This window comes from Ascidia mentula, chromosome 5, assembly GCF_947561715.1.
Source record: "Ascidia mentula chromosome 5, kaAscMent1.1, whole genome shotgun sequence".
Taxonomy (NCBI): domain Eukaryota; kingdom Metazoa; phylum Chordata; class Ascidiacea; order Phlebobranchia; family Ascidiidae; genus Ascidia; species Ascidia mentula.
The window spans coordinates 14,587,425-14,708,127 of record NC_138570.1 but is presented as its reverse complement, the minus strand read 5'-3'; the positions used below and the strand labels follow the sequence as shown (position 1 = coordinate 14,708,127).

At 38.2% G+C, this 120,703-nt stretch overlaps 15 protein-coding genes across 17 annotated transcripts; 7 read left to right on the top strand and 8 right to left on the bottom strand.

The window, feature by feature from the left end:
- The first annotated feature begins 3,863 nt into the window (after positions 1–3,863).
- On the top strand, positions 3,864–5,829 carry LOC145902998 (uncharacterized). The gene is made up of 8 exons (XM_082991090.1): positions 3,864–3,885; positions 3,964–4,083; positions 4,146–4,299; positions 4,358–4,473; positions 4,570–4,677; positions 5,039–5,158; positions 5,469–5,588; positions 5,675–5,829. The coding sequence occupies exons 1-8, from the start codon at positions 3,864–3,866 to the stop codon at positions 5,827–5,829; spliced, it is 915 nt and encodes a 304-aa protein (XP_082847216.1).
- A 14,801-nt stretch (positions 5,830–20,630) lies between these two features.
- Positions 20,631–24,273, bottom strand: LOC145902658 (pinopsin-like). The gene is made up of 9 exons (XM_082990709.1): positions 24,207–24,273; positions 23,564–23,811; positions 23,110–23,272; positions 22,766–22,870; positions 22,455–22,578; positions 22,052–22,151; positions 21,409–21,555; positions 20,958–21,047; positions 20,631–20,762 (listed from the first exon to the last, which is right to left on the bottom strand). The coding sequence occupies exons 1-9, from the start codon at positions 24,271–24,273 to the stop codon at positions 20,631–20,633; spliced, it is 1,176 nt and encodes a 391-aa protein (XP_082846835.1).
- A 3,280-nt stretch (positions 24,274–27,553) lies between these two features.
- Positions 27,554–35,776, top strand: LOC145902251 (uncharacterized). Its single transcript, XM_082990149.1, has 16 exons — positions 27,554–27,669; positions 27,735–27,803; positions 28,520–28,618; positions 28,704–28,778; positions 28,990–29,091; positions 29,312–29,365; positions 31,045–31,089; positions 31,864–31,932; positions 32,151–32,277; positions 32,420–32,537; positions 32,804–32,940; positions 33,264–33,429; positions 34,110–34,333; positions 34,611–34,740; positions 34,868–35,001; positions 35,111–35,776. Exons 1-16 carry the CDS (start codon positions 27,652–27,654, stop codon positions 35,242–35,244), a joined length of 1,701 nt encoding a protein of 566 aa, XP_082846275.1. The 5' UTR covers positions 27,554–27,651; the 3' UTR covers positions 35,245–35,776.
- Positions 35,777–40,750: 4,974 nt separating this feature from the next.
- Positions 40,751–44,182, top strand: LOC145902654 (uncharacterized). Its single transcript, XM_082990705.1, has 6 exons — positions 40,751–40,887; positions 41,323–41,418; positions 41,785–41,872; positions 42,196–42,356; positions 42,646–42,790; positions 42,936–44,182. Exons 1-6 carry the CDS (start codon positions 40,798–40,800, stop codon positions 43,706–43,708), a joined length of 1,353 nt encoding a protein of 450 aa, XP_082846831.1. The 5' UTR covers positions 40,751–40,797; the 3' UTR covers positions 43,709–44,182.
- Positions 44,183–47,460: 3,278 nt separating this feature from the next.
- Positions 47,461–56,349, bottom strand: LOC145902691 (uncharacterized). Its single transcript, XM_082990765.1, has 16 exons — positions 56,338–56,349; positions 56,096–56,196; positions 55,682–55,874; positions 55,134–55,328; positions 54,581–54,723; positions 53,841–54,042; positions 53,268–53,471; positions 52,953–53,000; positions 52,696–52,740; positions 52,350–52,453; positions 52,068–52,272; positions 51,600–51,782; positions 51,394–51,533; positions 50,682–50,901; positions 49,990–50,163; positions 47,461–48,566 (listed from the first exon to the last, which is right to left on the bottom strand). The coding sequence occupies exons 2-16, from the start codon at positions 56,147–56,149 to the stop codon at positions 48,406–48,408; spliced, it is 2,271 nt and encodes a 756-aa protein (XP_082846891.1). The 5' UTR covers positions 56,150–56,196; positions 56,338–56,349; the 3' UTR covers positions 47,461–48,405.
- Positions 56,350–57,756: 1,407 nt separating this feature from the next.
- LOC145902095 (lysosome-associated membrane glycoprotein 2-like) lies at positions 57,757–63,873 on the bottom strand. 2 transcript variants are annotated; one of them, XM_082989953.1, is made up of 6 exons: positions 63,743–63,873; positions 62,941–62,970; positions 62,556–62,791; positions 62,108–62,273; positions 61,769–61,930; positions 57,757–59,778 (listed from the first exon to the last, which is right to left on the bottom strand). In XM_082989953.1, exons 1-6 carry the CDS (start codon positions 63,789–63,791, stop codon positions 59,639–59,641), a joined length of 783 nt encoding a protein of 260 aa, XP_082846079.1. In that variant the 5' UTR covers positions 63,792–63,873; the 3' UTR covers positions 57,757–59,638. The 2 variants fall into 2 exon arrangements, with proteins under 2 accessions (XP_082846079.1, XP_082846080.1); XM_082989954.1 differs by lacking the exon at positions 57,757–59,778 and adding an exon at positions 60,792–61,236.
- On the bottom strand, positions 63,865–65,705 carry LOC145902094 (E3 ubiquitin-protein transferase RMND5B-like). The gene is made up of 2 exons (XM_082989952.1): positions 65,598–65,705; positions 63,865–65,353 (listed from the first exon to the last, which is right to left on the bottom strand). The coding sequence occupies exon 2, from the start codon at positions 65,341–65,343 to the stop codon at positions 64,165–64,167; it is 1,179 nt and encodes a 392-aa protein (XP_082846078.1). The 5' UTR covers positions 65,344–65,353; positions 65,598–65,705; the 3' UTR covers positions 63,865–64,164.
- A 714-nt stretch (positions 65,706–66,419) lies between these two features.
- Positions 66,420–78,056, top strand: LOC145901757 (protein ECT2-like). 2 transcript variants are annotated; one of them, XM_082989530.1, is made up of 19 exons: positions 66,420–66,664; positions 66,917–67,003; positions 67,862–68,041; positions 68,112–68,309; positions 68,503–68,668; positions 68,969–69,126; positions 69,440–69,554; positions 69,775–69,899; positions 70,120–70,267; positions 71,856–71,974; positions 72,277–72,465; positions 72,820–73,027; positions 73,955–74,147; positions 74,640–74,736; positions 74,797–74,953; positions 75,200–75,312; positions 75,657–75,850; positions 76,338–76,623; positions 77,127–78,056. In XM_082989530.1, the coding sequence occupies exons 1-19, from the start codon at positions 66,509–66,511 to the stop codon at positions 77,361–77,363; spliced, it is 3,126 nt and encodes a 1,041-aa protein (XP_082845656.1). In that variant the 5' UTR covers positions 66,420–66,508; the 3' UTR covers positions 77,364–78,056. The 2 variants fall into 2 exon arrangements, with proteins under 2 accessions (XP_082845656.1, XP_082845657.1); XM_082989531.1 differs by lacking the exon at positions 66,917–67,003.
- A 1,763-nt stretch (positions 78,057–79,819) lies between these two features.
- LOC145902294 (protein MON2 homolog) lies at positions 79,820–85,588 on the top strand. Its single transcript, XM_082990217.1, has 3 exons — positions 79,820–79,970; positions 80,204–80,281; positions 80,403–85,588. Exon 3 carries the CDS (start codon positions 80,421–80,423, stop codon positions 85,290–85,292), a length of 4,872 nt encoding a protein of 1,623 aa, XP_082846343.1. The 5' UTR covers positions 79,820–79,970; positions 80,204–80,281; positions 80,403–80,420; the 3' UTR covers positions 85,293–85,588.
- Positions 85,589–85,605: 17 nt separating this feature from the next.
- Positions 85,606–86,157, bottom strand: LOC145902295 (DNA-directed RNA polymerases I, II, and III subunit RPABC5). Its single transcript, XM_082990218.1, has 2 exons — positions 86,009–86,157; positions 85,606–85,954 (listed from the first exon to the last, which is right to left on the bottom strand). Exons 1-2 carry the CDS (start codon positions 86,101–86,103, stop codon positions 85,846–85,848), a joined length of 204 nt encoding a protein of 67 aa, XP_082846344.1. The 5' UTR covers positions 86,104–86,157; the 3' UTR covers positions 85,606–85,845.
- A 242-nt stretch (positions 86,158–86,399) lies between these two features.
- LOC145901838 (set1/Ash2 histone methyltransferase complex subunit ASH2-like) lies at positions 86,400–88,597 on the top strand. The gene is made up of 5 exons (XM_082989642.1): positions 86,400–86,647; positions 86,970–87,157; positions 87,441–87,677; positions 87,766–87,934; positions 88,130–88,597. Exons 1-5 carry the CDS (start codon positions 86,492–86,494, stop codon positions 88,439–88,441), a joined length of 1,062 nt encoding a protein of 353 aa, XP_082845768.1. The 5' UTR covers positions 86,400–86,491; the 3' UTR covers positions 88,442–88,597.
- A 57-nt stretch (positions 88,598–88,654) lies between these two features.
- On the bottom strand, positions 88,655–90,257 carry LOC145901837 (dolichol kinase-like). Its single transcript, XM_082989641.1, has one exon. The coding sequence runs from the start codon at positions 90,150–90,152 to the stop codon at positions 88,656–88,658; it is 1,497 nt and encodes a 498-aa protein (XP_082845767.1). The 5' UTR covers positions 90,153–90,257; the 3' UTR covers position 88,655.
- Positions 90,258–95,689: 5,432 nt separating this feature from the next.
- LOC145901559 (ras-related protein Rap-2a-like) lies at positions 95,690–101,249 on the top strand. The gene is made up of 4 exons (XM_082989286.1): positions 95,690–95,959; positions 97,205–97,433; positions 97,675–97,903; positions 99,517–101,249. The coding sequence occupies exons 1-3, from the start codon at positions 95,838–95,840 to the stop codon at positions 97,864–97,866; spliced, it is 543 nt and encodes a 180-aa protein (XP_082845412.1). The 5' UTR covers positions 95,690–95,837; the 3' UTR covers positions 97,867–97,903; positions 99,517–101,249.
- A 1,793-nt stretch (positions 101,250–103,042) lies between these two features.
- On the bottom strand, positions 103,043–108,488 carry LOC145903325 (leucine-rich repeat-containing protein 3B-like). The gene is made up of 7 exons (XM_082991399.1): positions 108,259–108,488; positions 107,495–107,644; positions 106,597–106,893; positions 104,629–104,709; positions 104,301–104,502; positions 104,020–104,155; positions 103,043–103,940 (listed from the first exon to the last, which is right to left on the bottom strand). The coding sequence occupies exons 1-7, from the start codon at positions 108,456–108,458 to the stop codon at positions 103,774–103,776; spliced, it is 1,233 nt and encodes a 410-aa protein (XP_082847525.1). The 5' UTR covers positions 108,459–108,488; the 3' UTR covers positions 103,043–103,773.
- A 3,184-nt stretch (positions 108,489–111,672) lies between these two features.
- LOC145902997 (uncharacterized) lies at positions 111,673–113,325 on the bottom strand. The gene is made up of 4 exons (XM_082991089.1): positions 113,212–113,325; positions 113,012–113,085; positions 111,958–112,096; positions 111,673–111,815 (listed from the first exon to the last, which is right to left on the bottom strand). Exons 1-4 carry the CDS (start codon positions 113,276–113,278, stop codon positions 111,673–111,675), a joined length of 423 nt encoding a protein of 140 aa, XP_082847215.1. The 5' UTR covers positions 113,279–113,325.
- Between the last annotated feature and the right edge of the window lie 7,378 nt (positions 113,326–120,703).

Below are 120,703 nucleotides of genomic sequence, written 5' to 3'. Positions count from 1 at the left end.
AGAGCACTTTTAAAAAGACATGAGTGAAATAACTTCGCACACAAATAGAATTTCTTATTAACATGTACTTGCTGTCGTATTATGGCTATATTTTCAAGTATAATTTAAACGACAGAAAGTATTTGTTTTTCAAAACAATTTGCAAAAAAGATAATATTTCACTTCAGAAATTTAACAATTCGCTGAGATAATTTCTTCATCGCAAACTTTCCCGAACTTCGACATGAAGTTTAGCAATTTCATCATCGCAGTGGGCGTTTGCGTAAGCTGTTTTCCCACTGGCTCTAATTGTGGCAGCGTGCTCTTTTGCCTTTTCTGCAGAACTGCAGTTGAAAACCACCTTTCCATTCGGGTAGGGGATAACACCCTCCAAAGCCCGAATGCTCACTTTCTGTTGTTTTAAGAGCTTGAAAAGCTCTGCTTTCTTGAGCCCAAGGTTGAATCGGGCTTCCACATCAAGGTTGGGGTCGGGCTTTCCTCATCAAGGGCCAAGTTTCCACATCTGCACTTAAGGTGCCAGTTGTCACAACGTCATTTAATACTCTCGCCTGTTGTGTACACTGTACTGCGTCAGGGGATCTTTCTTGACGTTGTGGTGGTTGGACTCGTCTTCCGTTTGCGGGGCGAACTTCCATAAATCCTTCGTTAAGGTTTGCCTTAGGGGTGGAAGTTGCTGTTGGAGGTGGTTGCACGCTGTTGCTTGAGGTTGGGGCGGTATTATTTGTCATGTTTTTTTTACCACACCGGGTTTTGAACCCAGAATGTCCTGGGATGTTAGCCAACACTGGCTTCGGCATACTGCGGTGTTGCAACGCCTCTGGTGTCTTTAATTGGTCTTACACGAGGAACGTCGTGGCACCAGAGGGTTGCGCCTCTGATGGCTTCGGCGGCGGAGGAGCAATAACATCAATTGTCGCATTTAAACGTTATCAGTGACGTTAGGTGTCATATCTGGCATACGCAGGTGCACAGGTGGTACCGACATCAGCTGACACTTCTTTTTTTGTGGACTGGCAGATGATGACGTTGTGGCGTCACGCGGGTTCGCCTCTGGCGCCTTCTTATCTTTACTTTCAGCGTGGGGAGCCGAGTCGGCTTCCAAGTTCGGAGATTGATCTCGGTGTTGCCACCTTTCGCAGCTGTGGCCCGTTTACGGTCTTCTACATGGTTTGCGAAGCTGGGACAATCGCTTTCCGTGTGGCCAATTTCAGTGCAAAACTCACATTTCCTGGGTCGCTACATTTAATTTCGACAAACGTTCTACCGGGGCGCAGACGCCCGGGAATCGGAGTTTCTCTAAGGGCGTATTTAGAGAAATATGCAATGAGCGATTGCATTGTGGCGCGCGGGAGAACACCGATAAAAATGTTCATCTTGACCTTGCGAGGTTGCATGTACCGGTTTCCCACTGGCTCTCAAGGTCAGGGCCAAATGGCGAGCTCTCTCCATTGTTGTGCAAATAAACTGCACCCTTTTGGAAACTGAAAGATGCCGTTTTGGTTAACTCGCAGCGAAAATCTAACTGGCGCAACAATTGGTGAATTTCTGGACGTTTCAACCCTGGATTGCAGCTAGCGCCCACTTCAAGGTATCTGGCATAGAATGAGCTGCCACACTTTGCCCGGCTATAGCTCTGGCGAAATTCATATCGTAACGAAATGAGTGCCAAAACAAACAAGACACACTCTGGCCACTTGCAGATCGCAACTATTACGAAACAAAAAAGTGCCCTAAAAAGCGTGGAAACCTTTATAACATGAAAATTATGTTGGAAAATATATAAAAGTTGAATAAATATAGTAGCAGCTACTTAGAATAGAAGCCAGATTAAAGATTAATGACGTCGATCGTGCTGTTTATTGTCGTTGTCACCGATAGTAACACTTCCCAATGAGAAAATTATATTTCCCGCCATCACAGTCATTTCGGCATGGATGCCTTGTGATGTAACAATAAAGCTCTACTCGCTTCGGTGTCTTGCTGTCGCATTTCGCTAATCTGTTGATTGAAAGAGTGTGTTATGTTCTGTCTGCTGGGTGAAAGTATAAGTGGAATTTCGGAGCGCCTTCGCAAGACATTTAGTTTTTGTAGCAGCACCAAAATGAATGCAATTCGTTGATGTGGAAGAAATGATTTAAATTTAGACGATTATTGGGTGAGGTAGCATAGGACTGAATGATGAATTGTGGGACATTAAACCTATTCAATATATGCTTATATTTGGCAATCTTCATCCATTTGAAATATACGTCAACAAACATACGTCACGAAAACCAAAATAATTGATTGAACTAATGGTTATGCACACAGCGTCACAAATGGGTGATGATCATTAACAATTTCAGTAAGAGTTAATTAAACCAAAAATCATTATGCCTTCTGAAAATGGTTTCGTCGTTTCGTCATCTTTATGAACAATTGCAATTAACGGTTAAAGTTTGTTGAAACAAATGAACAGATATCAGTAGGTTAGGATTTTGCCAGTAGATACGAAGCTTTGAACTCACTGTACAGAGCTTTTTATAAACAGAGGAATATTTTTGAGAAAAAAAAATACATCGCAAATTCATTTTCAGGGATAAATACGAGATAAAACTATTAACGTTGCGATTGCTTGCTTGGCGAATTAATAATATTTACAGAGAGCTTTTCTTTATTTAAGCGCAAATCAACTTTAATTTGCTTCATATCTTTAAGTTTCCTGTTTACTTGTAGCGTATGTTCTGTCATTTTATGTAGCAATCATAGTGTGTTATGTTCTGTGTGCTGGGTGAAAGTATAAGTGGAATTTCGGAGCGCGTTTGCAAGGCATTTAGTTTTTGTCGCAGCACCAAAATGAATGCAATTCGTTGATGGGCAAGAAATGGTTTAAATTAGACAACCAAGCGATGGAAGAGAGCATTGTCGAAAGAATTCAAAGCTCTATTACTTTGCTTACGTTAACGAAGCATCGCGTGAATTCTCTTAATTTTGAAAGTAATTGCCAAGTTATACCGACAACGCTTCAGTCTGATTACCGTTATGTGCTGGGTGTTTTTCAGCCTTGGTCTGTATGAGAGTGGGTGAGATAGCATATGACTAAATGATGAATTGTGGGACATTAAACCTATTCAATACATGCTTGTATTTAGCAACCTTCATCCGTTTGAAATATACGTCATTAAATATACGTCACGAAAACCTAAGTAATTGATTGAACTAATGGCTATGCACACAGCGCCTGTCCCGAATGGGTGATGATCATTAACAATTTCAGTGAGAGTTAATTAAACCAAAAATCATTATGCCTTCTGAAAATGGTTTGGCCGTTTCGTCATCTTTATCAACAGTTGCAATTAACGGTTAAAGTTTATTTAAACAAATGAACAGATATCAGTAGGTTGAGGTTTCGCCAGTAGATACGAAGCTTTGAACTTATTGTACAGAGCTTTTTAAAAACAGAGGAATATTTTTTATAGAACAATACATCGCAAATCCATTTTGGGAAGTATATAGGAGATACAACTATTAATATTGCTATTGTTAATTTGCTTTTATGACTTTTAAATTTCTTGTTTACTTGTAGCGTATGTACTTTCATTTTATGTAGTAATGATGTTAAAGTATTATTTGCAAGCTTTCCTGTTTTGTTATCTGCAATGCAAGAATCAATGCAATTCGTTGACAGGTAAGCTGCGTTTCAAATTTTTATGTACTGCTTATAAGTCTACTAAATATTTGTTTCCACAGCAACGTGTGACACAAAGTTATCAGATTTAAATCACTCAATTTCAAAAGTAATCTGTCCATCAAACTGCTGGAGACAATATTCGGATTTGTGCGGAAGTGATGATTACGCCTCTGGTCCCCTTTGTCTGGCTGCAATGCATGCAGGACTGATGGATAGTAAGTTACATTGGCAGTACCCTGGCACGTTTTTCGGATTTTCTTTGGTATGAACTTAAACCAAATATTTCTGTAAAGACGGTGGAGGCTATTTTGAAGTATACAAAAGTGATTCAATACATGAATATAAAGGATTGGACAGGAACGGAGTGAGAAGCAAATCTTGTTCGTCTGCAAAATGGTCGTACACATTTGAAAGTAAGCTATGCTCCGGGCAGCGTTGTAGTTAGAATAAATAATTTCTATTTATGTAAATATAGTGAAATGCAACACGATAGGAAACAGTGAGTTTTCTGTAACTGATGTATTTTGTCCACCTGGTTGTTCGTCCAACTATGTCTGTGGAACAAATTCGTACAACAAGAATTCATCGGTTTGTGCCTCTGCCATTCACGCTGGTATCTTGTCGCGTAAGTTAGTGTAGTTGACACTTTGTGGTTTGTTTGAATCAAACATAAATATTTTCAGGAAGTGGAGGATACGTGACGTTTTATTCTAGAAACGGAAGACGCTCATTTATTGGTTCGACCAAGGATGGTGTAATCAGCAAATCGTGTGGTTCATCAAGTCAATACTTTTCGTTCACTCGTAAGTTAATAAAACGCCTTCTAACAGATAAACAGGGATTGGAAGTGAAAAGAAATGATCAACCAAATAACGCTTGTTTTCCAATTAATATTTCAGATGAAGATTGTTTGGGAACTTGTTCTAACAACGGTGAATGTTTGTCTGGAGTTAACGACCAACATTGTTCTTGCAACCCCGGGTTGATCGGGTCAGACTGTGAAATAGGTAGGAAATCGCCCTGAATGCTGGAATATTTAGTACTAAGAGAAATGTGCCAGGTAAATCACAACATATTGAAAATGCAAATTCTTATTAAAAATAATATGCTACAACTCATATTGATTCTGGCGCCAAAATATTCTTGGCTGACATCAACCAACAGGAAGAAATGTTAATTATTTTATGTTGCAATGTTTTTCATGTTTAAGCAGCAGAATATTTGATAGTTTCGGCCTTACGAACTTTTACTTATAGCCGTGTTGAAGATGCTGTTCTTCAATGAAGTTCATGCCCGTGTTTTCTTCGGATTTAAATGTCACTCAGTATGTGACAGTCCACTGAAATTGATCATAATTATTATATTCAGATATAAACGAATGCGTGAATGTAATGCACAACTGTCATCAACATGCAACTTGCATCAACACCGTCGGCAGTTTTCAATGTTCTTGCAACGTAAACTACACCGGAGATGGCATTGATTGTTGTAAGTTTGACGTCGTTTTTACGATATTCAAATACAGAGATTCCAACCTCCGGGCCGGTTTGTGATGCATTTGTAACCGGTCAGTAAAAAACAGAAAAACGATGGCCTTCTTCGAGGATGCAACATTCTGTATGACGATCAGCTAAACGAAATTGCCTTGGGTGCTTAACTGTGGTTATAATCGAATTACAGACTAAGTATACCACTTTTTGCACTACCAATTACCCTAGTGTTCTGTAGGGCCGTGAATTCAACTCTTTCCTAGAAGTAAGAATGCAAAGTCAGATCATGAAACTTGATTCCTTTTTAGATCCAGATTTCTGTGCACAAAATCCTGGTATTTGCCAGAACAATGGAACTTGCATTGACACACAAACCTCCTACAATTGTTCATGTGCCCACGGATACAGCGGATCACATTGCGAAAAGCGTAAGATTTTGTAGTTTTTGTGTTTGGTTCTCTTTGGATGAAAGGAATGCAATTTATTAACTATGTTCATGGTGTTCGAAACCTAGGTTCGTTTCCAACCTGCAAGGACGCGTTACAAAACGGCCTTAACGTAAGCGGAGTCTACAGTTTAACTTCTCCTCTGACTTTCCAGGGATATTGCGACATGGATGGTGCAGCTTGGCTGGTGAGTTTGTCTCTCGAGGCTAGAACTGTATCCTAAGTTTAATGGTTGGGAAGCGTTAGGTGGTCGTTTACATGACAATTAATTGTCTGAACACCTTACCCTGTTTATAATAAATACCAGGTGTTCCAACGTCGTTATGATGGATCTGTGAGTTTCGATAGAGATTGGATAGATTACAAGAACGGGTTTGGGGATCTGTCAACAGAATTTTGGATGGGTTTGTATTTCAATAAATCAATCCTTAACTAAACGTCTTACAAATTTCAATAAAAACTAAGCACAACTGATGGTAAATTTTGAATAATAGTTGGTTTTAAATTTAATGCATCTACTGAAAATTTGTTACAACTTGTGCACACCCAATTTATATACAGGAGAACCAATTCCAGTGATTTCAGCAATATTATTACAACCAAAAATTTTATCAGGTTTGGAGAAACTGCATCAAATCACCAGTGCGTCCACTAAATGTCGCCTTCGTGTTGACCTTCAGGATTTTTCCGGAGGTCAAGGATTTGCCGAGTATAGGTAAGACTATGGCGTATTTACCGTTTTGAATTTAATGCTATTGTTCCAACGATAATTTACCTGATGCTGCCAGGTCGTCATAACTAACAAAATCTTAAAAGTCATTAGGGGAATACCCCCTTATTACGTCAGATTTCCAAAATTCGGGATTTAAGTTAGAAGCAACACAGAATATTCTTGCTGTGTTTCAATGCATTTACTCGGTTCGGAATAATTATGAAAACAAAAGTTTAGATACCTCACATACATGGGGATGGTAATCGACTCGTAACCCCACATCACCGCTCTTGAGGTTTGCGCGATTGCTTGGTCGCGGATGGCCGGGACCGAGCTCAGTGGGGCTCGGATTTTGCGCTTAGAGAATGTGGCTGCAGAAAATATTCTTTCCCTTGATTCCAAATCTTCTGAAGCGTAGGCTTCTGGTTCAAGCGAAATTAACCACGACCAAACTGTTTGACAATTGGGGGCAGCAATCCAGTGAATATTAGTGCTGTGGTCCGCATCGATATATGGGATAAAAATATTATTATATTCTCCATCTAACACCCATGCATAATGTAGTGTTTGAAATTTCAATTTGCTGCCCAACATGCTCGGCTCCCAATGTTTTGAATGAAGCAACAAAAATCCCGTAATCGCTACGTGTAAGACGCTGGCGCAACTTGATTGTCAGTGTATAAGTTGTATCCCGGGGGTAGCTGCTGGTCGTTGCGTGGTTGATTGCATATTGTTGGGCCTCTATGCAAGAAAAGGTGTGCATTGACCTGCACAGTTATTCCTTAGGCCAGTGGTTCTTATCCGGTGGGAAATTTTAGGGTTGTAGGTGGATAATTAGTCGGCACCGATATACACAAAAGCAGTCGGATAAGAAATATAATGATCTGTATTCACTGTGTGTTGTACACTTATTGGTAATTGGTAATGCAACGCTGTAGAAAAAGTTTAAAAAGTATGACAGATATAGCGAAAATACAATAATTAATTTCTTGGTTAAAAAATGTAAATACCAGTGGGAAATAAGGATTCCGTTTACACTGGAAGTGGGAAATGAGATAAAAAAGTTTAAGAAAGTTTAAGAAGTTTAAGTTTAAGAAGCCTTAGGCGATAGTCGCAGTGTTGCAGAAAAGTTTGTTGCCAACACGAGTTTATGCGGTCGTTGTTGCCCAGCCCCTTGTGGTAAAATATTGAGTGCCAAGTACTGACCTTTTCCAAAATGTTGCATCTTGACCGGAAAGTTAGATTTATCCGCTTTGTTCTTCAGCTACAATAAAGCCTCTTTGTAATCGCCCTAAATGAACGTTTAACCGAGGCACACGTACCCTGCCAGTGACGTAGGATCAGAAATATTAAGAAATTCTGTCACAAACAACATAGTTAATTGCGGGTTACAGAGTAGTCTCGGTAAAAAGTCATCTAACTTTTGCTTCTCCTGTAAGATATTCCAAATAAATCTTGCAATGCCAGCATCGTATGCTTGATTGACATCTTATTTAAATGGAACAGGTTTCAGGTTGCTTAAAAATGGACCTCAAGTCGTTTGTGAACTTAAAGTTATATCTGGGTTTCTTCTCAAAACTTTTAATCCCACTCTGTGTTTATTGTTTAGTTGACAAATAATTATCCCACATAACACGACACAATGTATGACACATGTCGTTTATTTACGTCATAAAGTGTTTTGTGTTTATCAATCATTTTCATGAGCAACAAACCAATGTAAGCGGATTGATTTAAAGCAACAAATTATCCGTTGTTATTTAAATTACTTTGCATTAAATTAAACATTATGACATTGTTGTTTTCAGTACTTTCAGTATTGGCGATGAAGGAAGTTCTTACACAATTACTATATCCGGGTATTCGGGTAATTTATCAGATTCCATGACTGACCAGTTCAACAGTCTAAACGGGATAGGATTTACAGCTCGCAACAGAGACCAAGATACGTGAGTAATAATTATACAACGTGTCTGGTTATATTTCTGTTTTACTAACGAAGTAAATCGAGTGTTAAAAGAGATGAAATGCATTTCCTCAAAATTAATTGCTCTGAAACAAGGGTTGCGTTAAAGTTTTAGTTAAACACAAGTTTTAACTGAGTTTAAATAAGTTGTAAAACAGAGTTGCTGACAACCGACTTAATTATAATTGCAGGTATTCAGGAGGTAATTGTGCTCAGTGTTGTGGTGGAGCTTGGTGGCATCGTAGTTGTTCATTTGCCCGACTTAATGGTCCGTGGTCGAGAACTGCTACTGGTGCCAACACTATGAGTTGGTACTATTGGAAGAACTCATATAGCGTAATAATGAGTTCTAAGATGAAAGTGAAATGCGAATAATTGTTGGGGAGGTTTAAAGTGACGAAAATTAACATTGCTTCGTTAGTTACCATGACAACGTTGTGTTGATTAACAATTATTGACAGACATTGTAAATACTTTCACCAGTTTTGATAAAGGCTTTGAATCGTAAATAACAGGAAAACAATTATACCAAACTGAATTTATTCCACAAATCCTTACAATTTTTGTGTTAAAAGCGAACTTCACCTTTCTGCATGTTTGTTATTATCATGGTATTTGTAGGGCGTTACTTAAAACGTCTACACAAATTATAACACTGCCGTATATCTGACTCCTGATAAAAATGCTGCTATCTAACCCAAAGTCAATCGATCAGTTTAATACATATTAAACAAGCGCACGAGGATTAACAATAACACGTTACAAACCACGCGTACAAAAAGTCTCAGTCCTATATCTCCATGGTCCTATGTCACTTTGTATCTTTTTTTCGCAAAAGACATGTGGCCTATATAGAAAATGCATACCAGGTTATTTGAGTTCGGATTACCTTGTGACTCATTTGAAAAGGCGGCTTGTTGCTGGAAGTGTCAACGAACGAATAGCACGTTCGCTGTAAATGATTTGAACTTGGTTTACAGCGTGATTATTATCCGACGTTAATAAAAAAACGGTTGATGTCATAAAAACACAACATAATAATTGCAAATATGACGTCGAAACTACTTATTATTACATTTTGTGTGTTTCGGATGCCACTTCTTCCATAGAATTATGACAACGTGTCAATTAGATATTGACAACATATTCCGTTTTATCATTCCTTGTATATCATGTCGTTGTTGTAATATCGCATGCAACTGTTTCCATGCTTTATGTTGATAAACCATGTAAATAAAAATATTGATCCATCAGATTTGACAGTTAATTTCTGATTCGGGGATGTCAGTAAATTTGATTCAATTCTGTTTAACTTTCTCTGATAAACCCCATGATGAACACAGCGGTGTTTGAAACGTTTGTTTCGGCATGAGTAGCATACTAGATTTGGCTTTCCTTTACAAATCATTTTCTTGTCACCTCCCAAGGTTAGACCTTATACACTCTTGTGTAATAACCAAACTTAACACAGCAGTTTGTGGAGGACACAGACGCGTCTGACGCGTCTGTCGGTTGTATTCCATGGCAGAATGTCGATTGCATGGAGAGAGTGAAGTTTTGTAGAATTGAATCCTGAACCCGAAATAAACTACTCGATAAAAAGAATTTCCCGCCATCAAAAACCAAGGGTCATGACGTCAGTTTCAGGCCATGTTAAAAACCAGAATTTTCCGACAAGATCTCAAAATACGAATTTCTTGTCGATCCCACGCTTTTTAGATATTAGGATTAGACGGAAACAAATGTTTTGGATGTGGGCCATGATTGGGGCGAAATAATTGTGAAATTACAAATCACAAGTTGAACAGCCATGAGTGGGAATGACAACTTTATCGCTGGTTGTGATTTCTATGGTTGTGGAATTTGGTTTCCCGAAAACAAAATAAACAGAAAAAATCACCAAGAGCTTCAGGACAAGAAAGAAAATGACTAGCGAAAAAAAACATGTCAAAGTGGCAAAACAAAAGAAAATCCTCACTGCAAGGTTTAAACACTGGAGCAGAGTATGAGAGTGGGTGTAAGCGTATATGCCGAAACTATAAGATACATGATCCTGTAAATAAACCTTATTGGGACGTGAAAGACTTGGAACAAAATTAACGCGAAATAAACAATTAGATATTATGTTCACAGGAAAGGAGTTGACGATCACTGACACAAAATGGATGACTCTTACAATAAAGTCCACAGATGTGCGCTGAGGAGAGAGTTTGCCAATAGTTTTGTCTTGTTACAGGGAGATGTATTTGTCTTAAATATTCATGTAGTTACAAGTTACAATATATACAATCTTAAAGAAAAGACGAAAAACGCAACGTTGTAATAACGTGGAGAAAGTTTTTTGGAGATGTCATCCGGGAGTGAGCGCTAGAGCGCGGTGTCTGCGTTACATTGATTGGGTGTGGCGTTGACAACATCGGCCAAAACTTCGTCGGAAAACGGGTTGCCCCTGTTCCGTTGGATAGCTAGCTTAAAGTGTACAGAGGTTTTGAAGGATGAAGCCAAATGCTGGGAAATGTCGTTATTGGGTTGTGTTTAATTCTGTTCCGTGTTTTCCAAATAGTGTGTGTAAGTGAGGTGTTAAGGAATGCTGCTATTGTTTTTGTGTATGGTGTTGTGTTATGAAGTTGTGTATGGGCGATGTGTAAAGGTGAATCAAATAGAGAAGAGTTTGAGTTAAAGATCGAGAAATATTTCTAATTAGGGTGAGAAGAGGTTGGATGGATCGACAGTTGTTAAAGCGTTGAGAAAAGGTTTCGAAGGAGGAATTGCAAAGGTAGCAGTGGGGTTGTTGATCCAGGGCAAGATAGGTTTGTTGACATTTTAACGGGAGAATTTTAAGGGTAAGGCGTTAATTAACAGTTTTAAGGTAGTTCGGGAAAATAGGATGGTGAATTTGAGACCAATCGTTGAAATGATGGGGTGTGGTGGATTCGACCACAATACGGTGATAGAGGGGCTTGAGTTTTTGGGTCATGAGTTCCGTTTCGGTAAGTTATAAATGTTTAAGAAGGTCGAGAATGCATAGATAGTGGGGAGAAGGTGTTGTTGCGTGTGGGAGGTAATTTCTAGTACGAAGGTTGAAGAGTTCACTAAGGAGAAGTCCAAGATCATATTCTATGAAAGAAAGTTGCGGAGTAGTTGAGGATTCCAAAAGGCGGTGATTGTAATATTGTTTGATAGAATAGAGAAGGGATTGGTCAGCGTAGAGGGGAATGTTTGCCGCGCCGTAACCGCCATGGTGACGACGGGCTGCCAGGATGTTAATTGACAAGGTGAGATTATTTGGGCCGACGACCAAATTTAACACAATGCCGTCGATCCGTTTTTGTTGTTGGGGTGGTAAGGGGTAAGTTTCAGCAAGATATGAAATTTTGGGTAAAAGTAAGAAACGGGTTGCTGAGAGATTTGGCGCGGGATTGCAAAGAAGTGATTGCTTTGTGCCATGTCGTGGTGATGTCTGATGGTGCGCCTATTGGGGTATTTAATGGTTTTCAAGTTGAGGTCGAAGGACGGCAATCGCTTCGGTTTTGGTGGGGTTTAGTTTTAAACCAGAGAATGCAGCAAAATTATCATTTAGGCCGAAAACTTTGGTGAGTAGAGTGACGTCATAGGGTGTGTTGCGCATGACACAGGGGTTGAAGTGATAGCAAGGTTGATTTGAAGGGCAACAAGAAGCAGATCTAGCGCATTCACCTTGTCTGATGCCTCTTCAGATCGGAAAATCCGTTGTGGCAAAGCCGTTTCCAAAGTAATGGTAGTTTTGCATTATTTTGCAGTAAAGTATAATTTCTCCAATGTTTATAATACTAATCTTCTTCGTCAGTAGTTGGAAGGAGACCAAAAGAACATGATGAAATAAATGTTCCAAAACTGCAGTGCATTATTAATCGCACCGAATTAAACAGTTTCTGTAAATCTTTAAAGTACTACATCAGCCAAAGAGAGGTTTTTTAAGTAACAAAAAAGCAAAGTGGTGTACCCTACATGGCAACACAATCTGTGAACATAATCTACGCGTGTAGGCTGTATGATAATTACAAACATTATCTTGCATATCATAAATAAAGCAAATGCATCTCTAGTACAAACCTGCTACAATAAACCCAAACGTGCCTTTATCACTTAAAGTACGGACCATAACTTAAATAGGAGACTTCAAACAAACTGCCGAGCGATATATACGTTGTTCTTGTCTTTGTCTTGTTACATCTTCCCTGGAATGTTGATTGAGGTTGTTTAAGCATGTAATCACATGTGCAGTGTGCAAGCTAGGCAATTAAAGCGTCATGTAGCTTTTATTTGCTGTTACCTGAGGTTGCTAATAAACATATTCGCTGTCTAACCTCATGCCCTTATCTGTGCATAACCGTGCGCAGTAAACAGTCTGCAGTGAGTGTGTGGATTTGTCTTCGAGCGGTGATCAGTTTTGCAAAGTGCAATACGTGGAAAATTCTAAAAGCGAAAGACGATTCCCCTTGTTTAACATTTATTGTATACTTTGCATCTACATGGTCTTTACTGCTTTAGCAATTAGTTTTAGATACTAGTCATAAGTGAAACAACAGTTTGATTTGTTAGTCTTCAAAAATGGATTACCGGTTGTGCTTGGATTTATGCTACATGTGCATATATATTATTATTCACTGGAACCAATGCAAAGCATCACTAAGTAACAGCAGCCATATATGCAGGGTTACCATAGAATAGGACTAAAAATTAAGCCCGTTTCAATTTGATACCAATATTGATTTATTTCGGAAGATATTGTGTGCACTGCGTCGGCAAACACCGATAATTTTCGCATATATGTCTTTTCTTGGCCCGATTTTTATTTATTTAAACGTAGCACAAATATATGAAATAAGCACGGTTTGGCACACTGCTTATATGTGAAGAGTGGGTTCTGGTTTGTATACATCCCACCACGTGTGCATGACATATTCTGTTGCTGTTTTTTAGCCCTATAATGGTGATGGTATACGTGTATTTAGTACTTTTTCTTTTATTATTATATTTTCAGGCAGGATTAATCTGAAAATTTTGCAGTGATCCATTTAACAATGCATATATATCTTTTCCTAAGCTTGGTAATAAATGTGGTCACAGGTAAAAACAGTTTTGTGATTATCTTTGTGAAACTCTTTCAAGAAACTTTTGTGAGAATCCATGATTGCTTTTGAATGCTATTTGATCAATTTTTATTTGTTTTGTTTAATCATTTTGAGAGTGGCAATGAATTGGTGCATTTATATACAACATACAATAAGTCACATTCCAAATTTCCATTGTTTTTTACTTTTGGACAATTCCGCACCGTTGGAGCAATGTGTTTAACTTTAGGTGCGGGGTCGAGTTGCCAACCAACAGCATACAATGGAGGTACAACCACATTTTCAATTTTGTCGTCGTGCACAAGATACGAAAAAGCGTTTATTGCCAGTAGCAGAGGCATCGCAGCAATGCATCTTTACCGTGGTTCATTGGGCAACAATACGTGCGTGGTAATAATAAGTGTGTGCATGTGAATGCGCCATAAATTTCGTCAGTTGTTTAGGTTTAATCTGTTCTTGAAGGTGTACGCAGGTAAATCTGGTCCCATACTTGGAAAACTAACTGGCGATGGAAGAACAAATGGAATTGTGAAATCCAACAGCTCGTTGTTTTTGAGTTGTGACATGACATCGGGAAGTGTCAGGAGTCCTCGAATAGCCTTTTCTAACGGTAGGTATCAAGTTATGCCCCACAACCTGCTTACTCAGTGTTTACTTATGAGGACAAAAACTATAGCCTATATCGGTTGTAAGCTCAGCACACTAAAACATAAGAACTGCGTGAAACAGTCCAACTGATTTAAATTCGCTGTGCAGGATCTCTAAGTTTGTCTCATTTAGTTCATGAAGAAGCATCCTGTGACAACGTTACGGCGGTGCTCGATCTACCAACAACTTTTGCCATTCCATCTTCAAGTAACGGAAAATGGCTCAACAATTTGGCTTGTAATTATACAATTTCAAGTCCTGTTAAATGCAATATCACTATTGCGGTATCAATTCCCAAAACCATTTCTGAAAATAACGGGCATGGACTCTATGTACGTTAATTTTCTGTTGATGTTTGGTTGTATGTATTCCTAAGTCTTTTGATTTTTTAAAGATATTGTCCGACGACCCATCGAATCCCGCCATAAAACCAACAACTTCCGTAACAACAACGTTCGAATCTAAACATGTTTGGATTCAAATGTTCACTTACCGAAGCAGTTCACAACCTCCACCGAAGTTTACCATACAATCTGGTCTGTGTTTTACAACCTATACACACTGTTATTTTCTAATTGTGTATTTTTAAGCAACTTTCATTATTTTTTGCAGATTGCGGTTTATTCGATGGATTTCAATGCACAAACTTTGTCACACTACGGTCAGTCTAGTGTTGCACAACTAAAACATAATCCAAGATACAACTTTTTTCGTACACAAATGCAGTAAAGCATGAGTGTGCAGTCTGTGACCGGTAGCCATGCGCAAAACTCTTAAGGTTCCTTGAAGTAATGCATACAGCTATAAAAAATATCGAATTAAAAAAGTTATACCAATAATTGAATACTAAATTTGTTTTCTATCCAACTTTATCGTAAAAAGCGGTTGCAAAACTCATATACAAAGCCTGCAGTTCTGACAAGCTATTGGTCTGACAAGTTGTACAAACCCCATGATATAAAAATATCTTGGCGAAATGAATTATAGACTGCATTGGTGTGCGGTTTTATTGGGAAAAAATCACTTCAGTATATTGTAAAACCTTCCAAAATTTCGCCGCTGACATATGTGTATAATTTTGTGGTTCATTCGCTTTTAACAAATTACATGTAAATTTCGATAACTGTGCCATTACTTTGTAAGTTCAACATTTTGCCAGCTTATCAATCAGATTTAATGTTTGTAGAGTTAAGCCTTCCGAAATAAAGTATTTGGAAGCGAGTGAAAGAGATATACTGTATGTGGCGAATGATGTGAGAACCAGACTTGAATCTCTGCCGCAACAATGCAAAGCGATCGTTGAAAATCCTTATTTCCACTTTGAGTTAAACGAGTGTCCATATTCTGTCGAGGTATATTTGTTACATATTTTGTTTTAGTTGCTTTTTGAAAGTCTAAAATTTGTGTACTTAATATGAGTAAAATAACATCGCACGCAAATAGAATTTGTTAACATGTACTTGCTGTCGTATTATGGCTATATTTTCAAGTATAATTTAAACGACAGAAAGTATTTGTTTTTCAAAACAATTTGCAATAAAAACAATATTTAACTTCAGAAATTTAACAATTCGCTGAGATACGTTTTCAAATTGAGAAATTTTGCATACAACCCCAAACCCATTGAAAGAACGTCGTATACTACGTACTGGAAAATAACTTGTGTTTACCCAGAATCTCAAATTCTCAACAAAAACATCAAAGTTGGAACTGGGAGTATTTCCACAAGATTTGAGTAAGTTGCTGATATTCGTCGGTGGTAACTTTTGTTGTTTACAATGTTTTACCCAACAGGGAAAGACCGTTGAAGGCACAAAGAAGATTAGGAAACTTCACAATTAGTTTTGATTTATACAAAGACGAACACATGCAAAACCCGATGACTCAGCAATCGGCTGTAACCGTGCCAAATTATGTGTTTGCAAAAGTTTTTATGTTTGACCACAGAAACCTGCAGACCGCATACAGTTTGCAGGTGACCACAGTTAACTGGGAAACTCTTATTAATATAGATATTGTAGTGCTCAGTTTTGTGTTTTAGTTGAAGAGTTGCTGGATCACCAACAATAAAGACGGAGAAAACAACAGAAGATACAATCTCATCGCAGAAAGGTTCAAACCTTATACACTCATGTGGTAAAATCGCGTCATGTTCTGCTGATAAAACCAGAAAAAAAGCAATTTAAGTAATTTCTTCGGTTAATATTCTCTCGTGAACACAAAGCCAAGAAATGGATGTTACCTATGCAGAACAGTATCCAACAATTTTGCATACTCCAGGAAGCACCTAAAAAAAGTTTTTTTGAAACAATACCTCAAGAACTTATTATTTTTGTTTTTAAAACTATTAAAATGCCCTCCAAGATTAAAGACACGTTAGTTCACAAGTATAATGCCCATATTAAGTTGGTAAGTGCTAGGTGGTTTCTAATTTATTATTATTATTTACTTAGCACTATCGGATACCAAGCAGTTGTTAGGCCGTAGTGCGCTCCACGGTGGGTAGTCTCTGTTGTTTAGTATCCAACGGAACGACGTTGACCGAAAGGTACCACAAAGTGGAAATTAGTGTGCCTGCTAGTGTAAAAGCTAGCACTGTGCCACAGTCAACAGCTGCACTGATAAGACCTTACAGGTTGAAACAGTGTGTACACCCTGTCTGCAGCTCTCAATTATTTACTTATTTCATGACTGCAACTAAATATTCTGTTTCTGTCCTTTCCAGTTGCAAAATTCGGAACGAATTTGATGGAGAAGATGCGATAGTTGTGATTAGGAATTATCAGCCTGCTTACTCAGTGTTTAAATTTCGCTCCTTCGTGTGGAAAAACGTTTCGTACTCGGACCAGTTACTCTACGCTCACTGCTATGTGGCTGTGTGCAAAAAATCAAATGGAACCTGTACTAAACCGGTAAGTAGAAGCATGTGAACAAATAGATTAACGATGCATTTGCACTTCGCATATACCAATGTTGAAAGAGCTGTCTGAAAGATTGATTTAAAAGTTTTACTCAGCTACTAATACCAATGTTGATTCACAGAAATCACAGTAAAAACATTTGTCATGTTTTCGTTCGTTAGAACTGTGGACAAAAACGCAAGCGTCGCTCCTCGGTCAATGCATATCAGAAGAAAGTGTCAGTGGGACCTTTTCTTTTTAAGGTTGAGAACCTCTGTTATAAGGCAAGTTTAAGATACGTCGTGTATTTTTGACCTTAGCCTACTTGCGTAAAACTATTTGCATTCCTCCATGGCAACTATATTTCTTTAATACCAAAGTGTGCCGATCGGGCAATTACACGAAACGCATCAGTGGAGATCTGTTCAAAAAACGATTAATACAGTGGCTCCGAAATGGCAGTTGCAAGCTTACTTCTACATAGCACGCAAATATTTATACATGGTGTACTGTGGAGCAAGCCTATCTTCTGCTGGAATAATTGTGAAGTATTTGCCTTGGGGTACAGCCACATACGCGCAATCCTCGCGTAAATCCTTGTAATGACCTCTAGGGCAAAGCGAATGATGATAAAGCGGTCGTTACGCTTTAGCGAACACACCTGGTGATATAACACAATTACATGCATGAATAAACACCAATAAAATACGAAACGTCGTTCTAAGATTACGAAAGATAAATATGTTAATTTTTAGGAGTATTCGTCCCTAAAACAGGGATATAAGTTATTTTATATGTGCCACGTCGTGTCACTTTCTAAACGAATTGAGGCTTCGCGATTTGATGGAATAATATGCAACCGTATTCCGATTGTTAAATTTAAGTGTAAACTCAACATAGGATTTCATTCAAAAAAAAATTACCTCCTGGTCGCACAACCTGAAAGACCGCTCTTATTCAACAGCAGCACTGATAAGACCTGATTGGTTGGTAAATATGCACTGATCATCGATTTTACTTTTTACTTTCCGATTCAGAATAACGGGGGATGTTCTGATCACTGCAGTACACGAGACAACATCAACCAATGCTTTTGCTTTGAAGGGAGGTATCTTGCTGATGACAAGGAAACATGTCTCGGTAATATTTAAGTCTTATATATGCATTGGTAATGGTGTCATCAAACACTGCGTTGCTCAGAGATACAATCCACCAAATCGATTATTGGATAAAAAGTATTTACTAAATGTTATACCAAGTAGAGGAAATTTTATCAGACACTGAATTTGTAAATATAAAATGAGATGGAAAAGTTACGATATATTAAAACAAATCCAAGATTACCCCGACCACCATACGAGTGGTGGATGGGGATTACCCCATTTCACGCGTCGCAGTTTTAACTGACATTTCCACGAAGACCAAGTAGTAACACAAACTTCAGCATTTAGTTTACTTTACCTAATATGTACTAAGGGCATGTTGTTTTTGCCGAATTTGTTTGAGATGCGATACTTTAAAGCGTGTATATTATTGCCGAACAACGTAATAAGGGTATAAGAAAATTAAAATGTGTCTGTGTAATGTATTGCTAATATTTTCCGTTCAAATAAAAAGGTATTTCCAAAAAGTATGACCGAAACGGTAATTTAACATATAATGCATGAACCGAGGTAATCCCCATCGTATGCGCTCGTAAGGTGGTTCGAGTTTCTACTGCTCTTCTAATATCACTACTGCCACCACGTGGTTGCCAGACCGTTATACTTGGTAACACATGCGGTTTCATGCGGGCCCTCTTTGCCGTGCGATTTATTATGTTTCATTGGAAATATGTATACCGTGTATTTTAAAGATCATGAAGAGAATGAAATGAATTGAAATAGATTGTATTTGTCCTTACCTGACAAAGCGAATTTGTTGATTGGTTTGCAGAAGTGAAAATCACCAAGGTAATTGCCGTTGGAGCTATCGCCATTATGGTTGTGGTTATTGGTGGTGTGATGGGGTGGACCATAAAGCGACGCGTAAACAAAAGCGGTAACTAAAGATTTATCACCATCCTTCTGAAATGATTGAGTTGATTATGATCATTTCATGCATGTACGAACATTATTTGTAAACAGTTTCTACATAGAAGTGTATACATATCTGGATGTATTTAGCACCCTTTCCAAGTTGATTGAAAGTCATGTGATATGTGAATTTCTATTGATTAAAACCCTGCTAAAAATTGAAGAAAATAAACTTGTAAGCAAATCTGTGGTAGAAAGTGTGGAATCGCATTATGTATATTATGACTAAGTACATGGGAAAACACGAATTTGCCGGCAATATTGTGCGCTACAACTTGTGTGACAATTCAATGTTTGCATTACTTTGAAATACGCAAGAAAAATATATGTGATAGTTTATTTTATTGTCATTTTGTTTCGTCTAGTGTGTCAATGCATTAATGCTTGAAGTCGCAACGCCCTTTAGCATCAATGAAAGAATCTTTCTCACCTATCGCACATTCACTTCCACCTAAGCATGACATTTATATCTTGCTAAGTTCTTAAATATTGGACGCATATCTGTATTTCTTTTGAAATAAATTTCGGCGGTAGTAAACAATCTCCTTGTATTCTGTACTCTATCACAACAGAAGGGAAACGTCACAAGGCAATCAGTGATGCATGGGAGTTAATTTTTCGGTTGAATGAGCACATTTGCATGTGCTGTTGCTAAGGCGAATTTGAGGCAGTTTTAGTGAGGTTTTAAAATAGGTAGCTACTTGCGGAGTGCTCTAGAGAAACTTGAACTAAAAATAAAGCTCCTACTTCAGGCTGAATTCATAGAAAAATGAATCGTTTAAGGGCCAGGTAATTTGTGGTTTTATGAAAGATCCATCTCTCATCTACGCATGGATAAAATTGGTTGTAGGCAGATGCATTTTTACCCGCTTTTAGCTAGGACTTCATAGTCTCGATGGAATAGCAAAAATAACTAACAGTCAAACTTTCTCCATGACTTTCAAGAAAAGCTTGCTTACATCATGCAGGTACAGCATATGGTTTGGCAAAAAAATTTAAGCGATTGTAGCACATCAAGCAAATATGCAAAACTAGCTGACAATAACGCATACTTTCGTAAACACAATGTTTGTTACATATGCCAGTTTTTAAATTTTTTGAGTGGCAATAATTTGTATGTGGCAGATAATGGGAGATTGACAAGGAATTGATTCAAATGCTTTCAGAATTGCTAAGCGGGCACTAAAAATTTAAAAGATGAAGATTATGACTAGGATAAAAGCGGATTAACGTTAAGCACATCGATGTTTTTTGCGTTGAAGAAGCGGCAGATGTGTTGAAATCCTTTCTACGCTGCTGAAGAACCGTTAAGTCTGCTCTAAATTATCTAGTCTCAATTGCTTTACGAAATCAGATAACTTGCACAAATCATCACAATTAAATTGAAAAAGAAAACCTTACAAATATTTTTATTTACAATTCATAGTCAAACATAAACCACACAAAAAAACACACGTAGATGAGTGTTTGGCTTGACTTCATGCACCGGATTTCTTTCCCACACAGTTGAACAAAAACAACAGTTTACTAACATTCTACCATGATTTTTGATATCAGAAATGCAACAAGGCTTGCATGCATCACTTTGCTGAGAATTTGCTCTGTCACTTTAAGACGGGCCCACTTTGTTGCTGCTCACTGTTGTCATTTGTGAACCTTGTGAGCTAACAGTGCTGGATGCAAGCTCATCACTCCACGGGTTGCGTCCGTTGAAGAACATCCGAATCACACAGTCTCGGAACTGTGAATAAACAATACAAATCAACGTGATTGCGCTTCGTCGCAAATGTACCACGAAAAGATTTAAAATCGAAATAGGACCCTGAGCCACCTTGGCTGCCATGCCCGTGCGTTGAAAAAGAACAAACACCTTGCTGTGGTGTTGTCGGTTAAATTTTGCTAAGTGCAAGAATAACTCTGCTTATTTTAAACCTACCTGTCGGTTGAGACCAATGTAAATCAAGGGATTGTATATTGTGGCTGTTTTGGCGAAGAAAGCCGGAGCAGCACCAACTGAATAGTCAATCTGAAAAAAATTTAAGTTGGGTGAAGTGTTCTATATGGCATTCATGTTCACTCAAAGATAATATCTTTGCAAATGCTACTAATGAAAAACACGGATGAAATAGTTTAACTTGGCATACTAAGAAGCATTCTCCGACATACATTTTATCAAAGTACAAGATGGCGGTAAATGTAAATACAAGTGGCATGTCACCTGCCTGCTGTGACTGGCTGCGATCCTATAGCAGACCTTGTGGAAATCACCTTTACACGAGCGCCTCGATAACCCTTAAATTTATCGGTGCCCATGCCATATCATGTACCATGTCTATTGTTCATGTGCGCAGTAACTTTGAGTGCAAAACAGTGATTTGATTTGGTACCTGTGCGTCAGGATTAACAACGTTGTACATGGCAAAGGAAGCATACGGGAGCCAACAAAGAGTGAATGCCGCAACCATGGTAACCACCATTTTGGTCACTTCCGCTTCGGGACTTGTGCTTCCTGACAAAGAACTCTCTTTGGCAATCTGGATAAACATAAAAACGAAGACGAATCAATGACGTAATCCAACAGCAATATCTTTGATGGTCGATAAGTAATTGGACACAGTATTATGACGTAATCTGTTACTAAATCATCTTAATCTTCCGATATCATACACAGCAATGGCTTGCAATCGTTCAAAAAGCGTGGAGATCACTTATCCACAACGAATCACTAGTCGGTTTTCCCTAGGATCAATATGTAATATTATTATCTGTGATTCTAATCCCGGCCATGCAAAATCATCGTGTGGTCACTTACTGAATAAGGTTTGAAAACTCATATTCATTATTTTCGTTTTGAAATTTTATTATTTTGTTGTTTCTTTAATGAAAGTTTACCTCAGGGTTTATATGGCTTTAAAGGTCTAGAACTTATCAACCAAACTAGTCTTGTGGAATTAATGCTTAAAAAATGAAAATTCGTCACATTTGTGGAATGACAAATCAACCAATTCGACACATTAGTGTCTCACTTACTTGTCGAAGGGTCCAGATGAGCTTTCCATAGCAGAAAACGATGATAGCGAGAGGGATCAAAAAGCAGAAGACGAAATATAGAATGATGAACATTCTTTCTCTGAAAGTGTGCAGTACTGGTCAAAATTAGTATTAAGCAGGACATCAGTGACCAATATGGCCTGACTTTGATTACATGGGCAGTATTTTTAGTTCCATGGTAACTAATTTGCTGGCATTTAAATATAATAACTTCTGCAATAAATCCCAGGTTGTTTGTTTCACAAGGTTATCTTCTACTCAGTCTTTGTTGGGCGCAAAGATAACGGGAAAGTTTGAATATATAAACCCCTATTTAAGTACACACTTTAACCTTTGAACTTGCACTTTTAATATTTTAGTCAATCAATGACTATCATCTTACCTGTCGCCGGTCACGAACCAGTTGGGAGCGCAGCTAGTTCCAAGTCCTTCTGGATCGTAACCGTCCCACCAAATCAATGGTGGAGTATTCCAAATAATCGCCCACACCCAAGTGATAACGATCCCTGAAAGACATCCACCATAGTTAACAAAATGTCAGCGATTTACTGCATATTGGTGGGGATAATAAAAATATTTAATAACTTTCAACTGCTAAAAACGTAAAAGCAACTTACCCAAGTTGTGGCACCATTTACGTTTTTTTAAAATATGTAGGTTTTATAGAAAATGTAATAGATTTATAAGACTTACCGATGATGGCGTGCTTCTCGTCAAATCGCACCGGTCCAAATGGTTTGCAAATAACGAAGTAACGTTCAAAAGCCATAACGGCAATTGAATTTAGCCCGGTGACACCTGCAGATTTCACAACAGAAAAAGTTGCATGCTAATAATGTACGTTGTGTACCCACTCGATACACCCACCTATTTACGGATGGTTTATGTGCCAGAACAAAATGCTCGTGAAATAAATATTGGGGTGAAATTATTTGCAATAATAACGTATCGACGATATAATGCTTTATTTGTTGTATTACGCGCAAGAGTTTAATCGCTTTAAAATAATATATAGGCCTGAAAATTCTAAGATTTACCGAAGTTGGAGACGAAATAACCCTCAAGTTGGCACATCAACTTTCCCCAGAAAAAGTAGCCAGCTCCATTAGCAGCAACACTGATAAAACCTCCGACGAAACCGCTCAGAAGATCAACAACAGCCAAGTTTACGATAATGTAGTTAAGAGGTTGTCGCAAAACCTACATGGAAATATTTTGGAACTTACGAACATTGGAACAAGTATTTTTTTCTCTAAACATGATAATCATCTTGGCAAAAGCTTTTCTTGAAAAATGAAAATTTTAAATTATACTGTTATAAAAGGCACAATACTTTTTCCATATGATTACAAATAAGTTTTCCTTTTTTTAATTTGAACGTCATTTATGTAGACATAAATTCGAGTTGTAAAACAGCCCAAATAACTTTAAAGACTTTTTTTATCGCACGCAAATTCCCCCCTTTTCCACAAAATACAAACTGCGACCAACCCTGTTCTTCAAAGTTGCTGCAATCACGATCGCGTTGGTCGAAACAGCCAACAGGAAGACGAAGGTCATATAAACACACAGGAAGCTGTAAGTACTTCTGCTGGCAATGACAATATGTTGCGGAATCCATCCATCTCCTTTGAGTACGTACGGGTTGATATCTTTGCACTGGGGTATGGAAGTATCAAAAGGGTCTGCAGTTGCTAAATCGGTGGGTGAGGGCAGCAGGTCATTGTCCATCGATTCCCCTGCACCTACATGCGGTAACGTTATCAGGTGTGTAATGAAATAAAAACATAGTTTTGGATACCATCTGTAGCATCGTACTTTGTCTTTCCAAAAGGAGCAAATCAACAATTGCCGAGTTTAGCCTACAGTATGTAGGCCTAATGCAAAATAGAGCCAATATTACGAATTCCCTAAGCTTCAGGCAGATGGCGGGCAAGAAAGTCTACTATAGTCACACTATAAGTTGCACTGGCACATAAGATAAGGGCTAAGCAGTGGCCACCTGTCTGCAGTTCACAACAGCAATACCATTGTTTCACAAAATTTTGCGCATACCTTTGTATAAACCACTATTTACCACCATGCGTTTTCATTGAAAAAAGTTAAGGAACACCTTGCTCAGTAACAAACTTACCTGCCATGGAATGGTTGAGCAAATCAAATTTGCGTTCATTGATGATACTTTCTAACCAATGATTCATGTTGATAACTGAGCCTTGTTCTACCTTGCAGCATTCAACGGCTACACCTGTTTAGCAGTGGAAACAAACAATTGAGTCCAGTCAGAGCCAGCTTTTTATATGCAGAGAAAAGCACTCGGCCGAAATAATCCTTTAATCTCTGGCTTTTTCCGCTCGTCTTTTGTAAGACGAATAACTACTCATACTCGAAAGACAAAATCGTTAAAAGAAAATTGAAAATGGATATTATCAGCGCCCAAAATGTTTGTTGTGTTGTAAGAATAAGATGGTGTTATTTTGAAAATGTGTCTATACATGGGGCTATATGGAGTCAAAATAACCGGTCATGGCAACGTAAATTTCCGATGTTACGGTTAGAATGCAAATGAGAAAACAAATAACTGTCTATGGAACATAAAAATGGCGTCGACTTTACTTTCTACACAAGGTAAACGACGATGGGTTTCCCAGGATCAACGAAATGATCATTTGGTAAATATTGCAAATTAATTGACATGCACTTATTTTTGTTCAACTCTTGATTGTCCCGCGTCGATCTCATAGAAATTATGTGCATCAGTTTTAAAACAAATATTCTCCAAAATTCAAAGGTCGTTCGGCGAACAAAAATGAAAAGTGAGTCTACTTGATCACCTACTGATGAAGCAGATAGTCGATATTTACGAAATCCTATGTAATCACTTGAAATCGTCCCTAAGCCAGGTTTGAATCGGACAAACCTCCTGTCATATTATTTACGCTTGCCTGAGCAAACCGCAATCACGGGGCCGAAATTTAATGGAAAACGGAATGACACATGTGAAGTGCTCTCGCCAGAAAGTGGCTCTTCCAGTCGCTGTATGCCATCAGGTCCATCATTTTTCCAGGAGTAGGCTAAGCGAAAGTCGAAGTCATAATCATAAAAACCACAGAGCCACAAATCGTCAGGAGTTGCGCCAATCTTCACGACACTCATACGATTTTTTGTAAGAATAATTAGGCCTATTAGTTACTATGGTATGCATTGTGTCAAAGTTATTTTCTCTTTACACACGCTTGCCACTGATACATTTCTTATTCTTTTGTAATTTTTAGGTGAGCAATCGTGGAGAGACGTCATAAATTACCAATTATTTTTTTCCACAACGACAAAACAAAATAACTTTAAAATAAGAGAAAAGGTTTAGCTAACAAGGAAATAATTTTCGATTTGCCTTTTTCAAAGACGCCAAGCCATTTGAAGAACATGCAAGAAAGTTATCGCTGTTTGTATATGTTCAAGAACTTATAAAACGTATAATGTTGAAAAAAGGTGGTAATTCCTTCAAAAATCATTGACTGTTTTAATTGAGTGAATTGATGCCCCCCGAACCTTGGTAGCTACAAATCGACAGTTTTGCGTTGTAGTTACTTCAGTCGTTTTCTAGCTTCTTTTACTTCAACACGGAAGGCAAAAGCTTCCTCATCCAGTTGTTGCAAATGCAGTTTTGATTGTAAGCATCTGCTCTTGAGACGAGCATTTTGCGCAACCACCGAATTCCTCGTTGCGTTAAATTCCACTTTCAATTTCCTAACCGTCTCCTCTTCCCGTTCTAACGCATCTTTCTTTCTTGTTTTCATTGCCAAAACTTTTTCTTTTTCGGTTTTAAGCGCAGACAATTCGTCGTTTGTTTCACTTGTACAGCATGATGCCCTCTCCTGTTGCAGTTGTTCAAGCAATATTGCCGAAGCGTTTTCATTTGCCTTTATTTTTTCTTTGATGTTTTCAATAAATTCTGCATGGTGTTGACTTTCTTCCTCTTGTGTCACGGCATTTACGTGACTTTGCATCAGTTTCCGGTACCTACATTCGTCACAACGTGAATTTGAATGGGATGCAATTTTATAGCGCAACAACTTTTCTTCGTGCATAAGCTGCAAGATCTCTTCACCTAAACTTGTCATTTGATCTTTCAGCAACGACGTTGTTTCGTCACACAACTGCGAAAAACTTCTGGCGATGTGTCGCTTTTTCGCCAGAAGCGCGATTTGATTAGACTTCATATTTGACAAGTTCTCTTGCATCTCGCGTAGCTGCTTCTCTTGTTCAGAAATATAGTTAGTCTGCAATTTCCGCTGTGCGGCAACCTCTTTTGTAAAAGTTGAAAGGTTTGACATATCCTGCAAGATTGGAGGTTGCTCAACGTCGTGTGAAATCACTAACTTCTCCTCAAACTGTTCATCTGTTGGGCGTACATGTGTGTTTGAACTATCGACTGGCACAAAGCCACTGGTTGAGGCACCACCGCCAATGTCATAAGTTGTGCAAGTTGGTTTAAGGCTGCTGGCATTTTTAATAAGATCGTTCAGCATGGACAAGCAACGTCTTGGTTTTGGTGGGCTCGCCATTTTCATGATCTTTGTCTCGCCGGCAGAATACGTTTGATGCTCCTCAATTTTTGAAACGTTTCTCATCTGGCGAAAATCCTCGGCAGACAACATGTGTCTTTTTAATCGAGGGGGACTGTTCATTTTCAGCTATTTTGTTTTACTCCTGAAAACATTAAACTAATACTAACAAACACCCTTATTAAGTCCTAGATTTCTCCTGCTAACAACTTGCTAGCGAAACCTAAACCTCTTATTAATGTCAGCATAACGTTAGTCTACAATGTATGTTGTTATTTTAGAACGAATTGATTATTACGCAACAGCAGTATTATTTTAAAATAAAAGTGAAACAAAAAACTCAGTGAATGTCACATGTCACGTGTAGCAATCAAATACCAGCTACTAAAGTTTTGCACCGAGTCGCGTTTCATAATGGTAAATGCACACAACTGTTGTGGATTTGGTAAAACATCTATTTTTTCGGACTCGGGTCTTTAACTCACGTGTAACCAACGTGGGTAGCGACCAAATATAATCCCATGAGAACAAAGTAATAAAATGTAAACTTAAATAAGAATCTTAAAAAGAACTAACAATATGTATAATAAAAAAGAACATAAAACAGTTTTACATTAATTACATTACGTTTTTATGTCTTTTTTATTTCCCAAACATTTATATCATGTTATTAAGAAACATGTAAGTAATACATACTTAGCCATCATTGGACATTTCTGCACCTCGCCAATCCTTTTTGCACCTCGTGTTTCTTCTTGGATTGTTTAATGGCTGCAGTTTCAGCTGCGGTTGGGTTGTATTTTGAAGTTGTTTCGTTTTGCTTGAATTGAACTAAAAACCACATTAGAATAATAGCTTTTATGTATGTGGTAGGACATGACATACGTGAATGTGTTTTTTGTATTAATAATGCATAATACGATGTCTTTTTTGACGACAGGGTCTAAATTTGTAAAATCAACAAATTCAGTAGAAATTTTATCGTTGCTTTTGAATATCTAAATCAGAAGAATGGTTCAGCTTAAAAAGGTATGGTTGTAATTAACTATTTATTAACATAAAGGTAAAGTAACAAAAACGTATGTTCCATTCAGGGAAAAAAGGGGAAGACCGCAATTGTAAAACCAGTTAAAATTGCTAAAGCTGTTGAGGAACCAGTACAGGTTGGTTGCATGTGTCTGTTTTATTGTTTAGTGTGTTATTTGACAATTCTGCCAACAAACTGGCACATTATTTGTGAACACTATTCATGGATTTACTCATAATTCTGAGAACATACAGACTGGCCCATATTGTGGAAAATAAATAGACCTACACAACTTATTTATTTAAAGCAGCACTAAATTAGTTTAATGAAGTATTTGGTCCAGTTTAGGCAACCTATTGATGTAGTTTTTGTTCTGTTTTAGGTCATTGTTTGAACAAATTGCTGTGCAAGTTTATTTGCATTATTCATAGTGAAACAAATCCAAACCTTTAGAACTTTCTTTGTAAAACTTGATTTCATGAATAAAGTATAATAAAATTAGTGTATTAACTGAAGGTAATGTAATTTCCATATCTCAAAACAACAGGTTTTGGGCTGTTATTCATGTTGTGCATTTTCATGGTAATATATGTTACCCACATTGGAAAGTTTGGTTTTTGTTTTTGCGGATCGTTAAATAAAAAAAAAATTATTTCGTATGGTAATGCATTAGCTCATTACTATTGCGTGGATTATTGGTTCATATTCGCAAAAGTGCGCAGAGGATATATCCGTGTTACTACTAAATCAATCTGCTAATTGCTGTTTAACTTAATATAATTATATATCTGTGTACCACAGTGCTTTGAACATGATTCACATTAATAGAATTTGCTTTTAATATTTTTAAAGGAGAAGCTTAAAAAAAAGAAATCCAAAAAGGTTGTGGAGCCAGTTAAAGAAAGTTCATCAGAGGAGGAAGAGGAATCAGAAGATGAGGAGGAAGAAGAGGTTAAAAAACTTGATTTTGCCGCTCTGGGTTGTTTTGTGCACATATGTCTTTATCTTAAAATGAGTTTCTTTGTTTTTTACACAGAAACCAAATGGAAAGACTGCAGTAAAAAATGTTGAAGTAGAGGAAGAAGATTCAGACGAAGATGACTCTGATGATGTAAGTTTGCAAAGTTATAAGTGGTCTAATTCGTGGCAGTTTATCACACTTTGAACTTTTGTTCTCCCTATTTAAAAAAAATATGTCCAAACACAGGCATTGAAGTTTTGTAACCCTTGCCACAAGTAGCAGCTTACTTAGTATCTCACCCTGAAAGAAATCCTGGTTATGTGCACATATGGTGACTACAAATACCAAAATTAATTTAAAGGAACAACCCCAAAGTAAAAATGCCAAAAAGGATGACGATGATGAAGACGATGACGATGATGATGACGACAGCGAGGAAGAAGAAGAAAAACCTAAATCTAAAGTTAGTAGGCATTTATATTTTTAGTATTAAATATGTTCAATCATATGATGATCAAGGATCACCTCCGTATATGTATGTGGCAATTATTTAAATAGTCCAATTTATCTGTTCATTTTCGCTGGAATAAACTGTGATAGTTTTTCAAATATATACTCAAAATACTATGTCATATGTTACGACAAGAAAGGATTTGTGTAAAAAGTTAGCGCTAATTTTACAGAAACCGGTAAAAACAACAACTGAAGATTCTGATGAGGAGGATGATGAAGATGATGTATGTTTTATCTCTATAGTTTTTATATTTATAGGAGTAGTAGGAACAAAAATCATCACTAGTTCTTTTCCCTAGTACTATGTATTTATGATATTTATATATGTTATTGCTTTTATATTAGTTTATCGAGCTATATATATATATTATATATATATACATAGGCGTCGATTTTTTAAGTTTCCAGGTTAGGCCAAGCAAAATTATTACTCAGCCCATAGGTTCTGAGACGCATTAGTAATGGACTGGGCCTGCGAGTGCCAAGTTAATTTACGGGCTTAGTGCTTTTTAGTGATAGACCGAATCATCTAAATTAGGTTCGGCTAAAAATCGTTTGACGCTATCGTCAAAAACTCATTCGTGTTTTGGTTTTAAGGTTGTCTTGGCCGTCGTTGGTAGTTTCCAAATGTATCTTGTACCGGGCGTGAGCAAAAAAATAATACTATCAGACTCCCGTTTTTCAAATATATGTTTTCAACGACAGTAAATGCCAAGACTTACATTACGAAAATGTTACGTCACTGAACAATCATTCGGCGTCGTTTATTCCTCATTAGTTTTGGCGTAGTTTGTAAGATTGCGTGATACACAGAAAAGACACACTGAATACTATCATTTTTAATAGTGTTAAAAATTATTGCTGATTCGGCAAATGAATTCTGGAATCCGAAACTGCGGTACATCACTTTAATGGATAAACCGTTCCAATCGGTGACGATTAGACAAATACACGCCACAAATTTAAACAGTGGAACATAAAGCGAGCATTTAACTATTGCACGATGCGAGCTAATGGTTGCCATTGCGGGTATATCAGCTCAAAGAACGACGGGGACTATCCAAATCCAGGGTAGGCAGCCTAACCTGGGTATTTTGCAGGTTGGGCTGGCCTTCTCTGGGAGATAAGATTCAACACCTATGTATATGTTTTTCTGGTGGTATATAATAAATGGTATGGTAATTTTGAAAAATATTTGCATTATTTAAACGATTAGTCGAGTGGTGGATCTAGAAAACATATTAATTATTTCTGGCATTTTCCATGCAGACTCAGCTTAAAAATCAAGTAGCGCATTTCAGTAGTTCACGCAAAATATCGAACACATTTGGTCCACGAAAACCCAAGAATTTTTAGTTGCTTTTGTAAAGAGGCCTTTGTCCAAGTTTAACGAAAAACTCAAAAACAAACCTATATTATGAAACAATGCGATTGTATCTGTATCCTCGACTAAAGCATTGCGATGGGATCATTTTTAAACTTTCGACTATTAAAAACAAAGCTTCAATGGTCCAGAACATAGTCTTGCACTACTAAATATACATTGATGTTTCCACGGTGGGAGATAAATATTTAGTGGAATCTTGTCAATGAATTATCTTACAGTGTGCAGCTTTTGTAAAGAAATTGTAAAAATGAATAACTTTTTCGAAAACGGTATTGTTAACGTGCATGAACGGAGTGAGCACAGCCGATAAACAAAGCAACTGTGGAGATAAACACTTGAACGTAGTGTGCGCTTCCACATGACAGGAAATCAACTGCACTTTCACACCAAACAATGTGCCAAAATGCAAAGGGTGGTGTTCTAACACCAAAACACCCCCTCTAGATCTGTCACTGGCTTTATCTGTATGATATTGAACTATTGCTCAAGAAATATTGTTTTGTGTTTAAAACATAGGCAGAAGATTCAGATGACGAAGAAGAGGAATCTGAAGATGAAAAGGTATAAAATTAAGGAGGTTTCAATAAGTTGATGCAAACAATCAACCAATGGAAGTTATTTCGGCTGATTATAAGTCGAAGGCGTAAACATTTGAAACAAATTTATAATTCTGAGAATATAAAGACTGGCCCATATTGTTGTCGTGTATGAAAAATGTTTCGGCAAAAACTTATGCCACAATCAGTTTAAATGACGCGGTTGGTGTAGCTCCATCATTATAAGGAGTTGACCTGACCCCTCGCAGACGATGTTAATAACAATATGGGCCATTCTTTTATTCTCAAATTTTCTTGACTCTTACATGGTTGATTTGTGTGGTGTTGACACCTACTTACAATTTATATGTTGTTTTTTTTACAAGATTTTAGTATCAATGATATTAAATTACAAACATTTTTACACAGTAATGAAAAGCTCGTCTGGCAAAAGAAAAACTTGTTTGTTCGACGTTTCGGTTGTTATGAACGTGTTGGTCTTGCGCACCTCGAGGCGCTATGCTTCAGACCTCGGTATCGTCCGGTTGGCGCACATTTTCTATTAATGGTGTTTCCCCCCTCCCCGCTTCTTAGCTTGTGTTGTTTCTTTCGTCCCTTTTTTGCTTTATGCGCGCGTGACTATTTATCGCCGTGTGGGCGTTTTTACTTCATTATCCTGATGAAGGTTTGTTGTATAACAACCGAAACGTCGAACAAACAAGTTTTTCTTTTGCCAGACGAGCTTTTCATTACTAAATAGTATGCCTGGCAGCGTTAGCAACAAACCATTTTTACACAGGTTGCAACTAAAAAGGGAGCGGGCAAGAAAAAGGCTGCTGCAAAAGCGGAAGAAGAATCGGACGATGAGGTGTGCAAATTTTATAAAATACTTAATTCTTTCCATCCAGCACTTAATTTCTAATGTATTGTAAACACCTGAAAACCTCTGGTCTACAACTGAGTTATGTTGTGTCACAGGATAGACATAGTGTGAAAAGTCAATAATTGACAAAGCAATGACCATGTCAACTAAACCATGTATTGTTTTAGTCTAGCAAATGTTTTTAAAAAGTGTTTCTTAACTAGGACGAAGATGATGATGACGATGACGACGATGAGGAGGAAATGGAAACTGAAACCACCCTGAAAAGAAAAAAGAATACAGATGATTCTGTTCCTTCAAAAAAACAAAAAGTCGAGGAGGATGATGGGGGTTTGTATGTTTTTATCTCAGTATGCAGTTGCTTTGCCTGACCTTAACCTGATGACCAGATCACTAAACAAACTGTTGTTATGTAGTAACGTACCTTTCATACAATTTGTGTTTTTATGTATGTTTATTATTATTTCTACAGAACCAGTAACGATGATGTTCACTGACTTACCAGAGGGACTTGATGATGCATCGTTCAACAAATTTCTGAAAACCAAAGGCATCCAGTGTGTAGCATGCAGAGCTAACTATGGAAGACAGTAAGTTTTTAGTGGATCTGTCATGAAATTTTACAACTAGAGCTTCTTGGGCAATTGTGCTTGGCCACAAGGTGGCAGTGAAGTGCTATATAATCAAGAAGCTGAAAAAATTGTTTCCTTGTTTAATCCCAGAAACTCTGCATTGTGAGTTGTCTGATTCATGCCTTGGATACAATGTTTTTACAGTTCAGCAAACTTAAAATATAACACCAGTTTTGGTCTCTAATTGACCAAAAAAAACTAAAAACAAAAGTTTTTTGTTACAGAAAAGCTTTCGTTGATGTTAAAAAGTCAGATCTGGGAAAAGCTCTTGGGCTCCACCAAGTGGAATTTCAAGGACAAGAAATTAGTGTGAAAAAAGACACACCTCGTCAAGACAGACCAGATAGACGTAATAGCGGTGGTAGGTTTGCCAAGTGAAAAATAAATGTGTGATTTTTTGTGGTTGGCTTTAAACCACCCCAATACATTTGTACTTCCCGTAATATTTTTGAATAAATAATGGTTGAGATTATATTAATCTGAACATACACAAATGCCATTTTCTGACAATAAACTTTTACAAACTGACTTCTTTTGGGGTGCTTTGCCATGGTATTTTTCCAATTCAAAGGCGATATTATTTACAAAATAACAGAATAGTTTACATATAGTGTGCTCATATTTGCAAACATCTGTGTTTTCCTCTTTCAAGTTTGTAAAACTAATGCTTTGTAAAAAATTTAGCTGGTGGTGACTTTGGGGGTGGAAGGAACCGGGGTGATCGCGACGAACGTACTTTGTTTGCCAAAAACCTTCCCTATAGTGCAGATGAACATTCAATCGCTGATCTATTCGAAGGAGTGAGAGAAGTTCGACTTCTTACTGACAGAGACAGTGGAAGACCCAAAGGGTAATAATTCAAATTTTTCCTAGGTTTATATACTCAAATTAAAAGTGTATTTCTGGCTAGCTTCTTGGGCGATTGTGCTTGGCCACAAGGTGGCAGTGAAGTGCATTATAATCAAGAAGCTGAAAACATTTCCTTGTTTAATCCCAGAAACTCTGTATTGTGAGTTGTCTGATTCATGCCTTGGATACAATTTTATGACTTTTAACTTTATTTTCTGAACCTACATCAAGCTACATATATTTGGTTTTCATAGCGAATAACAAGTTTAGTTCAAACAGGTCACATTAGTGATCATTGTTTGTTACTGTCAGCAAGTTTAATATTCTCCTGATTATTCTGTTGGTACCACAACATAGTGATACATATGCTGAGCAGTGTCCAAGCTTTGTTGTAAAGCTAGGTGGGGTGGCCCGCCATAATATGGTCCCCAGATGTGTTTTTAAATTGTGTTGCAAATGTCGCATCAAAGTTATTTGCATAATAATTTTTGGCCTAAGAACTACGAAAAAACGCTAGCATGTGGGCATTGGTACCTGTTTAAAATTGGCCCCCTTTTGACCAAAAGTCCGGGCTGGTCTATTCTAAAGACATGTCCTGATAGTAGAATCGTTGCCACAACTTCTAAAAATGCTTGTTTTTATCTATAAGTAATAACACCCATATTGTTGATATTTTTGCAGCATGGGATTCATCGAATTCAACTCGAAAGAAGAAAAAGAGTCTGCTTATGAACGCAAGGACGACTTCGAAATGGACGGAAGAGCTCTTTACCTTGACGTCATTACTGGTGGGGGTCGAGGTGGTGGCGGCGGTCGAGGAGGTCGTGACAGCTTTGGGCGTGGAGGTCGTGGACGGGGACGGGATAGTTTTGGTCGTGGTGGAAGAGGTGGCGGTCGTGGACCATGTGAGTAACATATTTTTTTCGCAACGACAATATGCTGTTTATGTCAGGTTTGAGTGGTTTAGTGCAAATCCCATCTCAAAGAAGCTTTGGGGAACTTTGTTTTAAACTCCACTTGCTATAGTAGGCAAATACGTTTTAAATCAAAATTGTCTGTGGAGTGATTATGCATGCAGCTACAAGCCACAAACTCGTACTTTTTTTTTGGCTCCATTAAACTATTAACGTAAAGCGTTACTGAAAGTGGTGATGGCTTTCTAAACATGAAAACCTTACATAGCTACTCCGAGCAAGACGCTGTTCGTTAAGGGAGTGACAGAAGATATGACAAAAGACTCAATTTGGGAACATTTCGACGGTGCGACTGACGTCAGAATTCCCCAAGATCGCGATACAGGAAAGAACAAATTGTAAGCATGCCCTTGAAAGTTCGCCGAAAAAATAATTGACATAATTTGTCCGCATTCACAGTTTGCCATATCCAGGTTTAATTAGCGCCTTTTAATTGCATTCTCTAACCACTACATTTTAACCTAGTTTCGCTTACGTTGAATTCAACTCGGAGAATGACGCGACTTCAATATACAAGAATGCCAAAGGAGGAATAAGTGTCGATGGCAACAGATTGTATGTGGATTACGCCGCAGAACGCAGCAATGATCGCGGCGGAGGTATACTGACATGACACAACCACATTAATCCCAAACCAAATGACATCAAAACCCAATGCTTATCTTTAATAGGTTTTGCTTTGATTTATTTCATTCTTTCTTTTGATAGGTCGAGGAGGTGGGCGTGGCCGCGGTTTTGGGCGTGGTAGAGGCGGTGGCCGAGGAGGCTTCGCTGCAGCCAAAAACAAGGGTGCGATTCAAAGCTTCGAGGGCAAGCGAACCACTTTCGACGACTCCGACTGATTCGCATTTGTCCCAAGTGTGACGTAATCGCCGATGACGTCACACGACGACTGTGCTTTGAAAATATTGCGGGTTTTTTCCGGCCGTGTTTAAAGCCCGTTTGTGTGCGACGAGTTGACGTTTTTTTGTGTTGAATTTTTTCTGTATTGGGTTCCTGGTAAAATTTTGGTTTTATGTCGAATTTTTTTTCTTCCCAAACTTCCATGGTCTGCGCGACCTTTTTATTAGCGATCGTGGTTGCGTTCTGTTCTGCCGGTCCCTATTTTCTTGCGAAAAACATGAAATATTATGCGCGTTGTACAAATGTCCTGCCCAACTTTGAGACACATTTTCATTCAAAGCAACTTGACAACAGTTCTGTCGTGTTTTTTATTAGATCACCACGTTGTAGCTCCACTGCCCAAATGTAATGTCACTGTTGTGCATGATTTCCTTTAAAACCTTCTGGTTCTTGCTAATTGTTGGCAAGATGTATGGAATGTGGTGGTTTTTGCGATCAATTACAGTCTTTGAAAATAAACTCGCCTCTCGATTTCAGCTGCTTGCGTTTCAAGGTTGGAAGTTTAGTGTTATTTTATGTAACGTTGCAAAAGAGATTAAACAGCACACTTGCTAATTCCATCTTTGAGCTGAAGTGTCTATAAACGATTTTCAGAACCGATAAATGATGGCGTCTTTAATACGGCTCTCCTAATAAGCTGCTCTAATGCGACTATGCTTCGGATACGACCACAGATAGCCAAATATAGGCTAGCTTGCAATATTTTTGACTTGTCAACTAATTCTAAGTTAAAAAAAGACAATAAACGATTCCTTTGAACAGGCTTAAATTTAAACATTCTTATGTTGAAACAAGTGACCCTGTCCAAAAGGAGTCGTATTATTGTCATTTTTTTACTTAAACAATTGGTCATGTATGCGTATTAATAGAAGAAGGATACAAAGCTTCCAGTACAAGACAATTTTCAGTCCAATTTACAAGCGCTGTGTGAAGCTTTATGGGTTGACTCACAAGAACGCTAAAAGTTCACAAGCCGCGCGTAGCTCTGACGACAGAAGTACGTCAGTTCGCCCACCGGCTTCTCAACTACAGTGAGCTTTTATGCACATGCCGTTGCGAACTTTTGAGCTTTATTATATCCGCCCAGTTCGTTTTGTTTACCCCCAGGCGCACCGCTAGCGCACGCCGACCCTTAGCCAGGCGTTATTTACAGGCAGCGCGGCGACCGCAGGCCCGCCCGGCACGCATGGGAACCTCGCTTAGGCAACTTTCCCACACTCGCTCATGTTTACACAAGTAGAAGGGGCTGCGCGTGCGCTAAGCCGCGGTGACAAGTGGAAAAGTGTGACCTCTACACGCCTGAAGTTCATCCAACGCCGATGCTGCCTGCGATTCTGACGTCATAATGCCAGACTGCTGTTTACTGGGTTCATACTTTTGATCTGCTTTTTAGTCTCATTAGTGAATGAGATGGCGAAAATCTACCTTTACCTTGTTTCCAACTTTTCCGTCATTTTTGTAAGGAATAGTATAATAAATATTGGCTAGGAAGTTTACTTTTTGTTGGTATGTTGCAATAAAGCAGGCTGCACCAGCCCAATTTATACCGTGGTACAGCCGGTAAATAAATACTTGTCATTCACTTCCCTGCGACAATAAATTATTAATCTCCAGGAACCAAAACTGGGCGCTGAGAGGAAATAATCCCGCATGAATATTTCACCGGCCGAAATGAAACATATATGCCACAACCCAAGTCGGAACCTTGTTGCTAAGGTCACCTGTCAACGCAGCAAGCCCGTGCGAAGATTAAAAACTTCGTTTTCCAAGGTTATTTCCAAATAGGATGTCAGATTATTGATTTGCCGTGCAAAAAACTCTTTGTTTGTCCGCTAATGATTTTTTTTCAACAACGCTGCAAAAACGTATTATCACATCAACAAAAACATCAGTTGAAAAAAAAGCACATTTGTGGTTGAAGTATTGTTACTGCCAATTACATTGTTGTACTTTGTCTTGCATGCTCGGCGATCTTTTCGAAGCGAGTTATCCCCGTGTAAATGCATGACATTTTTTTGCAAATTAGAGGATAAGGATCGCTTTTATCGGTTATCGATCAGAAGCGATATTGCCAGCAGTCCAACCAACAATTATGGTTCCCGAATATATGACAAAAACCTACAGGCACTTGCTTTGCTTCTAATCCAGATTATTGACAATAATCTGAAAGCGCTCAGGGAGAAAACTGAAACAAATGAGAATGTCACAGACTGATGTTTGCATATTAGCTTCTCGCAATTTTTAAACAAGTGGCTTTTTTGGACAATGCAGTGCGAGTAGCCAGGCTTTTATCGGCGGCCGTGCTATTTGCATGATATTTGCCTTAGACAAGTATTTGGATATCCATTAAGGAGCGAATGCACCTGCGTTGGTACATAGTAAAATAAGCATTCGACGCACCACAATAAAAATCTAACAAGGAAGAAATGACCAACTACGTGCTTTGTGGGGAGGGAAGGGCTTAACGATTGAGCGAACGACACGCGGCTGACACGAGACTACGGATGCGTGGGAAATGTACACAGAAGAGCTCAAAGTACGGCAGGGGGGAAATTGGACTATTATCAGTTGGCTCATAGTTCCGGTAGGGCGCATGTCTTGTTTGTATCTTCCAACCGTTCAGGTTCAGCGCAACACAAAGCCGGCGTGATTTTGACGCGTCGACCGCCGATATTCGCTCGAGGTCTTAGAAAAACATGCGATATGACGATTATTTTTAGCCACGGCCGTGAGAACGGAATTTTTAGAGCCCAGGATCACACATGCCTTACTTTTGTGTTGTTAATGTTAGTTTCTGTCTGATGTTTGTAACAATTAACTGTAGAACCACTATATACATAAAATACAGTTACTATGGTTAGTAACAATATGCGTTGTCATTTCTATACCCCCCAACAAACTAGCCTCTATGCAATTGCGATACTTGTGGTTAAGAGTACGAATAGAAATCAATTGAACGCACACATTCCACAGCGTAAACCAATAGAATTTACACTGACAACACACATGTTATTTACAACCCTGCCAAGCGTGTTGTATCATAAATTGGTTGCAACGTGTCTGGCGCCAAGTAGCAATTTGTAATTTGCACCTGTGGCCGATTCCAACTATAGGCGTTGTTTTGTTTAGTCAGCTGGTCGTATAATATAATATGCGGTTTTTACTAAGGCAACTCGGGCACTATAGCCAAAACTTTAAATCTATTACTTTTTAAACGTGCCCAGTGATGCTTATTTAGGCGCGCGTAAAATTTTTCAGGTAATCTAATAAGCGAAGCTTGAGGGCGTATATCGCATTTGTGTGGCACTGACTCGAGTAGCGCAACGTGACATATATTGCCAGGTGCCACTAAAGCACTTCAGCCAATGCGCATGAAGATAAATGATGCGTAGACACTATCTGTGCTCTGTTTAGCCGACGTGACAAAAAAAGGAATTTGCTGGCCTCGGAGCGATAAGTCAAGACCAGTTTTTTAGATTAACGCCCTTCTTTGTACTTTTGGTGTCTATATACCTAAAAGCAAAGTGAAATTGTGTCAACAGTTGACATTTATTGTCCCGAGGACGTATTATGCGGGCTTATCTTTAAAGACACTACGAACCGTAAAGTTATATTGATTTGTTTATTATCCAATTTAATCCTTGCAGACGTGTAATATCCCTCAAAAATTAAATAGGGATTTCCAACAATGTCCAAATCCTAATTTTTATATTTTAGTTTCCCTTTCATTTAGAGCTATTTTAGTGACATTCTTTATTAGTTTACGTCCATTTACAAGTGTGCAAGCATTAATAACGCGCACAGAAACCTTGCATTTAACTTAATTACTGCTAAATATGTAGGTTTGTGAACCTGTTACATTAATGTTGGGTCAGTGTCAGAATTCGTTTCGGCCGCATTTAGGAGTAAACAGCGTGATTTGAACTTTGCTATTTGAGTTATATAACGTCCATTTTGCAGGTTCACACGTTTCCAATAAGCTAATCCCGGATCTGATTGGGCGTACACAGAGCTCACGGAACGAGCCAGTTATTTACAACTGATTGTTCGCGCAGTGCGGGCGCTTTGTGCAGACTCAAGCCTCCCCCGAAAACCGTGGGAAAAATACACAAAGGGCACAGACCAAGAAAGCAACCGGGTGGCCACACCTTATCGTAAAACAATGCTCCCTTTCGCTCACGTGCTGTTGACCACAATATGACAAGACCCACACCGCGAAAGTCAAATTTATCGAGGGAACGGCTCCTTAATGTTGCGGAAACTTTTATATTAACACCACTTTGAAATTTGTTCTTCGGTAAAATATACGATACAGTGTTTACCAAAAGGTTTACGGTGGACGGAATATTTACCAACCAACCTTGTACAACAAGCAAATATGTCTATAATAGATTATTAATTTTATGTATTAATGCCATAGCCGTGGATTACCACAGGTTACCCGCTTGTCTCGTTTTTTACGAGTCAGTCACGAGAAACTGTCAATTACGTCATAGCACAGTCAAAGAAGCATTGTTTCGTCACACTAAACCGCCAGTGAAGGCGACAACCTCGGATGCGGCTCGCGCTGGTCGCGTGGCTTTCGCAATCGCGACAAGAGACCAGAACTTCCTTTTTCTACTTCGAAAGGAAAGCGCACGCGAGGTGCACGAACGACGCAGAAGCGGCCACGCGAGCCTAGAGAAATGTGAGAAGTGTTTAGCCGATTGCTTTCGTTGGATGAGGTTGACGCAAGTGTCACAAGTTGTGTTCAGGTTCGGGATTTGTTATTCTGCAGTCGGACAGAAACAAACTTATCAGTAAAGTTTATGAATTGAGTGAAGTTCGAGAGTTTGAACGGCGAGTTAATTGAAGGGATTGAAAACTTAAACACAAGAATAAGTTAAAGAACCCTAAAAATGTTGACAACTATAGTAGACCAACAACAAACCATATTTTGCCATTGCTCTTATTTTACTTATCGGGGCTCATAACCCCATTATTTATTCGTTCATCACCTGAAAAAAAGTTTAGCTTTAAAAGGATAAGATATAAGATTAAAAATTAATTTTAAATATCCGAGCTTTCGAGTTGCTGATTTTTAAATTTTATAGTGCGCATTATTTCGTCACAGTGTTGGGAAGGTATTTGTGGTTTGCCAGGCAGTTGAAATAAATGTTAGCGAGATACTTTAATGGCGTTGTCATCCCGCAGTATATTTCACCGCGCGTATTATATTTGCCAAGGCGCAAACGGAACTGAACACATGGGTATTTCTCAAGACATTTTCGCCATGTGACAAAGTTCCTAAAGAACTTGTGCTGGCTGCAAACGCCTTTTCTGACACTTCTACCCTGTCTCGGTTTAGAAACAACAGTTGCAAAACACTGTTCTTTCTAAAAGTATCTTTGCAAAATATTTAACTCAGAGGGTTTGTGTATATGATTTGTACATATGTGTATTTTTAGACGTAGTAATATTGTGTGAAGTTTTACGAAACGTAACACGAAGTTATGCATTCGGACAGCATGTCGTCCAGCGACGAAGCTCAGCCAGTGGAGGCGCACAGCTCTGTCGGTGACACCTACGCCGAAAGAAGAAAGGTAATGTCTTTAACTTAGCGCAATGCAGATAAGAAATGCGCAAATGCGTGTGTTTGTCAGGTTGTCGCCCATCCATCCAATAACATGTCATATCTCAAGGCCATGTATGTATCGTTTACCTTGAGTAGCACCGTTGTCCAGTGGAACCGTTGCGCTGCCCGCATAGATAATATCACCTTTGGGATGACATCACTGTTGCCTTTGATGTGCCTAAATACGATCTTGCTGTCAGTTTGCAGTACGTTTACGTTCTGGCGCGCGAAATAGTTTACCTGAATTTTAAACATTTTCGACGATGAAATCCGGGTTTCCGCGTAGAATTTTGTTTCGTACAAATTGCTCTGTCATAACCTGCCATCGATCACAATTAATGAAATCTCAAGCCGCCAAAGTGCGATCGTTCGCAAGCTTTACGCAGTTTCCTTGTGTTTCCAGTCGTCCAAGCCTATCATGGAAAAACGACGACGCGCAAGAATCAACAAAAGCCTCACGGAGCTCAAGTCCATTTTATTGGCTGCCCTTAAACGAGAGGTCAGTATTGTGATTTTTTTGACAAAAATGCATAATCTCTATATTTTATTTTTACATCTTAATATCAAAAAACGGAGTTAATGAAAACTACTTTCTCATAACATCAAAGTTTTACATATAACCCCGTAAAAACACGTAGTTTCGAGGCGCCCACGTTATAGTGTCCTTAATAACCGCAGATGTCGCCAAGATGTCCAATGCAGATAAATATCGGCCTTGTACAGTTTTGCATCTTTAACTTTTGGATTTATTTATTTTTCGGCCGGTCGTCCGCACATTGTTACTGCGAGAGGAACATTTGTACACGAAGTTTGATGCTCAAAATGTCTTTGCTGTCAAATATGTTGATCAATGCGTTTTATTCAGGCCCCGAGACACTCCAAGTTGGAAAAAGCCGATATTTTGGAAATGACGGTAAACCACCTGAAAAAGTGTGAGAGGCATCGGTTGTCAGGTAAACACTGGTGTTTGTTGACTTTAACCTTTGGTCAAATATAAGAATAAACAAGATATGTGTACAAAAAGCATTGTTAACCAACTACACACATGGACATGCGGGTAAAAGAATGCGTGGTGCATTTTTGACTTTGGATTTCTCTTACAAAACCATGGTCAAGCTTGGCGATAATTAGGGTCCAAACTATTGCATTGGAACTAAAATTATTAAAGTGTATTATTTGTAACAAAAACTTGGTACTTTTTTGACCGCAAGGAGTTTGTGTAATGTTTCCTACAAGTTTCAATGTGGTTCGTAACAAACTTATACGTTTGTTTCAGTTTCGTTGAGTGTCGACCCCCACATTGTGGACAAATACAGAGCGGGATTTAGTGAATGTCGGAATGAAGTCATGAAGTTTCTCAGCACGTGTGAGGGTGTGACAGTAGATGTTCGGACGAGATTGTTGAGTCATCTCGCCACCTGCCTACAATCCATACAGGTAGAAGGAAATTTCCAACCATTACATCTGACTTCATTGACGTCACAGGAAATGAATAAAACCTTTCTTTGGTCAAGTTTATTAAAGTAAAAATGTATATATTTCGTATTTGATAAAGAAACATCAAGTTTCGTGAAGATTCTCATATAGCCTGAGGTGTAGATATTTTGACCGATAAATCTTGTTGAAATATGTAAACGACCAAAATACGCAAGGGAATGAATTCTAAGATCCCCTAAACGGAATGTGAAAATTCAAGACACAATTGAAAATTTGCTGCCGTTTTTAGAGTCAGTCAAATCCTTACGAAGAATCCACGCTTAGTATGGACAATCCTCCCTTTCCAGTGCCGATACTTCAAAACGGCCACAACCAACCAATTCGGGTTCGATTCCCGGAGCCAACAGCTATATCTCCTGTCCACTCACATACAGGTATACATCAGCATATACCTTCACATGCAAGTCGCAAATTTCTTTTTAGTCACATGCTGTCCAAAACTTGTGAGTAAGATTTTTTTTTGATATCTGCCCATTTCGATTTATACTACTTTGCTTAACTTAGTTTTTCAAATTTCAGCTACAATTGCTCCCAAATCAACGATCGTTACGGCGCCGGTTTTGGAGCCTCAAATCGCCGTGCTTCAGTCGACCCCGTCCCGACACTATGCGGCTCCCATTGTGTTACCTGAAGGCACACAACTGGCATCGACAATCGGAGGTCTGGATGGCGGCAACATTACTGTGCTGGTTCCACAGATCGGTGGTACAACATTCCTTACGTCACTCGCAGCCGCTTCACACACTGTGCAGACCTTGCCGATTTCTACTGCTGTGATAACTGACTCGACCACCAACGAGAAGGCGTCAAACACATCTGGGAAAATGGCGATTTTGACCACCAAGACAAAGTCGCCTAATAACAGGGAAATATTGCCCAAGAGCCCGGATAAACCCAACCCATACCCGGAAAGTAAAATGAAAGAACCGTCCGGGATTTCAGATTCCCACAGAAATAATAAGCGCAAGACGAGTGGAGTAGATTCCAAGTGTGTTTACTCAAGCGAAACGACGACAGGCGGCACATACGAAGAAGCAAATTCGTCACCGGCCAAAGTTACTCCACCAAAAAAAAGACGAAGAACTCGAACCAGCCCCAATAACATGAAAAAAGGTTGCCCTGAGATTATCGTACCGTGTCGCTCGCCAACAACCAGTTCGGCATCCAGTATCGGCATTGATGTTGACGACAACGTCTCTGATTCGTCGTCATTGACCAATCACGTTGCCGTAAAGGATTCGGGCCCATGGCGACCTTGGTCAAAGCCGAAACTACTGGGTGAAAATAGTTGATTTTTGTTTGCGAATGGCGGTAAAGATTAAACTAATTAAACTAATCGATACGTCTGTCAGTTTTGCGACGCAACATAAAAATAACTATACACTGAAAAAAGATTTGGGTTTCATGTACAAGTTTTTCTCGGCCATTAAGCTGACCGGAGATTCTACTGTCTCAAACATTTTCATCTTTTTGTATGATGTTGATTTTGCACAGAACAATAGAAAATACAAAAGCCTTAATTTTGTCATAGTATGGATTAAGAAAATAGTAAATAATATTTATGGTGCCTGCTGTTGCTGCTACTACATTCTTTTTTATAGCAAAGGGACGGTAGAATACTGTTTTGTAAACATATTTCTTCAGGCGTATTCATTGCTAACATGTTTTCTCTGATGCTGCTTTTTGTCAATATTTATTGATCGACCTATTTCCTTTTTTTCCGCATTAAGTTCAATCTTCCAAAGAGCTTTTAATTCTCCTTCCTCTTCCAATGCAACAATAAACTTTGGTACATACATATCCCTATGTATCATCGCATTCACATTTTGTACCGAAACCTACTTTTTTTAGAAAGACATTGTTAAAGGCAATCGAAGGCGTATATTTGGTTTAGGCATAATGCTTAGGACGATTACAAAATCGATTTTCTGTATACTTGCAATTTTTTTTTACCTCACTCTAAACAAAATAAATCAAAGAACGACACATAGGCCTCATTTAACTACGGATAAGCACTATACGTGTGATGATCTTGCTGAACCGTTGTCATGTCTGGAGGCCTCACTTGCAATTTTAGGGCACCGCAAAGTGGAGAGAACGAAATTGTTACCTCCAAATAATGAGGGAATTTGTCTTCTAAAATTGGTGTAATTGGCAAAAAATTCGAGTCGTCGTGAAGCCACGAATTCATGTTTTTGCTTTGTCTTTGAAAGTTGTGTTTAAACGCGACCGGGTTTTTATTTAAATCCACATTACTTTTTTACTGCGTTTTTTGAACAAATTTAATTTTAAAAATGAAGCACTTTACGATAAAACTTATTGTTTAAAGTATAGACCCATCTACCTTTTGGAACAAGCAAATAATAAATAAACACAGCCTACTTGAAACATAATTAGACTTCAGCTAATATCTGCAGGGGGTGTGAAATGTTCGTTCAGCATTTATCATATTCCTCATCGTATCCAATTATTTTGAACACATATACTTCCATGTAATTGAAAAAACGATGGAAAACATTAGAAAATGCAAGGGCGGCAAAGTCACTTGTTGCATGGGAAAATATTTGAGGTAAATCCAAACGAGATCCAAACCTGTTTACACTCAAAACAAACGCTTTCAGGGTGTAATTTAGCAGCACTTATGATTTTGTCGATCGTTTAAAAGTTGAGGCAAACAACACAGATGTCAGGCAAAAAAATCATTTTTTACCAAACCACTTGAATTTCTTTGTAATCATTCTCCAGAAACACGGATACTGCGCTTCAGTACAAGATGTGTTTGTAAACTACGAATTTGTGTTTGGATGTTTAGTCCAACTCGAAACCATTAAAATTGTACGAATAGTGGATTGTCCAAGAACCAACACGTCAATGTTTATATACAAGTCAGCGTTTAAAATTCCTTTTAGGTAGATTTGCGTCACTAGGAAAAAAGTTATTACTTTTCGTCGGCTGTCGCAGTAGCAGGTGGTGGTGGTGGGGTCATTTGTGTAACAGGTATGTTCTCACGATTGACAAAAGCGACCAATTGAACATGTGAGAGATACTGGCAATAAGCAGGCAGAACGATTAAGGTAAGCCGATTTTCAGGGTAAATATTGACAGTTTAATCCGGCTCAGCTTGTTGTTGTCACTCTGATTACCCACTCAGAGGATAATACAGCTTATGAAAAGAACCTTTCAATTTTGCAGGGTTATCTATTTATCATCCAATAGACCTATTTTGCGCAACGCGCATTAAAACAAAGTTAGGAGAAAACAAAATGGCGGTGGATATAATTTTCAAAAATTAAATAAAATTTCGGAATTATTTTGTTTTGGTCCAACTATGTAAAGCGTTTTTGGGTCAGAATTGTTTGTCTTTTCCACATTCAACTGTTTCCATCGGGTGTGCATCTTGCATGAAACTTTCGTGTCAGTATATAAACGTTTAAATACTTTGTCTGTTTTCATAGATTTATTTGTTCCTAAAACTGCAGATTTTCAAAATTAATTCATGCAAAAATTCAGATCATTATTGGCTCTCTTGTATTTTTACATCTTTTCTATGTCGTTGGCTTGCAAGGTTACAAGTCTTGGACAGAGTTGGACAGTTGTGGCAAAAATCCACAAAGAAGCAAAATGAAACCAAATATTGCTGAGAAGATCTCGTCGCATACTCACGGGGATTGAAAATGACGGATTTATTACTCCCCGTCGAAGGTTCCGTCAAAATATCACGATTCACAATGTGTTGGGAACGATATGCCAGCGTACGATCGGCTTTCTAAAAACTTTTCGTCGGTTTCGCGACATCTAACCCAAACCGGCATTACGAAAGATGCGCAAGAGTGTCCACATTCCAGATTAAACCGTAACTCTATTCGGCGACGAGCTGTCGCAGCGTGGCGAGCCTCCGCTGAGCCCAACTGACGCCATATTGAATATGAGCCGTGGGAAATTCAGCTTGATCTAGAACGCCTCGAGCGCCCATGCCCTATCTCGTGTAATGATCAACGCAAATCTTGCAGACGCGACCACTTATCGCGCCATCTCACAACGGGAAGAGATGTACCTTTCTCGCTGCAATTGTTGTTGTTGCTCCTTTTGTGCCACCATTCGCTCCTTTCCAGGAAGTCGGGGCGTGAGGACATGAGCAATGTTGCTCTCTTCTTATTGGAGGACGTGACATTGAGCTCATCAGGCCAAAGTAAAATAATTTAAATTAAATTCTGAAATAAAGTTATTGCCGTTGATCCTACATGCAAGATTCTTTACCGAAGTTTTTGGTTGGGTTTTATGATGTGTGCGACTGACATATACAGATAAACTGTTGTAATTGTATATTAAAAAAAGTATTACAAGAAAAAACAGTGTTTTCAATATATAACCTGTTAGACTAACACCAGAAACATATCGGAAAAGATTTTTTTATGTACCATTTGTGTATCGACGCTTCCCACTATGAAATGCCCTACTTTTTGTGAATTTATTTAATGCCAGCGACCAAGAGGAATCGCATTTACCAACGTGGCATAAGAATACTTCTTTATCGAGCTATTTACAATTCACCGACTCGTTGCTTGATATCAGTGTCCTAAAGCAATAAACAGGCCACGTAATTATGAAGGCCTAACTTGCTCTGGAAACAAACAATCTGTCCAATTTGTCCGATGAAAATTACTCTTTTTATTCACATGAAGCCGCAAGTACAAAGATGAATGTACAAATCAGTGACACAAAATCGGCACGAAACAAAAACGACATTCTATTGCACAGAATCAAAAAGACAAAAAATCTAATTATGGCACTCAAATATTTTGCTGAGGCACCAAGCATTTATTTCGAATTAATGAAAGACAATCACGTGATCAAGTTAAGGCGGGAAGGGTGTAATATGAAGTGAAATTGAACTTGGACATGTATATATTCACTTTGCTTTTAAATTCATGTGAAGCGGTAATAGGTTTTTGTCATTACACAATATGTTTCATGGTTGTATTTCTGTTCAATCCCACACCGCGGTACACTGACTATACATAGGATTATTACAGGCCTGAAGGTGAAGGTGATTAAATGGCTTCGTACTTCTTAGACCTGGAACGGCCAACCATGTAGGCAATTATCACGATGACGACCAGCACAGCCAACACAGACCCCACGATTATGGGTATCACTGGACTTAGGTCATCATTTGCACAGTCCTCAGCTATAGGTCAGACGGGTAGGAGTAGAAAGGATAGTTTGGGGTCAAGGGGTCAAGGGGTCAAGGGGTCAAGGGGGAGTAAAGAACGATTGAAAGCAGAAATAAGCGTGGGTTTTGGTGACAGAAAGAAAAACACGTCGCATTTTGATTCGGTTTGGTTTGCAGTAAAAATTATAAGAGGAACAGGGATGAACAAAACGAAGGGGTGGTGGAGGTAAACAGAAAAAAAACATAAGTTTAGTAAAAAAATTGTTTACTTAAAAATCTTAAAAGGTGAGTAATCAAGGGTGGGTTGGCATTCCTCTTAACATTTCATGCAAGCCAAACCAAATCCTACGTTAAATACAACAAGTCTGCAAAAAAACATGGTTTGAAAACTGAAAACAAAACACGATCTGAGTGTAATCGCACATCTTTGCTATTTAAAATCAGCGCTTATTTTGCTTGAACGCATGTGATAGCTACACAAGTTGTTTGGTTACTTTAAATATAATAAAACCCTACGCTTGGGAACTTCTATTGTTTGAGGCTATTTTGTTCACCTTCATGGCATTGAGCCAAATTTGCAAGTCACACAACTTAAAGGATCAGAAGTTTTTCGAGTATGTGGACTACATCAAACGTACTACTCATAATTTACCACAAGAGCAGCCACGAAGGAAAGAAGAGAAATGCACACTTGCAAAAAACGTTACTAAATACATTTCAGCAAATTTACATAAAAATCAACCAGTCAAATCGTACCATTTACCACACGATTGCGGATCCAAAGCGACAAAATTAAATGACAAAGTTCGTGATGCTCTACATTTCTTGGTAGCCTTGTTTATTCGATTTGTACTTGCGCACACCAAAGTAGGTCAGCCCACCGATAAGCGCAGCAACCACAACAGCTATCAGTGCTACAACGACAATTTTCCAAGTGCTCCAACCACCGCCGGAGTCGGTGCCGGAGCAATCTTCAGCTGCTCACACAAAGAAGGAATGATGTTGCATCGTTACGATGTGTTTTACACATTTTACGACGTTTGAATTAATGGGGGTGTAGTAAAATAAGCGCGGAACCAAACAAATCGTTTAGAACAACATGTACATTTTGCTAGCAGCTGGTCGTAATTTATACAAGTGGGTTGATATAGAATGTTAAGTTTAAAAATGTAGATATTTTTGGGGGATTTTAACGCGGAACCGCATTGAAGGACGAAAACCAGATTTTTTGTTGACTTGGATCGTGGCAATATTACTGAATTTAAGTGTTGTGGTTCCAGCGGTGGGATGACCCTTTAGCGCCAGGTTGCGGATATTTAACTACACACCTCTTCAAATGCAATTCAGCAAGCCAAACATCTGTAATTATCTCATTCGAAACACAACATTGCCAAAAAATTATCGAGTTTGAAAACGAGCAATCGCACATTGGGAACGAATGGGAATTGGTTTGCTGTTAAGGCTTCAGAAATTTAATAGAGAGCCTGGTATTCGTCCTTCTTTCGGCATTTCTTGCACAAATAGACAACGAGGGCCACAAATACAATTATAAAGAGCACGATGCTAACTGCGACCACAGCAATTTCGCCCGAACTCAGTTTGTTCTCATCCGACTCACAATCTTCCGCTGCGTACATTTATTTAGTCTTGAGTTAAAGCATTAAAGGCATATGGGAATAATTGGTCTGTGTTCAGTACCCATGGCATTATTCAGGTATGCTTGTAGCATGTCCTGCGTTAGCAACCTTAATTATCAAAAAAATACGCATGCCATGGCAAGAAGTGGAGGCAATGATTATTGTAACACTTTTAGACAGTGGTTTTGTAAACCAAATTATATGCCTTAACACAGAGGCCGGAATCTTTAATATGCAACAAGCCTCACCACTAAAATGAAACGAAATCCGAGCTACAAAACCTTGGTTAGCACGGATTATTTTGACCTTTCAACGCACAAGCACCAAAATAATCGTCACTGTACGCTTTAGCGACCTTGCAAAATCTGACAAGTGCTTTCAATTACCATAGTTTTTTTCGAGCATGTCGCCTCTATGCAGCCATAACAGAGGCTGAAAGAGTAACCCTTAGTTTGCCGATCTCTGCCTTAGTCTTTTTATGCAGTAATATCAATCCACAGTGTAGAGGTTGGCAGTACTACAGATAGTGGAAATTATCATATTCCAAACCGCAATTATTACTTTAAATATACTTTACTCAACTATACCAAAACATGCTTAGTTTTAATGCAGGACAAATCCATCGTGAACAATTATTAGTTAAACTATAGGAAACAAATGTCACCTAAGCAAAACCAATGGATCAGTCTTTTTACCAATCGATGTCCACATTTTCCATGTAGTAAAGCATGCTAAAAATGACGATGACAATATTACACGTTACCTGATGCGAATCCCTTTGATTCCTCAATTCCGAACGGCTGGATGTGAACGTTGGCAAAAGTAACGACCGTCATGTTCAGATTAGCGGTGGTGTTGGCAGAGCACTTATACGAGTGGCCGGAATGGGTGTTGAACAGTTTAAGGCTGTTATTCGACACGCGCACGGTCTTTTCAGCTGAAAAACGAAACTAATATCATCGATATACGCCTTTTAGAACCAACTGTAGATTGACTTTACTTGTTAATATTAACTTTATTTGGGGGAATAGAAAGATCAAAGGTAATATTCCAAACATGCTGAAGCAAACGTTTCAAACACTACTGTGTTTATCATCAGTGCTCAGAGAAGACTGAGAAGGCATTAAGATATTTTTTTACATACTTCTGCATCGAACACTCTCGTCAACATTTAATACATGGAATTATAGCGTCAAGACATTAGAACGACATTACACTGTCATTGAGTACTGCTGTATTTTAAATGTAATTTTTATAATTCTAGCAATTTCATTCATATGTAGCAACTTTGCAAATAAAACAAGCAACTAATTTTTCTTTATTTAATCCAAGAGTTTTGTTTGTGCTATATCTTTAAAACTACGACATGTTCTTTAATACTATGATGTAAAGCTACGTTATCGCAGTCCTTTACCATCAAATTGTCATGGTACACATCGGCATAGAGCAACTTACCGACATACTCGTGGTTGGGGAAGTACATGGAATTAGTCGAGTCGTAATCAATGAAAACCCCTTTCATGTGGTAAGTTGCCTTGGAAGTCGAATCTGTTTTGTTGAACGTGAAAGTGAAATTGGCTCCAGTCATGTTGACCCAGAGTAGAGACACCTCCTTTCCACAGAAGCCGTTGGCGATCTTGGTGTTGTTGGAGAGAGGAACGATTGCGTGATTCATCTGCAAATATTATAACAACGTTTTGATTTGTTTTCGTTGAAGTAAAAATTAATTGTTTGCAATTCAGTGCAATAACGTACCTACGTTTACAATTCGTATTTTTACACAACAAATTTCGTAACGATGTCTGTAATTAATACTAAATTCTAAACATGTGGTTCATTTGGTGAAGAAATTTATGAAGTTTATCCTTAAAAGCGCCAAAATTTCGCCAATATCATAATATCTACACTTAAGTTAACATTCGTACTTAAAATATTTATGCCTTTTTTGCAAAAACATAAACTTTGCGCTGAGCAAAAACAATTTAGATTGGTTACACTTCGTGCGTGCAAAATACTTGGAGTTGATTACTTAAAATGGAAAAGTCAAAGGAAATATGCTATTCGTGTCAACTAGAATAGACGTTTCGAACGCTAACTGCGTTCATTATCAGTACTATAATTGAATTAACTACTTCTTGCTTAAAACACAAGTGATTTAAGTTCTAACCGTTCCGACGAAATTGCGGTATGTGATATTGGCATAGAGAGAGAACATGTAACGAGCACACTCGTGCTTAGCTTGGTCCGTAATGCTCCAATTTCCCGTTGTTGCAGCGGGGGTTGGCTGATCGTAGTAACAAAACGTCGCTGTAGGAAAATAATAAACACGTTTTTACTGTTTTACTTCTCCACGCAGCAAACAGAACTACCCACAGTTCGAGAATTTCTTCGACTTAATTTTGAAAGACTGGGTTTTGACGCCAGTGATGCGGACGACCAACATCGTGGTCGGGTTGACCAAGACGTCGGTTTCGCGGGACATACACGAGTAGGATTCGTTCATGGAGCTGTGGAGGAACATCAGTCCAGACATCATGTCGTTCACCGGTGGGGCAGCTGTCGAAAATTGGTCATGTAAAGTATGGGTTGCAAGTTACTCCTTTACCGATTTGGCCCGTGTTGTTACGCATATACTGCAGAATGTTCGAGAAACCGATCCGGCCGAGCAGTATGACGTCATATACACACTAAATGCTACACCAAAGGTACAACACTACACCAAAGTGCGTTTGACAATGCAATTTAAGTAACTCGAATGTTACTAAGAGTTATATAGAACCCATTATAATGGAAAATACGATAGCTGTACACAAAAGGTCAATAATTTAATTTTTAACTTACTTTGGTTAATAGCGTCGGGGAAGTCCCCGTTGGTCTGGTAGGTTGTGCTAACTGAGCTCAAGTAAGCCTGGTTGCTTTTGGAGTCGCCCATGAAGGTCAACACGATCTTGCGTGTTCTCATTGTGAACGTAACAACGGACTGTGTGGCATTGCACACAGCTGTGACTGTGCTGTTTGCCTTTGGGAAGTTGAACGCAATGTCGGCCTTGAATAAATTTGCCAAACGTTATTGAGGTTTGGAGAAGAGAAAAACCTAAACCAATTACAAGTGCAGGAATTTACCCAAGTTTTGTTTTTCTTCTGGTACTTGAGGCGCATCTGAAGACCAACCTGACCCATGAAACACGTGATGTTCTTGTTCTTGGTGTCAGTAATAGTGAAGTTCTCTGCGGTATTGTTTTATGGTCATAGGGTTCGATGCAGTCGGAAGCATAACGAGCGTTTTCAGACACTTAAACACTGATTTACCCAGGATATAGTTTGAAGGGTTTAAACAGGATTATGTGCAAACCATCAAATTTATTTACCTAATGAAGAAAATGGCAGTCTATATGTATAACGATGTTGTTGTATAAGCGTGCTGGCGATACATAGACAACATAAAAGCTGATCATTTATGGCTACTCACCAATGGTTGGGTCAGTTGCAGGGACGTACGGTGGTGCTGTGGTCGCTAAGAAAGTATTTAAAAGGGCGTTAATTTACCAGTTTTGATTTTTCAAGACAATTTTGGAGAGGCTATATGCGCTACATAGGAAACTGCATATTTTTTGTTTATTTTAACTGCTTATATAACCTGCTACAAATCTGTGATTAAGCGGATTGTAACTTTTTAGGCAATATCATCCCTGGTATAATAACAATGTGGCATGAATAACAACTTACGGGAGCTGATTGGAATTGCCGTCGTGGCTTCAGCTGCGCAAAACTGAGCTGGAAAACAAAACATATGAATATTTAATTGCTTGCTCTCCACCTTTCATAACATTTGCTCTTGTGTGGTAAATTCACAACAAAACATCAAAAGAAGTTTTAGTGGTCTGTGAAAAGGCGTTCTGTGTTTGCAAACAGTATAAATATTACATAACCAGATTGATCGACCCAAGATAACTTTAACGATTGTGCAAAAAAAAATAATTTAACCAACATGATATTTATTATAAAAATGATGAAATATTTGTGGGACCCAACTAAACTTACCTCCGCTGAAAGTTCCATTTACGCTGCTTTTATTGAAAGCTTCCATCTGAGTCGTTTTAATGAAGTTGATCGTCAAGGAATCTCCGACCGAAGTTAAGTTGGCAACGGGAAGATCTTGATCCAAATCACACCTGTACGAGTTTCCAAGGCTGGTGGAGAAGGCGTTTAAGCTCGTAACGTTGACCAGTGACATTTTGCTGTAATCTGAAAACAGTAATTGAATGTAAACGTGGATGAACATTCTGGAAAATTAAAAGGTGCCTGGGAATAAAAATTGGAATAACGATAATAGTATCCTACTGCTGTGACACAAGTCGTTTTGAAATACTGCACTATAATATGATTTTGTCGATATCATATGTAACTTTTATCCGAGGTATATACAACGTTTTTAATGTTAAACAACGTTTCATGTTACAATATATTGTTATCTTGTTAAATTAAACTGTGCTATACAGATTGGCCAAATAATAGCGTTTTCTACTTTAATTTTTAATGTTGAAAAAGTCAAACATATTTGTAAGATTTGTAGATGTGCAGCTGGACAAGGCACAGTGCAGTAAGGAATCTCACCTTCGTGATTTTGAAAATATTTTGCAGAGTTTTCGTACTGCAACATCACGGTGTCAAGTGCATAGGTTTTTGCACTCTGGGTAAACATAAGGGTGAGAACCACTGCTTTGTCACCGTCAAGATCCAAGGTAAGCGATTTGTCTCCACAGCTTCCAGTCGCCTTTGCTTTGCTTCCATCGATAGGAATTGAAACATCTACGGCCTAAATAATATTTGGTGGTTCAAGTCTCACAAGGAAAACGATGTTCGTGGTAAGAAAATCCAGTATTTTTTAATATGTTAATAAGTCACGTTGAGGTAAAAGCATGCTGAACTGGCTGCTTTTCTGTAAACCCATGAAATAAAGTAAGCCTTTGAAACTGTGACGTATAGCCAGTCTGGAATTTTTCAGGGTCCAAAAGTTTTAGGAAAGTAAAAGTTTCAAACACCGTGTCACGAATTATAACGTTAACGGTGTATAAATATCCCAACTAGAACTAAGACAGAAATTAGACATTTCGATAAAACCCGTCTGACAAATCTTAGTCTAAGGACGAGGGGAACTATATATTGGGAAGAGGCCATGGTCCCTTCCGCCTGTTGCTGACTGTTCCAATGTCACGAATCATTCTCACAACGTTATTGAGAATGCCCTGTTCTGTCAGATGCCTCTACACTATACAGCACGTTTAGATCCTACGTTTAGATGTGCTCAGCATCATCGCTCTATATGTTGCCAATGGGTGTGGTTGCTTATTTACCTGGCCAATAATATCGTGGTATTTCATCTGTAGACTCATCGTAGCGTCAACACGGATGCACGTCTCCTTCGTTTTTTCGTCTGTTACCATCCATTTGCCTTTCATGGGCGAAACTGCAGGCTGATCTCGATAACACTTTTCGTCTGCAAAAGCAAATGGGACTCATTTAGTTTGGCCTTACCATGACATGTACCCTTTAGGAAGGTTTGGGTTGCGGCTGCGGTTGTCAGATTAACCAATGCATCAAGAATTTGATCAGAATATTATTTACGACCCAAGTTGGCTGATTTAGTTTCTCAGAACTTTCCAGAAATAAATATTTCTGTTGTAAAGAAAAAATCATACTCTGACGCTGATCGTCTGTTACTCTTTTCGAGTTTGCTTAAATTGCTGAAACAAAATTAATACCGACCTGCACAGACACAGGTTGATTCATGCAGTCAGTTTATAAGATTTTCTCTTGTCACAATATATATTACAAACACAAATCCTTTAACTTTGATCAACAACAGAAATTCGCAAATCCACGTGTAGTTTAAGTAGAACCGCTTACCTTTGCCAGGTTTTGTCTTGTTCATCATAAAGGGTTGCAGCCCAGAAACGTTTACAAGGCGCAGGTAAGGCATAGACATTTCAGACGAATTAGATGTTAAGGCAATTAGGGATTCCTTGGAGCAACTGTAGGAATTTTCAAGGGTTGTGTCCATCAACATGAGCCCGTCGGCCGTTGCCGTAACTTGTTTGGTTTCTGGTAAAGTAAGTTCATTACGCAGATGTATAGGAAAAGAGGTGATGGAGATGTGAAATTATACCACGACGAATGGATTATTGTTGCACTGGTTGAGTTTTTTTTGGAGTTGTACCTGGCATAACACTACGGTTTGAACATATACGGTCTATACTTGAACATTAAGATAGCGGTTTGTATTATTTGTATAGTGAACCGTTATCTTTAGTTTGTTTTTATTTTTATAATTTTGTAAAACGATGGTTTTTATTGACATGCTTGCCTCAAAAGACACAATTTGAACAATAAAAATTTGTGCAGACAGCGGAATACCAACAATATCTTTAAACAGTTTAAAGCAAGCACATACGTACCTGTGCTGTTAGGAAACGCTGTTTTCGTGGCGTTGAACAATAGGCTAACACTGGTCATACGAAAGTCTGTCTTATCTTTTGACCATGTCACCATAAGTTCGAAGTCCGGCTGTTTCCAAGTAACAGAAAAGTTTGACGTATTGTTGCAGCTCTCAGACGTGGGCATTATGGTTCCATTGAAGTTGAAATAACCCTGTAAATAGTAGGCTATGACTATTCCACAAGTGCATGTATTCTTAAACAATAACGATTTTCTCAACAATTGTTTTTCTATTGTGTTATAGAAAAAGTATGTGCAATGTTGGTTTGGTCCTCTGTATCTTAGGCGAAAAATTCTCTTTATTTTAGCCGTGGACCTCGGATCGTCCAAAAAAAGTTCCAAATGTTTGAGAAACTACACTATACGAAGCCTACTTGTTTTAAATCTTTTCCACTATCGTTGTACATAGCGCTGAACTGGATCCCCATTTTGGCAACAAAGCAAGTGTCATTGCCATTTTTCCCCGTCCAAGATGCTGAAACAAACCAATAGAATTTGCATTTAGTAAACGGGGACCGGATGCCGAATTTCGGTCAGCCAATTTTTTTCCGGGTCATGAGAAAACAGTTTCCCAAATCATACTTTAATCAAAACCAACGAAAAACTAAGAACTTACCTACAGTGGGATCCGGCGATGCTGAAACTGAAAAAGCAAATAGTGTTATTTCAGGGAAAACCTTTATTTCTGTGTTTATACGATCAACTCAAAAACTTTAAACTTTTCTTGAATTTAAATTCAGTTTTCCAAGACACAGTTCCAGCAAGAAATTGCCTTCTTTTGCACAATTGATGCTATGTTTTTTGAAAAAAAAAACTCAAGTTCACTGAAATAAGTTTGCGGTGAGGGTACATGCCGTAAGGGGGCGCAACACTCATTCATTTGAGCCAAAAGGTGCACATCGGGATAACCTTCCCGATTGCTTTGGCAAAACACGTGCTAGCTGGTATAGTAATTCAACAAACAGCGATTTGGTTGGCAAGAGGTGATTTTATGAGGGAAAAAAACGAAACTTGCCTACGGGGCATAATGAGCTTGCGAAGGCCCTGTGTACAGATTTTCACTTATGATTTGCAACCGAGAGTTCAGTTTCTTATACGTACTAGAGATGCATCAAACACTCGGTTTGCCTAATTTATTCGACCGAAATTAAGGCATTTGTTTCTCTTTTGAACAAGGCCGATCATTAGAAATTAGGTTTCCAGGACCGGCATTTCGTCGAAAAAACTTTACGACCTTTTTACATTAAGTCGATTTGATCTTTTTTGCTTGTTTTTAAAAAAATGCGGGCACTTTTGCAAACGCGTGGCTCGTTTAACATTTTTTAGGGTTGCAAAGGTTTGTTGGGAAACATCGTGGAAAGGGGTTAACATTTTAATACCGTGTTCGGTTTGTTAGGTCGAATCTATACGTTAAGCTTTGGTTTCGCCAAATAAAAGTAATTTGGTGCATCGCTAGTATGTAGTTCACACAATCACGTCAGTAAAAATTTATGTCACAAACGTTTTCACAACAATCCTATGTAGGTTATATATTATTAGGCCTATTTTCAAAACGTGCATTACATCAATCAACTTTGTTGATACAATGCACTTTTTCAACAAAAATTTCGGTAATTTTTAATTATTTAAAGCAGTGGTTCTTAACCGGTAGAAAATAACAGAGCTGTTAGGTAGTTGATTATTTGGCACCGAAAAGGAAGAGAAATATTATATTCTGTATTCACTGTGTGTCGTACACTTATTAACATTTAAATTGTAAGTTTAAAAAGTTAAATACCAGTGGGAAATAAGGATTCTGTTCAAACAAAAAGATGGAAATAAGTGAAAAATGGCGATTAACGCTAAGCAGAACTGCCGACCGCCGCCAAATCGCGTTTTGTAACTAACCTATAATGAGGCATCCACTGTCAATATTAAACCTTGCTCCTTTATCTGAAACACCCTCACTGTCGACTGTTTTTCTCCAACAATACACACTTCTTCCTTGTCATTCGGCACTCGATTGCCCAATAAAAAACATGACACTTGTCCACGGTAGTGTGGGGTGAACGATGGTTTATTTCATAATGCCGACTGTGGCGAAATGAAAGGCATGTGTATATTTTATTACATAGCGAGGTGGAAATACCAGGAAATCCTTTCGAAAACTTGAAGGGTTTCACACACAAAAAGGATGCAAAAAAACACAAAACACACTAATGCACACATAGAAAGAAAACACTATGAGCGGGTTTGTTTGATTGGACAGCAGGAAAAATTTGGTGTTTAATTAGAAAGCAGGAAAAAAGAAAATGCGCTTGCCAGCTCTGTTCGTGCCATTATGTTTATGTGTGAGATGTAAATTTGTCTGGCGCCTAGCTTTTATTGGGGTTTAAGGTGCATGTAAGTTATTTCCTAAAACTAGATTATTTTACTGAAAAAATAACTACACAAGAAAAAACGGTTTTCGTTTTATTGACTACATACATTGGCAAATTTAATCACCTCCCTTAGGCAAAGGTTTTCCACCAATGCATACTACCAACAACAAACAGTGCACAGCTACAGGGTTTTAACGCTTCAACTATTATTGTCATGTCATCACATTTTACAGGGACCTTAAACTTGGTGTGGGACATTGTATGGGATTATTTATAAGTGGAATTGCAAAGACATTGTGTGGTTGATGACCTTTCGTCCAATGCGACTTAAAAAACCTTTGTTTGAATGACTGTTATTAAATTTCAAAATTGCCGCTTTTGTAAAAACGAAAACCCACGCCAAGCTGGTGGTTTGCATTTTCAACATATTTTTAATGTCTATCGTCAACAAACAGAACACGTAATTATATTCGCACGACCTACGTAAGAGAGTAGAAGTGGATGTTATTACGTTGGATTGACGGGATATTGCAAAATATGCAGACTTTAGGTGAAACGTATTTTGAGAAAGGGTAAGTTGGTGACTGTTTAACTAACCGCCAGCACGAGACCCATGTGCCAGTCACGTGGAAACACCTGATTGCGGGGAGTTTTGTTAAAGTGTAACTTCTTTCGCAAAGCGTGTTAGCTGGTGGATGGGCAATAGGTCGTTCAACGCATTGGCATGTTGTGTGCGCAATTACGAACCTCTCCATTGGTGGTAAACCCACCCACACGAATGAACAAAACACAATTTACAGTCTACCGACCAACTACCAACATTCACAGGCGTTGACAAACTCTGCCGTTTGCTGCCTTAAGCGTGCAATTGACAACCGCTGCTACCGACAATGGGACAAAAAAGCATGCTTCGCTTATTACACACCGCACAAGAGTTGCGCAACCATGCAAAACTACAATCAGGCGGCCACCGGAAGAAATTGAGCGAGGTGGTTGCGAAAGCGATTGACAGTCGAAAAAGCGCAGACTTTAGGGCTGGTGGCCAATGGGCGCTAGCTGCTATTTTCGTGCAGCCGAATTCCACTGTGCTGTATTGTTTTACGTCACGTGAAACTGCGTGGGCAGTATTCGTGCGGCATTGCCAACACGGAAGAACAATCACCGAAGACGCGATTGTGAAAAGCATGAGGAAATGTACGAAACGGGCTGGCTGCAATATGGGCATTGTGTTTTGGAGGGTAAAGAACCTTTACTCGGTTTAAGGGAATTAGTTCACGGTGATTTGACAACCAGATGACAGTGCAACGACATGTATGAAATCACAGCTACCTCTCGCTTTGTCAACATTGTGTTTTTTGTAAGCCTGCACCACCGCGTAACAACATACCAATAAAAAACAATCCTATGCTACAAAAGGTGATAACCTGCCATGTTGAAGTAACAGTTTATGCTTTAAAAAGCCTTATGGCGAAATCATGTGTCAAAATAATTTAGGCAACAAAATCAGTGAAAAAATCAGGAATATGCAATTTGCAAGTGATGAATAAGTTTGCCTTCTTACATGGACTCATATCTATGCATGCGTCGCCTGCCAATTAGGTATGCTATAACCACAATTATTATAAGGCCACCCAAAGCACATCCAACTGCTATGGGAATGATAATGTTCTTTGTCATATCCGCAGCGCAAATTTCAGCTATTTGCCAAACAGCGTTAAAATTTGATCATTTGATTTGGATTCGTGCAACAAATTTCCCAAGAAAACAACATTCGTCGGTGTCCAGATTATTGGTGCATTTGTTAGTTAACAAAACAAAACAAACAAAGAAAGGTTTAATATTTACGGACCATTTGATGGAGGTTTCAGATTCATTCGTTTGCCACAACAGGGTCCAAGTCCAATGTTCAATTTGAAAAAAAAAACAAAGAGAAATATTTTAGTTTGGTTCAATACAATGTTTTTTTGAAATATTACAACAACTACTGAAAAACGCTCGGCAAATAAAAATTGGCTGCAAAAGGTGTCAACTAATATGGATGCCATAACTTGTACTTTGAACCACACACACAGCGAACAAACATGTTTTAAGTGTGTACATATCATGTTGCAGCAGTAGCAGACAGGTATTGAGAAAGCAGTGAATTAAAAGATGAATTTTATTTAATTTTGAAAACAAGTAGTTATTTGTGAGAATAAATTCCTACAACAGCCGAACTAAACTGGTTTGTGTCTTTTCATATTCTAGTTATAATAAAAATCCACATCCAAACACCACGCAGAAACACCACAAACATTTATAACACCATTATTTCCAGGTAATAGGGAATTCAGAAATACCAGCCATTAGTGGAAACGTAAAAAAAAACGTCAAATGACCGACAGGTTTGCGAAAGCACAACCCAATGCAAATAGGGCGTTCAATTATTAACAGAACGTTGTGACTGTCACAAGACTGTGCAACGAGACAAACAACCCAACTAACAAAGAACAATTTGCTTTTATCATGTACATGGTATCAAAGATTTAAACCAAGCCCCAAACCAAACACTATTTACCAATGTTTATGGTTTTGTATCTAAAGCTATGCACTAACATCAAGGAGTGGTAACATAATGTTTTGTTGTCTGGATTTTTTCCGAATTGTAATGTGACTTTCTTGGGCACAAACAGAGGTGGCAAGTTGTTGTATGTTTTACCTTTTAAATTACAACGTTTACAATGCATATTTTACACTGAAACAAATCGCGGCATAAACAAATAAAAAAAAACTTAAGAATGTAAGTAGTTTTGTATTGTTACACTAGGGAATTATAAGGCAAAAGGCAATTGCAAAATCTCATAGCTGTGTGGGACACAGCCTTCCAAAAAGCTAACTGGCTTGTCCAGAAAAGTGCAAGAAAACTATTTACCATGTTATGAGACAAACAGTGAAATGTAACAAAATGAGACCAAATTTTGTCACAGAGTTTTGTGAAGGTATTGTTTCCATTTGTGACAGATGTTTTTACGAATTGTTTTAGATTTCCTCGTATCCGTTTCTGCTTCGCCGACGACCAATAATATAAGCTACAACCACTATTACAACAAGTGCTGCAAGCACTGAACCAACTACAATGGGTATGATTGGACTCAAGTCTTTATGGCAGTCATACACTAAAACAAATGGGAGTTCGTTTTAACTGCTATATTTTACATTAATGTTCAAGCATTTTTTTGACAATAACTGTTCTTTATTGTATGTCCACAAGTAATTCTTAATCAAGTGGTTTATAACAGCATTCTTATTAGCCCCTAAATAAACTTAAACATTGGGTTTTGTTAGCCATGCCAAACCATGATTGTTAATGCACACACAAAACTGGATGATGATTTAAAGACTAAGTTTATTGCAAGTAAAATTTACATATCTATTAAACTACTTTTTTTGCTATACCCCCAGACAGGCAATTTTGAAAACAGTCAGACCTCGTTATTCGGAAGTCGGAACAACAGGAAGCCCTGACTATGCAATATCAAACGCCTATAAAAAGGTATTTCTTTCTGTTCTTACAAATTTTGTTAACTTTGATACAATGCCAAGCTGTCATAATTAAAAGTGGTCCGAATTAGCGAGGCCTGACTGTACCATGAGGTCCATATTCACTTGTTTAGAATTTATAGTTAAGTTCAAACATAAAACACAAACCTGTTCCAAATTTGTCATCTTTAACCAGGAAGGGTTGAAATTGTACACTTGTGTCATACATAGTAACATTATTATTTAGAGTAACTGTAATGCCTGATGTACAACGATAAGATGCCCCCAATGCAGTTTTTCCGATTTGTTTTCCAGTGGTGTTTGCATCAACTACAACCACAGATAAAAAAACTTCAAAATGTGCAGCTTAAAACATTTTTAATATGTATATGAAATGGGTTTATCTTGTTTATGAACAGCATATAACTTTAGACAGCTAACTTTGTCACATAATCTTAGTTGACTTCCTTAACATCATAAACAGTCAGAAACCATCCTTTTACAAACCATTATCAACATGTGCTTCCACAGTATCCAAATAAAAAGATTTTGTATCATTCTTGAACAACAACATAAACCAGTTTTCCTTTCCAAAATTTACATACAGCTTTTCACATGTGCATTTTGATGCGTCTGCCTTTGCGTCATCTCCAACAACCACTGTTTTTTCACCCTGAGAAAAGGAGAGTCTATTTGGTTAAATGTTACAAAATCTCAGCAAGTGAAAATTGGTTTGTGTCTAACTGGACAAGTTAGCTGAAGCATGCTTAACAAATTACCAATTAAAAATTAATTTTTTTTTTTTTGACATTGTTTTTTTTTTGTTATCTAAATGTAACTTATAATCACTATGTTGTATAATTGTTACTGACACCGATTAATGTAGAAAATATAGTTGGATAAAACGTGATAACACCACATACGTTGCACAAAATTTTCACATAAAAACACTTACCACAGCAAACTTTGTGGCCATGGTGACAAGCAAGCAGGTTTCATTTTTACTGTTTTTGTATCTGTAGGTGTTAGTTTTAATAGTAGGAGCTGTAGTGGTGGGTGCCTGTGTTGTAGTTGCAGATGGTGTTGTTGTATCTGAGGGTGTTGTCGTGTCTTGTCCAGTGGTAGATGGTGGTGTAACTGTCTCCGGGACATTGGTCGAGGTATTATTTTGTGGTGCCTCTGTGGTCATTCCTTAAACAAGCAGGTTTACAATTACTGACACATAAAAAACATTATTTCTTATTTTATTAACTTTTTAAAGGCCCTTGTGGAGAATACACCAAAATTTTTTTGCAAACACAGCCCACTTTTTACAAATAGCATTTGTATATATATATCACCTGTTGTATCGTCCTGTCCAAACGTGGTTACTGCAAAGTAAAAAAACTTGTGATTGCCATAGGAATATTATATAATTTTGTCAATGCAAAAAATTTAAATACTGAATCAAGTCTTAATTACTTTATTATTAAGTTTTGTTAATTGAAATCTTAAAATCTACATGGATTTATCATTGACTCCACAGCATAAGAAGATTCATATATTATTATACATATTGTTGGTATACGGGAACCACAATATTGTTTAGTTTTGGTGATTTTGGAGATAATCATCTTGGGGGTGGTGCAAGTCTAGATCTAGATCAGTTTATTTAAATCCATTTTATTTTAAATTTTGATTGCAATGAAATCAGGAATAAATTGTTGGCACACTGATTTTTGGGATTTGCAATGCAAGTCTTTTAACTCACCAACATCGCATGTTTTTTTAGGCTGCGTCAATTCTTCATTAGAAACTGTTTTTCAGATGAATAATTGTGGACATGAGTGTAGTCTTTTTCTTTGGTCTGTTCTCACAGCATGTCAAATAATAGGACTCTACAACTGCACCCTTGGCACACATTGCCATTTGTTCACACTAAACTGTTGACAACCTTTCCTGTTACATATCTGACACCTCTGTACATTCTGATGGAGCTTTACATTGTGCAACAAACACAAACATTAGCATTTATATGTACAGTAAACTTACCCACAACATAAAATTTTTGTTATAGAAGGGGGGCAAATGTCCATAACATCGTTATATATACATAGATATAGGGAGAGGTAGAAAATAAGCATGAACAGTTAACAGACATACCTGAGATTGCCAGAACACCCAGTAAGATTGTCAACTTGAATCCACCCATACTGCAAATCACTTCTCCAATAATTGGTACACAAACAACTTACCAAAGTTACCTATGTAACACAAAATTCCTAGAATGGGACAAAAAACAATGCTTTAGCCACAAGAGCTAATGTGAAAAAAGCAGGTCACTGTGTATAAACTATCTTATGCAAAAAAAAATGAATAAGACACGTACACATAACTGCTAGCAACATATATTGCAATCATACAATTTCAACAGTTTAACCGGAACACCGAATTTGTTTTTCATTCTATAAAACATATTTGTGCAAGAACAAAAAATATGGCAATCTATAAACACAGAAAATACTTTTAAACACAGAAATGTTATTGTACTCAGTAGGTAAATTACAACAATAATTGGCCTAAAACTAGAAATGAATTTCTTTTGCATCGTTTGGTGACTGTTCTACAGGACAGTATGGGCATTTGACTTTAAAACCGGACACTAGTTTGGTTAAGGCATCCTGTGAAATCACATGACCACAAACAAGACGAAGTGGGGGATTTTTAACAGTAGTTGATTGTCGCAAAATTGGACAAGCAAACACAGAATGGTACTGCTGGGAGCTGTCTAAGTCTATGTCAATTGGGAGTTCATCAATGTTTGATAAAATACCAGAGCACTGACGCTGCTCTATAACTGATTTTATAGCCAGAAGAGCTGGTAAAGCTTGACAACCTGCACTAAAACTTGACATGAGGGGGCTTTCGACAGACATACCCATCATGCGATATGAATCCTGAGCGAAGGATTCATGAATTTCTTTCCAAACCTTGTCAGTTAGAAAGTCAGCATATGGGGAATTTGCTAAGCCTTGTCTGAGGTATAAGAAACAGCCCATAAGTTTTTGAATCTCCCTATTGTGTTCAGGAACAAACCGCTGGAAATGTCGTGCATATTGTAGGGCTGCTAGTTGTTGTGATGGACCTTGCTTTATAAGTTCAATGAATTTTACCCTGTGTAACTTAAACCCAAGGTCACTTTTTACCATCAACAGTCTTTCTTGATTTCGTTGAACCCAATCTAATGCATGGTCAACTTCCTTGTTCTTTAGGCTGTGCAAAATTTCGTTCATTTCAATAAACGGTTTCCGCCAATTTTCATCCATTTCAAGTGCACCCTCTCTGACAATACTCTCAGCAATGGTGACAGATCCTTGTCGGTACATGTGTTCACATATTGCAGTGCTAAGTACCTTTCGCTGTGCTTCACCAGAAAGAATGTCAGGCATGTTAACGGAGCTACAGTCAGCATCAAAGTTTTTCTCCACCGACTTTCCCACTCTTGAAACGCTACTGTGCAAATCCTTGTGCTGAGAAGACAGTTTTTGCCCTGAAGTCCTGATTTGTTTGATATGTTGGAGGAAAAGCATTCGCTGTGAAGGCAGCAGAATGGAGCCTGTGTCAGCTTGCATTAACTCTCCACGCAGTTTTGAAACTTGGTCTTGAAGTTGCTGAAGTGTTTGATTGTTCTGTCTGCTATGTGTTTCATACTTAGCAAGCAGTTTGTCAACATCCTTTTCTGTGTTGAAACAACCTTCCATCATCTATTTTGACCTGTAAACCAAATTATAATTTTTGTAAATGATGTTCTGCATATATTTTGCACCCAGGTTGTATAAATTGTAACATTAAAAAAATTAAAAGTGCTTTATTATAATACAAACTTTAGCTTTGACAATTTCCATAGGCCTACACAAAGTAAAAATTGCAGTTTGTTATTTGATTTGTTCTTTGTTGCAATAATAAAGTTTTTTTTATTTCAATTTAAAAACCACGTACGTAAAAAACACTTACTTACCACCAACCACCACTAATTAATCTTCTCTTTGACGAGCTGACTGTAAAGAGTCATTAGTTGCAAATTTCGGACTAAGATTTTCTCTTAGGCTCTGAAACGAGTGTGACGCAACAATGGGTGCAGGTCACGAGACAGGCGAAAACTGAAGTGTTGTCTTTGTCGTGAATCAGGGTGAAAACAAACGAAACAAAAATTTTTTTTGAATGCACACATTTTAATTTTTGCAACCTACATAATAACATAGTAAAGTAAAGTAGCTCAAATGTCCTTGGAACCTTACCTGTTAATTTTTCTAGCCAGTGTCTGATTTTCTGCATGTTTATCGTCCAGTTAGTTACTTCTTGCACAATCCCTTTATTTGCGAATGGTTGACAATACTGAATAGTTTTAATACAAAACCACTAATAATTTAGTGTATTGGACATATATTCGAGCAAATGGATTAGTTTTTACGCCTTAAAGGTCTATTTAAATCAGTAAAAGTAAAATGGTGGCCTGAATTTCAAAATGTCACGCTTCAGCAAGTCACGTGATGTTAACAACCAATCACAAATCTCAACCAAAGGGCACGAAGTTCGATTTCGAACAGTGTTTTGGCTTCAGGGTTAAGTTTCATTGAATAAAGTGACAGTACTTTATATTTTAAAGAATTGTAAGTTTTGTTTTTGTGGTACTGAAATAGTTTAATGATTTTTATGGGGTTAATAATGTTTGAATTTGAATGTTGGTGCAGTTGCTGTAAAAATGGCATCGTTTTTAGATGTGTTTGCTTGCCTTAAATAACAAAGGAATTGCTTATGTTTGTAAAGTTTAGGAATCACGGATAATTATGAGAATTAGCTTGTCATTGTAATAAAACCGAAGTTCAATGCTGTAAACAAATTAGCAAGTTTTTCTATCAACATCGCAACATGAACGGTGTATCTGAACAAAGTATAAAAACCTTGTCCTCAACAAGCAATTCTGATGCAAGCTCAGACTTGAGTGTTCGACATGCATCGATTGAAACGCGAGTTTGTTTAGTGGGAAATGTAGCTTCAAATGAAAGACTGAAGTCAATGTTAAAGGTAAGGAATATCCCATCATTTCCATATTAGCCTAAATATCATGTTGCTTTTCGGGTGCATTGAAACATTCAAGGTTATAGTTGTATATGTTTAATATATATATAGTTATGTACAAAGCGTTTAACGTTTGAAGCGTAATTTAATAATATTAGTAAAATTAGGGTTCTTGATGTAGTGTATTCAGTTTTAGTATTCTTTGTGGTATGTTACTGACATGTCTTTCTTATTTTAAATTTTTCCTAATAACTGAAGAATGTCAAGCAAATGGAACTCCTGGTTGTTCAGATTTTCAAACAGTCAGTTGGTAAACCAAAGTATAAGCACTCGATTATAAATATGGTATGTTACCGAGCAACCTGCATCAAAGTGGCTGCGAAACTTCACTAAACCCATTAACACCTTTTTCAACCAGCAAGAAATTAACTACTTTCTACAAATTATGCTGCCAAACTAGTGCTTGTGACGTTTAATACTGCAAAACGTTTAATACTGCAAACTCACCCTCTTGTCCAGTGGTTATCAACCTATTTTTCTGTAAAACTGCAAGAATGGAGCATAATTGTAAAGCAACTCAATGTGAAATTTGTGTTGCACAGCAAGTTTTAGCACATGAATAGGATTGTTGTGACTTAAAGGGCAAGGTTGAGAATCACTGCACTTGTATATTTATTTACCCGCTGAATTTATTTATTTACTCCCAGTTATCTGAAATGTTGAATGCAGCTTCATAAAGCCATCTATGCACTCTGTGACATTTTTTGTTTAAAACGTTTTACAAGTATATATATAATAATGGTTATCATACCATGGCGCAAAAAGGGCTTTTATATTTAGTAATACTCGACCACATTTAAACTTAATTTACAGCATATAATCGTGGAAATTCCCCCAAAATTTGAGACCCTTACTTAAAGATTAATAAAATGGAAAAAATATGGGTGGATATCTATCCCAAATAGTTACGTTTCCAGATGTTCTAACTGCATAAAACAAAAACTTGCCCCAGAGCAAAATTGAAAACATGCATGTATTCTAAAGTTCATTTAATCGACTGGTGCAAAAGCATAAATTTTGGATGTATGTGCAGTGCAGTCCCCACAATCATAACACTAGTTGTCTGCATGAAATAATTGGTCCGCACATTTGGAAAGAGTCTGAGCACTACACCTTGAAACAAGTTTTGTTGTGGGGTTTTAGGATCTAAAGATTCCTTACTTGGTATCCACTGATGGGAAAGAGTATGAAGATGAAGACCCACAATATGAGACCATCTTTATTCTGCAAGATTTCGAAAGTGATAACTTCAAACGACTAAAGAAAACTGACAACAGAATACTTGGACCACCAGTCATCAGCACTATAGCAGCTACTAAAGAGGTTTCCATAGCTTTCTTGCAAGTTTGTCACTCAGAAATAAATACATCTATACATGATCTTTCTGTTACAGCCCTTGCCATATACATCAAGGCCACTGTATTGCACTTGCATGCAAGGCCTCAACCTCTGTTTTACCAACTTCAAAACCAAAGAACATCTTGCACACCTGGTTACTTTGTGTCACTACATGGGTGCTTGCATTAGAAAGGACATGAGTTCTAAAATTGATTTTCTTGTCACGAACACTCTTCATGGTCCAAAATACAGGGTATGTAAAATTATAACCGAGGTTTCTGAACCTTCACAAATGTAAAACATAAAAAAACATTGTCCAACTATGATATGTTAACATAAATATATATTTCATGGAAGATTTCATCAATGCAAAAGTAGCACAAGTGGCAAGTTATTATTTTCTAAAAAAAACAAAAGATTGTTAATTTTTAATGTGTATATTATAGACTGCTGTCAGTCTTGGAACACCTGTCATGAAAGAAGAATGGATTCACAGATGTTGGGCTTCAAAAGATCAAGAAACTCCCTATCGTGCAACTGATGAAGAGTTTTTGTCTCCGTGCAAGTCAAAGCCTTTCGAGGGATGTACTCTCAGTTTTTTGGGATTTTCAGGTGTTTAATTTAACATTTTAAGGAAATTGGACACAAAATCATTGTGTTTATGTCCAACTATAATAATATTGTAGTATATATATTGTTTTTAAAAACATATGCTCGACAGAAGTTAGATTATTAGATTTTGTATGCCAAAGTTAATTTAAAATATATACCCGACATTGCAAATTTTTATTATATGTTTAACTCTAAAATCTTCATAATATATTTAATGCGTGATATAAAATGAAGTAAGCAGTGCAAGTTGTAGTTTTTCTAAGTTGTATCTGCGTTGAAACTTTACTTGATCATTGTCAGAACAAGAAAAAGCTCATATGCAGGAGCAAGCCAAACAACAAGGTGGCAATGTTGCTGAAGTTGGTGATGGTTCTTGTACTCATCTGGTGGTCGAAGAGTCCTCTGTGGATTCACTTCCCTTTGAACCTACGGGAAAACTATATATATTAGTACAGGAGGTTGGTTGTAAGTTCTTCTACATGGACAATTGCAACATTTTTTAATTAACCGAAAGAGCATTTTACAGTGTTATTTTCAAGTTTCACCAAATTAAACTAGAAAAAACATAGTTAGGTTGTCTATACGAACTCCCAACATGCTGCCCTAAATCAAGAATTTCAAAACAATAATTGAATTTTATTTAAACGTCAAAATCCAACTTTAACATTGATGCTACCGATAATTATATGTTAGGAATTTTTTTTCTGTGACAAGAACCTGTAAGGAGTTTTATTTTTACATATTACTGATCACCTTGACCTTGCTCTACAGTGGTTCTGGGGAAGCATCCAGATAGAGGCAAAAGCAGCAGAATCAATGTACTTGTTTCAAAAAGTTGAATATCCAAAGATGTTAACTAGAAGTTCCACTACGTCCTCACTGTTGGGTACATAATTAGCATGTCGTTCATTCTAACACCTTACCAAGCTTAAATAATTTGCTATTTCTTCCATATACCAAGGTTTTTTTTTTAATTATTTCTGTTTTGTACTTAGTATAAAACATGTTATGCAAAGGTTCCATTTAATATTGCGTACCCTTTAAAGCGAGGAATTTTAGTATATTATGGGTATGAGGTTGTCACCACATCCACCCATGTTTTACAGGAACTCCCAAGTGGAGAGGTTCCACCACTGCTTTGGCATCCAAGTCACGTGGTTCGTCAGGGAAACATTCGTTCTCAAGAAAACGGTCAAGACTTCGAGAGGAAACACTTGCTAAACTAGCTCAGGTGTTTACAAAATCATTTTCAACCACATTAATTTGACAGTGATGGTTATTGCACCATATTTAGTGTTCTTTATACACAACATAGAATCAAATTTAATTAAGTTCTATAAGATAATCTCAAGAACTTCGAAATATTTTTTTTTTTTGAATAAACAACCATTTTTCGGAAAGTATATATTTTGGTACCAACAAACTAACATCAGAAACGCAATAAATTTCAGGATAGCGACGATGGAGGTCGGCTGCCTCCACGCAAACGTCCTTCCACCGATACTTCAGCTTGCATTCCTGATTCTATGCTGGACATGTCTAATAACACAACGGCAGCAAGTGTTATGTCCCCACAAACACCCGATAACGTGTACAGAGGTAATATACACAGTTCGTGGTTAACCGGATCTGAAAACGAGCCCTCAACATATTTAGTCACGTAGTTTAAACTGAATTTTATGGGTCGACCCTGTACATTTGGCGATCATGTTTTAAGTTAAAGAGTAAACACATTTCAAGATTAAATGTCCGAAAAATGTTTCAAATAATGTTAGATTATAAATATCTGGCAAGAAAAGCAATTGTGACGAAATGTGATCAAATTATGACTCAAAGTCAAACACGGAAACAAATTTAATATTGGCATTTCCAGGAACACGTATATACACACTAATTTCACCATAAATTTTGTTCAAAGAGAATGACCTAAAGTCAGTTCAAATGCTGTAACAAAAGGCTTTGTTGCGTTCAGATGCAACTGGGTACTTTATGCGATTGCGGAGTGGCCTAACTGTAAAAAAATCGGCAAGAACTCGAAAGAAACAACACGAAGGCAGACGCAGACAATCAATTTGTGAAACAGAAGATAATCAGAACAGACGCCATTTAAATTCGCCACTTCCAGGCACACAGAGAGTGATTAGAAAATTGTCTATAGATGAAAGTTCATTTGACAGCCCGGAAACTGTAAGATTGAGAAGAAAACGAAAAAGCCAGGAATGGCCTCACGCCAAAGGTTAATGCAACCACTTGTAGCAGTTTTCAGTATTAGGACATTTAGCGAATAAGATATAAGTTGAAAAGATAGTGCAAAATATAAAAAAAAGGTTGTGCTTAAATTTTTTTCCATTTACAAAAACTACTGAAATAATTTTTTGTGCCATTTTTATTCGCCGCCGATGAGACAAAATAATGGTCATGCTTTATTTCTTCTAAATGATAAATATAAAGAATATAGTGTTACGAAGTACTGAGCTATGTGATGTCGCAGTGAATTAGTACGTATTTTGATTCCAAAAACTAACTTCGCATTTCGAATTATGAAGGTACCCTGTCTCCCATTTTTAAAACACCTGTCGGAATCCCTCCATGCAAAAAATCATCCAACAAAAAAACAGCTACCAGTGAACGTCCACAGTGCAATATTAAACGAAGAAAAACTCTTCGGAGGTTGAGCTTGTTAGTGACAGGACAGAAAAGTTCTCTCCCACAGAGTTCAGCGGAGAATTCTCTATCAGAAATTGACGAGGAAAGTTTGAACAAGAGTTTTTCGAGTAGTGTGGCAGAACTTGAAATTAGTGACAACGATAGAGATGATGCTCTTAAAGGTAATATTTGTGCGGTTTGACCAGGAGTGGATTAAATGAACAATTAAATATCGATTGACATATGAAAGCTATATTGCAGTAAGTGAGCAACATATACAGGGAATGTTTCGACCTAGTAGGCCTTAGCAGTGAAACTTTGGTAACTTCAATGTTATGTTTTAATTTGCATTGTAGTAATCGTAACAACCTTGAAGATAGACTGACAAAATTTTGAAACGACTATCGACAATAGAATTTTTATCACAAAACTGCAACCTTAGTTGTAATGCATTTAGATTTGAGCATTATAAAATAGTTGCTCTGTATTTAGGTTGCTGTTATAGAAACCGTTTGCCATCTTATATATTTCAAATCTGTAGAAAAGGTTGCGAGCCCTAAAGCAAAGCAGCCAGCACCGGTTTCGGCGAGGTATCAGGTTGTCATGGAACTTCTACAAACCGAGAAAAACTACGTTGGGATTCTCCAAACTATTCTTAACGTAAGTTATTGTTTTATTCTGTAAATAGCCTCTCCTATTTCCACTTTAAACGATGAATTGTGCCATGCAATTTACGCTTTCCAAAAAAATGTGAACACAACAACAAACCCTTGATAAAGTGTTCTCTGAAGAGCAATATTGTGATGGAGGTTCGTTGGATAAAAACTAAAAAAAAATCATCAGAAGAGCTTTTTGCGTTATTTAACATGCCTGGCAGCGTCAGCAACAAACAGTTTCAAGTGTTTTCCTTTTTAAATTTTGTTAGTGATTTTACAGCCTACGAGTAAACTTCTCTTCAATAGTTATTCAAAAAACCGCTGGACGATCCGAACCAGCCGGGAGGTCCGATATTAGCAGGGGAAGATATGAAAGCTATCTTCAGCTCGTTGCCCGATATCGAGTTCGTCCACAGATCGATGAGCGGCGATCTTGACTTGATCGCCAAACAATGGAACGAACTATCTTGTGTCGGCGATCTCGTCCTCAAATACGTAAGAATACCCAGACATGTTAACATTCGGTACCAAGAAAGTTTGTCACCGATCCCTTGTAACTGTTGTGATAAACTTCTAGTGCAAAACAATTCTAATCTTCGATACGAAATGCGATCGTCAGGCGGCTAAACTGATGAAAGTAACCAACTTCACATTCACTGCATTAAGATTTTGTGTGCGAAATCACGTCGTGTCAAACAATGTAAAGTATTGTGTATAAGCTGCAGACAGATGGCCACTGTTTCGACCTAAAAGGTCTCATCAGTGCAGCTGGTGTCACTATAAGACGACTTTGCTGACCAAACGGCCAATGTAAAGTATGATTACTAATACATATTAACATTGTTGAAGACGGAGGATTTCGGCAAGTGTTATCCTCCCTTCGTCAACTTCTTCGAAGTCAGTGTTGAAACAATAACAAGATGTGAGTCAAGATCATCTCGCTTCCACGCATTCCTCAAAATCAATCAAGCGAAACGGGAGTGTGGGCGTCAAACTCTGGCCGAACTTCTCATCAATCCAGTCCAACGTGTGCCAAGGATTATTTTACTTTTGCAGGGTAAGTGTAATATACTAAACCAAAATCTAAACTTACAGCAATAAATTTAAAAGAACTGTCCTCGTTTCGACTCCCGTCCGGCGAGACTTAACCCCTTACATTGCTTACAAGCACAGACGAAACGTCGGTTGTAGTAAAATCTCGTAACTTTGTGCCAGAACGACAGTTCTTTAAAATTATTATGCCTGGCATCAACAGTATTACTTAAATCAGTGCTTCCCAACCAGTGGGTCGCTACCCATTGGTGTGTCAATGGGTCGCGAAGCTATTTCAGGTGGGTCGCGAAACATTTCTAAATGTTACAGTTTTTTTTAGATCACATTTGGTCATATCTCATTGTGGGTCGCACTGCACAACAAAACTTGCATTAAAAGTAGGTCGCGAACTGAAAAAGGTTGGGAAGCACTGACTTAAATCCATTAAGTAAAACCCCTTGCATAAAGGAACGCAATACTGGTGAAATGAAAGCTACACATCTAACGTCCGTGGACCCCATTTCCCATGATTTTGTGGACATGTATTTGGTGGCGACCCTATATAAAAAAAAGTATTATTGTTTAGAAAAGCTCATGTGGAGCCTTAGACCAGTGATTCCCAGCCTTTTTGTGGTTACGTATAACTTGGAGGTAAACAATTTCGACGCGTACCACCTAGTTGAGTGTTACAAGAGAAACCTATGGGATGAAATAACGATCATTTACAATTTTTTTTAACTGTAACTGGATCCGCAAATTACGAAATGGCGCTCGCGTACTACCTGGAATGCCGTCGCGTACCACTGGCCGGGAAACACTGGCTTAGAGGTCCATGGACCCACAGCGCTGAACAAAATAGCCTCTTTCTGTATAATTTACTATTTATCTACTTGTTCTCACTGCATTTACTTGCAACAAATAGTCGAAGACGGTTCTTATTGTTACGTCACAGACTTAAAGAAGCACACTGAGAGGGAAAACCCGTCGCATCCTGACGTGCAGAACATTCAGGCTTCTATCGACGCCCTCAAAGTGGTGATGACGCACATTAACGAGGACAAACGCAAAACGGAGTCGCAACGTCAGATATTCGATATCGTTTATGAAGTGGACGGGTGCCCCCCGACCATTGTTTCGTCACATAGGTTGGTGGATGCTGTGCTCTGTGCGTATCAGTATCAGTAAAACACTTGTTGGCACCGTTTATAAGAAAATTAGTAATGAGAGGACACGTTTTACGGATCTATTCGTAATTCTGATAATAAATAGACTGACACATACTGTTGACAACATTCACATCTTTTATTTATGCAATCATAAAATATGTCATTATTTTCAACAGTATGGGTCGGCCTCTATATTCCTAATAATATTGGTTTATTGCAATAGCTGACAAAGTTACCTGCGACGTTGGTTGTTAGTTGATATATTGTGACATACGACTGATGATGTAAGTTGTATGGGATATTTTATCTAAACCACGTTTTTGCAAAATTTTATTTATTTCTCGTCTCAGTAAAAACCCCATGTTCAAATATTTATTTCTAAGACTTTCATCAAAAAACTTTCAATCAAGTGCCAGCAACACCCTGTTAGTATATAAGCTGCCATCCCGCAACATTTCTTCATATTTGCAGACAATTCGTGGCGAGAGCTGAAATGTTAGCCGTGGATGACAATCTGTGCAGTAAAGGCGACCACATCAGCCTCTTCATATTCTCGGACTGTGTTGAAGTGAGTCCTGCGCTTCCACGCACATCGTCTCGTACTGACTCGTGTGTTTCCTTCCCACAGATCGCCAAGAGAAGGAGAGGCGTGAAGGGGAATTCCCTCAAGAGTCCAAACGTCCACACCAGGCCGCCAACGTCATCATCTGTCCGTTGTCTGAAACACATCAAGCTGATGTCACTCTCGCACATAAAGAAGGTCGTCAACATTAATGACTCAGAAGGTGGGCAAAGCAATTTGTTAGCGATCCTATGTATGTAGAGTCGTTTCTTGATGTTTTGGCTACAAGCCTCATTTCTATTGAATATCCGGTTTGTGACGAAAAAGTAACTTTTTAGAATGTTAAAACCTTTTTTACCACACTGGAATTTGAACCCGCGTTATTGTGAGTGAATCTCCCGATTAGGTTTTTCGACATACAGGTCTTCCGCTTCAACCGATCCAATCTCCCAAATCCATTGTTTTTCAGATTGTCAAAACGCTGTTGCTCTCTACTGCCGCACACCGACCGATTCCCAGGATTGGTTGTACACGTTTAAAGTTCTTTTCTGTTCGGGTGATACGAGCCAAAGTGCTAAAGAGGTTGGTTTATATGACCCCCATAAAAAGCCTAATTTCCCGATTCATTCAACTTCTTCCGGTGAAAAAGCAACAAATATTACATTAACTGGTTGTCAAAACCTATTTGCAGTTGCAATTGTTTCCCACGACAGCTACAAAAATGGCCTCTTTTTTGCTTAGTTGAGTGAAGTTAAAGTACTGACCATATTGTTGCTTAGTTGGTGATCAGAGAGAGAATTTGTTGGTTTTCTCAAAAGTTTAACATTATTTATTCATGAAAACATACAAAACGCAGCATAGTAAAATATATCTCGGTGATCTACAACTGCGAACGAATTGACGTTATTTTCACCCAACTTCTCCAGGACCAAAATTCAAACAAAGAAAATAATCAACAAGCAGACGACAACGGCAAGAGCTTGTTGCTGAAGTTGTTGGCCAAACATCGAGCGAACACAGTTTGCAAAGCAGTGGATGAGAACTTCGTGTGTACAGTGAACCCACATGAACTCGACGTGTGTACTGCTGACCTGGGTTCCACCCTTGGTAGAGCTGTCAGGTGCGTACGAACTATCATGGACATTTTGGTCCGGTTGGTGTTTACGTTATTGGACAATAGGTTACAAAATCGTATTGTGGGACTGCAGTGTTATGAATGGATTTCCACGACTGATGTTTCAAATAGTATCTCAGTTCGCTGCGATTGACAGCCTATCAGAGTAACTTAGTTTAATTGGACCCACTTTAGCCTAGTGATATATTTCAATATATGTAAGCAATAAAGCTGGCAAGCAATTGATCGTTCCGCGGACAAGATCGTCGTATAGTCAGAATGACAACTAATAGGTCGAAACAGTGACCCTGTCTGTAGCTCACTTAATACACTTCGTTCCATTAGGGGGACTTAAAAAGTTACAAAAAATACAAATTGTCACAGTACCGCAACTTACACTATAAAAGTTACGTTAAAATGAAAGCATTGTTTTAATTTATCCAATACCACAAGGTTTACAACCCGCTTCAACCACATTTGTACATCTTCGCAGGGCGGCCAAGAAGTCGAGTCGCAAGCTGACCCGGGCTTTCTCGTTCAGTCGCACTCCGCGGCGGGTCGTCCAGCGGGCGGTCACCATGCTCAGTCCTTCCCAGCAACTTCCACCCACAGGTCTCAGCCGAGCAGACAGCATCACGTCACGTGATCTCATGGATACCGAGGACGACCAGAACGAGGGCACGTCATCTGGACTCACGCCAAGCATGAGTGTTACGAGTTTATGCACACCACAGAGGGACCGAAGGGGAAACAGGCTTCCAAGCACCTCAAGTTTGCAGGTATTGAACGGCGGTGTATCCTCGGAACAGAAGGGTGTTAGGAGGAAGCTGCGTGACTTGGATCGCAGCTTTGGTGCAAGTGTTGCCTCTCCCGTGTTAAAACGCAAAGCGACTTCTTTTAAGGGCAAAACTTGAGATCGTTTGGTTGTTTGACTTTAACGCACTTCTTATGTGAAGCAGGGCGGTGCTCATTGCGCCGTGTTTAGTTTAGTTTAAGTGGACACCACTGCGCTGGAGAACGTAGAACAATTTGGAAAAAAAACATTTATATAATCTAATTGTATCACTTATTGCGATAGAAACAACATTATATCTCAAATTATTGCATGGTTTGATTTGTTACTTTAAACTGCATGACACGCTGTCAACACTGTTTGAAAACACTCGTTTTTAAAAAGCACCTAACCGAAGGTTTTGTTTTTTCTTTTCTTTCCAATCCACAACCACCGTGTGGCGTGACGTGTATTTATGTCGTCACCGTGATATCACATTGATGACGACAGTACGACGAGCTGGAGAACGTACCGCCACCGTCATATCGCAACACCAACCTTAAACCGTCCGTCAGCACCTTGACCCTTGCGAGGGCACCATCGGCAGCTGACAGACACGATTTTCCTGCGGTTCCAACCCCTCCAACCCGTCGGCGCAAAGTTGGTACCGCGATAAAAGCTGCAACGGTGGCCTTCGGTCGGAGCGGGTCCTTCCGGCGTCGGGTGAAGGTGGAAACCATGCTGTGATTAGTGTGGGTTGAGCAAGGAAGAGTTGCTGTGTTGATGGATAATATTTTTGCTTCCAGTTGTGTTCGCGTGCAGTTTTTTTTGTGACATCACCACTTTCCTGACACGCTGAAAAAAATCACCACACGGTTTGGGGAAATATAAACATGTCATTCATCGGTTGGGACGGTAGTTTTAATGGAAATGATGATAGCGGCTGCGCAGCATGTTTGACTTTCACAAACAAAGACCCTGCTTCGCATTTGGAAAATTGTTGTTTGTACAAATTTCTGGAGGATTGTTGCTCTGCCCTGTGCGTGTTTATGTTTTGTGTCAAACGAATTTCTTTCTTTGTTTTGAGGTAGTGTTTTATTCTTCAAAATGCGCAACTACTTGGACTGTTCTCATTGTTAAATGCTGCCAAGGTTTAAATGTGCTATTTTAAATATATAACTGCCCTCTTATTCTTACAATATGTGTAAAAACTCGACTGAAACAATTTTTGGGCGCTTAACGTTTTCAGATTTCGTTTCAAGTCCGACCTCTATCTCCTAATCTCTTATTTATTGCATGCCAACTAACCCGGTTTTGGCGCACTAACTTAACTGATTGCTTCACTGCTTAACAAATGGCAGTTCGTGCTGGGCATCGAGCGACTCTACTTGCATTGCGTTCGATTTTTCACAGCGGACAATAAGAGAGGTTTCTCTAGCTTTTTTTCTTGTGATTATTTAGTGGAAGGTACAGCTTGAGTTTGACTTTTAGCTGCTTTCATGGCAGGGTTGCGTGAAAGTAGAATCACGTGGAAAAATTCCCACGTTTCAATTTGATTGGAAATATTCACCTAAGAAATATACAACATTATATCTCAAAAGCATTCGTCTACCTAAATTGTGCTGCATATCAAAATTATCGAACGAAATGGCGACAGGATATATGCTACATACAGTGGAGATTGTCTGCAAAGGAAGGTGTTATGGTGTGAGTGCTCGGTTGTTTTGCCCTCTATTTGGGACCAAAAACAAACAAACAGTACTTTGCTGACTCTACTTGGGTTTTAGAGGGTTAAAAGTTAAACAGTGCTCGTTCTTTGTAACTGGATCGCATCGCGTTTTCAAACTCGCTTCAATATCTCGGCCAAACCATCAAAGTTTAAAAAATAAAACAATACGCTTTGTTGCAAAAAAAATGTTACAGAACAAATTTTCCGTTTTTTTATCCTCCGAAAAAATACCAACACATTGCAAGCTTCAATCAAAGACATAAATTATCGTTTGCCCAACATAGCAAAGTGATCTTTTTTATTTTGGCATAAATAGTGCTTAATATATCTAATTATGTCCCCGTTTTTGATGGAATTATTGGTCTAATTTACAGAGTATAAAATGTTTAGGATATAAAACTAAGACAAAAGCTTTTTAATTTTTTTTGTGAGCTTCTTACTAAGTATAAGGTCTTATCAGTGCAGCGTTGTGTTACGAAGAACCATCTTCCCGGCCAAACGGACAGGCAAACACTTCCACATTTTGTTGACAAAATAATTTATTGTGACACGGAACCTGGGCGGCAGTAAAGGTTTAGCTTTTGCTTGGGCAAGTATTTCCACCTTGTTTCACCGGATAAATGCAATAGTGGTACCCAACGGATGACGGTGATTGTATAGTCACCACAAAGTGAAAGTCTCTGTCTGGCCGTTTGGACGGCAAGATCGTCATTATAGCCACATCAAGCTGCACTGCACTGCTGAGACCTTCTGGGTCTCTGTATGCAGCTCACAAAATTCATATTTTTGGTCCCATGTTTATTTACATGATTTCTTTGTGCTATGATAACATATAAAGAGTCGGGACGTCTGTAAAAAAGTAAGTTATGTCCGTCGACGTGATAAAGTTTGTTGAAACCAGGTTTGTCAAAAAATACCTGACGAAACTTTTTATTACTAGTGGAGAGAAATTTTTTCATTAATATTTCACAACTGGTCGTGGTTCGCGGAGGAAAACGTACAACTTCGACATTTTTTAACTGATTGGTCGAACTTTTATCTCTTTACAATACGGAGCCGGTTGTAGAAATTGCGGTGTCCGGTTGGAAGGGACCTTTTTTGGTAATCTATGAAAGCATAAAAAAATAATCTGCCGGGCTCTTTCATATCAAGCCCTTAGGCCCGATGTGATGAAATCGGGTGAACGGACTGGCCCTGACACGAGACACTATACTTTATTTAGATAAAAAGAAACTAATAGACTTATGTTGCGTGACGTCAAGATATACAACGTTTTGACTTCACGCTTAATTGCGCTTTGGTAACTGTGTGATGAGGCGTGACCTCACCTAATGTACTTGGTAAATTAGCTGCAAAAATAAGTTGTTTTAGCAATTAATTTAAATTTATTCTATTTATTTTCTGTTTCACTAACATGTGACATACGAAATGCTTGGACTGACGTAGTGGAATTATTTTATGATACACAGAATTCGCAAATTAAAGCTATTGATGGTGTGTCAATAAGATTTAGCATGTTGGTTCTTAACATTTTGCCCATTGCTGAAGTTCAATGAAATGAACCATCACCCAAACTGGTCTTCAAGTTTTCAAACGTAATGCAAATTGGATGAGTCCGACCACAAGTAAGTTTGGAGTTGAACTTTCATCATTTAATAAATACCAATGCACACTAACACATGACACAACCCAGACTCAGGCTGGAAAGTGCAATTTTTGTTGGCCACGTTGATTGTAACATTTGTCTAGGATATATAATGTGGCCCTATTTTTTTCCATTTGATGCGTATGCAGTAGCCTAATAGGTAACTGATATATAATTTTGAACATGAACTTTATTTTTTTTACTTTGCAACAGATGGAAATCTGTTATTTTTCTGCTCTGCAACAGAACTAGGAACAGTGAGTTCATAGACTCTACAGCACATCTGTTCAGGTAAATATGTTGCAATGTTCCTGCCAAAATACAGTTGTTCATATTTGTATGGGCACTCCGTGCTATTGTTTACTATTTTGGCAATGTTTGTTTTTAATTTATCCTTTGTTGTTTTCTGTAGTTTGTTCCTGTAACCAAAATGACATCCAGTCGTGAAAAGCGTTTAATTGAAGATCTTCAAAGCGATCTACGTTTACTGTCTAATGAAACAAAACGAAGATATCCGCCAGTGAAGGAGGCAGCAGAGTCTGCAATTATGAAAATAAGAACCACTCTGCCACCTTCAGGAAAAAATTTTAGTGGCGAGAAAATAATCAGTGAACTGCGAGATTCATGCAATGACATTATGCAGCCTTTCATAATGGGTTGTGATACTCGTAGTTTACCGATTGTGCAACTTTGCCTGACAGCAATTCAGCGTATTGTTACACATGAAATTGCAGATGGGGTGTTGTCCAACACTATAGTGGAAATTCTGTTGCAAGTGTATGACCAAGGTATCGATGAACTACAATTGCGGTTGTTACAAACTGTTATTGTTTTAGCCACTTCCAAGTCATGTTCATTAAGGGGACAACCATTGGCTCGTGCAATTGGCCTATGCTTCAGGCTTCACTTTACAAAGAATGAGGTAACTAACAACACAGCAGAGGCCACTGTCCGCCAAGTTGTGTCACTTGTATTCGAGCGTGTGGTGGAGGAAGATATTTCAAAACATACGCCGGATTGTATTTCTGAAGACTATTTGCCTCCATCAGGATCAAACAAGTTCATCGCGCCTGGCAACCTGTCTCCAAATGTAGAAGATGCATACTATCTATTTCAAGACATTTGTCAGCTGGTGAACAGAGATAGTCCACGTTGGCTGGTTGGAATTACAGAAATGACAAGCACTTTTGGTTTGGAGCTGCTGGAAAGTGTGCTGCTTGACAATGAAGACATCTTTAGGAAACATCCAGAGTTCAAATTTTTGCTGAAGGACAGGGTATGTGCACTTGTGATAAGACTGTTTTCTCCCAATATTAAACACAGACAAGGTGCCCCACCACCACCTTCAGGAGCTGGCCAGTTGCTCAACAAGGAGAAACCTTTCTTTCCCATTTCCATGAGGTTATTGAGGGTTGTTTCAATCCTGCTGAAGAAGTACCATAACCTTCTTGTAACTGAAAGTGAAATCTTTCTCTCGCTTTTAATTAAGTTTTTGGACACTGACAAACCAGGATGGCAGCGTGCACTTGCAATCGAAGTCATTTCACAGCTTTGTGCACAGCCCAAACTGCTCAAGTCCTTCTGCATTTCCTATGACATGCAACCACACAGCACTAAAATCTTTCACAATCTTGTGTCATCACTTGGCTCATTTATTCAAAATATATTTGTACAGGCCCAGTCAATGTCTGGTAACCAGCAAAATGGGTCACAAGAGTCTCTGTCTAGTTCATCAAGTGGAATGTCATCTCAGCTCAACTTTGAGTACCATGGTGTTAATCTTCCCCTTGTGTCATTGCCAACTGGTAGTTCGAACAGTATCAAGTACATGTATCTTGAAATGTTGGAAAAGGCACAGCCACCAGCTGTTCCTGATGGGTATGTTCTTACCATGGCCTACACCTCTATGCTGGATTTAATCAAGGGACTCACTGCTTTAATTGATAATGACTTGGCTGATGAAACAGGTGACAAAGAGGGCCAGTACAGCACTCCCATTGGTGTGTTGGAGGAAATGGTAAATTCGTCATGGTGTATAATGCTCTCTGTATTATCACTGCTGCTGGATGCCAGCACTGATGAAACCTGTACAGAAAATATATTGAAATGCATTGAGTCATGTGCTGGCATTTGTGGACAGCTGAAACTGAACTCTGCGAGAGATGCCTTCATAATCGTTCTTTGCAAAGCCTCCTTGCCCCTGCACTACGTAGTACCAGTTCTTGTTTCTTCCATGCCACGCTTGCCCAACAAAATTTTCATTGCGCAAAGTAATGAGCTGAACTCCAGCGAGCAACAACAAGTCGTTGCTGTTGGCCAGTCACTGCCTAATAGTGGTGGTCCAGTACCAGCAGGTTGTAGTTCTGTAGCTCTTACTGCTAAAAATGTCCAATGCATGCGCACTATTTTAAATCTTGCGCATTGTCATGGATCCCATATGAACACTGCTTGGCAACTGTTGCTAACCACACTTCAACACCTAGTTTGGATTTTGGGACTTAAACCAACCAATGGTGGACAGTTAAAACCAAGTTCGAGGACAAGTGGGGATGGTAGTACCACACCAACCAGTACAGTATTAACCACTGCCGTTTTAGGAGATCTACCTGTATTGTCCAATATGTTGACTCGTCTATTTGAGGCTTCACAGTACTTAGATGATGTAGCACTTCACCACCTCATAAATGCCCTGTGTTCATTGTCTATTGAAGCTATGGACACAGCATACAGCAGTGCAGTTAAAGAACCCAGTTTGTTTGCTGTTGCCAAACTTATGGAAACGGGATTGGTTAACATGGATCGAATTGAAATTCTTTGGAGGCCTGTTACAGGCCATCTCCTTGAAGTATGCCAGCACCCCAATGTTGTACTTCGTGAGTGGGGTGCTGAAGGAGTTAGCGCTTTGGTAAAGGCAGCTTTAAAACATTACCATGGGGAAAAACTGAAAAATAACCCCAGGCTTTTGCACATGTTCCTGCTGCCCCTTAAAGAAGTTTGCAAGGTGGGCCACTTGGATGTTCGTCAGAAACAACTGGATGGAATTCTCCAGATACTCAATAGTTGTGGAGATTCATTGTCTGCAGGTTGGGCTGATATTCTTGAAATCATCAGCTCAGCAACTGAAAACACATCAGAGAGCCTGGTTCGCCTGGGATTCCGCAGCGTTCAGTTGGTCATATCAGATTATATGGTTGCTTTGCCTGTTTCGTGCTTGCCACAATGTATTGATGTTGTGGCAAGGTATGCAGCACAAGTTCCGGACTTCAACATTAGTCTCACAGCCATTGGGTTGTTGTGGAGCATGTCTGACTACATGAATCAAAATAAAGACAGAATTAATGCAGCTGTTGCTACTTATGCTGTTACAGACAATCAAACAGAGCCATCCACTGGGGATTCTTTGTGGATGGACCTGTTTTCAAAAATGGGAAAGCTTTGTGTTGATCCCAGACCTGCAATTCGTAAAAGTGCTGGCCAGACTCTGTTCTCCACCATATCAGCTCATTGGAGCACACTGTCCAAGTCAACCTGGAGTGAGCTCATTTGGAAAGTTCTCTTTCCCCTCATGGATGAGGTACAAAAGACTTGCGTCAGCGCACCTAGGGACCCAAACAAACCATCCGAAAGCAACATTCTTATGCATCATTCACGTGACACAGAGGAAAAGCAGTGGCAAGAAACAAGTGTCCTTACCTTGGCTGGAATAGCCCGAGTGTTTAAAACCAAGCGTGAGGTTTTGATCGAAATGAAAGATTTTGATGCTGTGTGGGCAAAAGTCCTGGACTACATCTATAACTCTGCCATTAGTAGCAGTACTGAAGTGTCCAGATCAGCCCTGTGTAGTTTTGAAGAGATTTTAAACCCTCTGGACAATGGTGAAACAGTGAATGTCGAAAGTGTATCTCGAAAAGCCTGGGATGTCTGGTGTTCTATTGGAAGTAAGGTCACCATTCCCCCACCACCTGGGCAATTGGCACCAGAAAAAATGCTGACACAAGCCTACTTAACATCATTAGTTCAACTTTTCCCACTGCTGCACAAAAGTTTGTATGACAATTTCACCACAATTGATTTTAAGCAGCTCTCCCAGATATTACATGGATCTGTGTCTATACCTGTACGTTCTGACTCAACTGCGTTTGTCATGCCAACTTCTGCAGAAGTGCTAACTCCATTACAAATGGCTGTGGTTAATGCTATTGACTTGATTCAAAAAAGTGTATCCCCACAGTCGGAAATTACCATTTACCCAGCGGTGTTTGAATTTTTAATGTCAATTGTTGAGTTTGCATCAGGGCCTCCAGCTTATGGTGATATAAAAAACCACAGTGGGCCTCCTGACAAGACAAAGTATGTCTGTATCAACTATGTTGCCTTTGCTGAGTACTGCATGAGAGTGGGGGTGGATCTATACCAAATCACCGCTTGTCATAAAGGTGTCATAAAACATGCAATCCTTACATTAATTGTAAAAACCCTTCGGGTGCCAATTAAAAGAAGGTACAACAGTAAATCCAGTTCCACATGGCAATTGGCTGTCAATGCATTTATGAAAGTTCTGCAGGCGGGGTTGCCTGTTGCTAGACAACACTCCCAGGCATCCATGTTTGACTCATTGTGGGATGAGGTTTCTGGTTGCATGGAAGACTTTTTATTTCCCGTCACCCCGCTGCCAGCTACTTTGTCAGCAGAAGATCACAAGAAGCACGAAGCCTTTGACATTCTTTTGGTTGAACTTATTCGCAATGAAATTCTGCCTTACAGCTCTGCATTTCCAAAAAACTTTTTGTCAAGAATAGTGGCTATGATCAACAAAGGCTCTATACCACTATCTTCCAGGGACATCGACATCAGTGTGGGTCATGAACGTGACCGTGATGAACTAAGCAAACAATGCTTCAGCACTCTCTTTCAGTTTTCAATGTTACCATCTGTAAATGGTGATACCAATACTACAGATGAAGAGAAAATGGCTGAGATTAATGAGGTAACTGTTACAAGCCTTGTACAAAGATGCAGAAGTGCATTGACTCAGTACATAAGCTCAGACAGGCTGAAAACACAGTACCCCATGTCGGATGCTCAGCTTAGTGAAGTCATGTTCGCCCTAAAAGCTGTAGATGCACTATTGCAGAGTCTTACAAAGACCCGAAAGCAAATTGACAAAACACTGTGGAACCATGTACTCGACCTCTACCCTGTTTTGGTCGAGTGCATTCCAACCTCATCAGCGGATGTTCGCAAAAGTGTGGCTCAAGTTATGGGCCGTTTTCAATCCTTCTTATCTTTTGATAAAGTGTAAAAGCATGTCCATCTGTTGTGTAATGGTTGCTCCAATATATGTGTAATTATTTCTTCGAATAGTTACAACCCCCCATATACCGCCAGTTATACTGTTTGTAAGTAAACCATGAATGTGGTGCAACTGGTGGTGGAAAACATGTGTATGAACAAAAATCTGCTTTTTGTGGTTTAAGTAAAAACTTAAAGTAGTTGGTTGTAGTTTTGCTTACAAGCTTTATGTGTCAAATGGTATTATTATTATTCCATGTACTTCTATACATTAAGTACAAAACATTAAATATATGTTCTGTTTCAGTTGTATTGCAGTAGAGTTTATTTGACAAGGGATCATGCGAATATGCAATTTTCAACATTATTTAAACCTAATTGAAAAAACAACTTGTACATAGCCATTTGCTATCTTAATTCAGATATGTTTACATATTAATTCTATTCTTCACAGACACCTTTGAACAAGTGAATAAAAACGGCATTTAGTTTTAAACACAATGAAGTGTACACTTGTTAAATCGCAGTGAAGTTTTTTTACAACCAACACAACACAATCTCTGTCATTTTTCAAGTGGGGCATAGTTTAAAAGTTTTTCAATAAGATCGACGTGTGCGAGAAGCATCCTTCGGCAGCAATACCTCTTTAATCCCAATGCATCGAGTGCATCTCTAAAGAATAAAATGATTAGAAATATAACTGCTGTTTGTTTATATTTTAATTACCCTTCTGTATATTCGGCTTGAAGAAGACCAAGATAAGCATCCCATTTATTTCCAACAACTTTACCACAAGTAAAACAGCGAATGGGTATAATCATGTTTATTGCCGAATCAAGCACAAGCTCTACCAAAAAATTGTTATAAAGAGTAGTGTTTCTAGTTTGCGAAAACAAAAACACAGCACACCGGTTTGCATTATTATCGGATGAGGACAAGCGAAATGCCAGTAGTTTTACAACAAAAATAATTTGTTGACAAGGCATATGCAATGGAGCATTGATAAAAAAAATCATAAATGAGAGAAGAGTTGATTTTTTATTGAAACTTTGAACTTAAAACTGTTTCTCATTTGTCATTAAACTCAGATCTCCGAAATAAACGTTGTCATCATTCGTCTTTGTAATATTGCGCGAAAGGATTTATATTCGGACAGGACGAGGGAATTAAAAATATTTTTCATTTGCATTGCTGTTCAACTTGCTGGTGATGAACTCTCCATACAATAACGCCCCGCCTCCTCCAACTCAGCAAACATGCCCAACTTTCGGCAAAGGCCGAGGAACAAGGAAAAAGAGAAAGCAACAGGACACCACGGGTGGAAACACAAACAAAAAGAGCAAAATCGAAATCCCTTACAACCAAGTATGCTCTGTTTTTGAAAGTTTTTGTCTTGACAAATTACAATACATACCAATGTATCACATTGCAAAGTGTGTAAGATAGTATACAATATGTATGATGTAATTTTTAATCTGGAGTGGGAACCAACACACATAAAAACTGTTAAATAAATCCTTTTATTATTATTTTATTGACAACCTTTGCGAAGTTAAATAAATAGTACATTATATATACTGGTATTTGAAACATTGGTCTGTTTGAGCAATCAACATCGGATTAAAATTATTTATTTCTCACTCCCACATGTTTTTGTTGCTGAGAAATCAATAGATTTTATCTACAGAGACTACCTTCTCATGGCTTTCCTTTGGAACACCCATTCAACAAAGATGGTTATCGATACATTTTGGCTGAACCGGATCCACATATCTTGGACAATGACCCTGATCCTGACTGTCCAGGAAAACCAATTCCTGGAAAACTCTACAGACATTGGCTACATGATAAAATTTTGCTGACCCTACATGATCGGTACTAAAAGTTTTTGGGATGATGCCTTTTTTAGAATTCAAATATCTGCCAAACTATGGCTACTGTTCTCAAAAAACTAAAAATATCTCACTTTTTGCAATCTGTGGCAAGATTGTTTCCACTCAAAGCATTGTTTATGTATGTATGGATCTAAAATATAGCAAATTCTTTAGCTTACATTCATCGTAAGATATATCTGGTGGTCCACAAAATACTATAACTGATGCATTTTTTATGGATATAAAATTATTAAATTCACACTAAGATGATTGTATTATTATAGAGCGCCCCAGTTAAAAATCTCTGAGGACAGACTAACAGTTACTGGTGAAAAGGGATACGCTATGGTTCGTTCTTCTCATTGGATTCGAGAAGGTGGCTGGTATTATGAAGTGACTATAGATGACATGCCAAATGACTCTGCAACTAGACTTGGATGGTCACAGAAACTCGGCAATCTGCAAGCTCCACTTGGTTATGACAAGTTTAGTTACTCTTGGCGAAGTCGTAAGGGAACAAGGTATAAATCTATATATATATCTTTTATTTAGTTGCAGTTGCAAAATTCCATGTATGAATGATGTTTTTTAATTTTTTTCAATTTGCAGGTTTCACCAAAGCAGAGGAAAACATTACAGTGCTGGGGGATATGGAAGAGGTGATGTCTTGGGTTTTTATATCTACCTTCCATCAACAACCAAGTCTAGACAGCTTCCAGATACCTGCAAAGACAATGCTCTTATCAAATTCAAAAGCTTTTTCTACTTTGAAGAAAAGGTATGTAGTAGAAACTAAAGCCTAGTACAACTTAACTGGAAGGAAATTAATTTATTTGAAAGTGATGTGGTTGTATATTTATTAGAAAACTTATTTTCTTTATAAGTAAGTTATTTGTTGAACCATAACAATGTAAATGATGTTTTATTGTGGTATAAGTATTGTCATGTATTTAATAAATTTCAACTTTCACAGGATGAAATTGAGCAGGCTGAGAAAAGTTTGAAGCAGATCAAAGGGTCTTTCATGGAGTTCTTCAAGAATGGCAAGTCACAAGGCAAAGTTTGGAAAGATGAAATTTTTTCCGGGGCTTACCATCCCTGCTTATCGTTGTACAAACCCTCCACAGTAACTGTAAACTTCGGTCCAAAATTTAAGTTTCCTCCGTCAAAATCTGTTAAGCCATGCAGGCCTTTTAGTGAAAGGGCTTTTGATTCTATGATTGAGTGCTGTCTTTCTGACCTTTTATATGCAGTTGAACTGGAAGTTGATGGTGAAAAGATTTAGTTTTGTGCGAATCATATGTTTATGATTTAAATATGCGTTTTGTAATTTTTTAAAGGGTTGCAGGGTATGTTAAGCTGTATATAATTAAGCCTCTAAAGTCATATTACATTGCTATAATGTACAACTAAACCTATTGCAAACACTGCCAATACTTAACATCACTTGAAGATCAAACTGTATTTTGCTATGCAAAGGTGATAGTTTATCATCAAGCTCAAATTATATCCAACAAAAAATACACGAGAACAGGCACAACAAGGTTGTCTACTTCATGTGTGTATGCTTCAACAAGAGCACCAGCTATAATTGCAAGAATTACATTGCCTGACCCATTGTCAATACTTCCAGACAGTGACAGGGCATAAACAAATAGCACTTGTGCAAGAATGGAAGCAAGTGTCCCTTCCACAGTCTTCCGTCTTCTTGGAAATCGCAAGGTACCATACTTCGATCCAACAACTGATGCAAACGCATCGCCGATTCCTACTGAAATTATTCCACCATATGAAGCAATTGGTGGCAAAAGGTTGACAGCCTTAAGAAGGTCAGGGTGCTTTGAGCAAGACATCCATAGGGGAAGCGACAATCCAAGCAGCAGGTAAATAGGGGTCAAGATAAACGAGCCAGTGTCCTGGGTGCCTTTAAAGCGGTCAAACTGTCCGTGCAGCAGGTAGCCGATAGGCTCAATTTGAAAAGCTTGCATAGTGCCAACAAGCACAAACATCACAGCAGCAACAACAGAACAAAAAAACAGCAACGGTATATCAAATGTGAAGCCCGGTATGTAAACCATCAGGATAAATGCATGAAACACTTTGCGTTCAATAGTTGTGGCTTTTCTCTGGTTGGAGCGAACAATAACAAACACAAAACAAAGAAGTGATACAAAAATCCAGAAAAACAACAGCCTCAATCTGTAAGGGTAGTTGGACATCAAAAACTTTGCTGCGAACTTCATGCAATCAATTAACCATGGGGTATAAAGCACACATGTTGTTACAATTACGCAAAATGTAAGGCTATAAAATATGACAGTTCTTGCCATTATAGATTGAAAAAAGTTAAAAAGTATTAATGACACCAGTAATAAAAATATAGTCATCTTTGCCATGGAGAAAGAAATGTCAATCAAAGAAATGGAGTTATTAGCTATGTCTCTGATGTTATCAACATAACACAGCACAGTTACCATTTGACCCACTAGAACCACCTCACCAGCTGAAAAACTACCGTGAGAAGCAGACAGGGATAACGCAATGACAGAAAAAAACACAGCAAAGTTAATAACACAGGCAGACAAGGATGGTGTAATTGAAAAGATTTTGATTTCAAATGTGCAGTCACATCTGTAGAATAGAAACGTACCAACAATTACTATCAGCAACATCATTTTTAGCAGCAACTTCATTCTGCAGAAAACTGATATAAAAGCTAATGTAATTAGTGAGACAAGCAAACTCCATTGTACAATATATGATGGCTTGTCATCCACCAAAAGAATCGCTGGAAAAATAACACATCCATAAAATGGTACTATATCTGAACCAGGCCGGAGATATTGTTTCAACCGTGAAGGCAATCTCAATCTTGACAGTTGTAGGGTTGTGCAGATGAAGCAGAGCAGGACTATAATTTTGATATCACAAAGTTCTTTTGCCGGATGGCTTGCAACCATAAAAACTTGTGAGCCCACAAGCAGAGCCGTCTCCATGTTGCAACTTTAACAAAATCATTTGATAAATTCTACCCTTGATAACAACATGAGGTATGTTGTTTCAACATGACCAGTCTTAACATTAGGTCTATACAAATACTGTAACCTGGTAGTGAATGTCAGTAAAATTAACATATATTTAATCATTTGTAGTTCTGGTTATTATACGTTATAATGAAATGCAAGGATTATACACGAACATCAGCAACAACCAACAACTCTTTCCGAAACAAACGCGGCACGCGCGCTCGACGCGGGAGCGTGACGTACGGTCGGGTACAACACAAAAATTGCCATGACAAAGTTTCAACGAATGCATTGTGTACCTTTAGCAAAAACTTGCGATTAATATTGAAATGCGCCAATATGATACTTATTTTACAAGACAATAATTAACTAATATTCGCCTGAATATTCCTTTGTGACATTCAGTGGCGGAAAATCGTATAAAATTTGGGAGGAATTCTTAAGCCTGTACAATCCAATTGTCAACAAAACTACAGGGACAAATCATTGCGGCGCGAAAGTGGACAAGACATGAAAATAATTGCGGCACAAATTAATTTAGCCCTTTGGCCTTCAAATACACAATTTCACCTTTTTTCTGTTACCGTATTTTATGTTACAACAAAATGACCTAACATTGAAATGACACATCTGCCCCATCTCCCGCCAAAACTAAGCACACAAACAGTGACATTATTTGGCTGTCTGTGTTACAACAACCGGCGACTGTGCGGTCATACGTAATAGGCAATCACAAAAGCGGCGACTTGGAATGAAATGCGCATAAATGAACCCTTGCGGAGAAGAAGCGAAGTTATGCACAAGTAGTTTCTTGATCCAACGAAAGGGACTTATTCTGGGAAGTAAAAACAATAAACATTAACAACTATGGTTTTTTTGGGGGAAGTCGAACCACATTGCGTCCCCACCAACCACAATATTAAGGAGACAAAAGATCCCACTTCTCTCCGTGGTTTGTGCTTATGGGCACATTTAACCAATTTAAGCCACATCGGATCCCGTGCAAGAAATAACTCTTGAGCAGTTTGCCTTTTTATAGGTGAAATAACAGGTATCAATACCGGGACTTGCATCTGGCCCGGCATTTTCTGTAGGACTGGCCATGTCGACCCTATAGGATATAGGTTATAGGCCTACCTTAGATCTGTAACAAAATAACTTAAAATCAATGTTTTCTAACCTTTTTGTAGTCATGTACCACTTGAAGATAACGTATGTTACCAAGTTTCATTGACGAAATATCAATCAGAAATTGGTTTGATTTTCCAACACAAAAGTTCAACAAACGCAACAACCAACACAGTTAAATTTCATGCTCGATCTGTATCTTTGGTTCTTTGCCAGCCGATCGATTTAGGAGATATTTTTGCTCATGGCGCACTGGAAATCATGTTCGACAAAAACCAAGGCGGCTTCAACTCTAGATTTTATATTTATGATGACAAAAAAACCTCACTCCTCTGCGTAGTGGGGAATGTGAGGAACTATAGGGCACCATCAGAGTACGAAAAACAACTTGGGCAACATTCTTGTGCATTGCTTTTGTATAGTATCGCCTGCCCGAATATCATAACACAACTAAACTGCGCCACGGTGTTATCGGTTCTTTGAATTCGAACACCCTGAATAGTCCAGCAATGAGACGTCATCGCAATCACTAATTTGGAAACGATCAGTTTTAAACATGCCAACATCAACACTGGAGGGTGCACCTTAGCCGTAAACTGTGAACATATGTCTGAATCGTTCGGCGTTCCTATGGGCTTAACTTCAAAGCCAAGTATGGAATGAGCCCTCTGTCGTTCACCCGTGTATTCGTCATGTTTGTTTGCATATAACAATAACCGAAACTCTCACTCCTTCAACCTTTTATAGTCGACAATGTCGACATAGGCTCTAATTCGGCGATACGGGCTTCACAGTGTTGTTGGGGACGTGCCTTTTGTTTACGTTTAAATGTTTTATGATCTTACACGTGAATATTCTTCAGGCTGAATGCTTAAATCACAACAAAAATACGTTACCGAATCGATCAACTGAGGAAGGGCATTTAATATTTATTCAATTGTTTCCTGTATTTTTTAACATGTTGGTCCTCGTATTATTCCCGTACTATGGATTAACTACACACAGACTAACAGAAAATGTGAAATTAACAAGTAGGATTTTTACAATGCACATTGGATATATTTAATGCCCATCACGGCCTTAAAAGCAGGAAGTCGATCCGAAACTATGAACCCGAACCCTCTTGTGAACCCGAGCAAAATCCTAACCAGAAATTTGAGATCGAATGAAAAACGAACCGAAACTGAAGCATTTAATTTAAACCAAAACTAATTTATTTTTAACTTATACGACTTGTGTTACTTTCTCGACCTTATTAAGTTCCTGTCTTGTGTGTAGAATCCATCATTTATTCAATTTAAAATTCTTTGTTAGATATTTTTAACTTTGAAACGTGATTCCTACTTCCACATATAGTAGTGGACCCTGTTGTATGATAAAAAATCGGCACAGCTCTGAAAGGGAGCCAATATGCTATGGTCGGACAGGAAAAATACAATTTCGGAAAATTTGGAAATTATACTGTGTGTACAACTGCATTGTCGGTTAACTTACAAATGCATTGGGTTTATGTGCATTTGCAAACCGAGATGTTATCGTCACAATGCGTTTTTGTTTGCGATAAAACAAGGCTGTGACGTGCTACATTAATTATGCATGTTTTCAGACTTTGTTGCAAAATGCACAAATAGTTTTTAAAAAATAGGGGTTTATCAATATTATATGGTGTGGGAGTTTAAAAGTTGCCGCAGAGCCCCTGATAACGCTCTATGGACTCCCGGATGAAAATCACTGGGATACAGTGTTCGTTCAACACAATGCGATTCTTAACTTTAAGCCCTTTTGCAATTGTCCACATGTTGCACCGTGGACGCCTGACGAAAAGAGGTGTAGACGCACAATAAATTCCGTATTCCGTAGTACTCGTACAAACTTTATTCACGCACTCTTTCATACGATTTCCTACTCTGCAACCCTAAATAATGCAATTCACATTCCACTGAATGTGAACCTCTGAACCAGTTTGACCGGTTGACTTGAACTGGAAGCGAGGGTCCATATATATATTCACTGTTTTGAAGCTGCGATTTTCACTAACATTTTCCTTTGATGATGCAGAACAACAGTAGCCTATCATGATTTAGAAAAAATATCAAACGTGAAATCTTGAAGAAATATTTTCAATTAAAATGCCGCAAACTCGCAAGGTTTCGCAACAACATAGTAAGCAGTGGAATGGAATAGTATAGTACGGCATGCTGACACCTTCCGCACTTTGTTTGGTCACATCTGGGGAGAGGTTGTCGATTACTGGTAATTATATAGAATAATTATACCTTATAGCCTATTCAGTCTGGTGACTTGAAACCTTCACAAACTGCAACTTGAAGCCTACGATGTTGAAGTCCTACTTTCTTGAGCGCGGATCCGATGTTTTTTTTACGTTTTATTTTGAATATGGGTTAAATATACACACTTGAATAATTCCGCCAGTTGGTAGACATGTGTGTCAGGTGCGCAGCTTTGGTACACCTCCTATATTTGCTTTTAGTGAAATTGTTCCTCCAGAAAATATGAATCTGTAGAAAAGAAATATTTTGTGAACTGAAAATTGATCGGAAATGGAATTGTTGTTGGAAAGAAAACGTTGACTTTTACGAAAATTGAAAACGTTTTTGCTACTCACTGTAGCGAAACGAGGTGTGACGGCGACGCCCTACGTCACGTCGCATTGTTGAAAAGTTCTGGGGAACAGCCTTTGTGGTAAGAGTGAGCTGTGAAAGTTAACGAAAGCAAAGGAAATGGGTTCGAGCTTTGTTAGAAAAGCTGATATTTTCTGTTTGGCATGAATATCTGGGAATAACTGACAATTTCACAGGGTAAAACTATAAAAAGTAAGAAAATGCTTGTCGTTGAATGATAAATGATGTGATGTATAAATATAACTGTTACTGCTGTTCATTTGTTTTACTACACTATTTTATGTTTTAGTATATGAAACATTTTATTGTTTAAATTCAGTGGGTTGACTATACTTGACTGAATTTATTTCTATATATAGGCCTACTGTTTTTTAGGGGGATTGTGTTTGTTTGTCTAATGTTAGCCAGCATGACTTACATGTCAAATAATTCCTTCTCAAAGTTTTGAAAATTTTATGTAAAAATTTATGCTAAAGACTGAACTGATACATTATATTTGTTGTTGGCACTAGTCTGCGCATTTTCAAAACATTCATGTTCACTAAAACACTTCCCTGATTTTGTGTATTTGTAAAGATGTTAATTGGAATCTTTGAGTGAAATTGAGCTTCAGAATTGACATGACAGTTTTTGTAATATTTTTTACTACACTTAATGCTTTAACATGACAAAATAATTTATATAAAGACCTGACTTTTGTTAAATACCAAACAGTATTATATTTTTATTTTTGTATGGATTTTGTTCTGTGTGGTTTAAGTGAAGAACTCACAATCACTACATTTTGTTCAATTTATATTGTTCACAGAAAGTTGTCACTTGCAATTAACTCTTTGGTGTATTGTTTATGTGAAATGTTTTTTGAAGAAGTATGCCTTTTTAAGTCATTCATATTTTTTGAAAATGTGTTTTTAATTTTTTTCCAAAATTTTTTATGTTTAATGGTTATGATCAGTGCAATGATGGACATGTAGAAATTATCAGCACTATACACTGGTTACTGGGCAGCAAATTTTTAAATTTGAGAAAAATCTTTACAATTCAAGCACGAACACTATCTCCACCAGTGAATCATTAACTTGCACTTGGCAGCATACTTAAGCACTTTTATTGGTTGTCTGGGAATGTTTGCCAAGTAGGGCAACAGTAGTGATATTTGTACTTCACTTTCCAAGCCAAACATACTAGTTGTTACCAATAAGATGTGGTAATTGATTTGCTGAAATGTTAAACCAACATAACTGTATGTACTTGTGCTGTTGGTGGACTTAATCATGTGGTTAACTATGTATTATAATACATTGGATATGAAAGGGTGTGGCCCTTTCAGTTTGTTTAGATTGAGTGTTCTTGTACCAGCATTCCAACACTACGCTGTGGTTTTTTAATTGGTTTAATTTGTTGTTTGGTATTTGTGCTATGTTTCGTAGAAGCAACGTTCTTGCTGGAAAAACCATATAGTGTTGACCAATAGTAATACAATAGTTGGCAAAAAAATACCTTTTTTGTTTGTTTGTTTGGTTGTAGGAATAATCACTTGTGTTAGGTTTACTGTCCTAAAATTATCAATCCTACATATATTGTTTTTATTGCTTGTGTCTTGTGTGTACATGTTTATACATAAAATAACACATAATGTATTATGTTTACTGCTGGCAAAATATTAGGCTACCGAATATGGTTAGATCTGAATTATATTTATGCAAAGCATTTCATTTCATTTTTATTCCCAGAGTTTTTAAAATCCTGCTTTGTACGGTGTTAGTCCAAACAATTTAAATTGCTCTGTGGGTTTGTGCCACCAATACTTACCTGTGGATGTGCGTTAGTGATGTTAGGAGCCAATTGAACTATCTTCTTGGATATTTACACATTTTCTGAAGTGATGAAAGAGTTCAAAGTTGTTGTTTTGGGCTCTGGTGGAGTGGGAAAAAGTGCCTTAACTGTCCAATTTGTTACTGGAACCTTTGCAGAAAAATATGACCCAACTATTGAGGACTTTTACAGGTGTGTGTTACTTTGTTCAATTGACTTTTCTCGTTACTTTTGACCTTTGTCACACCTTGATATTTAATATGTCACAGCTCAGGTTTGTGTAATCTTAAGTTAAAAGATTAGGGTTTATGCTGCACCTCCATTTTCATTAATAATATTAATTATTAATCATGTTTGTAATCATATGATGCATGTAGGTTAGGACATGCCATGATTTTTCTTGTTTTCACTGAATTCCTAAAGCCTAGTTTTTGTTTTAAACCAACTACCAAGTATTCACCATGATGTTCGCATATTCTTGTCAGTAAAATATGTCAGTTGGTGAAACACTAATGAAATATATTTTTCTCAATGAAAATCCATCTGAGCTGTCTAAGATTTGGGTGCAAAATCTGAGCTGTCTAAGATTGCTTGTGGAATTTAATATATAATTATTTCTTGTCTGTAATGATTAAAATTATTTATTTTAGTGTTTGTTAACCTCCTTTGACAATCAAATTTGTCTATAACTCCCTTCTGTTATGTAACTTATTGCTGTTGTTTATATCACACTTATGGGTATCTTATTTCCCTCTTGATTAAATGAAAGTATTACAGAATAAAAGCTGGAATGCTTTTCACTATCAATATTATGAAATTGAGAGTGATGTTATGTATACACGTGCCTCAAAAACCGTATCACATATTTTGTCTGTTTATGGAAAGCTACTGAATATGCCTAAATGGTGTGTCTACCAATACTATAGTGCCAGTCTGTTATATATTTGTCTACCATAGTGCCATAGGTCTTATAATATTTACATTTTGTCTGGAAAATCTAAAAATTGATTGTGATCACCTGACCCCCATAGTGGTAATCATTCAGCCATGACCCTTTGATTACAGAACCTGTCTGGGCTTGCCCGCGTATAATAAAATTGCACCACACATATATACATACACACATCAAATTGTTATTGCACAATATTGAATAACTCAGCATATGAAATTGGTTTTAAACATGTTTTATATATATATACATGCTAGACAATTTGGGGGGTTTTACTGGGGTTTCTTTGCTGGGATGCAAGTGGTAATTTAATGTTGGTTACTGATTTGTTCAAAAAGAAGATTTTTAAGAATGTATGTGACATTATCTCAACCTGGTCAATTTATAACATAACTCTGTTCGAAAAATAACTTAACGATGCTTTTAGTTATCAACTTCTTTATGGGCATTGTTTAAATCTAAAATCTGTGCTCTGTTAAATGGAACAGGAAAGAAATTGAAGTTGACAGCTCTCCCTCAATTCTGGAGATTCTTGACACAGCTGGTACTGAGCAGTTTGCCTCAATGCGAGATCTGTACATTAAAAATGGACAGGGATTTATTCTGGTGTATTCACTTGTCAACGCACAGTCCTTTCATGACATAAAACCAATGAGGGAACAGATCTGTCGCCTGAAAGGCACTGATCGTGTCCCCATAGTTTTAGTGGGAAATAAGGTAAAACGATCATAGTTAATTGTATTTTTCAAACTAGCATGCTGAATTTTGTTCTTTATATATACAAGTAGCCATGTGATTTTAGGACATAATTTTAGTCTAAATTGTGAAGTTAAATAGCACAGAATAGACTTCCAAGTATTTCACAACTATGGTAAAATAATCCCCATTATCCATAAATAAGAATAACTGTTGAGGTGCACACGTGCCAATCTGTATATCACTGTATCAACAATTTCAGGTTGACTTGGAAGCAGAAAGGGAAGTGAGAACAGTGGATGGTGCTACTCTCGCTAGCGATTGGGGCTGCCCATTTTTGGAAACATCGGCCAAGAGCAAGCGTAATGTGGACGAGCTGTTTGCTGAAATCGTCCGTGAAACAAACTTTTTATCACAACCTCAGAAGAGTGGAGACTGCTGCATTTTATTATAGCTAACCTCACCCCTGTAATAGGGGCAATTGCATATAGGCAAGTTGATTGTTGTTGCATATATATAATTCTAAATGAAGATCAGATTTAAATGTACTGCTCAAAGAAAATAAGCTTCATAGCTTACTTTTTAACTTAGTAATTTGAACTGTAACATAAAATTTTACTGGATGCACATTTCCTCTATATGCTGCAAGTATAAATACTTGGCTGCATATGTAAATTTAATTTGACCTGAAACTGTCTTGTGATCATTAATAAACAATAACGAGTACTGTAATTGCCTAATGAAAGCCTAAAGTTATAATTCTAATGTGACCTGTGAGTAAGAATGCTAATGTGTGATATGATGGTAAAATGAACAGAAAAAATATTTGGAAAAATTTACCATATTGCACTAATAATTTACTTAATCAATTAGTAATCAATACTTTACATCTAGTTCTTTTGAAAACAAAACTTGAATAATCAAAGAACAATGTGTATTCTCTTCAAGTTTATTTGCCTTTGAAAAAAAAACAGCCATTTCCCTCTTGTGTGTGCTTCTGCACTTTTTATGTTTTATAAAGATAAAGATAAGGCCATATCTTGTGTATCAAATCGACACTAAATTTATCAGTGTCATAATCTTTACACTGTTAGGCAAATGTTAATACCAATGGACTTTGTTTGAAGTTGAGAGGTTATTATGCCTTGAGGCATATCAATGCTGGCATCTCACACATTTCCTGTTGTATCTGACTTTGTGGCACCCGCCTGTCCCATTGTAAGCTGTATTTTAGCAGCCTGTGTATTGCTGCTGTACAGTAATTTATCTAAAGGCTTAATTTCACGTAAACCGACCCCTGGGTTTTTATTTTGATTTAAAAATAGTGTAAGTCTAGTTTAAGTTGCACCAATGAATTATATTGAACTGTTAATGGCTGATTGTACCTATTTTTTTATAAATTTTATAATTATCTATACATATTATTGATCTCCCAACCATAGGCGCCGACTTTAAAATTTTTTCGGGTATGCCAAATTATATTACGTCAATTTATGACGTCATAAAATGCAAAATATCTTTCTTGGCGCTAGAAAGGGTGGGGCGTGAGACTATGTTAAGGCTTGTAGTTTACGAACTTCACGCTACGCAAAGTACTTTTCCAAATGAACGCATGTTTATGTGCGGTAAGACCGCATTGAATATTAAACAAAGGGCCTTTTTCAAATGACAAAGAGAAAGTCCAAAACAGCAGCATGACGAACGTTGGTCAGATTTTCGGGTATGCGGCATACCCGAGATTTTCGTCCGGGTATGCGAGGCATACCCGTGTTCGGCGCCTATGCTCCTAACACAAATTATCAAGTAACAGCATCTAATTTGCTTTTATTTGTTATCAAACATGCCTCATGCTTAAATTAAATGAGTATAAGTATATCACAAGTCTGCCATGTATGAGCAACTTACAACAACCGTTTAGTATTCAGTACAATATATATTGTGCTGAATTATGTAATTCACTATAACCTGTTGAAGCCAGAGGTACCCATGAAAACTACCTTGTATTTTAGATGTTGTGACACATTTCATAGTATATATTGTGTGTATTTAAGAGTAAAGCTGTGGTAATACAACTCCAAGTGTAACATTAAACTTTTATGTGCAGGTACTTCGATTCAGAGAAAGTCCAAAATGTATTTGTTCAGAGGCAAGAAGGTATAGCTGAATGGACTTTTATAGACAAGTTTTAAACTCACCTAGTATTGTGTAATGTCTACCATAACATTTATACACGTTGGTCCCTTTGTAGCTTTCCTAATCTTTTCATTTCACACCAACAAGTGTATACGCCCTGCGCTATCGGCGATGCCTTTTTAATTCCTTCAGTGCACTGCTGACTGGTGCCAACTTTTCGTTTCGCAGCATTTTGATTGTGGTATGCTAATGGAATTCTGCGTTTTCAATGATAGTTCACTACTACGCCCAATAATACTTATACGTTGCAGCCTTGTGCTTTTAAACATCAGTATAAACAGACATTTCTATCTTCTGTTGGGGGGTTGGGAAAATAAAGGGTTTATTTATTGCCATTCTCGTTTTCTGTAATATTAAAAACAAGTTGCATTGTGTGTTTTTTTTTCTTGTGTTGACGGTGCACTGTAACCCGCGTTGCGGTGGTTGTGTTATTTATTAACGATTGCTTGCAGCCCAGCCCTTGAAGTCTCTCTACTAATGCTGTACATAAGACAACGCCCATCCCCACAAAAATGACTTTAAAAAGCATAAAACCACGACTTGACAATTGCTTCATCTGCGTATAACCCCCAACGACGAGTGTAAAGTGGATAAGAATGTTTAAAAACGTTTTTTATTCCGAATGTGTTTCCACGCTGGCGGAAGTCTATATCTGAATTCACGTCTGCAACCTGTCTGACTGGAATGGACTGGCTGCATGATGTAGCTGTCTCCGTGCATGCGGCGCAACGACATTTCATCTTTGTGATGACAATGGTCTCAAAATCCGCCTTAACGTCAATGTGACATTCCTCATAAAAATGATATTTAACGTGGGCAAAGCCTCAAACTGGCCTCACGGAAAACCTTTGCACAGCGCCATACCATAGTTATTCCACTTCTCAAAGGGTGTAAATTGTTTGAAATGCCTGGCACACGGGATTCTTACAGTGCGATATTCATTAACACCATTGTGCGAAGTAGCTCGGCGTGTAACTGCAGGGCGGCAATGTGCAGGCTGTTGTCTGAGATGACGCGGTATCACACTTGGCGACGTGAGACGCGGCCATCTGTCTACGTTCATCGATGCGGCTCTTGCAATTAATTATTAAACAAGTGGTGGTTCGGTGTGCAATCTGCAAACGAACTTGAAAACAACTTGCATTCTTAGTGTCCATACGCAAACAGGCCTGGTCGCTTGAAAAACTTACAAAAGTAGATTTTATTTCCCCTGTTGTGTGATTCTATAAGATTGATTCTAAAAATCGTACAACCTGTACAAAAACACGTATGTCATTTCTATTTCGGCTTCATGTTTTTTCTGCATCTCTATCCTATTCCTGACCTTTGCCTGTGGGACCGCGTTTTAATTCGAATTTGCTTGTATGTGACCTAAAATATCTCGAAAACATGGCGTTCTGTGAAAGACAATCTGCGTGTTTGAAATGCCTGGATTGCAACAGATTTCAGGTACATTATGCGGCCAGCTACCCCTATCTTGTTGATGCTGTTTCGCGTATGTGCTTTTATCGTTTGTTTATTATGCATTTCTGCGAAAACACCTTGGGCCCTTCACACTCGGTTGCGCGCTCTACTTTCTATTCATCCGTTTCTCTGCCTTTGACGATTTATCCGCGTTCAATATTAAAGTGAAGAATTCATGTATGTCGTGAAGCTATTTGCTGTTTAAACAGGGATTGGTTGGGATGGCAAATAGTAAACGTCGAAATAGCTAGCCAAACATCAACAGATTGTCAAAACACCCCGATTGGAGTTAACATGTACACCATAGGTCAATATCACAATGTTTTCTACAACGTACAGTGGAACTATTAGATGGCAATGTGTTTTAAGATGCTGATTCAGTCTTCGACAGTTGATTAATTTCCGTTGCGTTTGTTGTTGTGTCGCCTTGTACGACAGCCTAGAAACTCGGCAATGGGTAAAACAAATACATTGACTAATAAGTTCAGTGAATATGCAAACTATTACCCTTGCACTTAAATCTTAAGCCAATACACAATTTATATTTTTTCTTGTCTAGTTTTCTTTGAAAAACTGAAAACAATAAGTTTCATCGATCACGAAGGCCCACCAGTCGATTCCATTGTTGTCCAAGACAACAAGACCAATTCATACCACGCAATTGATACCAAACAAACGCCTTTATGACGTCACCAGTACATTTGTTCTCCAGCAGAACGTATGCTCTTGTTTGGCCAAATTGTTCTGGGCTGTATTTTTTGCTTGGTATGTTTGTAGAATTGCACTTCCACAAAGCCGTATTGGTTTCCTTTCTAATTTTTCTTGAATCTATTTGTCGTCACTGACATAATAAAGTTTTATTTGGTCAGCCTGACATGTTTTTCGGTCAAAGTAAAATAAGATCAATTGTTTTATTAGCCAAAAACTTTTTTCTAAATCTATTTACGCGTGAAGCAGAAATGATCACAGTTTTTGACGCCCATCGTTAAACAAAATCAGTGCAACTAAAATCAATATTTCACCGAAATTTCCGTCTTTGACCCAAGACCCATCACATGGCTTGGGAATTAATCACGCGCCCAGAGTTTATTTGGCGGGACTGCGCGTGAGGGAATTGCGTCAGTCAAAGCTTGTTTCTTCACACATCACAGCAACCGCGGCGTATGACGTCACATTTTTGCCGGGCTTGCTCATTGACGCGTGGATATGGGGGTTGCGCTTAAAGTGACACACCTCTGACGAAGCATACTTTTGCCTGTAATTTATGTTGCTCTTGCACCTTCAGGAATTTGCATCAATTAATCGAGATACCAATTAACGAAGAAAATTTCCCATGTGACCTAAAGTTTCGGTGTAACATGGTTAGTGGCACACACGACTTCCGTTTCTTCATACTTCCTCAAAGTCCTTGTATCATGCATGGTTTTATAGTGTTTACACGCTATCAAAACACTATAGGAGGGAAACAAGGTATGTTCAAAATTTAGTTTGAAATGTGCGATTTTACGGATGGTGGCTTCGGACATTTTTATGGCTTTATGAGATGACGGGGTAACAAAATTCCGCATTCAAAATAATAGTTTTTACCTTAGGAAAAAATGTTCACCTGACATTTGTGGAAGTTGTATCCAACGAAAGGGTATTGTTATCAAACAATCACCGACATATGGTATAAGTTAGTATCGGTTGTATTTGAGTGAAACACAAGCAGAAACTATCCTGGCGGTTTGCCATAGATGTCACATCCTTCCGCATTCAATCACTCGTCCTCAGTTTACTTGACGGCACAAGTTGTTTAAACACGATGTTTCACAGTCTTCCTATCAACCTCGAAACTGTTATAACGTGTTTAGACGTATGTTTAATAGGTTGACGTAGAACATGACGTCAACAATGCGGCCACAAGTACGGTTGTCATGTTATTTATTATTGGCAGGTTGCAAACTTCCTCAAGACCATGTAAGTGTCGGATAAGGACTTCGGTGATACTCAACTGTTCTTTACAATCTTTACAATATAGTGTGACGATTTGTACGTATTTGTAGCCTACGACAATAAAATGAAACTTGGTATTCAACAGTTTGGAACCACAGGCTTAATACGTTTACTTTTAAGTATAGTAAAATACATTTAGTAACATTGTCATTATCAAAGCATTTTTTTATTGTCAAAAACAAACAATTTAAGAATCTGTTGAGTATAAACAAATGGTTATTACAACGTAGTCTCGTTTTAATGGGAGGCGTATCGTCAGCATTGGAGAAAATCCCACGCCCAGGTTTACTAACACAGGATAACAAACATAACCAAATTGACATGATTGAAGTAAACAGAAATGGTGGCGGTTCATGAACAACCATAATGGTCGCAATAAGACAAGGTTTCTCAACCGGGGGCCTATAAGGGTCAACATCGACCTAACGAGGGGATCCACAGAAATTTTCCGAACAGCAGTAAAGTTAATTTTTCATTGGGGAGCCTCCAAAAAGAGATCGAAATTTTCATTGTCCAGGGCGTCCACGAAAGCAGACGAGTTGAGAAACCTGGATCAAAACGTCATAAACGAGAGGTCAAAGGTCAAAACGAAAGAAGATCTGCACGATTGCAGCGCCACGCACACGTTCGATAAGAAACGAGACACAAGTCACGTATAGACAATAAAGCGCACTTTGTGAAGAGCTCGTCGCTAGGTGGAAAACAAGCGCTATCTCTTGAATATTTCAGTGCCGCCAGGTGGCGTCCGAGGGCTGTATTGTGCTGAGCGTTTCGAAGCAGGGTAGGTCTGTTGTCTGTAGGAGCGTGGTTTCCAAACAGGAGAAGCTTGCGGGGAAATGCTGGTTTGCTTCATGAACCGTTTTACATCTGGGCGTTCTGCGATATCAGGTGTCACGTTTAGTACTTTTACCACAAGCTTTCATACCTCCGAAGTGTTCATAGTGCAATACTCTACCCGATCTCTCCACTATGTTGCCGTTGATTGCTATATCCGGGTTTCGCCTTTCCTCGGGGAATCCCCGACACTTCCTGCTGAGCGGTGGTGACGGAAGAGCTTGGGGAGGAGGAGCAGGAGGGCCTTTCGGCGCAGTCTGCAGTAAGTAACAAGCATATATTATTTTGGCCCAAGTTTGTGATCGCGTATGGGATTACAAGTTAAAGTAGAGATATTGTATTGCTTTTTCAGATATTATATTGAATATATGGGCAATCCCAATATCCTTTTTAACAATCCACCTTGTCGAGTCCTGCTATGTACGATTTGTGCCTCTCTACTTCACGATTGTTCCAAGCCACAAAATGCATCACACATCCCATAGTTATTCCCATCCACGTGAACATGACCACTAAAAGTACAACGTCCACGTGTGAGCTCCGTTTAAGACACAGATTGACCATCTGCGCGCGCGGGAATTCCGGGATTTCTTCTGCGCGCAACCTTGTGGATATAACAGAAAAATCAATTCACGCCAAACAAAAGTACACGCGCTCAGTACGAAATTGATTTTCTTATTTCATGTTTCACGTGTTGTAATATTCACATTCATAAAAAGAGAATATCTACCTATTAAGTGGTATATTCTTGATGTTGAGTGGGCTGGTACAATAGCCAATGGCCGAAGGATCTTCAGCGACGGGAAGAAATCTGGATGTAAAATTTGCAAAGATCAAGTTCAAAGTCGTAACCCCCTTTAAACCAAAGCCGACAGGGCTTTCCGGCTGACATATACTATGCCTTAGCCATATTCACACTTCCAAAATTTTCAGGTATCTTAGGCCTGATTCCAATTCTGCTTTAAACTTGACTCAGGCTGTTTCGTTTTTATATAGTTAGTATCATACCATCGATACATTTGACTAAAGCTAAAAAGGCACATGTTTGCCAGAGTGTGCAAAGAATGTTTTCATCATTCCCCCAAAAGAGCACCATACTACGTGATGTTTTGTTTTTTTCAATACAACTAAACGTAGCCTATGATACCGAACTGACGTACATCAAATTAACGTGCCACACACAAGGGACTAATACGCGCGCGTGCCTCCATTATGCAATTACTATGCCAAGAAGTTCCACGTTCGAACTCTAACCTCACGAGACCCAAATGAAAACGTCTCTGGTATTGAGTACACTGCGCCGTGACTGCTCAATTGAAAAGTTAACTAATTGCGAACACGCGCAGCTGCATTGCGGGATGCAGATACTTATATGCATACCACTACTCTGCGGTGTGGTTTCCTTGTACGCTAATATTCAATGAATAATTTCAATTTTTAAAATGGTTGTCAGCAATGACCAGATTTATCCACATTGTTGTAGCCTATAAAATTTATGCTACATATGTGTAGTAACATTTTAGTAATATTTAGCATACATGTTATGGTAAAAACTACAATAAAAAAATTAACTAAATAGGCAATAAGAAATAAATGCATTTTCTTTACGTTTTCAAATTTCAAAAATAAAAGTCACGCTCCCTGCAGACGCATAAATCAAATCAGTTAATTGCCTTAATTTTGGGGGAAAGGCGTTGCCAAAAAATTAGTGGCAGGTGAAGGTTGGCGAACCCTATACAAAGAAAACGTCGTGGATCAAAAAAATCAATAGGAAGCTGTTGGCGAACGAACAGCAGCCTCCTGAATAGGAGTGTTGATAATAATAATAATCAGATATCAATACCGGTTTACATTTCAATCGATAAAATTTCAATCGATAAAAAAATCTTATCATAGTTATTTTGATAAAAAATCTTTGTTGTATCAGAAGCCCTTGAACAGGAAACAAGTTGATTAAAACTATAATGGAACCGACAAAGCTTAATCAAATAAATCTGTAATCACAATAAATTTTACCACGGCATGGCTCTTTTTACCGTATTTTTTGTCACTTTACGTAAACAGCTCTGCCCTGACAAACCGTCACGCTTATTCGATCTGATATCTCAACAAACAATTAGTAATTATTTACAAAAAATTACTCAATCCGTGCAGCCTCATTTAATTAGGTTTTGAATTTTTGGAAGCAAACTTTGATTCAAATTCCAAGTGATTCGAATTTGTAATGCAGCTACATCAATTATTTACACAACATAAATAAAATAGTGATTTGAGCATCTTAGCAACGGTTTCTTGCAATCTGTAACGATTGTTACCCGTTGTTGCAAGGTGATAATTACATATTGCTTTCCACAATATTATTACACGTTCTCTGCTTTTCTTTGTATAGTAGATTCATGACTTCGAAATACTGTCAGGCAGCTTGTGAGCAATCTTACAACCCTTTTTCTGTCCATAGTTTATTTTAGTTGTTTTGTCTCACAGTTTTGGGTTTGACTTTGGTATGGTAATACAGTGCGGGATGTTGGTTTTGTAATGCTATGCTATGAGTTTTGTTTTAAAGCCACGTCGGGTTTTAAGCAAATTAACCTCTACCATTCCAACGTGCCTGCAATTGACCACAATACATAGTCGCACCAAATCAAACACAATGGGTTGTTCTCCTAGTTATTAAAACCCCAAAACATACAGTACCCACCTCACGCAGACCTCGTTGTAGTTGCGAAGACATGAATAAGCTTTGATCATTTGTTGCAAGTAGCATGTGCAATGCCACTTGTTTCCACTTAAGTCAAGGGAAAGAATTCTTTTCCTGACGGGTGAGATTGGACACTGAATATCCTCCACTGAGTTTAAATCTTGATCGGATTTCACTCCAGGCGGTTTCCAGGATTTCCACAGACACAGCATAAGTTCGGGAATAGTTCGCATGAGGTTGTCGCTCAGATCCAAGTATTCCAGGTCGTAAAGGGAGTGAAACGTGTCGTTATCAATCCTGCAAAATTAAACAATGAATTGTTTTACTACATGAAATCCACCTAACTAGCAACACTACGTTCGCATGACACAAGTTAACCTTCAATTTCAATTTTAAATGTTACCTGAGCAACTTTGTGTCCACGCGTTTTATTCATTTTATTTAAATAAGAAACGTGGACACAAAATTGTTCTGGTAACATTTAAAACTGCAAAATGAAACAAACAGGCTGAATTCTGACGTAGAATCAAGCGCGGCGAGTTTAGCTCATGAAGCAAACTTGGTGCTTGGTTACGAATGATATATGTGTGTTGCCATTCGCAACAAATGCATTGTTTTGAAAACACCCTCAGGCGAATCAACGCAATTCTTGCATCACTGATACATATGACCTCGTATATGAAGTATCTACCAGAGATAATAGTTCTGTAAAATGTACAGTTATGCTTGTATCCCTAACAATTCGACATGCAGTATCCCGGTGGAAATAAAAAGGCTGGTTACAGGTTTAAATGCATCGTATCTTACCTATTTACTAAATAGTAGAAACAACATAATAAAATACACGTTATTTCGTGCCCAGCAAACATAAACTGTATCGCTGAAATTTTGCGCTCACCTGGAAATGAGATTGTCGGCCAGAACCAGGGCCGTAACCGACGTAACGTTCTCGAAGGTTCTTGCGTTCAAGCTAACGATTTTGTTGTGCGACAAATGCAACCGCGAAATTCCTGGCGGCATTTCTGACGGAACCTTGGTCAAGTCCTGTCTAATGAATAGCAAAATATTGCCCAGGTTTAATAAAAAAAAAGTCCCATGGAAATGCTTAGGTGTGGTCTATAGCATTTTTTGTTTTATACGACATTTTTGTACAGAATCCCCCTAAAGTTTATTGGCTTTTAATAAAATGGTAAGCTACATATATCGAGTGAATTTTTCCTTCCCTATAATAATATCTTCCATTGAATTTGCCTTATCGAAGTCCTCTAAACTATATTATCCTTCAACGATTTTCATACACCGCTACCTAATGAATTCGGATTGAAAATATTGAGTGGAAAATAAAAATTGATTCCACATATACCTTTGTACACCTGACGAGGCCAAACAGTTCGTTAATCTGAGAACGATTCTATTTCGTTCACGTTTTAAAAGCAATACGCTTGTGGGCAAATGAGTTTTTCTTGAAGCAAGCGTCCGAAAGATGACTCATCTTATTTCCCACTACCGACATTGTGGCCTTTCGCAACATGTAAACCGACAAGGAGCCCTACATTAAACTTTAATTTGAACTGGCAAGCGTAAATAATCAATTGGTCTTGCTCTTCGCTGAAATTTTACCCCTAACTAACATACAACAATTTCTTTCCATTTGCGACCTACCTTTCACAAAAGACCATCATCATGAAAAAGGTGTCCTTTCTTCGAAATAGGTGAAAATTGGTTGAGTTGAAATTATCTGACGGATTGCACTTGCACGCGCTTGGGCAAGTATACATTGCTGCACTAACTAGTGGTGCTAATATTAGCCAAAAGCAAAACACAAAGCACAGCCCGTTCCATTCAGTTATTGGCGGTTTCATGCTTGACTTAATCCGAAAACACGCACACAAGAATCTGCAGAGTAACTTGGTAAAGTTTAGCGGCTCATTTTGCTTTGTTCACCCTTTCACGACATGGCAACCTTATTATCCGGCTAGGATTAAACAGCCCGCATCAATCAACACAATCGATATACTGTCCATGTACAATACAAATAGCTCCTGTACAAACAAGGCTGCCATACCGTGCTTATTTCAAGGATTTCTGCTTAATTTGAAGAGCTGTTCCTTGGAAAATAGAAATGTGTGTATTTTGGAATTGCGTGCTTATGAGTGTACTCATCTAACGTGCTTGTCTGCACCACATTCTGATTATTAAAAGTTTTGTTTACGGTGTATTTGGGCAGTCAAGGCGACAAACCAACAAACAAACCGTGTTTTATCCCGACTTAAATAATATTAGCCCTCAAAATCGGCGATATTACTAAATAAAATTTTATCCACTGATATATGGAAAACAATTGTGGCCTGTGTATAAACGAATATTGGGCCACACGGTATATTTCCTCACCACTAGTTAAATTATAGACTATTTATCACATAAATGCCCAAACACGCGTTTTACAAGAAATTCGTTCAGAACAATACGTCAAACCACATCAAAAAATGGGCTAAAAGCATTTTATCACTGCCATAACCTATGCTCAGTTGTTGATTTTGGTCAAAACTTTAATTTTGCACTGGATATGAAGCATACACACACCGTAAACTGTACAGTCACACATACACCGAAACCTCCTATGCTTGCTAACCACACGATTCTTGCGCTAACAGCCAAGCGCAACTGTCTGCTCCACGAACATTCTACCTTGCGTCGCAGAATTGCACGCTGCGACGGTGCAGACAGACGTACAACACGAAAAAGGCCAACGTCACAATTGCCTTGCGACAATCGAAGCGTTCCATTTTTTAATACGGTTTGAGAAGATAAATCCGATGACCTGTTAATGAATTTGATGTTTTGTCCTGAAAAAAAGGACGGGGCAGATTGATCTAATCACCATGGGCCGGAGAAACACAATATATTTAAAAACACAAAATAATGTCAGCTAATATGCCCCGAAGGCAAACAATTAGTTATATGCTATTGGTATTATACATCCTTCCAAATACCAATTGTAAGGACAACATAGGCCAAGTTAAACTATGCAAACACATATCAATGGCAACCTCGGCAAAACTTAAACCCGTTAAAAAGTTTACTTCATCAGAAGAAACTAATTAGACGCATACCTGTTGAAATCTGATCATCGTGGCGTTCTTATTTGCAGGAGATCAGACTCAAACTTTGAATTGATGGATGTTTTTTTTATGAATTTTTAATTAAAAACCAGCGTTTATTTACTTTACAGCTTCGACGTGTAGGTCATACGTTTATAAGAAATAGAAGAACTGCGCTTCCAGTCTTTATCTCACTGGATCATGAGGGATGACTGCAAGTAAATTATTTATTTCTAGGGGTGAACATGGAGACTAAGTAATGTTTTCCCTGAAAACTACTCTCTGTCTAATAATAGTTGTTAGCAAACACATACGTGTACAGAAAACCTTTCAGCGAAATAAATTTTTCCCGAAAATTTTAAGCGTTTTAGTTGCTATATCATCTTTTTGGCACAAACATATGTTAAAGGTCTATGAAAAATAATTCTTATGCGAAAAACAGAAGATTAAATTGGTTTACTGTCACCTAGGTCGTTTTAATATGGTTATAAATCCCTAATGTGAGGGGCATTAGGGAAACTTTTTGTAAAACTTGGGACGAATGTTTGACAAATATATTTGGGGTGGCCATGACCCCTTTGGCTTCTTTTTGGTTACGCCAATGTTCGAATTCCCGTGTGGTTTGGAATTAAATTACCAAAAAAATGTATCGAATTTGGTAGCAAATTATTGTTGCAGCGCAGCGCTCAAGACCTTCTTGATGCTTTGAAATATTTATTACTTTCTGCTCATAACAAGGACCCTTGCCAACTTGCATATACTGTAGTTCAGTTCACACATGGTGTCATTATTAATTTTAATGAATCTGACTTCAAGTCTTGTCTGCTTTGCAAAGGACAGTCCAAGTGAACAGAGAATGTATTCAAATTGAAACTGATATTCGAGACATGGTACAGATTTTGAAGTTTTACACACAATACAACAAGTAATGAACAATTAAAAAATGGACAACATTAAAAGTTCAGCAATATTTTGGTTAATGACGTTTGGAAAGCCAACGTTGGCAAGAAGACGAAGTTTAAAGCACGTTTATTGTGGGTTGCGGTAATTGCTGCCGCACGCATGTAGGCTACACCGCAAATAAGCAACCATCTAACTTGAGCAGAGGTCGGAAACCTTCAGCATTCAAGGAGACAATTTAATCTTATTTGCACTGAACTTAAACTTACTCCAGAGCCGCATAGCCTAAGTAAGTTATTTTGACCATTTAAGATACATTGAACAAACCGATCTTAGTTATACCATGTGTTATCAGCACCGAAGCCATTTTAAACCCACACAATATTTAGGTACCTACAAAAGTGTGTTGATAATTTGTTCCATTATTGTTTTCTCTCTAAATAATAAGCCTGCTGTCTCCATTCAGTCAGAACAGAAAGATGAATAATGTGTATGCGGCTCCGGAGCCTTAGGTTATCGACCTCAGAACATATAGAGATGAATGATTACAGTCAAGTCTATCTTTCAGCAAAAAAAGAGATTATGGAACGTTTTTAAATGAGTTTTAATGTTGTAAAAAATAATGTGTTCAAGAATGGTGTAAACAAATACCATTCATGTAATAATAATGCATTGGAACGTAACAAACACGTTTGTGAAATGTTACTACTTTTCCAAAACATTTTGATTTACGTCATACGGTTTTGTTAACACCTTCTTAAAAACACGTTAATTAACCTAATCGTGATTGTTCAGCTAGATTTTCGTTGCCAAGCGTTGGTAGATTTAGATTTAGTCATTTGGCTTTAAGTGGATAACGAGTAGCAAAACAAAAACCTAAGGTTCCCTTTAGTTACATAAATAGCTCTTCGGTGATTAAAAGGCCTGTTTTTAAAGTAATCGCATAAAACTTAAGGCAAATCATGTGAAATATTAATTCAAGTTTGCCTATCCCTGTGAATAGAATTTATCAGAAATAATAGTAATGAATTCGCCGTAATTTTTCAACAAACTCAAAGCAATAATTGAAAAAAAACTATGAAGAATTTGCCATTTTTGAAGCTTTGTCAAACAAGTCCTTTTTCCAACTAGGTATTTCACGTTGCACAGGTTTCTTTTCAGTAGATGTTTCGGGGACACTTTCCAGTTTTCTTGTTGCTAGGGTAACCTTACCCAAGTCTGTAAAAAACATCACAACATACATTTGGTGATAAAATACAACAGCTCACATTTTGGCAAAGAGCATGCCAACGTCTTCAATGTACATGTTTGTCAAAATTAAAAAATTGATTGGTATCAACAAATTAAAAGCCGCTTTTACCTTTTGTACCTCTTTGTTTTTCGTTAGTCGGACTGCTGGGTGCTTTCCACGTACTCGGGTTGTTAACTATGAACGTAGAGGCTTCGGGTTTATCCAACGATGTTTGCCACATGAACCGACCTTGGCTGCCATCTAGCGACTGAAAGTAACTGTGTAAGGTTTCGAACAACTACACTGTTAAATTAATTGTGTCTTGCACATAACATTTGCAATTTACGAAACAAACCTGAAACTGATGAGAGTTTATATTACTAAAATATCTTGATATCTTTAGGGCCAACAAAAAATTTGTAATAGATACAACTTCTGAAATAAATGCAAGGTCGTTTGTATCACAAGGTTCTCAACTAGTATATATGTTTCGCCCACCCTAGGCAGTATCGCCAAAACTCATAGAATAGCGAAGTGTAAATGCAACATCAGTATGAGCTAAATATACATACAATAATTGAAAACTTTTTGCAACATGATTTGTTACAGAAATTGTCAAAGGTGAAACTGATAAGTTACAATAATGTGATGTTTGCGACAGGTTATTATTTCTTTTCAATGTATGCAGGCTGCAAACTTGAACGACTGCGGTTCCACAAAACACCAAGACTACATGAACGTCCGCCTGTACCGTTACACTCTCCATCCATTCAAACAAGAACCTCAAACACCAACTGGTCGTCATGTTAACGACGATGGCAGTTTAACTGGCGTTTTGTATGGTTTTGCTACACCTAGGATTAACGTTGTCATAAAAAGAAACCACTTTGTTTGCAAAGCGTTCATTTTTAGCCCAACAGTTGGTATGTTGAAATGTGTCAGTATGGACAAATCCCACGCCTACAATTAGATTTGATTTTGCTAACATTTCATTATTAACTAGCCTTATCTTGCATTGTCATTTTCCTGTTACCGAAATGCAACTAAAAGTATTATAATCAGCTTTTGTTTTTTGCTTCTTCACCGTTAAATATAAACTAAGCCTCAGATACTTCTTAAAAGATAGAACAGATTTCAACATTTGCTGGGATTTAAACCACAGGGAATATCAGTCTCTCCATACCTGGATATTTTTCTTCGGGTCGTATATGGTAGCTATCGATACCCGTCTTCTTGGTTCATGTTCAAACGCAAGTTCTGAAAAACGTAAAACATATTCATGTGTGAGATTAAGCCTCCTTTTTACATTTATGTTTATGTTATGTTGGCATACAACGAAAAACACCTTCAATCACAAACATAGAATTGGGGAATTAGGGGTACCTTTTGCCACTTCAGGTATCAGCTGTGCGTCGCTGTATCTTCTCGTATACCCTCTGTGAGCCGTCATACTTTGTTAAATAAGTTCAACCGCACCGCAAAGTTTGCACGGTTTGACTACATATGAAAAAAGGCGATTAAGAAATAGGCAATTTTGTTACTAGCCTTACACCAAATTACGACAAGTTGCCTATGGTGTCAGAGCACAAATTCAAGCTACAACATGTTTTATAATCTCGCTAACCTACGTTATTTCACAATCCTTTTAAAGAAAAATCTGGTTACTGTCACTGTCTGTGTATATGACTGTCTAGGCCCAGTACTACCGCTACAGCAATGGATACAAACTCAAACTGCATGTCACCACCAGCAAAACAAACAGTCCAAACCGCAAAGTTTTACTAGCGGCAAAACATTGAAAGAAACGCGCAGGTTTACGACATCAACAAACACAAATCTCTAGTTGGTTTTTGTGTGCCAGCAATAAAACGTGTATTAGGGATGCTTTCTCGCTTTCCTCAAACACGCATCACGAGTTGAACGCTTTGCTGCTCCTTGTGCAGCACTTTGACATACAAACCCATAGTTTGCCACAGACCTGCAAACACTACACCAAACTCTTTATAAATACTGTTTAAAGTTTCCCTACAAAGTAAGTATTACTACACTGCACGTGTATATTCGGATCAGAATACAAAGATGATGACAGCATGCCGTAAATATTTCTATCAAACCTACGTGATGCAGCTTTCCATTACATACTTGCATTGCGGCCCACAGGAATGGTTGCGTTACGTTTGCTGTGCTGTCGAGTACATGAGAAAAGCTCGCCGCCAGTGTCAATATTGGATGAGTTAGTTTTGCGACCTTTGGTGTTTGGCGCTTAATTAATAAGGCTGTTGTGCCAATTTTGCAGCTTGTTCCTGTGCAGATCAAAATATGTACACATTCCTACTAATACTTTTACAAATAAGCATACTGCAAGGCAGTAATCTGCTAATTATCATGAGATGCATGTTTTGAACAAATATTTTCTTTAAAGGCTGGCAGAATAAATGGGAAATAAAGTTTTCGATACTTCAGTAATTACAACATCGAAATAAACTTTTACTGAAACAATTGGATTCAGAAATACAGTAACCGATAGTGGGCGCTGTGTGCTCGACATGAGAAAGTAGTGCATCGTCCAGCGATGTGTGTAAATTTAAAGGGAATATTGAACTGCAAACTGGACATGTAGCTCATAGGTTTAATCCAGACGCTCATGCAGACAGCGTATGCCTACACAACGAAATAAATATCTACACAATTTTACACAATTCATATTATTGGCTTCACTTTGCTTATCTTGTGATTATTGTGACACGGAGCCTGACGGCACTATTGGTTGAGCTTTGTTTGGCCATAGTGTTTCCACCTTGTTTTCTCCGTAAGGTTGCACCTAGTTTGGTACCCAACGGATGACGGTGATTGTATAGTCACCACAAAGTGGAAGTCTTTGCTTGGCCGTTTGGTCAGCAAAGTCGTCTGAAAGTCACATCAACTGCACTGATGAGACCTTTTAGGTCGAAACAGTGGCCATCTGTCTGCAGCTTACACGAAATAAATATTGTTGAGACAACTTATTTCTTTGTTTATTTGTTCTCCAAGTACAACGCTGCAATCACAGAACGAATCACAAAGTTACCACATCACGGATTTTCATGGAAGCTTCACGAAAGAATTTCTAGGGTCCGACGTTTTGGAACACGTAGGGATGAAAATGACAACCAGTGTTGAAGTTTAGCTAATAGCACTGCAAAATGGTTAGGATGCAAGAGGGTTCGAAACGTTTATTATGGCTCGTAAAGTCACGACGAACAAACGTCACGACTACTAAAAAACATGAAGTACTTAAAACTGGACAGTTCTCTTGGATGTTTAGTATTTTGCTACCAGGCATTATATAATAATGTTCTCATTAATTTCTATTTGGCTACAAGTAAACACATATTTTATTAAACATTTTCTTTTCAAATTTATTTAGGTTTTATTCAGGTCAATCAGGTAGTTGAACCCGCGCCGTATGTTAAATAATGTCTACGATTACACTTATTGGCAAACAGGTGGTACTTGAAAGTGTTTTGCGGTTAACCGTGGTCGGTAATGTGTTTAATTAAGGAAAAATCTCTGTTATATACGTTGGCCTATGGCAACATTTTTGAATCGCCTTTTTTTGGATTTGATCAAGTATCTTCAAATTTTAATCTTTATCAGGGTTTTGGCAGAACTTCTACTCGGCTAAAAAATGCCGTGATCTTCGTAAACATACAGATTAGGTTTTAAACTGGGTGCAGCAGCAGATATTTATTTTGGTTGGATGTATCACTACGTCTGAATTGTCAATCACATGACGTTAACGTCCGTCTCTTATTATTCCTGTCAAGTTCGATAAGCATCTTGTACACAAAATATGTTACAAAATCAATGCGGAACACATTTTAGAAAACACGCATTTCCAAAATAAATTGTTGGTTTCCGTAGAAGACAAACTGTTGGTTTCCGTAGAAGACAAACATATTTCGCTAAACAGCATCACCAGTGTGTGTAAGAAACAACGTGAGGGGAATAATGCACATTACCGCAAATGTTTAATTTTACTCTTCGCCGTAATTACCTTCATTCGGAAGAGTTTAAAATAAAAATCGTATCCGCACCAAACACCCAGCACGAGGTACGTCACGCAACGTGGTCACGTACGTAAGGCTACGCCCACGAAAAATGAAAAATGCGTCCCTTCTCCGTCGAGGGTTTGACAGCAAAGTAAACGAAGACCTCGCCCTTTCGGGAAGTTTAGGGTTACACTTCTACCATTGTAATATCTTTAGGGTGGCCTGAAAACGTGCACATCCATACGTGACTATAAAACCACAGTGAATCATAACGCCTAAGTATAGATTCAACCCGCAAGGATCATTGCTTTACAATGAAGCGAACTGTAAACATGTTGCGAAATATAATGATTATGCTCTAGAGTCGGCAACCGCGTTGGCATTTCATCTGTATTGTTATTGTGACAAACTGTATTTGCGGTTATCATAACAAACTTGCAGGTCACCGAAAAATTGCTGCACGGTTACGATGCGGCTGTGTTGATATCAATATCTCAAAACAACTTATCCATCAAGTTTTTTTTGCTGGGCTAAATTCAGTTAAATTAGGCTCGTCATCATACAAATAAGTCCTGTTGACACTATTTTATATGTTAAAAAGTGCCGGTAGCGTTCACATTTATAGGTACAGTTACTGTAGAAGAAGACATAAAGGAAACTTTACACGCAAAAGGTCCTCCATGCCTTTTGGTAGCAACAAAACACGCGGTTTTGCAAATTACCACTGCAAACATTTGGAATGAATGGCTGTTAACATACACCAAATCAACAATTTTGTGTTAACCATTCGTAGATCCACCCATAATCGTTGATATGCTTCATGAAAAGATGGACAGTACACAACCTTGCAACAATTAGTTCACTGGATGCGTGTAAGTGCTGCAAAACAGTATTATCCATGGACATCGCATTTTGCCTTTTTGATAAAATTGGTTGAAACGGCAATTCAAACCAGCTGAGCAACTTTGTGACTGAAGACGAATCAAAGGTCGCACACGTATGGCCATCGGTACTATGTCCATTCAATACAGCACAGATAGCGTGTACAGATAAACCACAATGCGTGCCACAAGCGCCAAGGTTTTCATTCCACCAGGCGCCCGCCCCAATTCAAACCCAGAATTTAAAGTTTACCGCACGCTATCACCAATGTGGGCGTCCAGGTCCCCACCCTTCAGCATTTCATAGCAGGTTGCCATAAAACATCAATATCACGCAGTGTCCCTAAGCGCACGCCACCCGCCAGTGTGTTTACTTGTGCCACTGGCGATGCACCTGCTGATGCTTCGTTTGGCATTGCCGCGTTTTCCTCATCGCGTGTCGCACATCATGTCCGCCGGAAAGATCACGCCCGGTGACAGGTCGCTGCCCCTGTCGTATTCACTCTATCAAATCAAATCATTTAATTTTGCGCAAACTACTACATGAGTGATGGACGAACATGGGAAATAACGCGACATAGGCGCCGATGGGGCTATATGGATTATATCAAAGGCCGTGCAAATGTTACCGTTTTCACTTCACCTTTTCTCACGGTTTCGTGCCACCCACCTCATTCTCGCTTGAATCCGATCGAATGGTACTTCGTACTTTAGGATGATGGATGTCACGCAATGTTGTTTCGGGAATATGAAGCAAACGTTTCTCCTACCACTTTTGATTTAAAACCCAAACAGCACGTACGTTCCGTCAAAGTAGGTGGGAATTTGTCGGACTAAGATCGTTTATCATCGTTACTGCGGTCACAGGCTTTTGCCTGTGCAAAACCGTGTTTTCCGATATTCCTGATCCATAAATTTGTTAATTGATAAAACATTATAAATGCTCACCCGGTGGACGAAAATAGGTGGAATCCGAGGTTGCCAAGTCACGTCCAATTAACTTTAAGAGGCATTGGTAATTTTTGTATTTTGTCATTCCTGGGAAGGCTGATCAGGGGATTGTGTTGGCTGAGTCAAGGAATTGATTCATCAACCATGTTAGTATAATCTGATTAACTTCAACCATCTCCGGTAATGATTAACGCCATGACTATTGTTTTTCACATGGTTGTCAATGTTTTTTTCCGTGTAATAGTGTTACATTTTGCAACTATTTTCTAAGTATGTTTCAGTGAGACGTATGCCTCCTCCATGTGCGTTATATATAGGTTGTTGTTCATAACGAGTGTTCATATTCGCCTTTGCTCACAGTTAGGTAAAACCTGTTCTTGCGACGAACTATTCATTTTTAAATATTCATTTGTGTGTGTTGTAAAAACGATGATTCTGACAGCGAAACCAACGTTTCGGTTAAAGCAGACGGTTATAGGCAAACTGCCGCCGGACGCCAAAATCTGTCCTGTTGGGTTTTTCAATCGGACGGTTGGTATAAATTGGAGTCACTCATGATGTTGTTTGGGGTGATTTTTGCTCATTTTGTTTGCGTTAATTAATGTAAAAAAGTTTATTAGTTAGTCTTTACTCGTTTACTCACATGGCGCATTTTCCCGCATGTCAAAGTTTCGATATTTTTTCGCAATCACAGCAATAGTTAATTGTTGTGGTTTGGGATTAAGCTGGGACTTCCGTCTGCACTTATCAAGAAAGCACAGCCCCCACAAAAGAGTGTTTTAGTGGTATACGGCATCTCGTACTGAAATATCCTTATCGCAGCAGATGTTACACTGGCGGCTGCTGACGATCAAAGGAAATTGACATTTCATGAATGTCGTCCTCATTCGGTGCGTGCGGGAAAACTCGTCAATAGATTTTCCTCACAATTTCGCGACGTTTGATGTATTTTTGAAAAATGCGGAACTGGTTTGGACGTAAATCCAGATGCAAAGTTGGCCGCCCGGGTTTTGGCAAAGTTCTGTTTGGTGAACAATTGCCCATTGACAAAATGACCCTGCGCGTGCATAACAAAAAACATGGCATTTAAGCGAAGTTCACTGGTATAAATAAAGTAAACTCGTGCATTTTTCGAGGGATTATCTGCTCCCCGAATAGGCCAGTTTAACTGTCAACATTTACGAATGTTTTTAAAATAGGTTGTTAACGCTCTCTCGCTTCAGCGATCACGTTCGAGTGGACATTTTGTGTTGGCAACATTTCCACGTGCTGAGGTTACGCAAGAAAAGTTCGGCATCAGAAGGTAAATCTGGGTTCACAGATCATTTCTTGCTTCTAGACTTCCTTTAATTCATCATAGATGTCATTCTGTCATGAAGTTATCGAATTTAAAGCAGTTCCATGCTGTTTCAAAACTGTACTGTTAAACTAAACGAAAGTCCTTTTGTGTCACAATATATCGAACAAAACCATTAAAATTAGGGACGCACGCCAACAAGTCCATGGCACTTAACAATGACATTTAGTACAACTTTAAACAATATTTTTCTTACCCACAAGCTTCCATGTTCTCAGTACAGGTACTGCGATAAAATTCTTCACATAAATCGAAAAAATGACGAAGCATTCAACTATGCGGTTGTATGAGTTACCTTTTTTTCACACACCACTGGGTAATATTCAGGAGAATCCGAAAACGCAAACGTGACGTAGAGGTTTATATTCCGCAAAACGTTACCCCAGCTTTCCAAATAAGGTTTGAACCTTTTGATATTTCCGGTTGTTTTTTGTTGCGGAGGGTTTTTTATTCAGCGCAGGAATATATAAAGGGGCTCACGTGCCATGAGAACAACATTGAGATATCAAACCGTGAAAACCAAAGAGCTCGAAAAGAATTGAACAGACGAGGAATTATGCACTTACAAAACACGACGGCTCGACTACTTATTGCCAGTCTTATAATTTGCTGCATCATACAGGAGGTGAAAAGTGCACCCAGGCGTAACGTAGCAGTAAGTACATTGAAACTTTCAGTTGTTCAACTTTTGTGTAAATAATATTGCGCCTTGCCCAAAGTAAACTGTTGTTTGTTGCTTTAAGTTGTCAAAACAGTTGAATGAATTTACAAAGAATCCAAATTCAATACTGACCATTATTCCTTTGCGCAGCTCCCATGTTCGGCCATGGCACTAGGAAAAGCTCCGCCGCATTTATTCAGAAGAATGCTGCATAGCCCATACTATAAGTAAGTTTTTAAACTATATTTTGTTTAGATAACTATCGATTAAGATAAGACAACAAGGTTTTTTTGCCAAAAAATACGGGCGCAATAATTCGCATATTGGTGGAAGTGTGCGTAGACGTAGCTTTTCGAACACTACTTGACAGCGATTCGTGCGAATATAGAAAACCCAGAATTCAATATATTTCTTTTTCGTTCCAGAATATTGTGCTATCCTCGTCGCAAATTCGCTCGACATATCCGTGACCGCATGTTACATCCTTACGGTCTCTCGAATTTTCGTTCGTGATGGATACGTTTCTTCCATAAACGCCCTACTTGCTGCCAGATGGCCAATGTTTGTTGTGTTGTGTTTTTTCTTGCAAGAATTATAATGGTTGTGATTCGTTTTGTATGTCGATATTTCTCTGTGTTCTGTTTTTTTGAAAATGAAGTAAACTTATTTATTCTTACAACCCCAGAGTCTTTTTGCGTTCATTTTTGTAACAGTAGGCAACGGAGATGTAATACTCACAGTATACCATTGAATGTATAGCCCTGACCATTGCATTACAAAAACATAATGTAATATCTACACACCTTTGGCCATTGTTTGGACAACGCCCATTGAACTCACATGCGTCCAATTCATCAGCGAACTCGCTTTGCTTTAGTTGTCAAAGCGGGTTTTGTAGTCTTTTGGAGATCCAAAGTCATGGAGATTTCTGCCTTGTGTTTAGTCTTTACCTCACAATGCCAGAAATTTACACGCAAAGGAAAAGCGTCACCAA

Bases quoted from the DNA above. Each gene is read 5' to 3' on its own strand.
- LOC145902998 (XM_082991090.1), top strand. From the start codon at position 3,864: ATGCATGCAGGACTGATGGATA. The intron at 4,084-4,145 runs GTAAGCTATGCT...ATGTAAATATAG, and splicing joins ATGGTCGTACACATTTGAAA to TGAAATGCAACACGATAGGA. The intron at 5,589-5,674 runs GTAAGATTTTGT...TTCGAAACCTAG, and splicing joins CGGATCACATTGCGAAAAGC to GTTCGTTTCCAACCTGCAAG.
- LOC145902658 (XM_082990709.1), bottom strand. From the start codon at position 24,273: ATGAATCATTGGTTAGAAAGTATCATCAATGAACGCAAATTTGATTTG. The intron at 23,812-24,206 runs GTAAGTTTGTTA...ATGTAGGTGCAG, and splicing joins GCTCAACCATTCCATGGCAG to GGGAATCGATGGACAATGAC. The intron at 20,763-20,957 runs GTAGGTTTAAAA...GTTTATTCACAG, and splicing joins ACATTGGTCTCAACCGACAG to TTCCGAGACTGTGTGATTCG.
- LOC145902251 (XM_082990149.1), top strand. The intron at 31,933-32,150 runs GTGTGCAAATTT...TTTCTTAACTAG, and splicing joins AAGAAGAATCGGACGATGAG to GACGAAGATGATGATGACGA. The intron at 35,002-35,110 runs GTATACTGACAT...TTCTTTTGATAG, and splicing joins CAGCAATGATCGCGGCGGAG to GTCGAGGAGGTGGGCGTGGC.
- LOC145902654 (XM_082990705.1), top strand. From the start codon at position 40,798: ATGCATTCGGACAGCATGTCGTCCAGCGACGAAGCTCAGCCAGTGGAG. The intron at 40,888-41,322 runs GTAATGTCTTTA...TTGTGTTTCCAG, and splicing joins CCTACGCCGAAAGAAGAAAG to TCGTCCAAGCCTATCATGGA. The intron at 41,873-42,195 runs GTAAACACTGGT...CGTTTGTTTCAG, and splicing joins TGAGAGGCATCGGTTGTCAG to TTTCGTTGAGTGTCGACCCC.
- LOC145902691 (XM_082990765.1), bottom strand. From the start codon at position 56,149: ATGGGGATCCAGTTCAGCGCTATGTACAACGATAGTGGAAAAGATTTA. The intron at 53,472-53,840 runs GTGAGATTCCTT...TACTGTTTTCAG, and splicing joins ATATTTTCAAAATCACGAAG to ATTACAGCAAAATGTCACTG. The intron at 52,454-52,695 runs GTGAGTAGCCAT...ACAATACCGCAG, and splicing joins TGCAACTGACCCAACCATTG to AGAACTTCACTATTACTGAC.
- LOC145902095 (XM_082989953.1), bottom strand. From the start codon at position 63,791: ATGGGTGGATTCAAGTTGACAATCTTACTGGGTGTTCTGGCAATCTCA. The intron at 62,971-63,742 runs GTATGTCTGTTA...TTTACTTTGCAG, and splicing joins GGGTGTTCTGGCAATCTCAG to TAACCACGTTTGGACAGGAC. The intron at 62,792-62,940 runs GTGATATATATA...TGCTTGTTTAAG, and splicing joins TGGACAGGACGATACAACAG to GAATGACCACAGAGGCACCA.
- LOC145902094 (XM_082989952.1), bottom strand. From the start codon at position 65,343: ATGATGGAAGGTTGTTTCAACACAGAAAAGGATGTTGACAAACTGCTT.
- LOC145901757 (XM_082989530.1), top strand. From the start codon at position 66,509: ATGAACGGTGTATCTGAACAAAGTATAAAAACCTTGTCCTCAACAAGC. The intron at 74,737-74,796 runs GTGAGTCCTGCG...TCCTTCCCACAG, and splicing joins TATTCTCGGACTGTGTTGAA to ATCGCCAAGAGAAGGAGAGG. The intron at 76,624-77,126 runs GTATTGAACGGC...TGATGACGACAG, and splicing joins CAAGCACCTCAAGTTTGCAG to TACGACGAGCTGGAGAACGT.
- LOC145902294 (XM_082990217.1), top strand. From the start codon at position 80,421: ATGACATCCAGTCGTGAAAAGCGTTTAATTGAAGATCTTCAAAGCGAT.
- LOC145902295 (XM_082990218.1), bottom strand. From the start codon at position 86,103: ATGATTATACCCATTCGCTGTTTTACTTGTGGTAAAGTTGTTGGAAAT. The intron at 85,955-86,008 runs GTAATTAAAATA...TTTATTCTTTAG, and splicing joins CAAGCCGAATATACAGAAGG to AGATGCACTCGATGCATTGG.
- LOC145901838 (XM_082989642.1), top strand. From the start codon at position 86,492: ATGAACTCTCCATACAATAACGCCCCGCCTCCTCCAACTCAGCAAACA. The intron at 86,648-86,969 runs GTATGCTCTGTT...TTTTATCTACAG, and splicing joins TCGAAATCCCTTACAACCAA to AGACTACCTTCTCATGGCTT. The intron at 87,935-88,129 runs GTATGTAGTAGA...CAACTTTCACAG, and splicing joins TTTTCTACTTTGAAGAAAAG to GATGAAATTGAGCAGGCTGA.
- LOC145901837 (XM_082989641.1), bottom strand. From the start codon at position 90,152: ATGGAGACGGCTCTGCTTGTGGGCTCACAAGTTTTTATGGTTGCAAGC.
- LOC145901559 (XM_082989286.1), top strand. From the start codon at position 95,838: ATGAAAGAGTTCAAAGTTGTTGTTTTGGGCTCTGGTGGAGTGGGAAAA. The intron at 95,960-97,204 runs GTGTGTGTTACT...TAAATGGAACAG, and splicing joins ACTATTGAGGACTTTTACAG to GAAAGAAATTGAAGTTGACA. The intron at 97,434-97,674 runs GTAAAACGATCA...CAACAATTTCAG, and splicing joins TAGTTTTAGTGGGAAATAAG to GTTGACTTGGAAGCAGAAAG.
- LOC145903325 (XM_082991399.1), bottom strand. From the start codon at position 108,458: ATGAAACCGCCAATAACTGAATGGAACGGGCTGTGCTTTGTGTTTTGC. The intron at 106,894-107,494 runs GTGAGCGCAAAA...TTAATTTTGCAG, and splicing joins GCCGACAATCTCATTTCCAG to GATTGATAACGACACGTTTC. The intron at 104,710-106,596 runs GTGGGTACTGTA...TTTTACATCCAG, and splicing joins TACAACGAGGTCTGCGTGAG to ATTTCTTCCCGTCGCTGAAG.
- LOC145902997 (XM_082991089.1), bottom strand. From the start codon at position 113,278: ATGACGGCTCACAGAGGGTATACGAGAAGATACAGCGACGCACAGCTG. The intron at 112,097-113,011 runs GTATGGAGAGAC...AGTTACTTTCAG, and splicing joins ACCCGAAGAAAAATATCCAG to TCGCTAGATGGCAGCCAAGG. The intron at 111,816-111,957 runs GTAAAAGCGGCT...TGTTTTTTACAG, and splicing joins AAAACAAAGAGGTACAAAAG to ACTTGGGTAAGGTTACCCTA.